The 111,826-nt window shown below is 45.7% G+C and overlaps 5 protein-coding genes, 1 long non-coding RNA gene and 1 pseudogene across 13 annotated transcripts; 3 read left to right on the forward strand and 4 right to left on the reverse strand.

Annotated features, from left to right (window-relative positions):
- Positions 1-20,830: 20,830 nt before the first annotated feature.
- On the forward strand, positions 20,831-37,881 carry LOC100383566 (uncharacterized). Of its 7 annotated transcripts, XR_004849946.1 has the most exons (10): positions 20,831-21,289; positions 21,791-21,851; positions 24,374-24,422; positions 24,986-25,040; positions 25,274-25,361; positions 25,718-25,836; positions 26,230-26,355; positions 26,478-26,815; positions 37,198-37,317; positions 37,486-37,726. XR_004849946.1 is itself a non-coding variant. In XM_008647011.4 (8 exons), the coding sequence occupies exons 1-8, from the start codon at positions 20,942-20,944 to the stop codon at positions 37,543-37,545; spliced, it is 906 nt and encodes a 301-aa protein (XP_008645233.1). In that variant the 5' UTR covers positions 20,831-20,941; the 3' UTR covers positions 37,546-37,881. The 7 variants fall into 7 exon arrangements, 4 of the variants coding, with proteins under 4 accessions (XP_008645233.1, XP_020394312.1, XP_020394318.1 ...); XR_002262559.3 differs by lacking the exon at positions 37,198-37,317 and having other exon boundaries at positions 37,486-37,881; XR_002262569.3 differs by lacking the exon at positions 37,198-37,317 and having other exon boundaries at positions 26,534-26,815; positions 37,486-37,881.
- Positions 37,882-38,552: 671 nt separating this feature from the next.
- On the reverse strand, positions 38,553-39,721 carry LOC113561368 (uncharacterized; the record flags this gene model as incomplete). The annotated part of the gene is given in 4 exon segments (NM_001152117.1): positions 38,553-39,280; positions 39,397-39,528; positions 39,632-39,714; positions 39,717-39,721. Coding segments are annotated over 4 exon segments (772 nt in total), but the record flags the coding sequence as incomplete, so codon positions are not given.
- A 7,511-nt stretch (positions 39,722-47,232) lies between these two features.
- Positions 47,233-47,758, reverse strand: LOC113561369 (uncharacterized; annotated as a pseudogene). The gene is made up of 2 exons (NR_159692.1): positions 47,365-47,758; positions 47,233-47,296 (listed from the first exon to the last, which is right to left on the reverse strand). The product of NR_159692.1 is annotated as an uncharacterized protein (transcript).
- A 986-nt stretch (positions 47,759-48,744) lies between these two features.
- On the reverse strand, positions 48,745-50,076 carry LOC100279063 (uncharacterized). The gene is made up of 2 exons (NM_001367067.1): positions 49,679-50,076; positions 48,745-49,552 (listed from the first exon to the last, which is right to left on the reverse strand). Exons 1-2 carry the CDS (start codon positions 49,862-49,864, stop codon positions 49,034-49,036), a joined length of 705 nt encoding a protein of 234 aa, NP_001353996.1. The 5' UTR covers positions 49,865-50,076; the 3' UTR covers positions 48,745-49,033.
- Positions 50,077-63,027: 12,951 nt separating this feature from the next.
- LOC100217107 (uncharacterized) lies at positions 63,028-69,703 on the forward strand. The gene is made up of 10 exons (NM_001143476.2): positions 63,028-63,451; positions 66,139-66,204; positions 66,558-66,682; positions 66,794-66,954; positions 67,288-67,357; positions 67,529-67,583; positions 68,259-68,342; positions 68,807-68,845; positions 68,920-68,966; positions 69,126-69,703. The coding sequence occupies exons 1-10, from the start codon at positions 63,341-63,343 to the stop codon at positions 69,235-69,237; spliced, it is 870 nt and encodes a 289-aa protein (NP_001136948.1). The 5' UTR covers positions 63,028-63,340; the 3' UTR covers positions 69,238-69,703.
- A 57-nt stretch (positions 69,704-69,760) lies between these two features.
- LOC100286182 (uncharacterized) lies at positions 69,761-74,373 on the reverse strand. Its single transcript, NM_001400782.1, has 5 exons — positions 74,168-74,373; positions 73,386-73,703; positions 71,916-72,117; positions 70,845-71,073; positions 69,761-70,194 (listed from the first exon to the last, which is right to left on the reverse strand). Exons 1-5 carry the CDS (start codon positions 74,270-74,272, stop codon positions 69,930-69,932), a joined length of 1,119 nt encoding a protein of 372 aa, NP_001387711.1. The 5' UTR covers positions 74,273-74,373; the 3' UTR covers positions 69,761-69,929.
- Positions 74,374-91,082: 16,709 nt separating this feature from the next.
- On the forward strand, positions 91,083-92,042 carry LOC111590620 (uncharacterized). The gene is made up of 2 exons (XR_002749756.1): positions 91,083-91,233; positions 91,852-92,042. It is a non-coding gene; the product is annotated as an uncharacterized lncRNA (long non-coding RNA).
- The last annotated feature ends 19,784 nt before the right edge of the window (positions 92,043-111,826 follow it).

A 111,826-nucleotide genomic window follows, 5' to 3' on the forward strand; every position in this document is an offset into this window, starting at 1 on the left:
GGCCAGTTCTAAAGAACGGACGCCCGCTCCATAGGGTGGTCCGGAGCCTGTGTGGCCGGTTAGCCTGGTTCCGTACCCAAAATCCTGCACACTCCACCACCCCGTAGTGAGTGTCCTAGTATTTAAAACTAAAGTCCTATGCATCCAACAACCTAGAGGTCCGGCTTTGAAGATTAGGCACTCGTCTCCTGGGGGGGTTCGGAAACCATGTAGCCGCTCAGCCAGGTCATGTACTGTGGGCCTGCATACTCCACCGCCCTACGGCGGGTGTCTTAGTACTCGAAGCCACCATCTAGGGGGTTCGGGCACATAACTGGGCTTCCCAAGCTAAAATCCTGCGTACATACGTTATTACATTTTGCTTTCAAGCAGATGTCATTACATTCCCTTACAAGCGGGACCCCAACTTCATTTCTGCAGGAATGAACTACCTCCACACTAGCAAGGGCCACGGGATAACAAGCCCCGAGCGGCTCACCAATAGAGGCAACCACACCAGCACCGATGGCGACGACCGCCTCTGCACCAACGACTCGACAGCAGCGGCAATCATCCCAGCATGTGCGTCACTGCGGGTAGGTTCTCGCCCCTGTCCTCCTACAGGGGGTGACAACGAGGCCACTAAAGCCAAGGAGTCGGGGACTCAACGGCAGATGGCTCTGATGCCCTCACCAGCGGAGGCAACTGCCCCTGCAAGAGGCAGCCTCACCAGCGACGGCGACCACCCCTGCACCGGTGGGCGGCGGCCGCCTCAGCATGCACGAAGGGGTCCTCGCCCCTGTTTCGACCAACAGGAGTGAGGACAAGACCATCCAAGAACGCTGCTGCCACTGTCGCGGCGTACGACGTGTTGTACGGTCCCCCGGTGCGCCCGGCCGGCCGAGGAAGCCATGAATGTGGCAAACCCACGCACGGCGCGACTGTCGCCCGTGCGGTGGGTGGGCAACCACACCCCGACCAGACAGCAGGAGGCAGCGTCAGGGGCGACACCAGAGCCATCCAGCCCCAAAGGGCCAGACACGCTGCAGCTGATAGCCTGCAGTCGTCCGGCCCCGTATAGCCAAGGACCGCCCCTCCCACAGGGTTGGTGAACACCCTTCCCCTCCGAATGCTGGAGGAAGAAGCGGATCACCAACCCAAACGGAGGGTAGGGCCCCGGCTCAACCTGCCTCCCACCACAGTAAGGATGATGATCATCCTTGAAGCTGAGGGTGGGAGAGAGGCCACAGCCTGACTTGCTTCTCCCCACCACAAGGCTGGTGGTCATCCTCCTGGGTGGCCGCCGGTGGGGGACTGCAGCCGGGCTGCATGATGAAAATCCTTGAAGCCGAATGGCGGCGAAAGGACGCCAACCCCCATGGGGTTGCACCCCTCCAACAGCAGCAGGAAGAAGACAAGATCGGCGACACCACCACAAGCGCACGCTCTCCGACGGTGAAGTCGCCGGAAGAGATGGCCTTGACACAGATCCTTCCAGAGGACACCGGCACACCCCATCTGGAGGCCCGGAAGGCGGAAGGGCGCTGTGGTCGCAAGAGGAGCGAGGCATGCCTATTGCCCGGGGGATTGACCCCTTTTTAAAGGCAGATCCCCCCACTCGCGCCCCTGAAGCGTCACGAGTGAAGTCTCTCCCCGGTGTGCACCAGGGATCTCACCTTATGACACGGGGGCCAGGCCCCGCATGTCATAAAAACCAACCCAAAGGAGGAGCGTGCGACTGCCCCACGGTTACGCGCCCCTCCATTTCCGGGGCAACCAGCGGTCAGGAAGGCGAACTGCCGCGCAAGGGGCATGCAACCGCCCCACGATCAAGCGCCCCTTCATCTTCGTCGTAACCAGCGGTCAAAGAGGCGAACCGCTGCGCGAGCAGCGTGCAAACGCCCCACGGCTGAGCGCCCCTCAACTCCGCCACAACTGGCGGTCCAACTCAGGGGCCCAGGCCCACACGTCATGTAACCGACGCGCTGGTTACCGTGTGCAAAGAAGCCGCACGCCGCCTGTGCCAATGCCTTGTCTTCTCGGGACTGTCACAAATTCTGAAAAGGTAAATTTTTCAGAACCAGTGCAGCGACTCGAGGCAGCTCCGCGCATGGCCAAACAATACCGTTAAGTACGACGGTCATGGGTCAGTCAGCCGTGGGAATAGGCACGACAATTGGCGTGGTCATAGGCGGGCCGACAGTAATTGTAGCAACAGGCACACGGAAGCAGCGGTCCAACCACCAATCAGGCTCTGGTCCCACCTACAGGCTCGTATCCTCCCCTGAGGCGGGACCGGGGGCCACTGTCGGTACCCTCTCCTACAGCATAAAGGCATCGCACCCATGCGACGTCTCCTAGCCGCGCGGAGGACCGTGCCTGACTCCACCGGATGGGCGGGCCAAAGGGCGCCACGTGGCAAGGAAAGGCACCATGCCCCAGTAAGGCCGGACCCCCACAAAGGGTCACCGGGCCCCTATATACATATAGGTCCGGAGCCCCCGGGTAGGTCCGAACCCCGGCAGGGTTCCAGAACGAGAAGGACCTTGGTGTGTGCAGGGGTCCGGTGCTGACACGTGTGCGGGCCTTGCTCTCCACTTCCCGCACAGGCGGAGACCCGCTGCTTGTGGCCCATGACATAAGCTACCGGGCCAAACCTGACGAGAAGTCGTGCAGCCCCTGCATTTATTGAGGAAAAGACGCGCCGCCTGCCACTACGCTGACATGCGACGTGCCCCCTCAACATTTAATGCGACCTGTCCCATCCGCTGGCAGGCGGCGTCAAGGTCATCCAGCAGACAGCGCGCCTGCTGGGTCTGCTGGTGAACAGTACGCCTGTGCTGAGCGGCAAGCTATACTCATCTTCTCTTCTGCAAGAAGCCTCCTCGGTACGCCAGGGATACGCAGATCTCGGGCAGAGAAGATTGTCTTGACAACAGATATTGGAGGATCCAAGCACTATATTCTTTATGTCCTTGGGCCCACATGTCGGGGTCCAGTCCCTTTGTGCATGCCCCCCTTCAGCTACAAAAGGGGAGGCATGCGACATTACACACACACGCAATATGAGACTCGCTGGCTCATACAAGCCCTCAAGCAATACATCTCACAATGGAGTAGGGTATTACGCTCCGGCGGCCCGAACCACTCTAAATCCCCGTGTGTTCTTGTCCACTGCTCCTTCTCTCCATCGATCAAGCGAAACGCCTAAGCCCCTCCTCATCTCAGAACTTAGGGCGGGTGCACTCCGCTACCCGGCCGGAGATCTACTCTCCGACAACTAGAATTTAATTTTGTGCACTCTGTTTGTACATCTGCATCTACATCGATTGGTGTGCCTGGTTAGAACAACATATATTGTATGCTCATTAATTATCGTGATAGTCTCATGCACACCTAAAGTATTTTATTACTATTGCCCAATCTGCCAAAACTCGAGAACAATTTATATGAAAGGTATATAGCAATTTACTCAAGAATTCTATTGTCTCGATAGAGCGCCCGTAAGGGCGCCACTTATTCTAGTGATATCAAAGTCTACACCTAATTCCAGCAAATATGATTATACATGCTCACCTAGGGAAACTAACCCTTCGCAACATCTGACCCAAAAAGATCGTTTATTTACAAGTAAGCCAATAAATTCGAATATTAACCCCTAATTAGAGTATGAATATTATAGGGAACGTATCCTGTGAGCACAGGCCTTACGTGTGCATGTGACCATTTTAATTGTGAAGCATCTCTAATCCAACGTTCAGTGCCTCTTTTACATCTAGCCCCTCCCACCTCGGCCACTTAGCCCATAATCATTTTACTAATCACCCCCTGACGTGGTACATAGACCAGGATCATGACGGAACACAACCCACCCTGACAGTCAAGAACCACATGTTCTATAGATGCATGATTTATGTAATTTCTGTTCAGGTGCATGAACATGGTTATTTTGTAACTTTTCTTGTTAGTACCTGTATGGAGCATCTTCATAACAATTATAAGCTTTTAGTTGAAATCCCAAATTCAATATTTGTGTTAATTCTGGACAGCACCTGGTGTATGTGGGATTATGAGGTACAATGTTGTACATAGGGCGGCTGAGATGGTGTACAGATGTTGTACAGGCGCACATGGTCGTTCCGTCACGATCCTGGTCTCTGTACCACGTCAGGGGATCATTAGTAAAGTGATTATGGGCTAAGTGGCCGAGGTGAGAGGGGTTAGATGTAAAAGAGGCACTGAACATTGGATTAGAGATGAAAGCTTCACAATTAAAGTGCTCACGTGCGCACGTAAGGCCTGTGCTCACAGGATACGTTCCCAATATTATATGAGTGACGGTCAACCCACCTCACTTCCTGGTGAAAGTAGAAGTATGTGAGAGACATCTTTGATTGAAGATCTCTCGTGTCATCGGCGAACTTGTGCAACATGAACTCGAGTGATCGAGATCTAGGCATCGTTGAGGAACGCGAGTGTATACTACATGCTCGGGTGCCCCGCCTCTGCTATTTTGTCATATACGATTTAGTTCAGAAAATATCATTAGCAGTTAAATGTTTCTTCTGTTCTCTCATTGCTTTCATCATCTCTACAACATAACTTCTACTAAAACAACATTACAAAATGCTTACAAGCCCTAGGTGGGAATGATATTGTCGGTGTTTTGACTCGAGGGTCCTACCAACTAGTGAATTAGTGTTGCGTGCCCAGATTCGGGCAAGAGAAGGCCTTACTTCCAGTAGAGGGAAATGAGATTTATATTATATTACATATAAATGCTTGTAGTAGGGGGTACAAGCTGGCCAAGGGAGGGAGTGCACCCCAAGTCCCTGGTGGTGATTAAGGCAAGTGCCAATATTAATCGTGGAGGTGAAAACCCGTGAAGTGTTCCTCTCTCTGTATGAAACTCTGGACTCCTCCTTTTATAGCCTCAAGGAGGGATCCCAAGAGCGCCACAGTTTGCCGTGTATGGAGAGGAGGTGAGTCTGAGCCCATGTAGCTGGTATGGTTGACGGAATGGCCCTTGTACTGGCGGTTGACTTGAGCCAGGACGAGGACGTCCGGTCCCTGTATTTGCATCTTGATCGAGCAGAGAGCCGAGGCCAAGATCTAGGGATCGGACGCATACCCGAGCCCATTAACTTTGAGTACAATACACTAGCGGTCCCTAAACTTTTAGCGGTGTATTATTTAAATATCTAAACTCTCAAAGTGCACATCTAGATTCCTAAACAAGATAGCGTCGATATTTTGTCTTGATGTTGTATCACCATCTTTTGGCTCATTTGGGCCGTGTAACATATTGGTGTCCATTGAGGATGTGTCCAAGGGTCTATCATCATATTAGGGTTCAGGTTTTTGCCTCAACTCATTCTTTCAAAAACAACATCACTGATCATCGATTTGCTGAACCCCACCTTCATGATCGATATAGTTGATTGCAACTTTCCAGTTCTTACTTGTGTTCTCTATTGTACTTGTAGGAATAAGCCATCTTAGTGAGATCATTCGTGCAACATGGGTGATAACAATAAGAAGTGGTGTCGTGATTAGGAAAAGTCATTCATTAAGAGTTTTTTATCATCAACAGAGTTTTTCTCCTAGCGGTGGTAATGAGCTCTAGGTTTTACATTATAAACTTTAAGGATCGAATCGAATTATGGCCATACCATATTCCTATTTATTTTTGAACTAAAATTATTTAAGGGTACTATTTTTTTGTGAAGGGACATTTGGATCGTGATCCATCACCACCCCTATCTACCCCTCAATCGACTTCTCTTTCGATAAATTGGGACTAATTCTTCTATTAGCTCCGTCAAACCAACATTTTGGTGATGCCATGGCTATCTTGCACAGTCGAACACACAATAATTCAGTTTGTTTTTGATTTTTTGACTTGGTTCAAATTGGCTAGCTCACATTACACACACGAGACAATCAAAATATGCCATCTCACTAAAGGCGGTTGATACATATTGGTTTGGGTCGATATTGATCGAGTCGCCAATCAAGAGTGACCACATGTAACTGATCGATATGGTCGATCGGTAATGATGTCAACTCTAACACGATCAATACCTAGTGTATCCATCGATCAATCGATCCAATTGACTGATGTTGAGAATTGATTGGACTAATCACCCACTCAACCACGCTAGCGGATAGCGGCCATCCAGCCAACGTCTGTTGTATTACAGGAAAATGATGCGCCCATACGGGCGCCCTATCAGGTGAATAGTCGCAACGTCCAAACGCGGTCGCTCGTATGAAGCCTGGACGTGTGCCCAAACATTTAGACCATCACCAGAGCACTAAAATAATTCCCCGACAAACTTCACAACATTGGTAATAGGTCAACAAAGTAGCCCAAACTGGGGGAAAGGGAACAATTACATGCTAGTTGTTAGTTGTTAGGCGATCATACCAAAGGTTTCCTACAAGTTTGCTGGATACGATAAGTTGTTGAATTAAGGAGCATGATTTGAAGCCCATGGCAGAAAATGTTCATGAGTGGTTCCTCTAAGGAAATGCTGGAAATGGCTCAATGATGCTAGAATCAATCAATTATACATGGTCGCCATTTTACTTGTTTTTACTTTACGAATCCAAATGGAATCACCTTTCTCAAAATAAGGTTGTTCCCCTGTAAATTGCCATCTCTCCGGATGTTGCAATATGATAAGAGTTTCCCTCTAGAACCTGCAAGAAGGCAAATCAAATCTTATGAATATATAAACACCACAAGGAAACAAAACTATGAAAAAAGAGACAGGTGCTTTAAAGTAACAGGAGCACTGTAACATAACATTTACATGTGTACACAAATATGGGGGAACTATACGACCTTTCCTACAGGAAAAGGTCTAACCTAAATACCTAACAATTAATAGACCTATCAATTCGAATTCAGTGCCCTTAGCATAAGTGTTTCACGATAATGGTAAAAATCTAACAAAGTAAAATAAGGAAATCATCTCGGAGTGAGTTGGAACTTGGAATTGTACTTTAGCTGCGTCTTTAGGATTATTCTTTACTGGTGCGTAAGCAATCCATGTATCCATCACTTAATCAAGTCATCACGACACGATAATAAGGATACAATAATTAGGGGATGATCTATGAAAAAACTAGTAAAAAGATAAATAGTAGTTTTTTACTCTAAATTTTATAAATAAAAAAATAAAAAAACATGAATGTCTTTCAGCGCTGACTGAGTTAAGGTTCGAATATGAATCATGAACAGTCAAAAGCTACACCGTCTATGGTTCTTCATCTTATTTTTAACTGATATGCAAGCTTTCTAACTAAAGAAGAACCGAACAAGGAGCAAGGGAAGCATCTGAGCTCACCGACAGACAATACTATCAATTTACGGGGCACAAATGGAGTTTCCACAGGCTGGAAAAGGATATCAATTTAAGTTTCGAGTAGTCAATATATATGGCGCTTCAACTAAATAATAAGAGGTATCAGTGAATGAATTCCTAAACAACTGAACCTTGCCTCCAGAACTTCATTGTTCCGATCAGTCAAGATGACCTCTTTGCAGAAACGGCTGCACAATACACCAATAATGCATACAATAAGTCATAATATAGTCAGATTTCATACAACCAAACAAGGAACATGCAATTTTGCAATGGTGCCAACAAGCAAGTAAACCAAACACAGACCTTTTAAAGCAGCAGGTCACCAAATTTGCTTGTACAGATATGACCAAACAAGAAACACCAAGACAGGAGCCCTATGCAAAAGACATTTGTCGAAGTAAAACTTTAATGTATCTTTCAAACACCATCAATAACATGAGCTAATTTTAGCAAGCAGTGTAAGTAAGCACATATTCTCATAACAGCAACCCTTGTAGTCTGTCTGTATCAGCAGCAATGGCCCAAAAGATCACCGAAGAATTTCTGAAGGAGGACCAACCAGAAATGGGAAGGCGGAAATTAAATACTAAGCCAATAGCTGCTCACATGTCCACGGATACATTACATGCAAGCAACTCTAATGGCATGAACTACATCGAAGCACTCATAAAAAATATTATGCGGCATGAAAAAAACAATGGACCATCCATGTCGGCGTTTTGACCCCGGTAGGTCCCTGGACCGATGAGTAAATTGTCCCTGCGTGTCCCAGCCCAGATGGATCGGCGCGAGATGGAACACAAGGGGGGGAAGAGAACCGCGGCTCGTGTTATCCTGCGCCCAGGGCGGATGCGCTTGCAGTAGGGGGTTACAAGCGTTCGCGAGGGAGAGAGAGAGAGAGAGCCTGTTCGTCAGCCTGTCCTCCCGCGCGGTCGCCTCCTTCGTACGAGGGCCCTGGACCTTCCTTTTATAGATGTAAGGAGAGGGTCCAGGTGTACAATGGGGGGTGTAGCAATATGCTAACGTGTCCGGCAGATAGGAGCCAGAGCCCTATGTACATGCCAACGTGGCTGTCGGAGAAGTGCTAGAGCCCTGTGCATGCGATGTCGTGGCCGTCGGAGGAGCGTTTGAGCCCTGTAGAAGCACAGCTGTCGGGGCTGCCGGGACCTTGCTGACGTCTCCTTGCTTCCGTAGGGGGCTGAGAGCCGCCGTCGTCATGGGCGCACGCGGGGTGCCATCATTACTTGTTTACCGGGGCGAGCCAGATGGGACGGCGGTCTTGTTCCCAGTAGCCTGAGCTAGCTAGGGGTAGGGTAATGATGATCCCCCCTGTGGCATGGTCGGTCCGAGCCCAAGGTCGGGCGAGGCGGAGACTCCTCCTAAGGCCGAGGCCGGGGTTGGGCGAGGACGCGATTCCGCCCGAGGTCGAGGTTGAGGCCGGGCCCTGGGGTCGGGCGATGCGGAGACCACCTTTCGAGGTCGAGGCCGAGCCCTGGGGTCAGGCGAGGAGTCCATCTTCCGAGGCCGAGGCGGGGGCCAAGCCCTAGGGTCGGGCGAGGCGGAGTCCATCTTCCGAGGCCGAGCCCTGGGGTCGGGCGAGGCAGAGACTTCTCCCGAGGCCGAGGCCCAAGGTCGAGCGAGGCGGAGCTTCCTGTGGCGCATGAGGCGGGACTTAGCTGTTGTCAGCCTCACCCTAGCGGGTGGCACATCAGTCAGAGCGGGGTAGGCCGCGCTGTTTTCCTGTCAGGTTAGTCAGTGGAGGGGCGAAGTGACTGCGGTCACTTCGGCCCTGCCGACTGAGGAACGCGCGTCAGGATAAGGTGTCAGGCGATCCTTGCATTGAATGCTCCTGCGATACGATCGGTTGGCGAGGCGATCTGGCCAAGGTTGCTTCACTGCGAAGCCTGCCCGAGCTGGGCCTCGGGCGAGTCGAGGGTGCGCCCGTTGCTTGAGGAGGCCCTCGGGCGAGGCGTGAATCCGCCCTGGTCTACTGTTCTTGCCCGAGGCTGGGCTCGGGCGAGGCGAGATCGCGTCCCTTGAGTGGACGGAGCCTTGACCTGAATTGCGCCCATCAGGCTCTGCAGCTCGTGCTGATGGTGATTACCAGCCGAGTTTAGGAGTCTTGGGGGTACCCCTAATTATGGTCCCCGACAGTAGCCCCTGAGCCTCAAAGGGAGTGTTGGTACTCGCTTGGAGGCTTTGTCACACTTTTTTGCAAGGGGACCAGCCTTTCTCGGTTACATTTTGTTCCGATGGGTGCGCACGAGCGCACCCGCCGGGTGTAGCCCCCGAGGCCTCGGAGGAGTGGTTTGACTCCTCCGAGGTCTTAATGCCTTTCGCGATGCCTTGGTCGGTCTGGTTATTCCCTCATGCGATCTGATCGTAGCCCGGGTGCATGGTCAGGTTCCGAGTTCTCGGGCTGGTTTGTTGACGCTGTCAACGGTTTGGCCAGAGCCAGGTTTGCGAGAGCAGCCCCTGAGCCTCTGCACAGAGCGAGAGGATGATCAAGAACTGACTCGGCTTTTATCATACGCCCCTTCGTTGCCTTTCCGCAAGGAGGAGGGGGAAAGCGCCATGTTGCCCTCGGAGGGCGCCGAACATGGTGTCTCCAGTGAGTTGCTAACGGGTGATTCGAGTGGACGCTCGTGCCTCGTTCGATAAGGGTCGGCTAGTGGCCCAGAGACGCGCTCCAAAAGTAACTGCAGGTGATTTGCTGGACCCGGTCCCGTTTGATAGGGTCCGAGGGCTTGATGCCTCCCTCTGATGGGATTCCATTACAGAATCGCTCCTACCGGTCTCGGAAATGTCCTATGGTACCTCGGGAGCGTAGCCCGAGCCTCGGCCATGTATCGGACGTACCCAGAGTCATCCCTCGCTCTGCGCGTTCTGGGGCGGCTGTCGAACCCTTCGGGGGGCCAGCCTTCGAACCCCTGATCAGTAGTGGGCGCAGAGCCCGAGTGGTCTGAGGTGGCTGTCGAACCCTTCCGAGGGGCCAGCCTTCGAACCTCTGATCAGTAATGAGCCTAAAGCCCGAGTGCTCTGGGGCGGCTGTCGAACCCTTCCGAGGGGCCAGCCTTCGAACCCCTGATCAGTAGGAGGGCTCAGGGCCCGCTTCCTTCGCGGAGAAGGATCCCTTTCGGAGTATCCCCTTTCCCAGTCCCTGTAGCAAAAGAGAGAAAGGGGAAGGAGAAAAGGATACAAATTTAAATGATGTGGCGCACCTTTTTTGACGTGGTCATCATGGCGGAGGTGAAATGTCGCCCGCTTCACCTGCCAAAGGTGTCGCCTGCCCTGCCGCGAAGTTAATGCGACGGGATGTGTGGTTCACGGGGCAGCCGTTGCGCGAGCCGGTCAAGGGACGGATCATGGGCGCATCGTCTTCACGTCGTGGGAGAGGGCTCCCCTGCTGCTCCAGGAGGGGACGTGAGCCTGCAGACGATTTGACTGCTGCCTCCGCCCGCCTGCTGCCGCCATTACTGCTGGCCCACTTTTGGCCATATCGACCGTCGCGCCTTCTCCCGCGGCTGACTGACCTATGACCGATGTGCTTGGTTGGCACTGTTGGGTCATGCACAGGGTCGCCTCGAGTCGCGGCACCGGTTCCGCAGTCGAGAAAGTGTGGTATTGGCGCAAGTGGCGGTGTATGTTCATTGCGGCTGTCGGGGCCTGAACATCTGTGTATTTGGGCGTGAAGCCGTGTGTTCCCCTTATTTCGAGCATTGGGACTCGCCTGTCGACTAGCTGAACCGCTTAACCGAGTGTGAGTTGCTTTGCGCGGAAGGTGACGAGTGAGGTATCCGTATCCCGGAGGCGTAGGAGTCCCTCGGCTCGGTCGGCCTTGCCACTCAAGGCTTCTCTTGCTCAGTTAAGGAACCCTCAGCTGCTCTGCGATGAGCCGGAGCCAGATACAGCGGTGTCAGCATGGACAGAGGCGGAGTCGGCTCGAAAAGGGGCTTCGTCGGCCCAGGAGCAGGTGGCTTCGCAGGCCGAGGAGGTGCAGCAGCGGCGACCGAAGCCTGGCCGGGTCATCCGTGAGTGAGACCATCTTCGGAGTTATGTTGCCGAGGCTGTGAGCCGGGCTGATGTCCTCGGGGGACAGCTGGTTGAGGCTATGGAGCGGCCGGTCGAGGTGTTTGCCCGGGCCGGGACCGTGGAGGAGACCCTGGCGGCGATGGCCCAGGCGCGGTACCGACATCTTCCTTCGAGGTGGAGATCCTTCCGCCCGTGTCGCCGTCCGAGGCCGGGCCAGATCCCGCCGAAGGTGGAAACAACGCCGAGGGTGCTGTTGTTCCCTCTATTGATGTCTGAACCTGCAGGAACAGTTTGTCTGTAGCATGCGTATGTCTTTTGCGGCCGCCGAGGCCCAAACATATCATTGTCGTGTTATAAAGCTGTGTTTCTTTTCCTCTTATTTCGAGTATCAGGACTTGTTTGTCGGTAGCAGAATCACTTATCCGAGCGAGAGTTACTTATCACGGAAGGTGATGAGTGAGGTATCCGTATCCCGGAGGCGTAGGAGTCCCTCGGCTCGGTCCGCCTCACCGCTTACGTGTACTCTTACTCGTCCGCATGATTCTGTTATCGATATAGTCAAGAAGGCACGAAAAATCGTTCTGGCAGAAAAGTTTTCGTGCGTTAAGACTTGTTCGGTCAGCAGAATCGCTTATCCGAGCATGAGTTACTTATCGCAGAAGGTGATGAGTGAGGTATCCGTATCCCAGAGGCGTAGGAGTCCCTCGGCTCGGTCGGCCTTGCCGCTTACGTGTACTCCGTCGTTTTCAGGATCCCGCTATCGAAGTAGTCGAAAAGCGCGAAAGATGTTCTGGCAGAAAGACTTTTTCCGAGGAAAATTTTGACGCAGAGGGGGTTCCCCCCTTCTAGCCCCCGAGGGAGGGTCGAGCTTTGCCGAGGCAAGGCTGACCCTTCCTTGACGGTTAGACTCTATTTGTGTATGTAAAGAGAACGAGGTATATGAATGACTTGAAAACATCTTAAGGGTAAAAGCGACGTAGCTGTCGGATGTTCCAAGCGTTGTTGTAGACCTCGCCTTGACTGTTTGCCAGCTTGTATGTCCCGAGCTTCAAAATCTTGGTGATGATGAACGACCCTTCCCAGGGAGGAGTGAGCTTGTGGCGCCCTCGGGCGTCTTGCCGCAGCCGAATTACCAAGTCCCCCACCTGGAGGTCTCGGGACCGAACCCCTCAGGCATGGTAGCGTCGCAGAGACTGCTGATACCGCGCCGAGTGTAGTAAGGCCATGTCCCGAGCCTCTTCTAGCTGGTCCAGTGAGTCTTCTCGGCTGGTCTGGTTGTTTCGGTCGTCATACGCCCTTGTCCTCGTGGAACTGTATTCTAAGTCTATGGGCAAGATAGCCCCGGTCCCATAGACTAGAAAAAACAGCGTAAAGCCCGTGGCTCGACTTGGCGTCGTCCTCAGACTCCAGACCACCGAGGGGAGTTCCTTCATCCATCGCTTGCCGAACTTGTTGAGGTCGTTGTAGATCCTCGGCTTAAGTCCCTGCAGAATCATGCTGTTGGCACGCTCCACCTGCCCATTCGTCATGGGGTGAGCTACGGCGGCCCAGTCCACACGGATGTGGTGGTCCTCACAGAAGTCCAGGAACTTCCTGCCAGTGAACTGGGTGCTGTTGTCGGTGATGATGAAGTTCGGGACCCAAAAGCGATGGATGATGTTGGTGAAGAACTCCACCGCCTGCTCGGACCTGATGCTGTTTAGGGGTCGGACCTCGATCCACTTGGAGAATTTGTCGATAGCGACCAGCAGGTGCGTGAAGCCCCCGGGTGCCTTCTGCAAGGGACTGACGAGGTCCAGACCCCACACAGCAAACGACCAGGTGATGGGTATCGTCTGCAGGGCCTAAGCGGGCATGTATGTCTGTCTTGCGTAGAATTGACACCCCTGGCAGGAGCGCACAATTCTAGTGGCGTCGGCCACCGCGGTCGGCCAGTAGAAACCTTGTCGGAAGGCGTTTCCAACGAGGGCTCGAGGTGCTGCGTGATGACCGTAAGCCCCCGAGTGTATTTCTTGTAATAGCTCCTGACCTTCGGCAATGGATATGCATCGCTGGAGGATGCCTGAGGGGCTGCGGTGGTAGAGCTCCTTTTCGTCACCCAGCAAGACGAACGACTTGGCGCGCCGCGCCAGTCGTCGAGCTTCGGCTCTGTCGAGGGCTAGCTCTCCTCGGTGGAGATATTGCAGGTACGGGGTCTGCCAGTTTCGATTAGGCATGACCCCATTCCGCTCTTCCTTGACGCGCAATGCCTCACCCTCAGCGGCCGAGGGTGCCTCGGGCTGGGCCGAGGCCTCCCCGGGCTCGGGCGTGTTGTCGGTCTTGACGGAGGGTTGATGTAGGTCTCGGGAGAAGACATCCGGGGAAACCATCGTCCGCCCCGAGGCTATCTTAGCCAGCTCATCCGCAGTCTTGTTGTACCGTCGAGCGACGTGGTTGAGCTCGAGCCCGTAGAACTTGTCTTCCAGGCGCCGAACCTCGTCGCAGTAGGCCTCCATCTTCGGGTCGCGACAGTGGGAGTTCTTCATGACTTGGTCGATGACAAGCTACGAGTCGCCACGAGCGTCGAGGCGCCGAACCCCTAGCTCGATGGCGATGCGCAACCCGTTAACCAGAGCCTCGTACTCGGCCACGTTGTTTGACACCGGGAAATGGAGGCGCAACACGTAGCGGAGGTGCTTCCCAAGGGGTGAGATGAAGAGCAGGCCCGCACCCGCTCCTGTTTTCATCAGCGACCCGTCGAAATACATGGTCCAGAGTTCCGGTTGGATCGGAGCTGCTGGAAGCTGGGTGTCGACCCATTCAGCCACAAAGTCTGCCAAGACTTGGGACTTGATGGCCTTCCGAGGAGCGAACGAGATTGTCTCGCCCATGATCTCCACTGCCCACTTTGCAATCCTACCCGAGGCCTCTCGGCACTAGATGATCTCCCCAAGGGGAAGGATGACACCATAGTCACTAGATGAGACTCGAAGTAGTGTCACAACTTTCGCCACGTCAGAATTACCGCGTACAGTAGCTTCTGAATTTGCGAGTAGCAGATCTTGGTCTCGGATAGCACTTCGCTGATGAAGTAGACCGGCCTCTGGACGAGCAATGCATGCCCTTCTTCTCGTCTCTCGACCACGATCGCGACGCTGACCACCTGAGTGGTTGCGGCTACGTAGATCAAGAGGGCTTCTCCCGCAGCGGGGGGTACCAGGATGGGCGCGCTTGTAAGGAGCGCCTTTAAGTTCCCGAGGGCTTCCTCGGCCTCGGGGGTCCAAGTGAAGCGCTCGGTCTTCCTTAAGAGGCGGTACAAGAGTAGGCCTCTTTCGCCGAGGCACGAGATGAAGCGGCTCAGGGCCGCAAGGCATCCCATGACCCTCTGTACTCCTTTCAAGTCCTTGATAGGCCCCATGTTGGTGATGGCCGCGATTTTCTTCGGGTTGGCCTCGATGCCCCGCTCGGAGACGATGAACCCCAGGAGCATGCCTCAGGGGACTTCAAAGACACACTTCTCGGGATTGAGTTTTACGCCCTTCGCTCTCAGACACTTGAATGTCGTTTCAAGGTCAAAGAGGAGGTCAGAGACTTTCCTCGTCTTGACTATGATGTCATCGACGTAAGCCTCGACCGTTCGGCCAATGTGCTCTCCGAACACGTGGTTCATGCACCTTTGGTATGTCGCACCTGCATTCCTCAAACCAAATGGCATAGTAATATAGCAGTACATGCCAAAAGGTGTGATGAAAGAAGTCGCGAGCTGGTCGGACTCTTTCATCCTGATTTGGTGATACCCTGAGTAGGCATCGAGGAATGACAGGGTTTCGCACCCAACAGTGGAATCCACGATTTGATCGATGCGAGGCAGAGGGTAGGGAACCTTCGAACATGCTTTGTTTAGACCGGTGCAGTCTACACACATCCTACATTTCCCACCTTTCTTTTTCACAAGCACAGGGTTGGCTAGTCATTCAGGATGGAATACCTCTTTGATGAACCCTGCAACCATCAGCTTGTGGATCTCCTCGCCTATGGCTCTGCGCTTTTCTTCGTCGAATCAGCGTAGAGGCTGCTTCACGGGTCAGGCTCCAGCTCGGATATCCAGCGAGTGCTCGGCGACATCCCTTGGTATGCCAGGCATGTCTGAGGGACTCCACGCAAAAACCTCGGCGTTCGCGCGGAGAAAGTCGATGAGTACTGCTTCCTATTTGGGGTCGAGCTCAGAGCCGATCCGGACTTGCTTGGAGGCGTCGTTGCTGGGGTCGAGAGGGACGGACTTAATCGCCTCTGCTGGCTCGAAGTTGCTGGCGTGGCACTTCGCATCTGGCACCTCCTTGGAGAGGCTCTCCAGGTCGGCGATGAGGGCCTCGGACTCGGCGAGGGCCTCAGCGTACTCCACGCACTCCACGTCGCATTCGTACGCGTGTCGGTATGTGGATCCGACGGTGATGACCCCGTTGGGGCCCGACATCTTGAGCTTGAGGTAGGTGTAGTTGGGGACGACCATGAACTTGGCGTAGCATGGTCTCCCCAGTACTGCGTGGTAGGTTCCTCGGAACCCGACCACCTCGAACGTGAGGGTTTCCTTTCGGAAGTTGGAGGGAGTCCCGAAGCAGACGGGTAGATCGAGTTGTCCAAGGGGCTGGGCGCGCTTCCCGGGGATGATCCCGTGAAAGGGCACCGCACCGGCCCGGATCGTGGACAGATTGATCTACAAGAGCCCGAAGGTCTCGGCGTAGATGATGTTGAGGCTGCTGCCTCTGTCCATGAGGACCTTGGTGAGCATGACGTTGCCGATGACGGGATCGACAATGAGCGGGTACTTTCTTGGGCTCGGCACGTGGTCGGGGTGGTCGTCTTGGTCGAAGGTGATGGACTTGTCGAACCAGTCTAGATAGACTGGCACCGCCACCTTCACCGAGCAGACCTCCCGGCGCTCCTGCTTGCGGTGCCGAGCCGAGGCGTTCGCCACTTGCCCACCATAGATCATGAAGCAGTCGTGGACCTCGGGGAACTCCTCCGCCTTGTTGCCCTCCTTCTTGTCGTTGTCATGGCCTTTGCCACCTTCCGCTGGGGCCCGACCTTATGGAAGTAGCGCCGAAGCATGACGCACTCCTCAAGGATGTGCTTGACGGGACCCTGATGATAGGGGCACGACTCCTTGAGCATCTTGTCGAACAGGTTGGCCCCTCCGGGAGGCTTCCGAGGGTTCCTGTGCTCGGCGGCGGCGACAAGATCTGCTTCGGCGGCGTCGCGTTTCGCCTGCGACTTCTTTTTGCCCTTCTTCTTCGTGTCGCGCTGAGCGGACGCCTCGGGGACGTCTTCCTGCTGGCGTCCCTGAGGCTGCTTGTCCTTCCAGAAGATGGCCTCGACCGCCTCCTGACCAGAGGCGAACTTGGTGGCGATGTCCATCAGCTCGCTCGCCCTGGTGGGAGTCTTGCGACCCAGCTTGCTCACCAGGTCGCGGCAAGTGGTGCCGGCGAGGAACGCGCCGATGACATCTGAGTCGGTGATGTTGGACAGCTTGGTGCGCTGCTTCGAAAACCACCGGATGTAGTCCCGCAGGGATTCCCCTGGCTGCTGGCGGCAGCTTCGGAGATCCCAGGAGTTCCCAGGGCGCACGTATGTGCCCTAGAAGTTTCCAGCGAAGGCTTTGACCAGATCGTCCCAGTTGGAGATCTGCGCAGGAGGCAGATGCTCCAGCTTGGCTCGGGCGGCGTCGGAGAGGAATAGGGGGAGGTTGCGGATGATGAGGTTGTCATCGTCCGTTCCACCCAGCTGGGAGGCCAGCCGGTAATCCGCAAGCCACAGTTCCGGCCTTGTTTCCTCCGAGTACTTGGTGATGGTAGTCGGGGCTTGGAAACGGGTCGGGAACGACGCCCGTCGTATGGCCCGGCTGAAAGCTTGCGGACTGGGTGGTTCGAGTGAGGGGCTCCGATCCTCACCACTGTCGTAGCGTCCCCCACGCCTGGGGTGGTAGCCTCGGCGCACCTTCTCGTCGAGGTGGGCTCGACGGTCGCGGCGGTGGTGCTCGTTGCCGAGGCGACCCGGGGCTGCAGACGTTGCGTCCCGCGTGCGCTCGGTGTGGACCGAGGCTTCCCGCATGAATCGGGAAGTCGCGGCGCGATGCTCCGGGGGGTACCCTTGCCTTCGGGAGGCAGAGCTCTCGGCTCGTCGGACCGTGACATCCTCCAGGAGATTCTTGAGTTCTCCCTAGATACGCCGCCTCTCGGTGGTGGATGGCTCCGGCATCGTTCGGAGTAGTATTGCTGCTGCAGCCAGGTTCTGGCCGACCCCACTGGAAGCCGGGGGCAGCCTTGCCCTGGCCAGCGATGCGGTGCTGGACGTCCTGGGCCTGATGACGCGCTTCTCCGGCTAGTGCTCGGCCTGCCCACTCCTGCCCGATGTTTTGCCGGAGCTGCACAAGTTGTCCTGCCTCCTCGTCGAGCTTGGCCTGCATCTCGCGGATTTGCTCGAGCTGTGTGTCCTGACCCCCCGCAGGGACTGGGACCACAACTAGCTCCCGAAGGATGTCAACGCGAGGCACAGGCCTAGGGGGATCGTCGTCCTCCGGCATACCAAGGTGGTTGCCTTCGTTGTGACCCCCTAGATCGACGTGGAAACATTCGCGACTTGGGCCACAGCCCTCGTTGTCAAGGCTGTGGCCATCATCGGAGCAATCGGAGGAAGGAGTACCATGTCGTAGCTGCCATCGAGGGACATGAACTCGAGACTCCCGAAACAGAGCAGCGTCCCGGGCTGAAGAGGTTGATGGAGACTACCCATCTGGAGCTCGACGGGAAGCTGTTCGTCAACATGCAGCAGGCCCCTACCTGGCGCGCCAATTGTCGGCGTTTCAACCCCGGGGGTCCCTGGACCGACGAGTAAATTGTCGCTGCGTGTCCCAGCCCAGATGGGTCGGCGCGAGATGGAACACAAGGGGGGGAAAGAGAACCGCGGCTCATGTTATCCTGCGGCCAGGGCGGATGCGCTTGCAGTAGGGGGTTGCAAGTGTTCGCGAGGGAGAGAGAGAGCCTGTTCGTCAGCCCGTCCTCCCGCGCGGCTGCCTCCTTCGTACGAGAGCCATGGACATTCCTTTTATAGATGTAAGGAGAGGGTCCAGGTGTACAATGGGGGGTGTAGCAATATGCTAACGTGTCCGGCAGAGAGGAGCCAGAGCCCTATGTACATGCCAACGTGGCTGTCGGAGAAGTGCTAGAGCCCTGTGCATGCGATGTCATGGCCGTTAGAGGAGCGTTTGAGCCCTGTAGAAACACAACTGTCGGGGCTGCCGGGACCTTGCTGACGTCTCCTTGCTTCCGTAGGTGGCTGAGAGCCGCCGTCGTCATGGGCGCACGCGGGGTGCCATCATTACTTGTTTACCAGGGCGAGCCAGATGGGACGCCGGTCTTGTTCCCCGTAGTCTGAGCTAGCTAGGGGTAGGGTAATGATGATCCCCCTGTGGCGTGGTCGGTCCGAGCCCAAGGTCGGGCGAGGCGGAGACTCCTCCTGAGGCCGAGGCCGGGGTCGGGCGAGGACACGATTCCACACGAGGTCGAGGTCGAGGGCGGGCCCTGGGGTCGGGCGATGCGGAGACCACCTTTCGAGGTCGAGGCCGAGCCCTGGGGTCGGGCGAGGCGGAGTCCATCTTCCGAGGCCGAGGCGGGGGTCGAGCCCTGGGGTCGGGCGAGGCGGAGAATGCTCCTGCGATACGATCGGTTGGCGAGGCGATCTGGCCAAGGTTGCTTCACTGCGAAGCCTGCCCGAGCTGGGCCTCGGGCGAGTCGAGGGTGCGCCCGTTGCTTGAGGAGGCCCTCGGGCGAGGCGTGAATCCGCCCTGGTCTACTGTTCCTGCCCGAGGCTGGGCTCGGGCGAGGCAAGATCGCGTCCCTTGAGTGGACGGAGCCTTGACCTGAATTGCGCCCATCAGGCTCTGCAACTCGTGCTGATGGTGATTACCAGCCGAGTTTAGGAGTCTTGGGGTACCCCTAATTATGGTCCCCGACAATCCATGTGCTGGAAAAAAAATATTATCGTAATTCCTTACAATGTGTGCAGTGTTGATAAAAACATTGATGAGCCGTTGATCCTGGAATGAGATTGTGCATACCTCTTTTGTGCCCATCATTGAGTTTGTCGCAGTTTTGTTATATTAGTATACAAAAATCCCAAGAGAGCAAAAATCTGGAAGCGAGAAACAGAGGAGAAGGAGGCTTACCAGCTCGAAACGGTTGGAGTGGTACTCAAAGGAAGCATAGTGCTTCTTCTGCTTCTTCCCCTTTGCTAGTGATCTTGACCGGTTCCCCTACAACTACGGGCACCGCCTCCGTGTTCTCCTCCTCGCAAGGATCCTCCGCCTGCGGCTCCATCTCCTCAGGCTCCTCATCCTCGCTCCCCGGATCGTGGCGGCGTCTGGGCCATCCCCGGCGGCGGTGGGTCTTTGTTTCGGCCACATGTTCGCAGTGCTCCACCTCCTCACTGCGCGACCGGGACCAATGCACGAAGGCGGGGCTCGTGGTGGCCGTGGGGGAAATAGAGGGAGGTGGAGGAGAGGGACTGGCGGCGGCAGGGGCAGTGGCAAAAGGAGCGGGCGGAAGAGGAGCCCTAGAGCGTGCTCATGGCAGCTGAGCACAGGAGAAGAGGGGCGGTGTGGGAGAGAGGTGGAGAACACGGAACTGTTCAGACGCTCACAACTCTATTGGATGAATGCTTCGAGTCCGCGATCAACTTGGCCACGCGTCGACATGGTGATGGCTGGAAACCCGCGGAACGCGGACAGAGCTTCAGAAGGGGTCAAGTTTTAAGGAAGTAGATTAGGGGTGTTTAGTTCGCTTGACTATACGTTTGGTTTCTCTCACTAAATTTTAGTCCATGTCAAATTGGATATTTGCATGCTAGTTAAAAGTATTAAATATAGTATAATGGTTCACTTATGTAATGCTACATAAGACGAACCTATTAAACCTAATTAGTCCATAGTTCACTTATATGATGCCACAATAAACATCTGCTAATAATAGATTAGTTAGTATTTTAATAAATCTTTCTCGTTGTTTAGTTTTTAGCTATATAATTAGTTTTATAATTAGACTATATTTAATACTCGTAGTAGACATTTAAATATCCGACGTGACATGAATTAAATTTTAGTCCCTAGAACGAACAACACGCTCATATCATATCAGAAGACAATTAAAAAAATCTAATTATAAAGCTAATTACATAAATAAAGACTAAACGGCGAGACAAAATCTATTAAGTCTAATTAATTTATGATTAGCAAATATTTGTTACAGTATCACACGAGTGAATCATATACTAATCATGCTTAATAAATTCGTCTTACCGTTTATATATATATATATATATATTGTATTAGTTGTATAACTAAACTAATATTTAATATTTCTAACTAGCCTACGAACATTTTTAATGTGATATAAACTAAAGTTTAGTGGGTGTATCAAACACCCCTCACCCTTGCTCTAAATTCTAAAATAACGCAAACGGTACCAGCAAGCAGCAAGCCTCTCTCCATTTTCTTCGCCGGCGGCAGGTGCACACATCGGGGAATGGCGACCTACGACCATGCCGCCACCCCGACACCGCAGTCTCCGGGCGTCGGCGGCGTACCCTTCTCGTCCTGCATCGGCGACCTCCTCCGCTTCGTCCTCTCCTCCCACGCCGCCGCCTACCCCGGTGACGACACGGTCGCTTTCCCCCTCTCGCCCTCCTACTGCGCCCGCCTCCTCAACGACGGCGAACTGTTCGAGAAGCTGGAGGCCTGTATTCAGCAGTGCCTCGAGGAGGGGCGGCTCCCGGGGCCGCCCGCGGTGGTTGGGATTCCGGCTGAGGAGGAGGGGCCGGAGGAGAGAGGGTGGAAGCTGCTGCTGCCGGAGAAAGGCGCTGAGTTGAAGCGGGTAATTCGTCTTTTCCTTGCTTCAGTTCCAGCTGTGTATCGTCGCTATGAACCATGAATCTGAAGGACCATTGTTGGCTATCGAGTACTATGCCAAGAACCAGAGGCACCATTGTTGGCTCATGTCTGCTTGACTGCTTCAATCTTCGCTACGGAAGACATGCATTTTCTTCAATGTTTTGGTGCACTAGCAGTAGCATCAGTTGCTTTTGAGTTCTGACCAAACAGGACGAGCAGGGTAATTGTTTCCACAAATTTCACTGAACATGGTTTCTGTATAGGCATCAAATCACGTAAATTGCATATCCTGTCTGGTGTTTGCTTTGGGGCAGTGTAATTTTTAGCTGACCAATATAATGAAAGCATAATACCAAAAATTGACAAGTATAGTGATGTTCCAATTTCTTTTTTTTAAAGATCATGTAGTAAGGATTCCTGGCTGGGATGCAGCCCTTTTTTTTGTTGGGTTTGTAACTTACTACTTGTTATCTTCAATCATTAGATGTACGATGCTGTTGAGTTTGAGCTGCATGTTCAGGAACCCTACTTCACTCAACTCAGAGGTAACTCTCAATATTTATCTTCTTGGTAAATGGACTTCTTTTTACTTTGTATCACTTACAAACGTTAAATTGATATCCACTTTTATCTTTCCTTGCATGTATCATGTGTATGTATGTACTAACGGTCCTTCGTTCTTTAAACTTGAAAAAAACAAGCTTGGTCTTTTCTTTTCCTTCTATGCACTTTATACAACCAATGGTCTGAATTGATAAATATGATTTATATGATTCTCTAATTCCTTCTCCGTTCTCATATATTTGTAACGTGATACTGTAGAAATTATGATTAATAGTTCAAACAGCTATTGTAAGGCAGACCTTTTGTATGTTAAGATGGGCCAACATATATGAAATTAAACCCAGTTAGTTCATAACTTCATATACTTATATATAGATGTACTTCTGATACAGGCACATGATAAGGTATTGAGGTGCGATACTTCAACAACATCAACAACAAAACCTTTTAGTTCCAAACAAGTTGGGGTAGGTTAGAGTTGAAACCGAACAGAAGCCACAAATCAAGGTTCAAACATGTGGATAACTGTTCTCCTATTCAATATTAAGTATATACTATCCTTTCAAGTCTCAGTTTGCTACCTCTTCCCATGTCAACTTTGATCTTCCCCTACCTCTTTTTTCATTACTATCGCGTTTTAGGATTCCACTGCGCACTGGTGCTTCTAGAGGTCTCCATTGGACATATCCAAACCATCTGAATCGGTGTTAGACAAACTTTGTTCAAATGGTGCTACCCTTAGTCTATCACATATATCATCATTCTGGACTCAATTCCTTCTTGTATGTTCACAAATCCAACACAACGTACACATTTCTATAACACTTATTTGTTAAAAATGACGTCTTTTTGTAAGCCAACATTATGCACCATATAACATAGCAAGTCTAATCGTCGTTATATAAAACTTGCCTTTTAGCTTCTATGGTACCCTATTCTCACATGTAATGCTAGATGGTTGGCGTCGCGTCCTCCATCCCGCTTTGATTCTATGGTTAATATCTTCATTAATATCCCTATCTCTTTGTAGCATTGATTCTAAATGCCGGAAGGTATCCCTCCTAGACACCACTTGACCTTCCAAACTAACATCGTCTTCCTCATGTGTAGTAGTGCCGAAGTCACATCTCATGTATTCAGTTTTAGCTCTATCGATTCTAAAACCTTTGGACTCTAGAGTTTTCTACAACTTCAGTTTCCTAATTACTCCTCGTCTTTCATCATCTAGCACTGCATGGTACGCAAAAAGCATACACCAAGGAATACCCTTTTGTATGTCTCTTATGACCTCATCCATCACCAAGGCAAAAAGCTAAGGGCTCAAAATTGACCTTTAATGTAGTCCTATTCTAATTGAAAAGTCATCAGTATCTGCATCACTTGTTTGGACACTAGTCACAACATTGTTGTACATGTTCTTAATGAGTCTAACATACTTCGTTGGAACTTTATGTTTGTCCAAAACCCACTACATAATATTTTTTGGTATTTTGTCATAAGTCTTATCCAAATTGATGGAAACCACGTGTAGGTCCTTCTGCTCCCTATGCTGCTCCATCACTTGTATTATAAGACAATAACTTTCATGGTTGACAACTTGATGGAAACCAAGTCATACTATAGTTATATTCTTGAGGCATCTCCATACCTCAATTGGGATACCATTAGGGCCCATCACTTTACCCCTTTTATTCTTTTCAATGTCTTTCTTACCTTAGAATTTTGGATCCTACGCACAAAGCGTCTATAGGTGTCATCAAAAGAGTCATCCGACTGAAAGGTTGTTTCACCATTCTCCCTATTGAACAATTTATCAAAATACTCTCGCCATCTATGTTTGGTCTCATTTTCCTTCAGCAAGAGGCGTTTGTTTCATCCTTAATGCACTTAACTTGATTGAAGTCCCTTGTCTTTCTCTTATGGACCCTAGCCATTTTGTATATGTCATCTCCTTCCTTTGTACTCAAACGTTGGTAAAGATTTTTGCACGCCATACTCTTTGCCACACTTGCAACTTGCTTTGCGGTCTTCTTTACTACCTTCTACTTTTCTATGTTCATACTCCTGTCTTGGTATATACATCTATAGCATTCTTTTTTCTCCTTAATAGTCCTTTGTACTTTGTTGTTCCTCCACCAAGTATCTTTAGCTTCGTCTCTACTTCTTCTGGTTCCTCCACACACCTTTGAGACCACCTTCCGAATGCAATTTGCCATCTTCTCCTACATGTTGTTTGTGTCATCATCTTCCTTTCAAGTGCCTCTTGGATGACCCTTTCCTTGAACACTTCTGATGCCTCCCCTTTCATGTGTGTTACTACATTTAATACATTGTATTTTCTGCTTATTTATCGAACTTGTCATTGACAACTAGTTTTAAAACCGTTCTAGGAAAAGCTGTAAGAAACTAATTTATGTATTTGGAATAAAGTTGTATTTTAGTTACACTTTCCTTTGATATGCTTGAGGACCACCTTTCTAACTTGATGCATGTATACCTGTAGCCGGAGTCAAGAAGGTTGAAGGGAGATTAGCGACTGGTAACTACAACCGGTAAGCACATTTTGATTTTAAAAGTTGGTTATGGAATTCAAGGTGGATAAACAACTTTGTATTCATGAAATCATAATGGTTGTTATCATCAAAATCTTAGCCAAGTTGATAAACCAGAATATCAATATATAATTAAAACTGAAACAAATCTAGTCTAGTGTTCTAGTCCCTTACCTCCTTATATTGTTATTGTTTTGTGGTAGTGTAGATTCATGTTGCTACAGTCCCGGGGAAATCTCACATTCTGCACAAACAAAACTTTGCAGACAAATGCATCTTGCAACAATCTCTGATTTTTTAAAGAAAAAAACAGTCATAGGCCCTGTCCCATTTTCATTAGGAAAAACAAGATGTAGCAGGATTTTAGCTTCTTCGTTTTGGATAAATGTTTAAAAGTTTCTAGAGTCCTAACAGGCTAACAGACATCCAACAAAACGTACTACTTTTATGAACTCGTTGGCTCTCAATTTTGATTTCATGCACTTTTTCATGGTTAGGCATTTCGTGTTACTCTAGTGTGCACAGCTACCAATTTAACATGCTTTATCACCTCTCTTTCCCAGGATTACACAAGGTTCTTTGCTGCTATTCAATAAATGCCTCTTGCTTAACGTTGAGGTAATATTATTTTCTAAATAACTAACTCTTCTCGGGATAATTTATTATGCTTTTTACATCATCATCTCTTGTTACTGTTTGCGTTTGACATTGATATTTAGACATCTTCTTCAAAAGAAATTGTATTTATTTTGTAATACTCCATTATGCAAAATTATTAATCAAATCAGGCATTCATTACATTTTTTTTTCTGTAAATTTGCCAGTCTCCTTTGCTTATGCTTTTTTTTCAGGCAGTTAGGAAGTACAATTCATTCTCTGAGATGCTGAAAGGAGAGAAAATCTCAAATGTTCTTCCTGGTATTTCATCAATTGTAGAAGGTAATTAGGAAGTGCTCTTGCATTGTCTTCGGTAACTTAGTCACCCTCATGTCGACTGCATCTTTGGTCTTTTATAGACTAGGCTTTTAGGAAAATGGAACCCTTGTTTCTTATGGTGAATAGTTTGCACTTCAGGTTTCTTTTTTCCACTCTGTAAAGTGAGTTCCTCAGGAATTTGAAACCAAGTATGTACAGTGTAGTCATTCACTCATCTTCTGTTTTACATGTCAAGTATGGCGTGGGATAGCTTGGGATTAAAGAATGATTGGTTATGATAGGAGTATCCACTTCTTTTAATAAAATTATGCCCAAAGATTTAAACACTTTTTAAACAGTAGGTTTGACTCTCTATGCAGGTGTGAAAGTATATAGGAAATTCTATGCAGAGGAAAAGGAGAACTCTTATGGAGTTTTAGCGATATCAGTTTCAAAGCCAACATCTCAACCTTACATAACCATGAATAATATCCTTGCTGTGAGTGCGACTCTTCAGAATTTTACCCAAAATTTCTTCCATATATAGAACATATTTTCTACTGTTTACGACAAACTGTTGTCATGTCTTATTTGTCGTCGTTATGGATGCACTTTCTTAAGATAAATTATACACTCAGTAATTCAGCACAAGACAACTCACTTTCTTTCCTCTTTGTATATCCGCTAAAAAATGTTAGTTGGAATTTTTTGCATGTTGGTAAGAACAACAAGCACATTTCCTACCAGTTATATTTGTGATTAAGTCTCTTCATATCCTGTCAAAGGATACACCCTTCTGCTGTGATCATCTTGAATAATGTTAATATGGGTACTTGCGATTTCCCAATATTCTAATAGGTTCTTACTCGATTAGTTTCTTATATTTGGTCAGGGATTGGGGTATGATGGACTGGGTAGACTCCTTGGTATGGCGAAAACAACTGGAACTGTTCCAGATGGACTACCTCCTCCAAGATCTGCACTGCTGTCATCTTGTATGGGACTGGTTCAACCAAATGTAGGTTCAACTCTTACGACTCTTCCAATTCATCTGAGCATCTTGTTCTTGAACCTTAGAGAACTTCCACCATTTGAAACTTCCCTTGCACCTAAAACTGGCACTGTCTTATTCAACTGGAGGTGAAAGGCTGTTCTTTAACTGATGGTGCGAGGGCATTGGCCAAACATGTTCACAGGAGTAGGAAAGGATGGTGGGGCAGCTTTAATGGGAGTGGTAAAGATAAAGTCCACCTTGATACGCCGGAGTCCAGAGTTCGAGACTTCTGTCGTGATCTATTTCATTGTTGTGTTGCTTGTCTTCAGATTCAAGCAAGAACCAAGCTGCATCTGAAACCATTGAGTCTTTGCTGCGTGTGTGTTGTTGGATGAATGTTCATCTGACTCAACCCTATGGTCCTGTTTTTGAAATCCGCGTGCATGAAGGTTATGGTGCCAGATGGTCTCAAGATGGTTCAAAGGTATGAGTTTCATATTTCTTAGATTACTAGGTCAGTGCCCGTGCGTTGCAACGGAATCATATAATACCACGATAACTTATGAACAAATGTGTATTATACTGTGATGAGATGGAGGATGGCGTTCTCGAGCTGTTCGGGATGACGTCGAAACGAAACTCGGGACACGGTTGAGCACCGAGCCCGCGATGCGAGGTCGCCCGTCTGCGAGGCACGCGAGGTGGAGGGGGCAGTCTCAGGGAGGGGGCAATCTCCGGGATATGGTAGTGGAGTGACGACGCGCAGTCGAGAAGGTGTACGTGGGAGCCAGTGGAGGGATGACGCAACGGGCGGTAGAGCAGCGTCGGGGTCGGTGTCCGACAGAGCTTCGCGCTGCAGCGGCGGGAGGGAGAGGCAGTTATATGCACGTGCGTGCTACATAATCAATATGATAAAATACATTGATATGCAAAAAAATTAATTGGTATTCTATACTTTTGTTAGCATCACTAAAAGTAGATGTTTATATACCTTAAAAGATATAGTAAGGTGCACATACGTTGCTGCGAAATCAATATGATAAAAGAATCTTGCTAGAAAAGATCCAAATTCAAAAAGAACATTTAGTGCAAGTGAAAAGTCAACCTTTTTTAGAACATTGGAACATCGAAATGGCAGGGATAATAATAGTAAACACAACATTTATAAATCAGAAAAGAATGGCAGGGGTGATATTCAACACAAACAATACATAATTGTTGTTGTGGAGGATCTTCTATACATAATCCAACATACATTTGTCCAAAGCACCTAAGGAAAAAGTTAGATAAGTAGACGCTTCCAGAAACATGATCATCAACAACACACATGTGACAACTCATAAATAATTGGCCAAAGATGATGAATTAATCAAGTAGCACGGTAGTAGTAGGTTATTTGATATATAGAAAAAACAATATAACATCTAGCTCTTCGTGGTTTGAGGTTCCATGAAAAGTACCCCTCCAATCTTTTATTTAACATTTGTTAGTATACACTTGAACTATCGAGCATCAAGTAAAAAAATAGATAGTACCTATGTTTCTTGGAGATCGAGCAACAAAAGCTGCTAAAAAGGTGTGTCCAACGAAGACACTCTTGTGTTGTGCCATCCTAGAAAAGTGGTCATGTAATGGGCTCATATATCTACAAACAAACAAGAGAAAATGCTTGTTCAGAAGGCATGGACCAAAGGCTGGTCAATAGCCCTAAATTTTTAGGAGCACAAACCTTAGATTTCTCTTCCTATTCCTAAGGAGTGTTTCATAGAAGTTCTGTTGTAGGATTTGATATTGATGTATCTTTTTGTTTTTTCCTTGTTTTATCAGTCCCAGCCCTGCAATGCCTTCTTTTTATCTAAATAATATCTACTTAAGGACTAATATCTGAATAAGCAGGCAATGGTAGCCAAGTTCACATGAAAGCTGTGATGCACTCTCGCTCTAATGTGAAGAGTCCATAAATTGAATCAGCAACCAGAAGCGCATAATACACACCTTTTCAGATAGCTTCTGAATATGTTCTATGTAATGCTCTTTACAAAAAGTGTTACATACTTTTCCAACTCTAGGAATTGCATATTTGGATCAGCACCGAGATATTATTAACAATCTGAAGCATAAAAATCGGTAAACTTTACAACATCCCTAAGCAGACAAGGGGTTGAGAGCATCAGTTCCCTATAACAGTTACATCATTTTAGAGCAATAACAATTACATTGTGCAGTAGCACTACCTATGTCATTCTCTGCGCATAACTCCCACAAGTGATTCACAGCATAAGAGCTTTGTCCAAACTGGGAGCTTTTGTCTTCATCTGTTAATAAATAGAAACACAATCAGTGCATTCTTTGATGGAAGAATAATAAAAACACACAACCTCACTAAGTTCATAAGAAAAGAGCCCTCAACATACATATTTGTGTCAGGTAAAGGAACTCCCCAAATGCATCACATGACATACTTACCAAATCAGCCTGAACAAAATAGGTGCATCATCTATAAGCATCACAAGGACGCTAACATACAACTCATTTGTCTAAATTGGAGAAGTCCAACATTTATAAGCACAACAAGTCTTACTACACAAACTCAGTGCCTGTACGAAAGCAAAACCCTCGGTTGTATGAATCACAGGGAAGTCTGCACAAAATTAGTGAGTGAACCAAATAGTGCTAGGATGTATAAGCATTACAGGTGTTACTGCACAAACTTAATGCCTGTAAAAAAAGTAGGGCCTCAGCTCCATGCATCACAGGACAGACCGCACAAAATAAGTGAGTTAACAGAACAGGTTCATCATCTCCAAGCATCACACGGCCATCATAGGGCAGACTGCATATATGAGGATAGGATTTGTGCAGTTATAAAATCACAAACTCAATGGCTATGCAAAGCAAGGCCCTTAGATCTATGCATCACAGTGCAAACTACACTAAATGAGCGAGTTTACAAAAAACCTGGTCATCGTCTATAAGATTCATAGGACTCACAGGGCCATCAAGCTCAACAGCATGGTCAAAGGAGTCATAGGGCCAACATACTCAGCAACATTGTCACAACATTCACAGGGCCACCATAGGGCAGATCACTACATATATGAGGATATATTTATGCAGTTATAAAAGCACAGTTTCACAGGATGAGTGAATTAGAGAACATAACTGAGTTTGTGCATACATCACTTAAAAACGTCATATATGACCTGAAACAATGAGCAGACAAATATCTTCAAGGTACACATTTGAGGACTATTTGACAAAACTAATCATGACAAGGTATTATACATGAAAATACAGCAGCATGGAAGCACACAACCATGGGATGAGCCATCTAAAGCATGATTAAGAACATATATGAATATATATGCAACCAAAAATCATTGGACTTTAGTACACTTCTGCATATGCCATCATAAAAATGGAAAAGCTACTAATTTCAGTTCAACAACAATGCACACTCTTTTTATCATCCATCCATTCTATGTAATTGTAAGGTTCAATTACCAATAAAAGGAAAAGGAAGAAAATTATGTATTGTAGAAGCCTGATTATCAAAATCATCTGGGTTTCTATCAACATACAACGTGCGAAGAAGCCTTGCTTTAGAGAGGATAAGCTTCATAAATGACAATTCATTTGGAAGCCAAGCAATACCAATCGTCTGCACAATTTGAAGATTCGCACACATGCCATCAGTCCATTGAGCATTTAAGAACCCCCAATCTACCTCAAATGTCTCATCAACATCACTCCAACTTCACAAATTAAAAAGGTTGTAAACAACAATATGACCTTTAAACAGTTTAAATAGAAATATCCCAAAGGCAACATCCATAACCTTTACTTTTAGGTTTTCAAGGTTGTGACAACTCCTTAGCAAGGTAAACATGAACAAAATGGGCCCACTCTCGACAACGCTTGAGCATAATCTATGTCACTATAGTGAAATATATTTTTCTTGTATTGTTTATTAACAAAATAATGAGTGTGATTGGTGCTTTTCTCTATAGGGAAAGCTAACTGAACGTATTTATAAACAAACTTATCAATCAAATTAAATGTACACGTACCTATTTTAGAGATATTCAACTCGTATATCATGCAAAATGCCCACCAGATCGACACCGGAACCTAGCTGCTTATCATGCAAAATGTTAGAGCAATAATCAGAATTAACAAAACCTGAGGATACTCCTCAATTGCAAACAAAAAAAGTAAGCACAACCACCTAACTATTTTTGCAAAGAAAATATGTAGGTAATTTTGCACATAAACAAAGTGTCTTCCTCAAGTAACTGGCAAGAGATATCATGCAGTCTATACTGCTACAAAATATGAAAGGAATAAGAAATGGACGATGATGAATCTAGACACATATATAAAACAAATACATTAATTGTGTTTACAACCTTTTTAATTTGTGAAAGGAATGAGAAATGGACGATGATGAATCAATATTTTTGTGGTTCTTGAATTTGCAAGCATGGTGGATCAGCCAAGAAAGCCATGTGAACAAAAGGAAGCTTAGAGAAAATTGAAGACGGGTGGTGGACCAGAAGAATGGATCAGACGTAAATAATACGATTATTCGCAACAAAGAACAAATGACTATCTCGATCAATCCGTTTCAGTAAGCAAGTTCATAATGAATTTAGTGGAACACCATGGCTTGGTAGGGGAGTAAGTAGAGCATAGCAGGTACCTGTACCTCATGTCCCATGGCCACTGATGTCGATGAGTTGTTGCTGCCGGTGGCCATCTCTTCTCGAAAGGGAGTTGATAAACAGAGCTGAACCACAATCGTTGGGCCTGGAAGATAAAACAATAGATAAGTTAATAAATATCTCCAGCACAAATCATATTTCAAATATACTTACAGCATAAACATAAACAAAGGAATAAAAGGGTACTTAGCTCCTCAAAGGAATAAAAAGGAACAACTGTTCAAAAGAGATACATTGCAATATGTTCAAAGGAGCTCAGAGGAATAAAACCAATTGTTCGGTTTCCCCAAAAAAGTTTGCATCTAGTTGAGATGTCTGAATTAGGATGGATCTTTGTCAGGATCATTCGTTGTGGGATAATAATATACCTATAGTGCCTATATTTAGCGGCATAACCATCATTAATCACATGATTTTTATTATGTATTAGGTGTCTAACCAAGAGGAAAAGATAGAAAAGGTAGAAGATAGGATTATCCTGAGCTTCTACGGGTAACAGTCGAAACCTTTTGTTTCGGGAAGGAGTATATTTTCAGAATGGGTCAGCCATGCTCTGCTGCGTACTCTTGGCTTTTGGTACATTGCATCTCACTGAAATATTTAAAATAGCAGTAGTTAGGATCTAGCCAGATAAAAGGACATGCGAAGCATAACAACTCTCACTATTAATTGCAGTATGTTGTTGTCCATAATTTAGAAGGGGTCCTTTGGGTTATTCGATTTTAGAGGGGATCCTTTGGGTTCTTCAGTTCAGAAAGCCCACTTCGGATTATTGCTTCACCGATCTCCCACTTCCTCTCTACCTGAATGAACTCAATAATGTGAGAAGCTAAAATTAAGTTAGACTTCTTTGATCTGAAAACTAAGTTAGCTATATACCTAGAGTTGTACCTAAGAATTAGCTCAATAATGAACTCAAGACTTTGGGTGTGTTTCCTGTTGCTACAGGTCTGGTATAGACTTTGCGCTTTCCTTCTCCTTCAGCTCAACGCTTGCTTCTGAAAATGGGTAACTTCATCAGCCCATTTTGCTTAAAACCATGCCATAAAGAAAAGATAAATACTGGAATCGATTGAGCTTTTGTTTGGGATGATACAAGTTTGAGTAGTTAGCTGAACCCGTCTTGCCTGTGATCAGGATTAACTCAGTCGAGGATTGCCCATCAACCGCCACTCCACCCACCGCAATCGCAGCAACCTGAAAACACAATTTTCTTGGTTTCCGTCAGCATCGGCACCAAACTGTAGCACAATCTCACAAGATAGAGGGAAAAAGGAGTGAAAAGAAACACCATGAATTACGCCTTTTGTAATTAACAAGCCCAACTCTAGAATAGACTAAAATGTGAAAATTGGCGATCATAGTTTTGAGTGTTATTTCAAGAAAAGTACCTTCGAGAACATGACAGCAGAATCCTAAATTTGCTCTTCTTCATAAAGATGGTATGGATATCAGCTCCACCCTCATGGTGATGCCTGTAAGTGTACAAGCCATCAGACACCCCATGTTCTTGCTGTCCCATGTATGAGCACATCAGGAGACAAATTTAGGATTCTGTGAATTTGTGAATACATAAAAAAGTAGGTCAGTATTAGAACACACATACTACGATGAAAAAAGGGCAAGGAAAACATATACTTACAAGTGAATGTTACATCATCATACTTCTGTATGACATTTTTACAACAGATTTTCAGTCCATTATTAATCAAAATAATAATGTTTTTAGAGCACAAAAGTGGGTGCCGCAAACAGAAATCATTGAATCACTAACAGGAAAAGATGCATGTGAAAGATGTGCTCTAACTGTAGCCGGAAGCTCAGAAATATGTTGATGGCATTAGTCGTAGTAGAAGATAGATTTCTTGTTTAGCATATTGCAAAGACTTACCTGGAAGCAAACCGTAGGGCGGGTGTCGAGCGAGCAGCCAGGCTAGAATCGATGGTTAAGGGTAGACCCACAAGCTTTGCAGCATAAATTATCGAAATTGGTGGGGTGTCCTAGGAGGAATAAATAACATTCTCTTCACCTATGATTATAAAAACAATGTACTTTAAAAAAATTTGTAAACAAGTTTATGCAAATTAGATCATAAATAATAACAAAATTATTCTCTTCGCACCAATAATTTATTTCCCTACCTTCCTAAAATTTTCAGAGCATCACATGTGATTCTTAAAATCATATATAGATATATTCACAAACTGTCCACTTTTTAGCTTTCCCATGCACTCAACAAGTTGATTTGTATCAAATGCATCTGCAAGGCAAAGAATGAAACCTACTTTCAGCTAAGATAAACTAAATCCCAGAAACTAAAAGAAGAGCATATTTTCACATGATTGCATATCAAGTTACAACCCAAAGTGAGTTGCACACGATTTCAAAAAAAAAACAAGAGCAATCAATGAGAATTATGCCTAAAGTTTGGAATGTGGTATCCTCTAATCAATGAATAGGCATTTGTGGCCAGCTCACATATTACGGGTGCAATCAGAGTGAGCACAATAAACGTGATTGCCAAGATGTGAAAACTAAGAGCATGATATTTTTAACTCCCATTCGTATGTGATAACAAGCCTATTTATTGGCGGTCTTGAGCAAAATCATAATAGAGTACTTCAACATCTAACATTTGATGCTTCTGATGGATGCCTCTCAAGTATCAATGTAGCATCTCATATTATCATCCCATATTATTTTCTTGGAATCGGAGTCAGACATTGATAGTGTCTGAAAATCGGTGTCGCTTCCATATTTGCCCTATTCTGCTTCAGTTGACCAGAAAATATCCTACCATTTGCATCCCTATGTCAATTAAAATCTAACTAAATAAGTTTTTGATGGAGTGTGTGATGGGTGGAACCTTAGTTCCGTGAGTTCTGGATATTGCAAAAGCAGAAGATTTGTTTCACAGTGCACAAAAAGGAGAAATCTAAGGCACTAAGGTTTGACAGGTAACAATTCAAAAAAAATACGCAACTGCTGTGGTCTGTGGTGTATAACAAGGACGTATATTTTAGGGGTACATAACAGCAGAAATTAAGATATAATTCTTGGAACATTTTCCCCGCTGTCATTTCCGACAACCCAGATTTCTAGCCCGACTGATGCTGCTTCAGGTGCCAGCTGAATCTCATCATACTTAAGAAACTTAATGGCACCTGGATCATAGCGAAAAAAACCAAAATCATGTACCTGTTTGCAGAGAAGAGGACAGAAATTTGGGTTAACAATATGGCATTAGCACTGGGAGAGAAAAATAAAACAATAAAAAATGGAATCAAGTGGAATATACACTCACAGGATCTCTGTACAGCGGGTACACAGGGATCTCTTCCCTGTTCACGAACATGGCCTCCGCGACCACAGGCCCTGTCATCGCGAGCATCACGATAACAGCAGCAGCAGCACAAATCATTCACATGTAGATATGTGAGAATTGGTGCTGATTACTGGAGGTGTTCCTACCTGGCTTGACTACATGGCGGTTAGTGAGGATTATGCCGCGGGACTTGTCAACGACGAAACCCGTGGCGTAGCTGGCGCCTGCGACCTCGGTGTCAAAGGCGTAAAGATTGTAAGGCATAGAGTCCTAGATATAAAAGAAGGTACCAAACAATGTCAGAAAAGACAAAGTTTCACAAGATATTACCATGCAGATTACATTTGCAACTTTTAAGTCTTGTTCTAATTCCATCACTAACTTCATCCCCTTCACTGGCCAAAACTAAATATCAGTAATCTGAAATGTCCTTAAAAGGAAGACAATATAGATCACATTTTGGTAGCACAACTGAGGCTGGAGCAGCATTAGATATCTTCATTATTTCATAGCTAAAGGGAATTACAACCTTTAACATGTCGAAGGTGATGAACATTCATGAAAAGTATCAGATGGAAACCAAAAAAAACATGCAATTGGAAACTATCCAATCCTATGTAGAGAGAAGACAACTAAACTCTGAACCTCTTCTCTACTCTGGTGGGAGGCATACTCATTTATTCATGGTGACCCATAACATGGTGCGACAATCTTTCTGTAATCTTGTCAAGCTGCGCTAATCTCAACGTAGACTGAAAAGAAGAAAGATTTAGAAAAATAGATGACGTTAATTTGGTTAACAAGCACACGTTCATGCAAGTGGAGCAGAACATTGGTATCAATTACAGTTAATGGATAACCAGAATGCTTCTAAACGACAAAACAGATGGTTTCTTCTACAGAGGTCATAGCTCTCATTCTTGAAACCGACACCAAACCATTACCAATGTAACTATGTGCACTTATGCATGCACACGTTACTCAGAATCATGGTACACATAAGTTTTCTTAGCATGTACTTCGTTCACAATGTCCTAGAATGAAAAACAAAAGCTGGCGCCACTAACCTGCTCATCGAAATAGGTGGCATCACTGCCTTCGTCCGGAATACTTTGCAGAATGTACTTTATTGGATCAAACTCCTGTGAATAATTCAAATTTCAAACTCAAAACACATCAATCCTTGAAAGCAGCAGACAACCAAATCTATGTCAATGCAGCACTCACCTCCTCATAGAACACCTCCTCGAGCTCCTCCACGGCCTGGCCCTGGGGGTTGCTCCCATAGATGGAGACCAAATCCTCCGAATTGGATGGCAGGTTGATCCTCTCGTGAGGTGGCAATCCAGCGATCGCCCGTGCAGCTGCTGCTGCCGCCGCAGCTCGTTCTGGAACCTACAATGTGCGAGAGCAAGCCATGAAAGGAGGGAGAAAGCGTAAAGGACCTCAGGACGGGAAGGGGGCGCGACAGGGGTCGGTGGGAGGAGGCCGAGGGAGCGGACAGAGCTGAGGAGTTTCTCGCCGACGCGGGAGATGTCCATGCCGCCACCCTGGATCAGGAGTAGGGGCAGAAAGACGAGTGGGCTGGGCCCGGACTCGAAAAGCTGCTCGCCGCCGCTGAAGAGGGATGACGAGGAGGAGGAGGCTGAGGGGCGGTGGGTGGCGGCACCGCGTCGCGTCGCATCTCAGCTGCGCCGCCTTCCGGGCCCCCTTGCCGCCGGGGACCACGTGAGGGAGCGCCGCCGGCTGCTCCCAGATCCGAGCGGTAGTTAGGGCACGCGCGAGCTGGCGGTGGCACGGGTTGGCTGGATCGCGTGGGGGGGGAGGGGGTTGATCGCGTCGGGTCCGGGAATTCGCCGGGATGTGTAATAAAGTGGAGGGGCGAAGATCTCGGCGAGGAAGACCACGTGGAGCGGCGTGGAGGCGAGGATCTTCTCCCGCCACCGCCGCATCAGGTACACGAGCGACGCGGCGAACAACGTCGAGAAGATGAGGTTCGTGTGTCGGATCGACAGCGGCAGCGCGTCCCCCGCCTGCACACGCACCCGCTGCCCCTCGCCGCCGGTCGCCTGCTGGCGCCGTGGGGCGCTCCCGTGCGGCCACGGAACCCTGTGGCGGACCTCCATAGCCATAGGGTGCGTCGGGCTTGCTCGTCGGCGCTCAACCGCACGGCGGCAAGGAGGAGGAGCGGAGCAGTGGCCCGGGGTTTGGGGATTTGATTTGGGAGGAGGATCGATCTCGAACGTGGAGGAGGAGGCGGGGCGGCGGCGGCTCACGCGGGGTGGGGAGGGGGAGGCGGAGGCAGGGGGACGAACGTGGGCGTGGGCGGGCGGACGGTATAGATTTACGGAAGCGAGTGGACGGTGCAGATTCACCGAAGGCAGAACAAGCAGAGGCAGCCTACCCCTTAGAGCCTTAATAGGTAGTATAGATTGATGTTAAATCTGGACGTTGATGTAAATAAGTGGCATGCCTCAACCCCCACCCCCACCCCTTTTGAAATCTTGTGCTTTTAAAGTAAAATCAATTCATCCTTAGTGTACTATGCTGTCCTAACGCAGCAGATACCTGAAAGTTAGTTTACTAAAATGCTAAATTGCTAATATATCAAATTGAAAGGATGGCAGTTAGTTTACTAAACATCATATCAAATTGTAACACCACCGAAAAAAAATCCGATAGGTTTCACCATGATTGTTATTGTCCATGTGCACATTGCCATAATGTTACTGTGTTAGTTTTTCGAAAGAAGATTCGTCAATGAGCTGGAGCAACAGATGTTTACTAAAAAAAGATTGCTGTAATGGTTGGTGTAGATTAGCAGTTGGGGGTTGTTCACTTGATATCTGGTGCTGAAAGATTCCAGAAGTGATCCAATCAAGAGACCACATCCTCAAAAAAAAAAAAAGCACAAAGTGTGATGATGCCCTTGCATGGTATGGCAGGATTTCTACCGGGGTGTATTCCTTCTGCCTTGATACGTACTCATGAATAGCTAATTAATCTGTTCCAGAGTGTCAGGACACTGCAGTAACTTCAGGCTGCAACAATTTTTCTAAGCTATGTCCGATGATGACTCAACTGCTTGCTCGCCACATTTGCAGTTCATTGGATTCTTGGAGCCCTACACCCCAGAAGGCTATGCTAAGGGATGGAAACACTAGCACCAGCTGCCTAGTAGATCTTGATCTGTATTAGCGACTCTATCAGGGTTCATCTGCATATCTTCTGAAGGCCTACATGTTCTGTTGAATCGAAAGAGACGATCATGTGTTACGTCAGCTGCCTGCCTAAGATCATGTGTTGCATGACCACTGTTTTATTTCTGAATATGTTCTTTTTTTTTGCAAGGCGTATATCGACACCAAGTACTGATATATGCGTCTGAATATGTTCTACTTTTATTCAAACACACCCGCCAAGATCAGTTCATAGTTTTGCACAAAGACATGCAAATGCAATTGGACACAACCCAAATAGAAAGGTATTTTTTGTTTCAATCCAAACTATTCCTCTACTGCGACTAAGTACTGATGTCATTTCTGGCATCTGACTAACAAAAAGCATACAACCATGAATGTCGCTGATGCTAGTTATTTTGTGGATTTGGCCGTATAAATAATCAAATAAATTCGAAGAAGTGCGTTATGGTTTAACATCATACGAGATATTGACATAAGGTTAACATATCTTATATAGTTGAACTTTTTCTAACTCCATAGAATTATTCGAAAAAAGGTCAAAGGCGTGTCGCGCACATGCTAGTAGATTCATAGAATTATTCTAACTCCACAGATTTATTCGAATAAATAATGCTAGTAGATTCGTTCTTCTCTTTTAGCTAGGTCCTTGTACCACCAAGAGGCAAGGCTGGCTCACTTTGTTTTGTTCCATTGCGGCCGGGAATCAGAGAAATCAGAGGCAATTAATGCTACGTTTGGAAGTCTTTGTTTAATGAAGCACTAGTCCTTGCTTGGATCTGATTTCTTGACCGTGGTGGACAAGCTATATGCTAGCTACGTTGGGATGGAGCGAGGGATGGGCGCAATGATCTGGAGGGAGAGCCAAGTCACCTGACTTGTATTATCCCCGCCAAATAACAGGTTGTATATATGGAGTGATGATGTGATGACACAGAGCCAATAACAAATCAAAAAAAAAAACAATTTACTGATACTAGATGATCAAATTTATTTATTCAAACACACCCGCCAAAACCAGTTCATATATACTTGGGCACAATGGCGTCGTCGTCGACATGCATATATGCAGATGCAAGGACATCATCACAGCAGTAACGTAGAGATGATGAAAGCTCTGTCTCGACCGCACGTAGCATGCGCAGTCTCATTCCAGCTTCTGCACCACCTGCTGGGCGTGGGCGTGGGCGGGGCCCCGGGACACCGCCGCCGGCGGGTACTCGAGCAGCGGGCGGAGCGGCGGGGCCGGCAGCGCGGCGGGAGGCTGGCGACGCGCGGCGATCGCGCTCGCGCTCGCGCTGGGGCCGGCGGGCGCGGGCGTGGACGTCGACAGCAGGAGGCGGAAGGTCCAGGCGAGGACGTCGGGCGCGAAGACGCGGAAGACGAGGAAGACGTCGTACCAGCTGGGGCGCTTCACGTAGGCGTCGCCGCGGCACGCGCCGGCCACCAGCGCCCGCGCGTACGCCTCCACGTGCCCTCCCGGCAGCGCCGCCGCCGCCGGCTCGCGCTCTCCCTGCTGCTTCCACTGCACCTGATCCGCCGCCGCGCCTTCCTGGTGGTGCTGCTGCTGGTCCAGCGTGAACTTGCTGCCGCCGGCGTCGCCGCTGACCCAGCCGTGCGTCGCCACGGTCACGCCCACCTCCTCCTTCACCTCGTACCGGAGCGTCTCGTAGAAGTCCACCACCGCTGCCTTCGCCGCCTGCAGTGCCGTGCCACGCCATCAGTAGTTTCGTGCGGCAAACAGCTTTCTTCTTCAGAGTTGAGAGTTGAGACAACAAGAGGGGGCAAAAAAAAAAAGTAGGCTTGTCAACTTACAGAGTAGAGGCTCATCCTGGGCATGGGCAGCCAGCTCTCGACGGACGCGTTGACGACGACGCGGCCGTGGCTCCGCCGGAGGTAGGGCAGCGCGGCGTGCGTCGGGTACACGTTGCCCCAAAAGTTGATGTCCTGCATTATATAGTTATGCATGCGTTGCATTTGCTGCGTTATGTATGCGTGGGCACGCTGGTCCTCTACGATCGACGGCATGACATGCATGCGATGCGCATACCATGAGGTGAGGGAAGGCCGTGGTGTCGCCGGCCTCCTCGAAGCTGAAGTCGTGGCCCAAGCTCACGGTGTTCACCAGATGGTTCACTGCGCCCATCAGCCCAGGTGTGTTTTCCTTCGTTAGCTTTGTCAGAATAAGCAGGGCTAGCTAGGATTGGGATGCAGATGCAGACAAATTAAAGAGGAATTGACTGCAAATTGCTGCACTGGTAGCTGCTGCTCTAGCTTAGGTACTTGTGTCACTCGAGACATCTTCTACCTGGTATGCGTCTGTTTTTCAAAGAATACTTTTTAATGATAATTGTGAATATCGTCTGTGTAAAAAATACTACTAGTAAAAAGGCCCGCTGCTCGTTGTGTCAAACTTCTGAACTTCAGAGTCAAACTTCTTTTAGTCGCCAATTAACCTTTTTTGTCATATTACATGAAAGTAAAATTCCAATGAAGAAACAAAGAAAATGTGACTTTTAACCCTGGTAAATAGGGGTCATATTACTTGAAAGTAAAATTCCAATGAAGAAACAAAGAAAAGGTGGTTTTTTAACTCCGGTAAATAGGAAATACGCTATCCGGTGCACATGAGACTCTAATGTACATATGGTACATATGAACTAATAAAATTCACAAAAAAATTCTGAAAAAAAATCTATACATATTTTTTCCATCCTACCCTAATTATATACAAAACTGTAAGTTTAAATTCGTTATACTGTAAATGTAATACAAAAGAGAACATTTTGGCTGATTTTTTAATTTAAACTTGTTAAAAATTAACTTTTTATTACAGGTAAACTATAACGAAATTAAACTTGAATTTTTGTATATAATTGGAGTAAGCTGGAAAGAATATGTATGAATTTTTTCAGAATTGTTTGTGAAATTTGTTAGTTCATGTGCTCTATATGTGCACTAAAATATTATGTGCACCGGATATGTTCCCAAATGTTAAAGGAGCAGATTTCGAATGTTACAACCAAAATGTCAAACTATTTTTAGAATGAAAAAATAGGAAAATGAACATCGAGCTAGCATAGTAATTATATATCTTCCCAAAGAGGTCGAGCTAGCATATGTTCCCAAATAGGAAAATGTCAAACATCGAGCTTGCATATGTTCCCAAAGAGGTCGGCTTTGCCGAGTGCCAATTGGGACACTCGGCAAAGAAGTCGGCTTTGCCGAGTGCTGTCAGGAGGACACTCGGCAAAGATATCTTCGTTGCCGAGTGTCACCGTTGACACTCGGCAAAGCCGCCGTCTCCGTCTACCGGCGCCGTAACGGTCGCTTTTCTTTGCCGAGTGCCCGAGAAAAAGTACTCGGCAAAGAAGTCTTTGCCGATGCACTGTTTGCCGAGCCTTCTTTGCCGAGTGTTACACTCGGCAAAGCCTTTGCCGAGTGTTTTTAAGGCTTCGCCGAGTGTTTCCGGCACTCGACGAAGCTATTGATTCCGGTAGTGTAAGAGCAACGACTCCAAAAGTCTCCGTAAAACTTTTCTCCAGAACGATGTATTGGGGGCTCTACTAAAAAGTTATTTCCCCAAAATAACTTACCACAGCAGATCTCTAAGAATTAACTCCCTAATATTTCAAATTTTAGACACATCAGCGTTTTTTGTACGATAATATTTGCTCCATTTGATGTGGCCCATGCTAGATGCTTGATACAAAGGCGCTTTGCGAGTGAGTGGCTCTATCATCGCATCACGAGAAATCAGCCATTGTATACCTGACGTACAGTTCCATCATAATGGTTGGGCAATAGAGCAAGCTCCACAGGCTAGCGGCTAAAAATAAGGATGCGTTTGGTTATGGGACAGCTGGGACATATAGGACAAAGACGTCCCTAGAGATGTCAATGGAGATCAAATTCCCCTATTAGGGTACAGGTATGGGACAAAAATTGTCTCCATGGACTGTAACCATAAATACATAGATATCATGATGCTAAATACCTAAACTAACTGAATACAAAGATACCATGATGCTAGCCGAGTACTCACAAAGCCAAGGCTATAGCTGAACAACATTAAGTCAAGTACTCAGATTAGCTGAGTACCACGACATCACGACACCAGCCAAGTACTCACATCGACCTAGTACCACATTAGCTACATAAGTTGAAACTCATGAGGCGAGGTGTCAAGATGCCAACCGAGTATGATCACACATTAAAACTTGAACATCTATGCTATGTAGAAACTACTACAAGACTATTATGTGGTTTATTTGATATTTAATTATTATATAATAACATTTTAAGAAAAAGTTATGGCTATGATACATTGGTTTTAATGCAATAACCCTTAACCGATAAGAAACTGGTCGACTCGAGGCTTGGGGGCTAGAAGATTTGAGCAGCTCATAGCCTCACTATGTCCTTAACGACTATTCTAATGAAGTAGCAAACTACTCGGCGAGTTTTGAGAGTCACCAAGATGATGGTGATAACTACAAGTTCCATCTACTGCTTTGCATGATCAAGTTGCTCATCCTCGTATCATTTTGGTTGTCTAATTGTCTGTTTGAAGATTTTAGCACTAAGAGCATCCCCAAGAGCTCCCCAGAAGTCTCTCCTAAGTATAGTTTTTTTGGGAAAACACAAAAACATGTCTCCAACAGTTTCTCTAAAGTGCTCCCAACTTTTTCATACCCCTTAAAACTCCCCCATTTGTAGCTACAAATCTGGGGTTTTTGGGGCTCCCCAGAAACAATCTGCCGCTTTAAGGGATCCGTTGGAGAAAGAATTAAAATCTACCTCCACTAATTTTTTAGATTTCCCTTAAAATTGATTTTAAGGAGTTATTTTCTGGGGAGCTCTTGAAGATGCTCTAAGTTCTACAAAAAATACTACCAAAAGTTGAGTTTCTACTTAGATAATGGCCAACGAGCAAGAATACTATGAAAAGATGGTTTGAGTTGTAACTCATCAAGAAATAAAGGCTCTAGTCGGTCACTATCGTGGCTTACTTGACATGACAAGATAATTACATGGCCTAATCGGCCATTGTCATGGCTTAGCCGACTACATTCCAACTAAGAGCATGTTTGTTTCAATTTATAAAATACATAATCTAGATTATAATCCGAATTATATAATCTAGATTATAATCTATCGAGATTATAATCTAGATATAGCTGTTTGGATGACCAGACGATATCAATGAATATTATTGATCTTTGAGTCATAAAGACAAAGACAACAATATCATGTGTGCGTGTGATTTGGGAGAAAGAAGAAAAATGGTAGACATTGTAATTTTATGAACATAATCATGGATAGTGGGTCTTTATAAAAAATAATGTTAAATAAGGTATTTTTGAGGAGATTATGAGATTATCAGAGTAGCTCCAAGAGGCTCGGTAAATAGCCCGTGCTCGATAAAAAAAGAAAAGTCCTATAAAAACAGATTCCAACAGCCTCGCCATGAAGCTTGCTTTTTCATCTCGCTCGGTATCCCCTCTCCGTCGCTAGCCATGTTTGCCGAGGCACTGTGACTCATCATCTCCCGCCCGCACGCTCTCTCGCCCGCTCCCGCGCCCTCCCGCTCTTGCTCCTGCACTCGCGCCCTTGCGACCTCCCGTGTATAGCTCGCGTCGCCGCATTCTTCCCTCGTCCTCATCCATCCACGTTCAGGCCACCGCGTCCTCGCCAACTGAGGCTAGGGAAACTAGTTCTGTACCGCATCTGCAGGGATGATTCCAGTTTGTGCCAGGAAGGGTGTAACAAGAGGTAGGTCGCCGGGGGAAGAATTTGATGAATCTGGTGTCGGATCTCTGCTTATTGCTTTGCCTGGTTTGGTACTCAAAGAGGAATCTGCTAGATCCGACCTTCCTTTCTCCTTTTTTTAACCTTCTAGACAGCGGCAGACATCTTGTACATATATTTTGTTGTTAATTACTACTGATTAGCAGCTGAACTGCTTGTGCTGGATTTTTCAAACTTTTATGTCCTTGTAAGGAACAAAGCAGACGGCTTGTAACTCTCTGCTTACAATTACGCCCAGGTGCAATGGCTTGTGGTCTGTTTCCTTCGGCTTGTAACTTTTGTTATGTACTTAACCAACATTGTGGAAGTTTCCATCTTGAGTCAGATGACAAATGCTCATATTTTAGCAATATGATGTTCAGAATATGTTACGGGAGAAGCATATAGATTTACAGATGCTAGGTGGTCGGTACAACTGTTATAGTTTTGTTGCAGCTGCAGCGAATGATGCCGTTGTTTACACCATGCAAACAATCATTACACCATAAGGACACATCCAGTGGCGGAGCTCTATAAAATTAACGTCCCGGGCCATTTTATAAAACTTAAAGGTTACTTTAAACAGCCCCTAATATATTGTGCGGCTAAATATACCGCTAAAACAATTTATACCTCAAACATAGACTAAGATATTATTTATTTCAATTCAGCATCTAAAAATACAATAAACTAATACATTGCAAGTTAAATATTTGTATAAAATGAGACATAGAACATGACAATCACAATATAACTAATGAATGCAAAAATGTAAAAGTAAGCACAAAAATATGTCACTTGAACTTTATGGAAGTAGTATTTTTATATGATTCTTCAATTCTTGAAAATGATATAAAATATCAGCACTTTGTATTGTTGGAGTGGCCGGAGACGGCGAGACGCAGGGGCAGGGGCTAGCGACGCTTCCTGCGCGGCTGCAGGCAGCACGACACGCGGCCAGGGGCTCTGGCACGCAGCAGGCAGCAGTGCAGCACGGGGCACGCCGCACGCGGCCACGGGCGGCTGGCGCCTGGCAGCATGGGCTGACGGCGCTCGGCAAGACGGAATGACCGGTGATTGCAGCCTTGCACGAAGGAAACTGGATGCTGGACACAGGATTGCAGGAAGGAAGCAAGACGGCACGGCAAGACGACTCTGCTCTCGTTCCTGGCGGCTGGCGGCTCAGACGGACGCTGGACGCAGGAAGCAGAACGGCGGTTGTTAGGGTTTTTTCTCAAAATATATACTACATATATAAATTTGTTGTTGGGCTACGACCCGGGCCACGGCCCAGGTGGCCCAGGGCCCATATCCGTCCCTCACATCAAAATCTAAATTTGGAGAGTTTGTTGGTTACCCACCCTTCAAGAGGTTCTCTATTTTAAAGAGCCCTCTCTACAACTCTAAAATTAGCTAGGATTTATAGCTAAGCTTTTGGAGTTGCTCTCATAATCTAGACTTTATATTACATAATCTAAATGTTGGTTTGCTCGTTGAATTATTTACACTTAATTATATAATCTGGATGGATTATAATCCGAAATAAACATAATCTAAGCTCGGGAGCTTAGATTTAACATTGGAAGACCAATTTATCAAAGTTACCAATGGACGGATCTAGGGGGTACGCATATGGTGTAATATATATATATATATATATATATATATATATATATATATATATATATATAATGATGTTGCGTTAATAGTCTTGTAAATTATGTTTTATTTGTGTTTAGGCTTATGATCTTAGGATCTATCTAATATTTTTTGATATAGTAGACGAAACACCCAAACAACTTTACGGTGGGTCTTAAGTTTTCGACGGTCGAGAGACAGGAAAGAATCGAGGTTAATCAACAACTCGCTATGTATTATGTAACTGTTTGTATAATCACATTTCACATGTTAGAGCTAAGAATTTAATCTATGCAAATATAATTTATTTATTCCTTTGGTAATATGTTTTAAAATGGACGAAGATAACATAATTAAGACATTGATTATGTCTCTTAGAGGGTCTCAGCTAAAAAGTCGTTTAACTATCAACATGACTTATCATTTACTTGTATTGTAATTTATGAATATTTTTAACTTACTTTCCAAATTTAAGACTTATTATTTATATTTTAACTTAACCTTCAGATTTAAAATTTACTGTAATTTGATGTAAAAATTATTTTTAAATTATTACATGTTTAATCGAATATATATGAAAATTTGAGATAGCATATCCTATAGTAAAATCCTAGACCCACCACTGATTGATAGGGTCCATAAGTTCACTAGGGGTATTTAACCACTTGATAACACAAGTGATCATTACTCGTTACCACGTATGAGGATGTCTAAGACACGATAATCAAATCAGGGTAGTTGGTTTTATACTCGGGAGTCGGGGCTGCGGGTATAGATGGCCATTTGGCACTAACACGATGGGCCAGCCCAGGCACGGCACGAAAAAGCACGGTCCAGGCACGACCCGGTCCGGTTAGTATAGTGCCAGTGTCTGGCACGACACGACTATAGTGTCATGCCTGGACCACTATCTCGACCCGTAGTGCTGGCACGGGCACGACACGGTTACATTTTTTATTTTAAAAATAATAGTTTACATATATTAAGTATAAGAATTCAACATATAACACAATAAAACTGCAGCTGCACTTGTTAGATGGATGCATTTAAGTCTCTTATGCAATTGATTGTGAGTTCAAGCCCCCACAATTACATATTTTTTGCTAAATTCTACAATATACTCAGATGAATCATAGTGCCACCGGGCCGTGCCTGGGCCGTGGCAGCGGTGGGCACAGCACGCTTCGTAGCCGGGCCGGGCCGTGCCGAGTCGGGACATGCCGGCCCGTTTGGCTGCGGGTTATATGTCCTCAGCGGACGTCTTCAAAAGAAATTGCACAACAGACTATCAACTTGTTTATGCTAAACAACCAAAGCCTCACAGGCTAAGCATATACTTAAATATTTGAAGAGTATCTCATAGTTTTTCTCAGGAAGAATACTCGCATGATGCATTGATGCTTGATCCTACTCAGACAAAGACACGAAAAGTTTAGAACTTAGTACTCATGCATAAGAAAAAAAAGAGGACTTGGTCTAGTTACAATTTCCTATATATAATCCTACTATTATTTAAATTTGTAAATTTAGGAACCGCTTATGAAATTTACTCGCTGTTGGAATTAGGACAGTTGAACAATGAATAATCCAGCCGTTGACAGTGGTTCAGACAAGTAACGACAGTGAAGAAGAAGCAGCCCAATCCTTTTACTCTTTCCCCTGAACATCACATTTTGATATCCCCCCCTCCCCTCCCTTTTCCATCTATACGTACGAAGAATAGCCGATGTTGCTGACGATCACTGTCAATCTACACAAGCCGGCATGGCTAGAACGCGCAGCACCGCGTCGTGAGGCCGGCGGAGTCGCCGGCGGACACCTGAATCGCCTGCCCCTCCCCGACGGCGGCCGCATCGTCACCCGCGGAGGAGGCGGCCAGCGCCTTCCTGCTGACGGCGCGGTAGATCTCCGTGAGCAGCGTCTCGAACGCGGCGTCGACGTTGGTGGCGTCGAGCGCGGAGGTCTCGACGAACGAGAGGCCCTCCCGCTCCGCGAGCGCGGCGGCGTCCCCGCGCGGCACGGCGCGGGGATGGTGGTGGCGCGAGCGCGAGCCGGAGCGCGCCAGGTCGGTCTTGTTGCCGACGAGCATGACGGCGGCGCCGCGGCCGTCCGCGTGGTCCCGGAGCTCGCGGAGCCAGCGCGCCGCGCTCTCGAACGTGTCCGCCCTGGTCACGTCGTACACCAGCAGCGCGCCCGCCGCGCCGCGGTAGTAGGCGCTGGTGATGGCGCGGTACCGCTCCTGCCCCGCCGTGTCCCAGATCTGCGCCTTGATCGTCTTGCCGTCCACCTGTGGTCCGTGACCGTGATCGATCGGTGGGAGTTGACAGTTGAGCAGAGCATGCAGAGGTGCCGTACCTGGATGGTGCGGGTGGCGAACTCGACGCCGATGGTGGACTTGGAGTCGAGGGAGAAGGCGTTGCGGGTGAAGCGGGATAGCAGGTTGGACTTGCCCACGCCGGAGTCGCCCACCAGCACCACCTTGAACAGGTAGTCGTAGTCGTCCGCTGCCTGGTCCCACGTCGCCGGCCGCCGCCCCGACATCGCGGCTCCGCCCCCACTTGTTCCTTCCGACGTGGGTGCACTCGAATCGATCGGCTAGTGTGATTCTCTGCTACTGGCTGCAGTCTCGTCGCCTACTGCTGGCTGCTGCGCGCCTCGCTCCCTAGCTTCTCTTCCTCAGTTTCCTCGTAGACTTCGCCGCACGCGGCGTTGTTGTCTCTGCTCTGCTGGCGCCTCCGATGTCCCGATCCCGCCTGCTCTTGTTGTTGCTTGCTGGCCTGTGGTGCTGTTGTCCGACTGTGAGACTCTCGCTTTGGATTTCGAACGGAAGACCGAAGCCGGAGTGGAGGAGGAGACCGAGTGCGCACGAGTAAAATGGTACGGCCACACCACGCATGCACCTCACTATTCAGTAATCTTCAAAAAAAATGGCAAATAAAGGGAAAACTTTGTGAGAGATCAGGTAATAACTTTGTTACAAAACTAAATATAAAATAATAATTCAAAATTATTAACATATTTTTCTAACATAAGTTATGGTATCCTCGTTCATCTTAAAAAATGTAAGCTCGATATATATTATGTAATTGTTTATAATCACATTTCACCCGTTAGAACTAAGAATTTAATCTGTGTAAATATAATTTATTTAATTCTTTGGTAATATGTTTTTAAGTGGATGAAGATAACATAATTAAGATATTGATTATGTCTCTTAGAAGATCTCAGCTAAAAAGTCGTTTAACTATCCGCATGACTTTTCATTTATTATAATTTATGAATATGTTTAACTTACTTTCCAAATTTAAGACTTATTATTTATATTTTAACTTAACCTTCAATTTTAAAATTTACTGTAATTTGATGTAAAAATTATTTCTAAATTATTAAATGCTTAATCGAATATATATGAAAATTTGAGATAGCATACCCTATAGTAAAATCCTACACCCACCACTGATTATTACTCGTTACCACATATGAGGATGTCTAAGACACTATAATCAAATCAGGGTAGTTGGTTTTATACTCGGATCTGCGGGTTATATATCCTCAGCGGACGTCTTCAAAAGAAATTGCACAACAGACCATCAACCTGTATATATTACTTAAAGATTTGAAGAGTATCTCATAGTTTTTCTCAGGAAGAATACTCGCATGATGCATTGATGCTTGATCCTACTCAGACAAAGACACGAAAAATTTAGAACTTAGTACTCATAAGAAAAAAGAGGACTTAGTCTAGTTACAATTTCCTATATATAATCCTACTATTATTTAAATTTGTAAATTTAGGAACCTCTTATGAAATGTACTCGCTGTTGGAATTAGGACAGTTGAACAATGAATAATCCAGCCGTTGACAGTGGTTCAGACAAGTAACGACAATGAAGAAGAAGCAGCCCAATCCTTTTGCTCTTTCCCTTGAACATCACATTTTGATTTTCCCCCCTTTTCCATCTATACGTACGAAGAATAGCCGATGTTGCTGACGATCACTGCCAATCTACACAAGCCGGCATGGCTAGAACGCGCAGCACCGCGTCGTGAGGCCGGCGGAGTCGCTGGCGGACACCTGAATCGCCTGCCCCTCCCCGACGGCGCCCGCATCGTCACCCGCGGAGGAGGCGGCCAGCGCCTTCCTGCTGACGGCGCGGTAGATCTCCGTGAGCAGCGTCTCGAACGCGGCGTCGACGTTGGTGGCGTCGAGCGCGGAGGTCTCGACGAACGAGAGGCCCTCCCGCTCCGCGAGCGCGGCGGCGTCCCCGCGCGGCACGGCGCGGGGATGGTGGTGGCGCGAGCGCGAGCCGGAGCGCGCCAGGTCGGTCTTGTTGCCGACGAGCATGACGGCGGCGCCGCGGCCGTCCGCGTGGTCCCGGAGCTCGCGGAGCCAGCGCGCCGCGCTCTCGAACGTGTCCGCCCTGGTCACGTCGTACACCAGCAGCGCGCCCGCCGCGCCGCGGTAGTAGGCGCTGGTGATTGCGCGGTACCGCTCCTGCCCCGCCGTGTCCCAGATCTGCGCCTTGATCGTCTTGCCGTCCACCTGTGGTCCGTGACCGTGATCGATCGGTGGGAGTTGACAGTTGAGCAGAGCAGGCAGTCATGGCCGGCCGGTCAGGCGAGAAGCGGCGGCGGTAGAGGATAGAGGATGCGTGCAGCGGTGCCGTACCTGGATGGTGCGGGTGGCGAACTCGACGCCGATGGTGGACTTGGAGTCGAGGGAGAAGGCGTTGCGGGTGAAGCGGGATAGCAGGTTGGACTTGCCCACGCCGGAGTCGCCCACCAGCACCACCTTGAACAGGTAGTCGTAGTCGTCCGCTGCCTGGTCCCACGTCGCCGGCCGCCGCCCCGACATCGCGGCTCCGCCCCCACTTGTTCCTTCCGACGTGGGTGCACTCGAATCGATCGGCTAGTGTGATTCTCTGCTACTGGCTGCAGTCTCGTCGCCTACTGCTGGCTGCTGCGCGCCTCGCTCCCTAGCTTCTCTTCCTCAGTTTCCTCGTAGACTTCGCCGCACGCGGCGTTGTTGTCTCTGCTCTGCTGGCGCCTCCGATCCGATCCCGCCTGCTCTTGTTGTTGCTTGCTGGCCTCTGGGCTTGTTGTCCGACTGTGAGACTCTCGCTTTGGATTTCGAACGGAAGACCGAAGCCGGAGTGGAGGAGGAGACCGAGTGCGCACGAGTAAAATGGTACGGCCACACCACGCATGCACCTCGCTATTCAGTAATCTTCAAAAAAATGGCAAATAAAGGAAAACTTTGTTAAAATAATAATTAAAAATTATTAACATATTTTTTAATATAAGTTATGATGTCTTCGTTCATCTTAAAAAACATGAACTCGAAACTCAACTTGTACATAAAAAAAAAAGAGACAAATCTTTCCCGATAAGTTTTATCTTTTTGTTTATCTATATACAAGTCCTTATTTTTTTGATGTGGTTGAGGATATCACAACTTATGTTAAAAAAATATATCAAGAATTTTTCGTCATTATTTTATATTTAATTTTGTATCGTTAAAGTTATTATCTTATCTGATCCTAACCTATCAAAATAATTATAAAAATCATAACATATTTATAGACTAATTTATACTATTAGCTACTAAGGAACAAATTTTGAACTAAAAACTTAGTTTATACATAAAGAAATAAAAATGAAATTTTTTGTTAAGCGGTAAATTCAACCAACTCAAAGAAGCGGAGGAACAAAATAAACAAAAAACATTAGTTGGTTACGCGAACATTATCCATATGTAAGGAGAGTAATTTGGACTTTTTTTCATAAGTAAATGAGAGCTAAAAATTGAAAGCGTATTTGCCATGTTTCTTCAACAAGTTTTAACATTTTAGTCCTATAAAATATAGAATACAATTTTACATTAGTATAATTCTAGATTATTTCTAGATAATCCTACCTATTTTTATATGCTCTCTCATATAATTTTATCAAGACATTGTTCTACTCTTTTTCATTCTCTATGTCTCTCTATCTTCATATTGGTCGATAAATACATTTGCCCGTCCTACATGCTCCCGACCCTACGAAGAGGTGGTAGGGTACAAGCCCACCTACGCCATGAAGCTAACCGGGATAAGGACGACGAGAAGAAGAGGATCCATGACGGTCGCGAAAAGGTTAGGGACATGGAAGGGAGATAACGGGAGGAGAGGGAACACGGGCACCGGCTGAGAGAGAGAGAGAAGTGGAACGGGAATGGAGGAGCTCGAGCCGTTCGGAGCGGTGTCGTGTTGAGGAAGAGGAGATGGTGAGGGATTTGGAGCTAGAATGCAAGCACAGCGTGTGACACTACTATCGCGACCGTGACGTCAAGTACAAATTCGTAAACTCTCGTGTATACAAGTGGAAGTAAGTACACAGAAGGTAACAAAGATATAACTTTTTCTTAAATAAATTGTCAGAGTTACTCATCAAATCTGATTGTGTGTCATGTCGAACATTGTACCGATTGACATACATTCACGTACATTCACGAGATAGAGTGCTTGCACGCCTCTCGGACCGTTTCAAGTTAGAAAACGGGTATGTTAGATGAGCTTTATAAAACTCTGAACTTCCAAGAATGTCCGTGTATCCCATCACAAGTGTCACTAACAAGCTAGGCCGTGTCTAACAAAGCTCTTCTTTTTTTTCATTGTGGAGCACTAGGAGGAGGAATTGGAGTGTGGGTCTAGCCATATCCCACTATAGAAAACGATCACACAAACAAGGCGCACAAGATTAGGAGACAACCAATCATATGCTGTCCTGGAAGGTGATTTTGGAACCGTTCCAATACACTCATCATCATGTATAACTTAATCCTTGGCTCAATTATGATTTGACCCCAAACAAACCTCTTGCCCGGCCGGTCGCTGTATGAATATGATTGCAGGCTGTTGCAGCTCAGAAACTGCCTGTCGCCATCTCATGAACAAGAACAGATGCTGTTTAGGAAGGACACACCGGTGGAAGTTGAGAAGAGAAGAGAAGCGAGAAGAGTTCAACGGACACGGTTTCAATCTCAGCCAGCCAGAGCCAACCAATGCGAGTTGCCGGCTCTACGTGCCCACTGAAACCCGCGCAGAAAAAATATCTGCCATCACCCATGCCACACAAGTTTGATGGCGTTATCTAAGTCCTTGAATTATCAACTAGCCAGTTGTCCGTGCTTTGTTATGATTGAATATAAACATTGTTTATTTTCTAAGCACTAATGTACGGTGGTTTGGTGGTTAACTCCAAATTTCTGAAGCAAGGAGACGTGAGTTCGAATGAGACGTGAGTTCAAATGCTCGCTCTGCAATATTTTTTACGCGGTGTGATAGGTGCGCCCAGAGGGTCAGCGCGGAGGGTCTTAGAGTAACTCTAATAGTTCTTTAAACAACTATCTAAATCTTAAATTTAAGAAGTGAACGGAAAAATGTTTTTCCAATAGTTCTCTAAATAGACTTGCTAAATTTAGTTAGTTGCTATGATTTTCCAATAGTTCTCTAAATAGACTTGCTAAATTTAGTTAGTTGCTATCAACTCTATTTACTCTCCACATTTATCAACTCGATAGGAACTCTCTAAATGCACTTGACGCCAATTCTTCACACCGGCGTGATTATTGTTCCCTTTCCCACACAGTGAGGTAGCAAAGGTATAGCACACTTTTTTCCACTTTCTAGAATAGTGATGTAGCTAGGTCAAATGCGTATGACACAAGTTTCTCTTTCATCGTCGAACCTTGTTGTCCTATATGTTGTGCCATAGAACCATCACTCCTCCATAGGTCATGTCGATCGACCTTTTCTCTTCCGCCCTCGACATCCTCTGTTCTCAACCCTGCAGCCAGCCTGATCTGATGGGGGCAGGGCTGTCAAAGCTAGATTCAAAATCAAACTTAGTTGTTTGATCTGTAAATGTTTATGTGACCCTAAACACTTTAAATCAGGTCATAATTTAATTTTTAGTACTCAAATATAGGACTTCTTGTTGGAGACACTCTTAGGCAAGATGTGGAAGAGATAAACAGATCTGCATGCTTCGCGCATGAACGCACGACAATAGAAACTCGTGCTTTTAATGAGTAGAGATAGAGAAGAGATATCCCTCCTCTATATCTGTCTTTCATAGATTTCTCTAAAAAATCTCTCTATGGTTCATTTGTCTCCAAGAGTGTCTTCTGTATCTCGTCCTCTATACATCAAAAAGCTATATATACTAAGTATGTATTTTACTCTAGTTTTTGAATGTATGTATTCGTCATACCCTCAAATGTATTATACATATTTTAATTTTGATTAATCTATTGTCTAATGTATAAAATTGAAAGGGAAATGTGCCCTTGGGCCATTTCTAAGTATTTTGGTGATTGAGAGCCAACACAAGTGCTTAAATGTGAATCTATGCCCATGGATGGACAAAGTGCAAATCAAGAGTAAAGGTATGTTTCTAAGCCTTAGTACATTGTTTTGAAGACTAATGTATTGTGTCTAAGTGCTTGAAACAGGAGAAATCGAGTCAAAGAAAAGTTGGCTGTGTACAGCCAAGGGGCTGTTCGGTCTGGTGCACCGGACAGTGTCCGGTGGTGCACCGGACAGTGTCCGGTGTGCCAGGCTGCCTCGGCCGAAGAGGCCGCTCTCGGGAATTTGCTGACGGCGTACGGCTAAAATTCACCGGACTGTCCGGTGTGCACCGGACTGTCCGGTGAGCCAACGGTCGGCCGAGCCAACGGTCCGCCGCGGATTCTGCGCGCGACACGTGGCCAAGCCAACGGTCGGAAGGGGGCACCGGACTGTCCGGTGTGCACCGGACATGTCCGGTGCGCCAACGGCTCCCAGATCTGCAACGGTCGGCTTCGCCATTTAAGGAAAGGAATCGGGCACCGGACACTGTCCGGTGTGCACCGGACTGTCCGGTGCGCCCGATGACAGAAGGCAAGGATGGCCTTCCAGATTTGTTCTCAACGGCTCCTAGCTGCCTTGGGGCTATAAAAGGGACCCCTAGGCGCATGGAGGAGAACATCAAGCATTCCTACAACATTCCTAAGCACCAAGACATCGATCTCACGCATTCGTTTCATTGTGATAGCATCTAGAGCTCTTGTTGAGTTGCGAACTCCTTGAGTTGTGTTGCGAGCTCTTGTTGCGACTTGTGTGCGTGTTGTTGCTCTGATATTTTGAAGTCTTGTGTGCGTTGCTCATTCCCCCTTTGCTCTGTGTTCTTTGTGAACTTCAATTGTAAGGGCGAGAGGCTCCAAGTTGTGGAGATTCCTCGCAAACGGGATTGAGAAAAAGCAAGCAAAACACCGTGGTATTCAAGTGGGTCTTTGGACCGCTTGAGAGGGGTTGATTGCAACCCTCGTCCGTTGGGACGCCACAACGTGGAGTAGGCAAGCGTTGGTCTTGGCCGAACCACGGGATAAACCACTGTGTCGTCTCTGTGATTGATCTCTTGTGGTATTGTGTTTTGTTGAGACTCCTTTCTAGCCACTTGGCATTTATTGTGCTAACACTTAACAAGTTTTTGTGGCTATAAGTTCAAGTTTTACAGGATCACCTATTCACCCCCCCCCCCTCTAGGTGCTCTCAATTGGTATCGGAGTCGTTCTCTTCAAGAAAGGGACTAACCGCCCGAAGAGATGGATCCTAAGGGGAAGGGAATCGTGATCAACGACAAGGAAAAGGAGTCCTTCGTCAACGAGCCAAAAGATGACAAATCCAACGACTCTGGCTCGGGCCACAGACGTAAAGATGGGAAGAAGAAGAAGACAAGACGTATCAAGGAGATCGTCTACTACGACAGCGACGAGTCTACTTCTTCCCACAAGGACGACGACTACGACAAACAAAAGACGGTTAACTCAAACTTTTCTTTTGATTATTCGCGCATTCCGCACAGCTCAAATGCTCATTTGCTCCCCATTCCACTTGGCAAGCCTCCTCACTTTGATGGAGAGGACTACGGATTTTGGAGTCACAAAATGCGTACACACCTATTTTCTCTCCATCCAAGCATTTGGGAGATTGTGGAAAGTGGAATGAAATTTGATAGCTCGGATAGTCCTTCGTTTATTAATGAACAGATCCATAAAAATGCACAAGCTACTATTGTGTTGCTAGCCTCTTTGTGCAGGGACGAGTATCACAAGGTGAGCGGCTTGGACAATGCCAAGCAAATTTGGGACACCCTCAAGATCTCTCATGAGGGGAATGATGTCACCTTACTCACCAAGATGGAGTTGGTGGAGGGCGAGCTCGGACGATTCGCGATGATAAGGGGCGAGGAGCCGACACAAACATACAACCGGCTCAAGATCCTTATCAACAAAATAAGGAGCTACGGAAGCACGCGATGGACGGATCACGACGTCGTCCGCCTAATGCTAAGGTCATTTACCGTTCTTGATCCTCATCTCGTGAACAATATCCGTGAGAATCCCAGGTACACGAAGATGACGCCCGAGGAGGTACTCGGAAAATTCGTAAGCGGGCGGATGATGATCAAGGAGGCAAGATACGTGGACGACGCCTTGAATGGACCGATCAACGAGCCTCAACCCCTTGCTCTCAAGGCAACAAGAAGCAAGGAGGCGCTACCTAGCAGGGTGGCACAAATTGAGGCGGCCGGACTTAATGATGAAGAGATGGCCCTCATCATCAAAAGATTCAAGACGGCGCTTAAAGGTCGCAAGGGACAGCCAAGCAAGACCAAAGCCAAGGGGAAGCGTTCGTGCTTCAAATGCGGTAAGCTTGGTCATTTTATTGCTAATTGTCCCGACAATGATAGTGATCAGGACCAAGGGAACAAGAGGGAGAAGAAGAAGAATTATAAGAAGGCAAAGGGCGAGGCTCATCTTGGCAAGGAGTGGGATTCGGACTGCTCCTCGTCTGACTCCGACAATGAGGGACTCGCCGCCACTGCATTCAACAAGTCATCCCTCTTCCCCAACGAGCGTCACACTTGCCTCATGGCAAGAGAGAAGAAGGTAATCACTCGTAATGATATCACTTATGATTCTTCTAGTGACGATGAGTCTAGTGATGATGAAATAGATTACTCTAGTTTGTTCAAGGGATTGGATAGAAATAAAATTGATAAAATCAATGAATTGATTGATGCCTTGAATGAAAAGGATAGACTTTTAGAAAAGCAAGAGGATTTGTTGTATGATGAACATGATAAGTTTATAGAGGCACACAAATCCTATGCTTTAGAAGTTAAAAGAAATGAAGTGCTTTCTAGTGAATTATCTTCTTGTCATGAAAACATTGCTACTTTAAAGAGTGTTAATGATGACTTAAATGCTAAACTAGAAGTAGCTAGTAAATCAACATCTTGTGTAGAAATTGTTGAAACGTGCACTAGGTGTAAAGATCTTAATGTTGATGCTTGTAGTAAACATCTAGTTTCAATTTCTAAATTGAATGATGAAGTGGCTAGTCTTAATGCTCAACTTAAGGCTAGCAAAAGCGAATTTGATAAGCTAAAATTTGCAAGGGATGCCTACACGATTGGTAGACACCCCTCAATTAAGGATGGACTTGGCTTCAAAAGGGAAGCCAAGAACTTAACAAGCCATAAGGCTCCCATTCCCGCTAAGGAGAAAGGGAAGGCCCCTATGGCTACTAGTGCTAAAAGGAACCATGCCTTTTTGTATCATGATAGGAAAAATTCTAGAAATGCTTCTAGAAGTTATGATGATTTTGATTCACATGCTTATGATTCTTATGCTATGACTGCTTCTAGTTCTCATGTTGTGCATGATAGAAAGGTTGGTAGAAGAAATGTTATTCACAATATGCCTAGGAGAAATGTTGTTAATGTTCCTAGGAAATTAAATGAACCTTCTACAATATATCATGCTTTGAATGCTTCCTTTGCAATTTGTAGAAAGGATAGAATGGTGATTGCTAGGAAGTTAGGGGCAAAATGCAAGGGTGATAAAACTTGCATTTGGATCCCTAAGGAAATTGTGACTAACCTTGTAGGACCCAACAAGAGTTGGGTACCTAAGTCCTAAGCCTAAATTTGCCTTGCAGGTTTATGCATCCGGGGGTTCAAGCTGGATTATTGATAGCGGATGCACAAACCATATGACGGGGGAGAAGAAGATGTTCACCTCCTACGTCAAGAATAAGGATTCCCATGATTCAATTATATTCGGTGAAGGGAATCAAGGCAAGGTAAAAGGGTTAGGTAAAATTGCAATCTCAAACGAGCACTCAATTTCTAATGTGTTTTTAGTTGAGTCCTTGGGATATAATTTGCTATCTGTTAGTCAATTATGCAACATGGGATATAACTGTCTATTTACAAATGTAGATGTGTCTGTCTTTAGAAGAAGTGATGGTTCACTAGCTTTTAAGGGTGTATTAGACGGCAAACTTTATTTAGTTGATTTTGCAAAAGAAGAGGCCGGTCTAGATGCATGCTTAATAGCTAAGACTAGCATGGGCTGGCTGTGGCATCGCCGCTTAGCACATGTGGGGATGAAGAACCTTCACAAGCTTCTAAAGGGAGAACACGTGATAGGTTTGACTAATGTGCAATTCGAAAAAGATAGACCTTGTGCAGCTTGTCAAGCAGGGAAACAGGTGGGAAGCTCTCATCACACCAAAAATGTGATGACAACATCAAGACCCCTGGAGCTGCTACATATGGACCTCTTCGGACCCGTCGCCTATCTGAGCATAGGAGGAAGTAAGTATGGTCTAGTTATCGTTGATGACTTTTCCCGCTTCACTTGGGTGTTCTTTTTGCAGGATAAATCTGAAACCCAAGGGACCCTCAAGCGCTTCCTCAGGAGAGCTCAAAATGAGTTTGAGCTCAAGGTGAAGAAGATAAGGAGCGACAACGGGTCCGAGTTCAAGAACCTTCAAGTGGAGGAGTTCCTTGAGGAGGAAGGGATCAAGCACGAGTTCTCCGCTCCCTACACACCACAGCAAAATGGTGTGGTAGAGAGGAAGAACAGGACGCTAATCGATATGGCGAGAACGATGCTTGGAGAATTCAAGACCCCCGAGTGTTTCTGGTCGGAAGCCGTGAACACGGCTTGCCACGCCATCAACAGGGTCTACCTTCACCGCCTCCTCAAGAAGACGTCGTATGAGCTTCTAACCGGTAACAAACCCAATGTATCTTACTTTCGTGTATTTGGGAGCAAGTGCTACATTCTAGTAAAGAAGGGTAGAAATTCTAAGTTTGCTCCCAAAGCTGTAGAAGGGTTTTTGTTAGGTTATGACTCAAATACAAAGGCGTATAGAGTCTTCAACAAATCATCGGGTTTGGTTGAAGTCTCTAGCGACGTTGTATTTGATGAGACTAATGGCTCTCCAAGAGAGCAAGTTGTTGATTGTGATGATGTAGATGAAGAAGATGTTCCACCGGCCGCTATACGAACCATGGCGATTGGAGAAGTGCGGCCACAGGAACAAGATGGACAAGATCAACCTTCTTCCTCAACAACGGTGCATCCCCCGACTCAAGACGATGAACAGGTTCATCAAAAGGAGGCGTGTGATCAAGGGGGAGCACAAGATGATCACGTGATGGAGGAAGAAGCGCAACCGGCACCTCCAACCCAAGTTCGAGCGATGATTCAAAGGGATCATCCCGTCGACCAAATTCTGGGTGATATCAGCAAGGGAGTAACTACTCGATCTCGATTAGTTAATTTTTGTGAGCATTACTCTTTTGTCTCTTCTATTGAGCCTTTCAGGGTAGAAGAGGCCTTGCTAGATCCGGACTGGGTGTTGGCCATGCAGGAGGAACTCAACAACTTCAAGCGCAATGAAGTTTGGACACTGGTGCCTCGTCCTAAGCAAAACGTTGTGGGAACCAAGTGGGTATTCCGCAACAAACAGGACGAGCACGGGGTGGTGACGAGGAACAAGGCTCGACTTGTGGCAAAAGGTTATGCCCAAGTCGCAGGTTTGGACTTTGAGGAGACTTTTGCTCCTGTGGCTAGGCTAGAATCAATTCGTATCTTGCTAGCATATGCCGCTCACCATTCTTTCAGGTTGTACCAAATGGATGTGAAGAGCGCTTTCCTCAACGGGCCGATCAAGGAGGAGGTGTACGTGGAGCAACCCCCTGGCTTCGAGGATGAACGGTACCCCGACCACGTGTGTAAGCTCTCTAAGGCGCTCTATGGACTTAAGCAAGCCCCAAGAGCATGGTATGAATGCCTTAGAGACTTCTTAATTGCTAATGCTTTCAAGGTTGGGAAAGCCGATCCAACTCTCTTTACTAAGACATGTGATGGTGATTTGTTTGTGTGCCAAATTTATGTCGATGACATAATATTTGGTTCTACTAACCAAAAGTCTTGTGAAGAGTTTAGCAGGGTGATGACGCAGAAATTCGAGATGTCGATGATGGGCGAGTTGAACTATTTCCTTGGGTTCCAAGTGAAGCAACTCAAGGACGACACCTTCATCTCCCAAACGAAGTACACACAAGATCTGCTAAAGCGGTTTGGGATGAAGGACGCCAAGCCCGCAAAGACTCCGATGGGAACCGACGGACACACCGACCTCAACAAAGGAGGTAAGTCCGTTGATCAAAAAGCATACCGGTCAATGATAGGGTCTTTACTTTATTTATGTGCTAGTAGACCGGATATTATGCTTAGCGTATGCATGTGTGCTAGATTCCAATCCGATCCTAAGGAGTGTCACTTAGTGGCGGTGAAGCGAATTCTAAGATATTTGGTTGCTACGCCCTGCCTCGGGCTCTGGTATCCAAAAGGGTCTACCTTTGACTTGGTTGGATACTCAGATTCTGACTATGCTGGATGTAAGGTCGATAGGAAGAGTACATCAGGGACGTGCCAATTCTTAGGAAGGTCCCTGGTGTCGTGGAACTCTAAGAAACAAACCTCCGTTGCCCTATCCACCGCTGAGGCCGAGTATGTTGCCGCAGGACAGTGTTGCGCGCAACTACTTTGGACGAGGCAAACCCTCCGGGACTTTGGCTACAATCTGAGCAAAGTCCCACTCCTATGTGATAATGAGAGTGCTATCCGCATGGCAGAAAATCCTGTTGAACACAGCCGCACAAAGCACATAGACATCCGGCATCACTTTTTGAGAGACCACCAGCAAAAGGGAGATATCGAAGTGTTTCATGTTAGCACCGAGAACCAGCTAGCCGATATCTTTACCAAGCCTCTAGATGAGAAGACCTTTTGCAGGTTGCGTAGTGAGCTAAATGTCTTAGATTCGCGGAACTTGGATTGATTTGTAGCATACATGTGTTTATGCCTTTGATCATATTCCTTATGCATTTTGTTGCTTAATATTGGTGCTCAAGTTGTACAAACACTCCCTGGACCTCACAAGTCCATTGCAAAGTGATGCACATGTTTAGGGGGAGATGTGTTACAACTTGACCCTTTAAGACTAACCCTGTGCTTGAGTTTGATGCTTTAGTCTTAAAGAAGGATTGAAAGGGAAAAGGTGGACTTGGACCATGCAAGACTTCCACTGCACTCCGATGAAAAGAGTAACTTTTCCAAGTTCATCTTTAAATTCTTATTGCCTATTTTGCTCTTAATTGAAGAATTTGGTGAGGCAATGGGGTTCTAGGGCCAAGATTGATCCCATTTTGGTGCTTGATGCCAAAGGGGGAGAAAATAAAGGCCAAAGCAATAAATGGATCAGCTACCACTTGAGAAACTTTGAAAACAGTAGGATAGAGCTTTTGGTTTGTCAAAACTAGGATAGAGCTTTTGGTTTGTCAAAACTCTTGCATTGTCTCTTTTGTCAAAAGTTGGCCTCTTGTGGGGAGAAGTGTTGATTATGGGAAAAAGGGGGAGTTTTTGGAATCTTGAATCAATTTTCTATGGAAAACCTCTCTTTATGTCTCTACAAGTGGATTTGACTTAGAGATAGGATTTTGAGTTTGATTTAAACAAACCAAGTGGTGGCAAAGGATGATCCATATATGCCAAATTGAATCAAAATAAATTTGAGTTTTTATTTGAAGTGATATTGCACTTGTTCTAGTTGCTTTATGTTGTGTTGGCATAAATCACCAAAAAGGGGGAGATTGAAAGGGAAATGTGCCCTTGGGCCATTTCTAAGTATTTTGGTGATTGAGTGCCAACACAAGTGCTTAAATGTGAATCTATGCCCATGGATGGACAAAGTGCAAATCAAGAGTAAAGGTATGTTTCTAAGCCTTAGTACATTGTTTTGAAGACTAATGTATTGTGTCTAAGTGCTTGAAACAGGAGAAATCGAGTCAAAGAAAAGTTGGCTGTGTACAGCCAAGGGGCTGTTCGGTCTGGAGCACCGGACTGTCCGGTGGTGCACCGGACAGTGTCCGGTGTGCCAGGCTGCCTCGGCCGAAGAGGCCGCTCTCGGGAATTTGCTGACGGCGTACGGCTAAAATTCACCGGACTGTCCGGTGTGCACCGGACTGTCCGGTGAGCCAACGGTCGGCCGAGCCAACGGTCCGCCGCGGATTCTGCGCGCGACACGTGGCCAAGCCAACGGTCGGAAGGGGGCACCGGACTGTCCGGTGTGCACCGGACATGTCCGGTGCGCCAACGGCTCCCAGATCTGCAACGGTCGGCTTCGCCATTTAAGGAAAGGAATCGGGCACCGGACACTGTCCAGTGTGCACCGGACTGTCCGGTGCGCCCGATGACAGAAGGCAAGGATGGCCTTCCAGATTTGTTCTCAACGGCTCCTAGCTGCCTTGGGGCTATAAAAGGGACCCTAGGCGCATGGAGGAGAACATCAAGCATTCCTACAACATTCCTAAGCACCAAGACATCGATCTCACACATTCGTTTCATTGTGATAGCATCTAGAGCTCTTGTTGAGTTGCGAACTCCTTGAGTTGTGTTGCGAGCTCTTGTTGCGACTTGTGTGCGTGTTGTTGCTCTGATATTTTGAAGTCTTGTGTGCGTTGCTCATTCCCCCTTTGCTCTGTGTTCTTTGTGAACTTCAATTGTAAGGGCGAGAGGCTCCAAGTTGTGGAGATTCCTCGCAAACGGGATTGAGAAAAAGCAAGCAAAACACCGTGGTATTCAAGTGGGTCTTTGGACCGCTTGAGAGGGGTTGATTGCAACCCTTGTCCGTTGGGACGCCACAACGTGGAGTAGGCAAGCGTTGGTCTTGGCCGAACCACGGGATAAACCACTGTGTCGTCTCTGTGATTGATCTCTTGTGGTATTGTGTTTTGTTGAGACTCCTTTCTAGCCACTTGGCATTTATTGTGCTAACACTTAACAAGTTTTTGTGGCTATAAGTTCAAGTTTTACAGGATCACCTATTCACCCCCCCCTCTAGGTGCTCTCAAAAATATATAGGGAAGATGAGAGAATCTTCCTATATAGAGGATGAGTAATATCCTCTATATTTTAAAACATGTTTTAGAGAACCATTAGAACATATAGAGGATAGAATCTTTATCATATATTTAGATATAGCACCATTTACTTGTTCTAATTGGAAACAATCTAACATAGCAAGGAGAAGGGTTTTAGGGAAGAGAGCATGTCATGTGCATATGAGAGTGTGGTGCACATATCAAACCACAATCACATGTCTAATGTTTTTTGGTACCCTACATATTTTGCAAAGAACATCTTCTACTATTATTCTTCACGATTTCTATCTTGTCTTGTGCATGAAAGGATAAGTGCAGGGGAATGTTGAATCTAAAATGAATATTCACGGTTTATGGGATATTTGGAAGCAAAGTGTTTTTTAAGTTTTGAGATAAAACCGTGGTATTGAAGAATACTATAGTATTTTTTGTCAAGTGGTATTTTGCTACATTGTTTTTTTGGAGTATTTGAAACTCCACTACAACTCAAAATTTTTGTCTATAACTAGCATTACACATGCGTGTTAAAAACCATAGTTTGAGATGTTTCATTTCTAAACCCGTATTGCTAAGAGTGATATAAAAATTACTACGTTATATCATGACATCTTAAAACTATAGTTCCAAACACATGTATGTAACATGGGTTTTATATCGCAGGTCTTGGCACGGATACGGTTTTTTCTGATACGCCTTCGTCGAGGAGTGACGGACCACAAGTTCTAATCGCGGCGGCGGACTCGCCCCGTCCGGCCGCCCCTCTCAGGGATGATTTGGTGATTAGGGATCCCTAGGGGATCCACGGGGGAGGAATTCCCTTGCAATTCAATTTTGAATAGCAAGAGGATTTCTTCCCCTCGGGATCCCCGGTCACCAAATTAGCCCTCACGCTCTCGCTGTCTCGCTTCCTGGCCGCGAAGCTCCAGTTCAGTCTCCGCCACTCGTGCTCTCGTAGCGTAGAGCGAGGCCAGGGCGGGACCAGCGTGGCCGGCGAGAGGGGATGGCGGGCTCGGCCGCGTACTCTGCTTCCGCTACCACCGTGGTGGCGATGGCCAAGGGCAACGGCAACAGCAAGGGCGTCAGAGGCGGCGGCTCCGCGGGCACCAACAAGGTCAGCCTCCGCTCCGCTCGGCTCAGTCTCCTTTCCTACTGAATTCCGATTCCATGGCCTCGGATTTGGGCGGGCCATCGTCTGGGATGGAGCAATGCAGGGGGAGACGGTGCGTAGGATTGAATCGTTGTTTCTTGCTGCATGAACTCGGCAGGGGCTCTTCGCGGGTGGATTTTATTTGTTGCTTTCATGGAACATGGAAAGCGAGATAACGAAATTCCATGGGTGTCCAATCGAGTGTGTGATCAGGGAAAGAAAAGGTAGAGGACCTCTTATGTTGGTTCCTGTCTTCCTGCTACTTTAGAGAATAGGTCTTCCAGGTAAATGATTGTTAATGGGATACTATCACAAATCATTGCGTTTTAGGATTATGAACACATTATGATCACTTATCTTGCACCTAGGAGGTACGAGCGAAAAGCCTCTAGCTGAGTTTTGATTAGGTGGTCTGGGTTGCACTCCTCAAATTCTGAGTTTGATTCCATGTGGAAGCGAATTTTCAGGCTGAGTTAGGTCTAAGGTCTGACCCAGTCACGGTCATGGGCTATGGTGCCCGCATGCAACAATGGTAGGGTGATTCAGAAACAGATTTCAGCAGGCTCCAGGATACTAGTATGAATGATTATGCAAAGCTACCCCAACCTATTTCTTGCACCTTATAAAAAATCATAGCTCTTGCAGATTGCAAACCCAAAGTTGGCATGTATACTGCCTGCACCATGTACTTTTCTTATATTTTTCGTATTATATCTGAAATAGAATGATGACACAAGCTAATCCCATCGAAAACAGATCTCTTACTTCAGTCAAACTGCGTGGTCTGAACATTTTAGCAGAATCTAAAAACATGGTATATATATGTCAGCATGCATTCAGTTTCTGTTTTTTGAAGCAAATGGCATGAGCTCTGCCTCTCAATTAAGACGAAAAAGAAGTTACATGTACAAGAAAGGGAAGCCAAAGCCAAGTGCCTAACCATGTGATGCCTGCCACAGGACACCCGAAAGGCTGGCTAACCCACCTATGCGACACATCAAAGCACAAAACTACCATGAATCATTGTTACCGAGCATGGTTGCATAGCATTCAACAGCTCTTACTTCCCATTGCAGACTCTAGACGACACATCCTAACCATGCCAGACAAATGGGCCAGAAGCAAGAGTCTGTTACAATACAAGTCATCATTGCCAAGCAGCCAAGCTCAAACGCGTCGTGAAGAGTATCTCTGACTTCCTATATCAAACCAACACCCAGCCTCGACAGATGCCAAACCTCAAATGCAAAACCCTAGTCATCGAAGGAGGGTGTGTCCGCGTCATCGTTGTCAAAGCCATATCCCCTAGTAGCTCCAACTTTACGCTGCAAGACCCACCTCCACGCGTCAATTGGGCACCGAGAAGTGAAGAGCAACCACAGAAGATGACATCCATCAAAGTTAAGGTGAATTTCCAACAATGATGCCTTAAGGAAGGGAAGGATGCTGATAGTGCCACCATTGCTTGTCCAAAAAATGGATCGGGTTTTCATGCTTGGAAGACAATGCTAGAGGGGAAATAAGCATGACGCTTCCAAAAGGTAAGGCGACACCCCGTATCACCAATGTCGGGCCATGATGCCAATCACCCGGTCACCCCTTGCCTAGCACCACCATTGTTGTCGCTGCCCTACCGCCCCATAGACGCCTCTAGAGAAGCATCGACGCGCCAACTGCACAGAGTAGTCGTACAACTGTGTTGGACGCCACTCCCTTTGACCGGGCATCTCACAGAACTGGACTTGACCCTACCGCACATGCAACACCACCACACACCATAGTAGTCACCATCGCTAGCTCTGCCTCTCCACCTAGGCGCCACCTGGCGCTATCCATAACCGCAGTGCCACCACCATGGACGTGGCCCCTGCCTCGGGAGCCTTGGATCTGGCCACCAGAGCACTAGCTTTGGTGCCCTGGGCCGGTGCCGCCGCCATCTTCACCGCCCAATGCTCGCTACCCACCCTAGGGTGTGGCACGTCGGTGCACTGCGCAAATCCAGCCGAGACCACTGAATCTAGTCATTGTGGCAAGGAAGCCACCTCAAGACATCGTTGTCGTCATCCTAGCAACGGTCGAGCCACCGATGCGGCAAAGGCCCCACTGTCGCCTTCCTTGCACCCGCATGCTCTCCGATGGGACGCTCTGTCGACGAAGAGGGGGGTGGCGGCATGGGGCAATTTCTGCCTAGATGACACGGACGGGGGGGGGGGGGGGGATGCATTCAATATTTGTATGATTGTATTACACGATTTAGAACTTCTAGCATAACAAGTTGTGGACAAGTAGTTACAAAATCTCTACTAATGAGGCCAAAGTTGACTAAGCTTTTTAGTGTATGTGGTCCGTGGAAAAACTGCAAAACTTCAATAAGGATAATTTTTAACTACTCTAGTACCTATCTTCCATCATAATCGGTTTTTGGATATTCAAGTCCTAGCAAGTTCGTCTATTGCATCATGTAATTCTACAGCAATAGCTTGTCAATGTCATCACATCTAAAATGAAATTAAAAAAATTCATCTTATGCTAAAGCTGACTATTTTCCACTGCGATCACTTACCTTGAACCTAGGAGGTGGGATTTCTGCAATTTGCAACCGATCAGAAGTACGGTTGGAGCATCCTAACAATGATGTCTATTATTTGTAGGTGACACGACCTCCTAGGATTACATCTAATGTTAAGCAGAACTTGAGGATTCTAAAATTTTGGAAGGTAACTCTTATCGCATTCAGTTTTAAAACTTCCTTTCTAACATTGCCATTGTCTATCTGCCTCGGGTGCTTAAATTTGTGCCGTGCTAAACAGCATATAAATTTTCTAGTCACATTGTAACTGCATCAAGCATTTCTTTGGTGCGCTCATTTATTTTTGTTTCAAAAAAAAACGTATTGAGTACATGCAAGGTTATTTTTTGCATTTACAGACCGACATGGGGTCAGATTATCAGATGCATACAATGCTTTTGTAGTTAGATATGAACTCACAGTAGTTCTACTTTGTAATGCAGTGCATTATTTTAGAGTAAAACACATTAGTTGTTACAGTACCTAAACCTTTGTTATCAGGAATTTGAAAGGAGGCAAACAAGTGGACCTCAGCCTGCTACTAGGTACCGCAAAAAGAAAGTAATAAAAGAAGTGCTTCCTGATGACACAGACTTCTACGAGGATCCTTCTTCCACTCTTCACTTGTCAGGCTTGTCCTTCCTTTCAAATCCAAGACTACTCTTTTTCTCTTAAAATTAGTGATGATTCAAATTGGTCATTCTGAGTTGCTGACTTTGCCTTTTCATTTAATATAGGACAAATGAGGGTTTGGAAATTGCTTCACCAGTTATTCTCGTGGATGGCTACAATGTATGTGGTTACTGGGGAAAGCTTAAGAAGGATTTCATGAATGGGAGACAAGAAATTGCTAGACAAACACTCATTGATGAGCTGGTATCTTTCAGTGCAGTAAGAGGTCTCCACTAAAGGATTAAACTAGTTATAATAATAAAAATATCTCAGTTGAGGTTTCTCAAAAGAAAAAGGGTTGCAATCATGCTGCCTACTTGAGCAATAACTTAAAGCTGATACGAAGTTGAACTGCTTAGTGTACTATGATTTGCAGTAAATTTAATCACAGCTTATAAATGAATCTGACTAACCAAGTGTGAAACATAAGTCAATCAGGTTTTCTTTACCTGATTGCAATGCCACTTCCCCTTCATTTTCTCAGCAGTTTTTAATTTCCTTGATAGCCATGTACAATCTTATGCCGGCTTTTATATCATTTGTCACAATTATATTGCAGAGGTAAAAGTTGTAGTGGTATTTGATGCTGCCAATTCAGGGCTTTCCACACATAAGGAAACATATAAAGGGTAAGAAACTATAATCTTGACTTTTGGTGCTAGTTTTTTCCCCTTCACTAGATAACAATCCATGCAAAGAGATCTGACTGATAAAATAAGTGGAAGTTCCATATTTCTGTCAGATCTTTACAAGCAGTTATTAGAGAAAACCTAACAAACAGATTTTGCATCATCGAACAGGGTCGATGTTGTATATTCTGCCGACTTATCTGCTGATTCTTGGATTGAGAAGGAGGTACATATTGGAATCGCACATCAGAAGCATTGGTTAGAGTTCCTTGTATAGAATTATGACGCTACTCACCAGTGTATGGTTGATGATCGAGTTAGTTATTTAGGCTATGTTTTTGGTGCAGTCCAGTGCAATTTCTGTAGTCCTTGAGTGGTCAATGGAGGTGGTAGTTTCCTTTTCCTCATATCTGAACCGAAGTCTCATGAGCCATGTTTGTGCTATGTTCTTGGGGACAGATGCTTGATGTTGTAAACGTTTGAGCCTGAATTTGGTCCTGATAGCAATGCTAACGGGCCAAGGGTTCTCACTGGAAATTTAAAAAACTCACCAGTCATAACCAACTGCACTAGGCCAGGTCATAGCGGTACATCTTAATCCTACCTCGGTCATAACCAACTGATTGAAACTTTAGAGATTCTACGGAAAGGGATCTGCAATAGAAATACAATATCTAGCCATCTAGGAGCAGATTGCTGGTCCAAAGTAATGCATTTTTGTTCCCATTTCATCAAGAGGCATTTTTACTATAATATTAATTTTGGCACTACAATTTTTCTCTGGATGTGGGCACATGATTTTTTTGGAGCAAATGCTCTTGAAATGACTTCATATCTGAACACAGAAGAAATACATAATATCTAGCTACTGAGTGTTTTGCTGGTTCTTTCACCTATATAGGTTGAAGCTTTGGTGGCAGATGGCTGCCCAAAAGTGTGGGTAGTAACATCCGATGCACTGGAGCAACAATTAGCTCATGGAGAAGTATGTTTCTTCCTTCTAGGATAAGCTGCTTTTATTTATCTCTACCAGGGAATAGACATTTTTTTAGTATTTTTCTTGCAAGAAAAAAAGTCTTGTACTTTTGCTATTAAGTTCTGCCACAAATTTCACGGTAGTATTATGGATTAAGTTTGGCCAAAAATGCTCGCTGGTTCTTTTCTTGGAAACATGAATGTGATTGTTAAATTTCAAAACCAATGGTAGACATGGAAATTTGGAAATGAATAGGAAATGACAGCGATTTAGGAAGCTGCTCTGTATATGAAAATAGGGTTTACATTTGTGAGGAAATTATGGGCCAAATCAAGATGGAGAGCACTAGAAACTTTATACTTACAGCATACATACAAAGATGGTGTTTGTTGCTACTTTCTTTTTGTCACTGCATATTTCACATGTTGCATTCGTGATGGTCTGAAAGGTAGTTTGTATTGTATACTCTGTAGGGTGCTCTTATCTGGAGCTCTAAAAGATTGGTCAAAGAGGTTAGTCCATTTTTTGTTGCATTTCCTGGATTCGAATTTCTCAAACAATATATATTTTTCCTGTGGATCTGCAGCTAAAGGAATCGGAGAAGGAACTCGATCTAGAACTGAAGGAAACCAGGTTGTTAAGTTATATCTTTGCAACGATGGTGCACCATTTTGTTTTGGAAGATTTCCTCTGTGCATGAAAGACAGAATTTCACCTATCCACCTGTGGAGCTGGAAAAAAAATTGCCTGCGCTAAATTTAGATATGTTCTATGTGAACTTAAAATTGACAGGTCGACATCGTTGCAAGGAAAACTCCTGCAGCACAAGCTGAACCCAAAGGTTGTGCGCGCACTGAAAGGTCTTAGGAACAAGCTTGAAGAACAAGAGCGGGGAAAGAAGTGAACAGGAACCACTGGTTGACAGGAAAGAGAGCAGGTGTACAGAAGTGGCGTTTGTGCGGCCGACGGACATCAACTAACACTGGAGGCTGGATCCACTGAAAGTTTGATGCGAACATCATGTAAATGGATCTGGCTTCCTTTTGGGTGCAGTCAGTTTGGTGTAGGCACCATCAGAGCCCTGTGAAAAATAGAAGCACTCACGCATGGTAGCAGCTTGTTATTGTTGTTAGCTGCTGACGCTTTGAGGCATGTCAACAAGTAGAGATGGATTGCAAATCCTAATCAATGTATATTACTTTGTGTGTGTTGTTATTGCGATAACAGTCAAAACCTTCCTGTACTGGTTCACCGCACCACAGCTAGCAGTGTCCAATTCAATTCACATTCAGCTGAATAACAATTATTTTTTTTACGTCGAAAAAGTTGTGTATATATGATGTAGTACTTGGGAAACTACGTGTGCTAGAAGCATGGCGTCAGGGGGCTGGATGACCATTTGGCAATGCAGAGATGGCCTTGTCGTATATGAGAATTATTCTCTGGGGACCTTAGAACACAACCAATTGCAGGGAATATATGGATGCAACATCAAAACATGACACCCTGATTTCTTTTGTTGCCAGCAGTAAGCTATCTATATAATTCTGCAGATTCACAACAACAAAGATTGCTCAAACAAAAAAAACTCTGATTTTAAGCTCCGCTTGATCTTGTATCATCAGCATATTCATTATCTTGGGTTTCATCTAAGCTAGCCTCGGTATCCCCATCAACGTCCATATCTTCTGAAGCTTTGCCTTCGGTGGATGGAGGCATGTGACTACTCGCCGCCCTGGTGGTGTAATTGCTTTCTTCTGTAATGTTAGCCCCAGTGTGCTTTTCAATCATTCCAGAAATAGCTAACTTCGGAGACCATTCAAGAACGTCATCGATTATGTTAGAAACCTTCTTTTGGTACCTGGCAAGAGAGGGGCAACAATATAGAAAGGGTTAATAAAGCGATTCAGAACACTCAATCAAATTTCATTGCTGGTGACAGTTTACGAAGGTCGCTACCATCGTTAACCATATTAATAAGGATACTCACGTGGCTGAGTTACCATCTAAAATAATGCGACAGATCCATATATTAGATTAGATTGTAGTAAGACAAACACCATCTTATAGATGGCTACATGATTCGCTGAAAAACTGGACAAGGCCTAAAGCAATTTTGAAGTAAATTTCATAGTAGTTTAATTTTTTGGTAGTTATTAAACCTAATGGATTGAACATTTCCAGGAAGATAGAGCAATCCGCAGCAAGTATTGTGATGCCTATCATACTGTTTCGTGTGGAATTTGTGGAAAGGAAGAAACAAGTGAAACTTTCCCGAAACATGTGATGTGGGCCTATGACGAGCAGCAGCAGCAGCAGCGTGTTACCCAAAAACAATTAACGAGGGCCTAGACCTTCGGCTGTATCCTGTGTGACTATGTGAGCTTTCTTTGTTTGCCCCCACTAACCTTCTGGGGATATCACATAGTCCATTGGATTCCCAACTTTAATGCAAAGCAGAGCTCCTGCCACTGTTCTTCCAAAAAAAAAGGCAAGGGTGAAACAAATTACCTGGCTCTAGCTGCTTCGTCAGGAGCATGATGCCTAAGCAGTAATATCACCAATAGAGCAACAAGGGCATAGAAAAGTCTTGATGTCCACTTTGGCCGCTCTCCTTCATCCTTTTCAGGCCAAAAACGAACGAGTTCTCTAAAAGTTGTCTCCTCCGCATTTATATTGGGGAAGAACCACACGCGTTTCCCAAGGAGAACCCATAGGATACCAAAGATAGCAGCTCTTACTGAAATTACATTGGAAATATTAGACAAGCAGGGATTACTATAGAGGGCAAAAAAGAGAAGTTAGGATGTGCTTGAAATGGAAAGGTTTAAAAACAGATAACTTATTGTAATGAAACAAGTGAATGATACTCTAATGTTGAGCTCATGGTTCCTACACACACCAAAACTCTTGAGTCTGAACCCATCCCCCCAGTTTTTCCTTTTCTCTAAACATTCATATTGATGCACTGAAGTGTGAGTTCCACACTATTGTCGAAACATCACTTCAAAAACAACCGAACTCAGAAAGTTTGGTGGAGGCTGGAGGTGAATGATACCTATCCACCTAGCATGCTGTGCAGTTTTAAATTGAAGTTTGAATCTTTGTTCGATTGTTTTTTGAACCACTGTATACTCTGTAATGCAACTGTTACATTCATGAAAGAAGAATAATCAAACATACTTTACTCCGCAACATAGTGAGTCAACTAACAAAGCAGCAGCTTGCATATACAGGACTACTAAATAGTTTGTTATGTGCCATGTTAGGATTTAATCAGTGACTAGAAATATATGTGACTGCAAGGTTATCAATATATACTACAAAACTTGTAGCAAGTCAAAACCAACTTCTGATAGCTGTTATCTTATAAACAGCAGGTAAATAGTATTCATTAATCAAATATGCATATGACGGGTATGACCGTATGACGTTGGAAGTGCGCACAACACTACACAGGCAATAAATTGTAGCTTGTTACTCAAATATGCCTAATGACTAAAATGTAATTTGAAAGTGTCTACTTAAGTATAATGTATGTCGTGAATGAAAATACATTTAGGAGAGGGGGGGAGATTTTACGCAAAAGAATGGAGACAATGAAAAGTAGAGCTCCAGCACATGAGTACAGTACAACAATCTTGCACTGGTATGGGTAAACTGGAAATAAGCAGACTGCCAGTGCAAAAAGAGGCCAAACAAATGAAAGAATTGTCTGCCACAAGGTCCTTCTTTTCAGAAACATCCAAGCAAAAAACCCATCATTTTCAGTAAACACTTGTTCCTGCAAGAACAAATCAAACCCACTTGCATAAGAACAAATTTCAGGAAGAAAATAACACTAACACATTCTATAGTGAGTTGTTATGCATAATATCACTTTATCAATGAAAATGTCACAAGATTCAGAAGAAGTAAATTTTTATACATACCAGAGCTCTAACGAAGTATAGGTTTGACATCAATCCATAAAGACAAACAAATTACATCAAAGACACTTGGTCAAACCTAATTAATACCATACTAATTTCAATTCATTTCAATACGAGGGGAATAAGGGAACAGATAGAATTGATTAGAATAGAAACTTACACAGCAGAAGAGTAGAGAAGTTATTAGTTGGCAATGATGGATCTTGCTAAATAAAAAATGTGATTCTTTAATTTACATCATGTTTGATTTGAAATCTCACTGGTTTTCCCTCGTTCAAAATATTTCTTTTTGTCATAGTAATTACACCTATTAACTAAGTGGTAGAAGAAAATTTTCTGCATTATGTGAAACTAGCATACCATATTTCAAAGTAACTGTAGCAAGCAGAAATATTAAGATAATTAGAGCGGAAAATCCTTTACATGGTATCAAGAAAGAAATTTTAATGATGCAACTGTAGAATAACTGAAATGTGGATCTTAGATAATAAATTTACAGTACAGTATGTCACCAATATATCAGTCACCTTTTGCTTTGAGTTGCTTATATGCTGTCTAATTACCTATCTAAACTACTTATAACTGCTCGGGTGCATTGAAAACGCCCCTTTACATAAAAGGGTGATTTTCCTTGAAAAGGGATGTAGTCATATACAGTTTGAAAACATCCATTATTTCGACTAAAAGGTGTCAAATAATGCATAATTGAACTATCTAAAATCTGGATGTTATTATGGTAATGGATTTTGATTTTACCATGATAATAGAGGTGGTGCAATGTCAGTGCAAAATTAGAAGTCTTTAAGAGCAATAGATAATTAGAGACACAGTAGCAGTGTTTTCCTAAACGCTAAACGGTAAACAGTCATTTACCTACCATTTAGCCATTATTCAGGCTACAAGGTCCATTAAATGAGCTAAACATCCAATCAAATGGGATAAACAGACGAGTGAATGGAATCAGCATACCCCCTGTGTAACATTTACAGTATTTAAATGGGCTACACGACTGTTTAGGAGAACATCGCACAGTATTAACAATTAATCCTAACTGACAGGATCAAGAAAAAAATATAACATATACATATTATGTTTTCCATAAGAGGCGTATAATACTTACATTATGTATCTCCAAATGAGCAGGCCATGACGATAGCTTTTTCTTGCCAGGCCTCACAGTTTTCATGACTCGATCACACCTTATCACAAGGTTCTTGGTCAGCAAAGTGTTAACAATGTCTTCCACCTCTAAATCCTTATCTGGCCCCAAAATTTCCCTGACTTCTGGATGATTTTTGACGAAGGTATTGAAATCTTTTCCACGGAAATACTCCACGCGGGTTTCTTGCATGATCGCCCATCTTGATTCCAGTTGTTTGTTATCCCTGACCTTCTCAGCAAACAATTGATAAACATCTTTCTTCGGAGCTGACTTCTCCTAAACAATAGAACAGCAGGTCAGACGTCAGAGAATTATGACAATGGCAGAAAGCACCCTAGCACCATCTCAAGCCGTGGCACAATAACTTTTGCCTGCTTACTTATCCCGAAACAATCAAGAATAGCCCCTGTGACCCATGACCAATGAGAGCCTTCCCAGGCCGAGGAAATGAAACCTTCTAATCACCGTTCCATCCACAGGACCTCATTACACATACCACGAGCTTCTCCAGATCTACGAAAATCTTGAATGGATGAGCAAACAAAAAAAAGGCAGCCTCTAACTAACCATGCGAAAACCCTAATAAAATCCCGCGAAATCGCATCGCACGGACCACACAGAAATTGAAGAGACCAATATAACGACCGCGCTCCCGGATGCACAGTGAAATGCTGGTCCATGAATGACCAGGCAAGCAACGTGTGGAGCGGAGCGGAGCACAGCGGAGGGATCAAGCTCACATGGGGTGCGGCGCGGGAGGAGCGCGAGACGGGGCCGCCGGTCTTCTTCCCCTTGTCCTTGTCCGCCGACTTGGCGGCCGTGGCCTTGGCTCCCTTCCCCGCCATCTTGTCGGAGGAAGGTGGAGCCTTCGCCCGACCGAGAGCGCCGGAACGGAGCGAGAGTCGGGCGGATCTCACGGCGGATTCGACGAAATGTTTGGGGGATTGGGAATCTCGGTTCGCACTAGAACTTTTTTTAGGAAACGGTTCGCACTGTCTGGAACTGCGCGGTGGACAGCGGAAGTGGGCAGGCCCAAGCCCAACTCGCAAGAGGGATTGGAAACAGTGGGCCTCGGCACCGGTGAGGCTGGGCCTGGTGCCAAACTTTGGCAGGCAATTTAAGAAAAACATCATGATGTTCTTATGTATCTCTATCATTAGAGCAACTCCAAAAGATTAATATAAATTTTAGCTAAATTAAAGTATTAAAGGCTATAAAAAAGTAAACAAGTTCCTAATGGGTGGGTATATCCAAGAGAATCTCGAAATTTAGATGATGACATGTAAATCTCAACTACTAAATTAATATCGTTCTTTTGTTTTGCAGCGAATGAATTTTCATCTACCGTTTCCTTGCTTTTACAGGCACCACGCTGCCGAGGAAAAAATGTTATTTTGTCACTCTTGGCTCTGCCTTTCTGTTATTATGTCATCTCATATCTATGACTTGTGAGACCAATTGTGTCTATGATTTGTGAGGCCGATAGCAATTTAGCTAAGTCCATAAATCATAATAGTAAAAGTGCAAATGGCTCTACGCTGATATCTACCATCTCTCCGCCCAGCATCCGCTTTGAACTGCCGCTAAGGCTTGACTCGATATGGCCGACTGGGTGCTTGTTCGGTTATTTTCAATCCATATGGATTGAAGGGGATTGGGAGGGATTTTGACTTACTAGGGATTAAAACCCCTTCAATCCTCCTCAATCCATATGGATTGGGGTAGAACCGAACAAGCCCTGGGGGGCATGGTGTGGTGGCGGTGGGGTGATGTTCATGCTGCTCTCGTCTGGCCTGCTTCTGCAGTTGCCTGCCAAGGGCCGCCACTTCGTCGAGTTTAGCAACTTCCAAACCAGTGGTGCCTCCATCTTCGTCCACACCATCATCTTCTTCGCCCTCGCCATCGTCTTCCTCATCACCAGAACCTTCACAGAGAAACATCTTCAGATTAATACATGGGAAGCTAAGCAGTAAGCACCTGATGCGGCGTTCTTGGACGCAGCTGCCACTGCCAACATGGAGGTGGACGAGGAGTTGGACCTAACGTAATTCATGAACGACTAGTTCTTTGGCGCGATCGGGGCGCGGCACAATGGCAGCGACAACTATGACCTAATTAGTGAGAGAAGCAAGAGGCCCATAGCATCGCCAATGGGAAACAAAAAGCAGGGGAAGGGCAACAACGATGGGGAGGGCGCGAGAGCAAGCGAGAGCGGAAGACCGCGAGAGGGCGCGAGATGGCGAGTCGCACAACCTTGACAAAGATATCGAGCGAGATGAAGAGGCGAGGATAAAGGCGAGTATTGAAACGTGTTATCATCGAGATTTTCTTTTTCTTTACCGAGTACACCGTTTTACAAAGCATGATGGAGTTACTCTTATGTTTATCTCTAGAAGGTTTGATATAAGGAAAACATCAATGTAAGAAAAAACACTTGATGTTTTTATGTATTACACTAAATGGTCAATGCTATTTTTCTTGTTGCATGGTTGCTTGAAAAGTGATTCTTGGAACATTAGGATATATTTTTGTTAATTATCAAAACAAGAGTTTTTTTCTAACTTTGGGATAACTTCGGTTTTCTCAGAAAGAGAAGCCTAAAAACATGCATTTTATATGTATTTATTACTCCCATGTCCTAAAATATATTTCTTTCTAGCTATCTTTTTTCATCTAGATTCGGATAATTGACAATAAATATAGACATGTATACAAATTACATTTATTGGTTAATTAATATATGTCTGTTTAACCCAAATTTAATTATATTTTAAGATGGAGGGAGTATCTTAATTGTGATTTGTTATTTTATCGTATGATAGATTGTGGTAGTTGGAACTGCTAGAAAAATCATGATATTCAAGACCAACAAGTAGAGATGGCAACAGGTGAAGACTCATCGGGTTTCGCTACCCCAGACCCGAGCCCGTCAGACTAAAAACTGCCCACTCCAATATCTATACTCGTGCATGGTACAATTGCATACCCATACCCGTACCCGTGTGGTTCTATACCTGATGGGTATTCCATACCTAATAAGAAAAATGCACAAATATAACAGATACGAATATTATTCAATGTTTAATATATATTTTCATATAGTCATTTTGAACCAATAATAATATATGTTAGTGCATTCTTTCAGCGCACCATAATCTATAATACTAATACAATAACGTTACATGTTTCATGATATATACATGCATCAAAAACTGAAATGTCCACTTGCTGAAAGATGACTTGTATTTGAATCTCAATGGATCAGCTTTCAAGCTCCTACTTCTTGAATATCTTGGAGACAATATCAAAATATCGTTTCTAAAATAAAGAAAGGAATATCATCACACTACAACAAAGTATAATGTCATAAGAATTTTTATGCAAATAAGAAAGTTGTATACCTTATTGTGTTCCTAGTCCCAATCTTAAACAATGGTTGGAGAGCACTCACAAACCTTTGGAAACCAGCGTGATCAACCATGCTCAGTGGATACTCATGTAGAACTATAAAGTTCGCTTCTAGTTGTCTCTCGATCAAATGTATAGTTCTCGACTGAAATTTACCCCTGATTTTGAGGAACCAAACCTTAAAGAAGATTGTGGAAGTGCCTTGTTTCTATCCATCTTTTTTTCAATGTACAAATTTTCAAATGGTCATGAAGATGTTTAGTTCCAATGAATGCTTCTATAGAAAGACACTTAAACCAGTAATTGCACCTGGCCTTTATTACACCTCTTATTTTTACTCTAGTAAACTCATTCCAAACAACTGAAGTAAGTTTTCTCTTAGAACCAGGGTCAACAACTTCAGTATCATCTTCATCTTCTACTATTTGAACATCCTCCTTGCCATTGTAACACCCTGAATTTGAGGGTATAAAATTTCTTTCTTATGACCATCCAAATTCAGGTGTTACTCTTCTCTATCTCACTCTAGTTTCTCTCTCTAGTTTCCTCTCTCTCTTTCTCTTTTAATTAGAGTTAGTTGTATTAGTGAGGGATTATTTATTTTATTTTGTCCAAAACATATGAGTCATGGAATGTTGCATCATATTGAGCCTAAATATTCTTTGAAATGTTGCACATATTTGATTTGGTTTGAATTTGAAACTTGATTTGAATTTAAATTGAAAACCCTAGAGAAAATAAATAGAAAAGCAATTAGAAATTCAAGGAAAAAGGAAAAAGCCAATTCGGCCCAAGGCAGCCCACTTAGCTCAGCCCGCGCGCGTCCGTGCCCACGTGCCCCCTCTGCCTGACAGGCGGGTCCCGCCTGTCGGCGCCACCCGAGCGCGTCTCCCTCTCTCTCTCTCTGTCGCATGGGCCAGACCTGTCGGCGCTAGTTCTCTTGCGCGCACCCGCTCCCCTCTCTCTGTCCCGCCGTCCCCACCTATCAGCTCGTCCTCAACCTCCCACCCATGATCTCCCCGCCGTGGACGCACCCACGTCTGCACGTTCTCCGGCCACATCCGAGCCTCGCGCCTCTTTTGAGCCCCACGCCCTGCTCGCCCACCTCCTCTCTCATTTGCGCCCTCTACCTAGCTCCCTCGCGCTCTCGCTCGCTCTACCCGCGCGAACCGAGAGCCCCACCACCGCCCACCGACGACCCTTGCCTGTTCCGTGGCCACTGTTGCGCCCATGCCCCGTCCAGTGCCACGGTGGGCTTCGCCTTGCCGTCAGCTACTCGGGACACCCTTCGGTGTGCCCTCTCCCTCTCTGTCTCGTCCAGTCCGCGCTCACCGGAGCAGTTTTGCGTAGCCGAAGTCCCGCCGCCGTCGACCTGAGGCTCCACCGCACCCTCGTCGTTCTCCAAGCGTCCCGGAGTTTGCACTCAAGGTGAGCAACATTCACATGCCCTTAATTCGCCAAGTACCGCACCAGAGCCCGCACAATTGCTCGCCGGAGTTAGCTGCGCCGCCGCGGAACCTTTTCCATCGCGGTCTGCGTTCTCTGGCGCCCCCATGCCTGTTTTGTGCCCACGGTCGTGTTCGCCGTGACATGCTAAACGTGTCTGGCCCTTTCCCTAAGCCACCAGAGCCCCGCCGTGGCCAGTCTGCTCGTCTCCGGCGAACTCCCGCTGTGGGACCGAGCGACTCCACCACGCCCAAGTCCTCCCTTGTCGTTAGATCTTAGCCGTCCACCCGAGATCGGGCGGTTTAGACTCAACCCGAGCGGATCTGATCGTAGCCCTCCGATCCAGATCCAACCGTCTCTCCTCTCTCCCCCTCACCCGCGTCTCTGCCCCTGGGCCCATCTGGTCAGCCTGCCCTGGCTCGTTGGTGCCCTGGCCCCGCTTGTCAGCCGCGCTCACGTGCCCACGTGATCTAACCTGGGTCGTTGATGTCTGATCCGACGGCTGAGGTTACCCCATACCCCTTCGCGTGGTTGTTTTGCTTAAGAGACCCCTGGTTTTAGGAAATCAACCTGTCGTCCTCGGTTTTAGCGCATAGGTCCCTGGTTTCTTTAGAATAGCCCCTTGGACTTATATTTAATCACAGATTTAGCCCTAATTTCACATTTCAAACTTCAAAACTTATTTATTTCATATCTTTTTCATATGAACTCCAAATTTAGTGGTTCAAATTGCAAAATGTTCACAAGATTATTCTCTGTTCAAATAAAATATGACCAACTGTAATCTGTATACTTTAATTTTTACACTTAGAATATAGAATTAAAGTATATGTTGATTTATTTATTTAATGAAATAAATAAAAGGAGAATCCTAGAGGTAAAGTATATTTAATCTTGTGAGATTAGTGTTATGCATTCCATGAATTCATTATTGGTTTAACCTCTAGGTCTTAATGAAATAAATAGAATTAGGTATGTAATTATGGATAACACTTAAAGGATAATCAAATTCCTAAATGAGAGTAGTTCATCTTATAATTTAATCTTTTCTTAGTATAATTATTACTTAACCCTTTTGAGCTATGTTCCAACACTTAGAGAGTAATTAATCCCCAATTGAGATTAGTCCATTTTATAACTTGATCTTATTCTCCTTTATTTAGTATTACCTCTTTTGAGTTGTGATTCCAATGTTTGTACATGTTTGATGTGATGTTCATTTTTACTTTCTAAATGTATTGAATGTATGCTCGCTTCATTTAGATAACGAGCAACTCGTGGTTCCTGAGTGTGTTGCCGAAGATCCCTCTGAGCAACAACCTAGTGAAGGCAAGTGTCCTCAGACCTATCATGTCTTACTTTACTTTATAATTCACTGTCCTGCATTACTTTATTGAAACCTAAGGATTGACTAGTCTGTATTTACCTTCCCCTTGCTTACCTTTTTGGGTTAATCATGGTTAGCTTATGCTATTGCTTTAACTTAATCAATGAACATGATGTGATCTTTTATGATACGATGATGTTATCCCGATGGGGTTCTTATGATTCTATAGGGGCTCAGGCTGTTTCCTGAGTACCTCTCCGTAAGGACCTGTTTAGGGAGTGACAACCCGGGATAACAGTGCAACCATGAGGGTGGAATGGGACACCCTTAGCTGATTAATTAGAGGAACCAGAGGAGTAGTTGGCTTCGCCGTAGGGCCGTCAATGGAGTCTGGGCACAGTACTTGCTCTGTCGAGGTTGGTTGCAGAGGTTCTTTGATTTGGTTTTGTTAGTCACCCTTCCTTTGGGGAGATGTACTGTGTTTATCAAACTGGAGAAACCTAACGGGCGGCTATGACATCTGGGAAATCTTTGTAAAGGCTACGTAGTGAGACTCTGCTAGGTCACCTTGGTAGTGATCAATGGGGAGGCTAGAACCCAGGCAGAATAGGAATCACGACTTGTGGGTAAAGTGTGCAACCTTTGCTGAGTGTTAGAAACTGGTATATCAGCCGTGCTCACGGTTATGAGCAGCCTTGGGATCCTCTTCGATTAGAAGAACTTTGAGTACTTTTATGATAACGACTATCAATGGTGATTATAATTCTGATCTATGATATTTCCTCTTGGAGAGAGTGCTTCTGGGTAATAACTGGGTTATTACTAAAATTTGGATCTACTTATAGTAATAAAACTTGACCAACTAAAAGCAATTGCTTAACCTTAACTCCACATACAGCCAGTCCACCTTAGTGAGAGCACCTAGAGGGGGGGTGAATAGGTGATCCTATAACACTTCAAAAACTTAAGCCACAAAACTTGGTTAAGTGTTAGCACAATAATTGCCAAGTGGCTAAAGAGGAATCCTCAACAAAACACAATAACCAACAAAGATCAATCACAGAGATGGCACGGTGGTTATCCCGTGGTTCGGCCAAGACCAACGCTTGCCTACTCCACGTTGTGGCGTCCCAACGGACGAGGGTTGCAATCAACCCCTCTCAAGCGGTCCAAAGACCCACTTGAATACCACGGTGTTTTGTTTGCTTTTTCTCAATCCCGTTTGCGAGGAATCTCCACAACTTGGAGCCTCTCGCCCTTACACTTGAAATTCACAAAGAACACGGAGCAAGGGAGGGATTAGCAACGCACACAAGACACAAGAATCAGAGTGTCAACACGCACACAAGTCGCAACAAGAGCTCGCAACACAACTCAATGAGTTCACAACTCCACTAGAGCTCTATATGCTATCACAATGAAACGAATGCGCGAAATTGATGTCTTGGTGCTTAGAAATGTTGTAGGAATGCTTGATGTGCTCCTCCATGCGCCTAGGGGTCCCTTTTATAGCCCCAAGGCAGCTAGGAGCCGTTGAGAGCAATCAGGGAAGGCAATTCTTGCCTTCTGTCGTCTGGCGCACCGGACAGTCCGGTGCACACCGGACACTGTCCGGTGCCAGATTTCTTTCCTTAAATGGCGAAGCCGACCGTTGGCAGACCTGGAGCCGTTGGCGCACCGGACATGTCCGGTGCACACCGGACAGTCCGGTGCCCCCTTCTAGCCGTTGGCTCGGCCACGTGTCCCGCGCAGATCGCGCAGCCGACCGTTGGCCCGGCCGACCGTTGGCTCACCGGACAGTCCGGTGCACACCGGACAGTCCGGTGAATTTTAGCCGTACGTCGCCGGTGAATTCCCGAGAGCGGCCAGTTCGCTCGAACCAGCCTGGCGCACCGGACACTGTCCGGTGCACCACCGGACAGTCCGGTGCTCCCAGACTCAGCAGATTCTTGGCTGCTCGAGCCAAGACATTTCCAATTGGATTTTTCCTGTTTCCAGCACTTAGACACAATACATTAGTCCATAAAACAATGTACTAAGTCTGAGAAACATACCTTTATTCTTGATTTGTACTTTGTCCACCTTTTTACACTTAGGCACTTGTGTTGGACACTAAATCACCAAAATACTTAGAAATGGCCCAAGGGCACATTTCCCTTTCAATCTCCCCCTTTTTGGTGATTTATGCCAACACAGCATAAAGCAAGTAGAACAAGTACAAAATCAATTCAAATTAGAACTCAAAATTGTTTTGATTCAATTTGACATATATATGGATCACTCTATGCCACCACTTGGTTTGTTTTTGCAAATTAAACTCAAATTCCTATCTCTAAGTCAAATCCACTTGTAGAGACATAAAGAGAGGTATTCCAAAGAAATTTGATCAAGGATTTCAAAAACTCCCCCTTTTTCCCATAATCAACACTTTTCCCCACAAGAGACCAACTTTTGACATAAGAGACAATAAAAGAGTTTTGACAAACCAAAAAACTCTAATCTACTATTTTCAAAATTTCTCACGTGGTAGCTGATCCATCTATTGCTTTGGCCTTTATTTTCTCCCCCTTTGGCATCAAGCACCAAAACGGGATCAATCTTGGCCCTTTAACCCTATTGCCTCACCAAAATCTTCAACTAAGAGCAAATAGGCAATAAGAGTATAAAGATGAACTTGGAAAAGTTACTCTTTTCATCGGAGTGCAGTGGAAGTCTTGCATGGTCCAAGTCCACTTTTTCCCTTTCAATCCTCCTTTGAGACTAACACAACCAAACTCAAGTACATGGTTAGTCTCAAAGGGTCAAGTTGTAGCACAGCTCCCCCTAAATATGTGCATCACTTGCAAAAAGGACTTGTGAGGTCCAGGGAGTGTTTGTACAACTTGAGCACCACAATAAGCAACAAAATGCAGAATGAACATGATCAAAGGCATAAACACATGTATGCTATAATTCAATCCAAGTTCCGCGAATCTAAGATATTGAGCTCACTACGCAGCCTGCAAAAGGTCTTCTCATCTAGAGGCTTGGTAAAGATATCGGCTAGCTGGTTCTCGGTGCTAACATGAAACACTTCGATATCTCCCTTTTGCTGGTGGTCTCTCAGAAAGTGATGCCGGATGTCAATGTGCTTTGTGCGGCTGTGCTCAACAGGATTTTCCGCTATTCGGATAGCACTCTCATTATCACATAGGAGTGGGACTTTGCTCAGATTGTAGCCAAAGTCCCTGAGGGTTTGCCTCATCCAAAGTAGTTGCGCACAACACTGTCCTGCGGCAACGTACTCGGCCTCAGCGGTGGATAGGGCAACGGAGGTTTGTTTCTTAGAGTTCCATGACACCAGGGACCTTCCTAAGAATTGGCACGTCCCCGATGTACTCTTCCTATCGACCTTACATCCAGCATAGTCGGAATCTGAGTACCCAATCAAGTCAAAGTTAGACCCCTTTAGATACCAGATCCCGAAGCAAGGCATAGCGACTAAATATCGAAGAATTCGCTTCACAACCACTAAGTGACACTCCTTAGGATCGGATTGAAATCTAGCACACATGCATACGCTAAGCATAATATCCGGTCTACTAGCACATAAATAAAGCAAAGAACCTATCATGGACCGGTATGCTTTTTGATCAACGGACTTACCTCCTTTGTTGAGGTCGGTGTGTCCGTCGGTTCCCATCGGCGTCTTTGCGGGCTTGGCGTCCTTCATCCCAAACCTCTTTAGCAAATCTTGTGTGTACTTCGTTTGGTAGATGAAGGTGCCGTCCTTGAGTTGCTTCACTTGGAACCCAAGGAAGTAGTTCAACTCGCCCATCATCGACATCTCGAATTTCTGCGTCATCACCCTGCTAAACTCTTCACAAGACTTTTGGTTAGTAGAACCAAATATTATGTCATCGACATAAATTTGGCACACAAAAAGATCACCATCGCAAGTCTTAGTAAAAAGAGTTGGATCGGCTTTCCCAACCTTGAAAGCATTAGCAATTAAAAAGTCTCTAAGGCATTCATACCATGCTCTTGGGGCTTGCTTAAGTCCATAGAGCGCCTTATAGAGCTTACACATGTGGTCGGGGTACCGTTCATCCTCGAAGCCAGGGGGTTGCTCCACGTACACCTCCTCCTTGATCGGTCTGTTGAGGAAAGCGCTCTTCACATCCATTTGGTACAACCTGAAAGAATGGTGAGCGGCATATGCTAGCAAGATATGAATTGATTCTAGCCTAGCCACAGGAGCAAAAGTCTCCTCAAAGTCCAAACCTGCGACTTGGGCATAACCTTTTGCCACAAGTCGAGCCTTGTTCCTCGTCACCACCCCGTGCTTGTCCTGTTTGTTGCGGAACACCCACTTGGTTCCCACAACATTTTGCTTGGGACGAGGCACCAGTGTCCAAACTTCATTGCGCTTGAAGTTGTTGAGTTCCTCCTGCATGGCCAACACCCAGTCCGGATCTAGCAAGACCTCTTCTACCCTGAAAGGCTCAATAGAAGAGACAAAAGAGTAATGCTCACAAAAATTAACTAATCTTGAACGAGTAGTTACTCCCTTGCTAATATCACCCAATATCTGGTCGACGGGATGATCCCTTTGAATCGTCGCTCGAACTTGGGTTGGAGGTGCCTGAGGTGCTTCTTCCTCTTCAACTTGAACATCCTGTGCTCCCCCTTGATCATGCGCCTCCACTTGAGGTACCTGTTCGTCATCTTGGGTTGGGGGATGCACCATAGTTGAGGAAGACGGTTGATCTTGCTCCAAATGTTCCTGAGGCCGTACATCTCCAATCGCCATGGTGCGTATCGCGGCCGTTGGAACGTCTTCTTCATCTACATCATCAAGATCAACAACTTGCTCTCTTGGAGAGCCATTAGTCTCATCAAATACAACGTCGCTGGAGACTTCAACCAAACCCGATGATTTGTTGAAGACCCTATACGCCTTTGTATTTGAATCATAACCTAATAAAAACCCTTCTACAGCTTTGGGAGCAAATTTAGAGGTTCTACCTTTCTTCACAAGAATATAACACTTGCTCCCAAATACACGAAAATAAGATACATTGGGTTTGTTACCAGTTAGCAGCTCGTAAGAAGTCTTCTTGAGGAGGCGGTGAAGGTAGACCCGGTTGATGGCGTGGCAAGCTGTGTTCATGGCTTCCGACCAAAAGCGCTCGGGGGTCTTGAACTCTCCAAGCATAGTCCTCGCCATATCGATGAGCGTCATGTTCTTCCTCTCTACCACACCATTTTGCTGAGGTGTGTAGGGAGCTGAGAACTCGTGCTTGATCCCCTCCTCCTCAAGGAACTCCTCCACTTGAAGATTCTTGAATTCGGAACCGTTGTCGCTCCTTATCTTCTTCACCTTGAGCTCAAACTCATTTTGAGCTCTCCTTAGGAAGCGCTTGAGGGTCCCTTGGGTTTCAGACTTATCCTGCAAAAAGAATACCCAAGTGAAGCGGGAAAAGTCATCAACAATAACTAGACCATACTTACTTCCTCCTATGCTCAGATAGGTGACGGGTCCGAAGAGATCCATATACAACAGCTCCAGAGGTCTTGACGTGGTCATCACATTCTTGCTGTGATGTGCTCCTCCCACTTGTTTACCTGCTTGACAAGCTGCACAAGGTCTATCTTTTTCGAAATGAACATTGGTTAGACCTATCACGTGTTCTCCCTTTAGAAGCTTGTGGAGGTTCTTCATCCCCACATGTGCTAAGCGGCGATGCCACAACCAGCCCATGCAAGTCTTAGCCATTAAGCATGCATCTAGACCGGCCTCTTCTTTTGCAAAATCAACCAAATAAAGTTTGCCGTCTAGTACACCCTTAAAAGCCAGTGAACCATCACATCTTCTAAAGACAGACACATCTATATTTGTAAATAGACAATTATATCTCATATTACATAATTGACTAACAGATAGTAAATTATATCCAAGACTCTCAACTAAAAACACATTAGAGATAGAATGCTCATTTGATATTGCAATCTTGCCTAAACCTTTCACCTTGCCTTGGTTCCCATCACCGAATATGATTGAATCTTGGGAATCCTTATTCTTGACGTAGGAGGTGAACATCTTCTTCTCCCTCGTCATATGGTTTGTGCATCCGCTGTCGATAATCCAGCTTGAACCCCCGGATGCATAAACCTGCAAGGCAAATTTAGGCTTGGGTCTTAGGTACCCAACTCATGTTGGGTCCTATAAGGTTAGTGCAAATATCCTTAGGGACCCAAATGCAAGTTTTGTCTCCCTTGCATTTTGCCCCTAACTTCCTAGCAACTATTTTCCTATCCTTTCTACAAATAGCAAAGGAAGCATTTAAAGCATGATAAATTGTAGAAGGTTCATTCATTACTTTCCTAGGAGCATGAATAATATTCTTTCTTGGCACATGATGAATAGCATTTCTCCTAGACATATCTCTACCATGCATATAGGAAGAACTAGAAGCAAACATGGCATGAGAATCAAAAACATCATAAGCATTATAACTCCTATAAGCATTTCTAGTTTGTCTCCTACCATGGTACATAAAAGCATGGTTCTTTTTAGCACTACTTGCCATAGGGGCCTTCCCTTTCTCCTTGGCAGAGATGGGAGCCTTATGGCTTGTCAAGTCCTTGGCTTCCCTCTTGTAGCCAAGTCCATCCTTAATTGAGGGGTGTCTACCAATCGTGTAGGCATCCCTTGCAAATTTTAACTTGTCAAATTCATTCTTGCTAGTCTTAAGTTGGGCATTAAGACTAGCCAATTCCTCATTTAATTTGGAAATTGAAACTAAATGATCACTACAAGCATTAATGTCAAAATCTTTACACCTATTGCAAGTTTCAACAATTTCTACACAAGAATTAGATTTACTAGCTACTTCTAGTTTAGCATTTAAATCATCATTAAAACTTTTTAAAGTAGCAATGGTTTCATGACAAGAAGATAATTCACTAGAGAGCATTCCATTCCTTTTAATTTCTAGAGCAAGAGAATTTTGTGCACTAACAAATTTATCATGCTCCTCATATAAAAGATCCTCTTGTTTTTCTAGTAATCTATTCTTGTCATTCAACACATCAATCAACTCATTAACCTTATTAATTTTAGATCTATCTAATCCCTTGAATAATCATGAGTAATCTATCTCATCATCATCACTAGATTCATCCTCACTTGAAGAAGCATAAGTACTAGTATCGTGAGCGCTTACTTTCTTCTCCCTTGCCATGAGGCAAGTGTGACGCTCGTTGGGGAAGAGGGATGACTTGTTGAAGGCGTTGGCGGCGAGTCCTTCATTGTCGGAGTCGGAGGAGGAGCAATCCGAATCCCACTCCTTTCCGATATGTGCCTCGCCCTTGGCCTTCTTGTAATGCTTCTTCTTCTCCCTTTTGTTCCCCTTTTCCTGGTCACTTTCATTATCGGGACAGTTAGCAATGAAATGACCAATCTTACCACATTTGAAGCACGAGCGCTTCTCCTTTGTCTTGGTCTTGCTTGGATGTCCCTTGCGACCTTTAAGCGCCGTCTTGAAGCGCTTAATGATGAGGGCCATCTCCTCATCATTGAGCCCAGCCGCCTCAACTTGCGCCACCTTGCTTGGTAGCGCCTCCTTGCTCCTTGTTGCCTTGAGAGCAATGGGTTGAGGCTCATGAATAGGACTGTTCAACGCGTCGTCCACGTATCTCGCCTCCTTGATCATCATTCGCCCGCTTACGAACTTCCCAAGAACTTCTTCGGGCGACATCTTGGTGTACCTGGGATTTTCACGAATATTGTTCACCAAATGAGGATCAAGAACGGTAAAGGACCTTAGCATTAGGCGGACGACGTCGTGGTCCGTCCATCGCGTGCTCCCGTAGCTCCTTATTTTGTTGATAAGGGTCTTGAGCCGGTTGTATGTTTGGGTTGGCTCCTCGCTCCTTATCATCGCGAATCGTCCAAGCTCGCCCTCCACCAACTCCATCTTGGTGAGCAAGGTGACATCATTCCCCTCATGAGAGATCTTGAGGGTGTCCTAGATCTGCTTGGCATTGTCCAAGCCGCTCACCTTATGGTACTCGTCCCTGCACAAAGAGGCTAGCAACACAGTAGTAGCTTGTGCATTTTTATGAATTTGTTCATTAATAAATATAGGACTATCCGAGCTATCAAATTTCATTCCATTTTCAACAATCTCCCATATGCTTGGATGGAGAGAGAACAAGTGACTACGCATTTTGTGGTTCCAAAATCCGTAGTCCTCCCCATCAAAGTGTGGAGGCTTGCCGAGAGGAATGGAGAGCAAATGAGAATTTGAGCTATGCGGAATACGCGAATAATCGAAAGAAAAGTTTGAGTTAACCGTCTTTCGTTTGTCGTAGTCGTTGTCATCGTTGTCTTTTTGGGAGGAGGAAGATTCATCGCTGTCGTAGTAGACAATTTCCTTGATGCGCCTTGTCTTCTTCTTCCTCCCGTCTTTTCTTTTGTGGCCCGAGCCTGAGTCGGTGGGCTTGTCATCATTTGGCTCGTTGACGAAAGACTCCTTCTCCTTGTCGTTGATCACCATCCCCTTGCCCTTAGGATCCATCTCTTCGGGCGGTTAGTCCCTTTCTTGAAGAGAACGGCTCCGATACCAATTGAGAGCACCTAGAGGGGGGTGAATAGGTGATCCTGTAACACTTCAAAAACTTAAGCCACAAAACTTGGTTAAGTGTTAGCACAATAATTGCCAAGTGGCTAAAGAGGAATCCTCAACAAAACACAATAACCAACAAAGATCAATCACAGAGATGGCACGGTGGTTATCCTGTGGTTCGGCCAAGACCAACGCTTGCCTACTCCACGTTGTGGCGTCCCAACGGACGAGGGTTGCAATCAACCCCTCTCAAGCGGTCCAAAGACCCACTTGAATACCACGGTGTTTTGTTTGCTTTTTCTCAATCCCGTTTGCGAGGAATCTCCACAACTTGGAGCCTCTCGCCCTTACACTTGAAATTCACAAAGAACACGGAGCAAGGGAGGGATTAGCAACGCACACAAGACACAAGAATCAGAGTGTCAACACGCACACAAGTCGCAACAAGAGCTCGCAACACAACTCAATGAGTTCACAACTCCACTAGAGCTCTATATGCTATCACAATGAAACGAATGCGCGAAATTGATGTCTTGGTGCTTAGAAATGTTGTAGGAATGCTTGATGTGCTCCTCCATGCGCCTAGGGGTCCCTTTTATAGCCCCAAGGCAGCTAGAAGCCGTTGAGAGCAATCAGGGAAGGCAATTCTTGCCTTCTGTCGTCTGGCGCACCGGACAGTCCGGTGCACACCGGACACTGTCCGGTGCCAGATTTCTTTCCTTAAATGGCGAAGCCGACCGTTGACAGACCTGGAGCCGTTGGCGCACCGGACATGTCCGGTGCACACCGGACAGTCCGGTGCCCCCTTCTAGCCGTTGGCTCGGCCACGTGTCCCGCGCAGATCGCGCAGCCGACCGTTGGCCCGGCCGACCGTTGGCTCACCGGACAGTTCGGTGCACACCGGACAGTCCAGTGAATTTTAGCCGTACGTCGCCGGTGAATTCCCGAGAGCAGCCAGTTCGCTCGAACCAGCCTGGCGCACCGGACACTGTCCGGTGCACCACCGGACAGTCCGGTGCTCCCAGACTCAGCAGATTCTTGGCTGCTCGAGCCAAGACATTTCCAATTGGATTTTTCCTGTTTCCAGCACTTAGACACAATACATTAGTCCATAAAACAATGTACTAAGTCTGAGAAACATACCTTTATTCTTGATTTGTACTTTGTCCACCTTTTTACACTTAGACACTTGTGTTGGACACTAAATCACCAAAATACTTAGAAATGGCCCAAGGGCACATTTCCCTTTCACTTAGCCAAACGAGACATTTGCTGAGTACGTTGATGTGTACTCACCCTTGCTTTACAAACCACCCCACCCAGGTTGTCCCCACTGTACTCAGTGCTCATGAGGTGAAGCTGGTAATATGGAGGACTTTGAGGAGTTCCACGACTACGACGAGTTCTAGTTTACTTTAGTGGCAAACCCCCCCCCCCCCCCCAGTCGGCTGCCTATGTAGGCTTACATTCTACGTTTCGATACTCCGCACTTTGATGTTATTGTTAAACACTATGTTTATGTAATAGACTCTGTGGATGTCTCAGACATCTTGATGTAACTAAGTACCTTTCCGCTATTTAATTCAAGCATTGTGTGATGATGTCCAATTATATAATCGCTGTGTATGTGAGTTCTGATCCTGGCACGTATATGGTTCGCATTCGGTTTACCTTCCAAAACCGGGTGTGACAGCCATCTAGTTCAACGGGCTGTGACTTCATCCTATAGCAAATTCTTAATCAATTCATAAACAGGAAAAAAGATAATCTAAACTAGTTGTAATATGAGCCTACAAATATAGGCAAAAATCTACTTAAACTGAAGAACGATACAACATGTATAATTACTTAAACTGAAATTTACTTAAACTAAATTTTATTTATCCAACATAAAAACATACCAAATCTGAACATCATGTATATTTACTTAAACTGAATTTTATTTATCCGACATAAAACTTACCAAATCTGGACGGCATGTATATTTACTTAAACTGAATTTTGTTTACCCAATTGATGAAGAACATTATAGCCAGAGGGAGTCCCTTCACTTGGAGAAACCTGAGGACGATATCGATCCGGAGGATTCTTCGGCTTAGGCACCTCTTTTTCAGACCATGGTCAGGGACATTTTGGACAGATCCAGCTCGAGTTTGAGTCTGCGCCCTTGGAGACTGGGGATGGTCGTCGGTTAGAGTTGTCGGTGTCCCGTTGGAATGGACGTTCAGTAATAAGTATGTAGAGGATTCTGGAACCAGAATGGAGAAAAAAATGGAAAGGAAGTTACCGGCTGCTGACATTGATGGAGCTCGAGTGTGTCGCCATTTTCAAGCCTATGGCGAGGGTGGCGTGGTGGACTGATACAGGTGGCGTTGGCTGGTGGAGTGATGGATGACCACTGGCGGTGTCGTGGCGTCGGCGCTACCTATTTGGAGCGGACGAGCGACGAGCAGTGGAGCCTGCTACCTGCGAGCAGACCGCGACATGCATGCCCGAGCGGTCGCCGAGCCTCACTGCGACTAGGTTTTAGGGCGACTAGCGTCGCCGGCCACTTCAGGTGTGAGTGTACAAGTGGCGTGCACCCGTATGGCTTGGAGTTGGTGTTGAACGCTTGGTGCTTCGGCTTCGAGGCTTGGATTCCTAGTCGATCGGACGTTTGGACCCAGGCAAATTCTATATATACAAAGCGGGACGAAAAAGTCTTCAATCATAGCATCCACGTCGCCTTTTTCAATCCTCACCGTTCCATCAATTATCAGCGGCCGACGCCAGCACTCGACTCCTTCCGCACGCGTTTCCTTCATGAACCCGCTTCTAGAAACGTGGACCTGCTCCCAGAAACATCGGGGTTATGGTCTCGCTCCGGCATCACGCCTTTCTTTATTCGTCGCTACCCGTCTTCCAGGCTCCTCCCGCGGCGCGCCTGAGTTTCGCCCTCGCAGCGCACCCCGCACGTACTTCCTCCTCATCTTCGGACCCGGCGGCATGCGCTCCTTCAGTTGCGCTGCCATAGGTACGCGGCGGCGTGGAAATACTGTGCTGCACCACGCGCCATGCGCGAGCTCCTCCTTCAACCAGGGCGGCGCATGGAAAAGGATGTGGCCACAGTCGAGGCCGCAGTCGCGGTACCGGGGCGGCAACTGGACGTGCGGGTGGCCACGCTCGTCAGGATGCTCATTTCCAAGGGCAGGGCCGCGATGCTTGCCGAGGCCCTGGACGAGTTCGACGCCATCTGCATCCGCCTGCTGCCACTGCGTGTGCCCTTATATTAGTTTGTGTTTGCTACAAATAGTTCCTAGTGTCTTGTTCGTGTATTCTCTCCTGCGAATCGTGCTGACTACAGCTACAGAAAGGCACTTTTCCCAATCCAGAGTTTCAATTTTTGACTATCTTCTGAAAGCAATTTTCCCGTTTCGCCTGATGTAGACTAATTGCTGAATATGTTACCGACGATCATTAGGCTTAATAATATTGATTAATTAATTTTAAGCTTTTCCGTAAAACATCATATCTAGAAAAAATGAATCTTCTCCACGAAGCAACATATCTGAAAAATGAAATAATAAATTAAGTTGTCATGTGATCTGATATTATATCTTTAATTATCTTATACTACTAAATCTTTGTGCAGGAAGATACTCGGAGCGGTGCCAAATTCATCACACATCAATGAGATGGACTCAGACTGATTCTCTCCTCATGCTCTTCCATCTCAGATGAGAGCTCCCACCACTTTGTGTAATGAGCGTCTGTTTTTTTCTGTCTCTGTATGCTCCTACAAGCAAAGGGTCAAATTTCCAGCAATATTTTGGCATTACAATAGGTGGGTCATTGTGACAATTATGCATGAAGGGAATTTAGGCCCTGTTCTAATCTCGCGAGATAAACTTTAGTAGCTTTTTTTAGCTACTTTTAGCCATTTGTAATCTAAACAAGAGAGCTAATGGTGATAATTAAAGTTAAACTTTAGCACTTCAATTCATATAGTTAAAGTTTAGCAGGAAGCTAAAGTTTATCCCGTGAGATTGAAACGGGGCCTTATTTATTCTACTTATAGCAGATCGAATTGAGAGGAAACTACAATTTTGGTAACATTTCTGGATATGGCCAGACCTAAAGTTTGACAAGCCTGAGTAGAAATAGATAAGACCCTTAGTTGTTTTTATTAGATTTATACGTTGTTGTTCCTATTTATATTTTCGTAATTACACTACAATAGCAAAGGTGGACTATGGTTCTGAAGTAATACTGCATATTGATTACTAATTTCTTTAGCATTCGAGTGTTAAAATTTGGTACGAAATCCGAGGCCACCGTTATGCAAGACAAACACTTAATCAAATCTATCAAATCTTACTATTTTACTACTGATACGGACATCATATTGCTACCATACTTCATCCCGAGTTCACTATGAAAGCTTCCTGTCAGGTGGTTGTTTGCAAGATTGAACGGTCGTAGCAGCCACCGTGCTAGCAAAATATGCAGTCTTACTAAAATCGGATCAATTGCCAGGTGGTTGTCATATTATACTTTTTATTATATTAAAATTGAACCAGGGCTTCATTTAATCCCGGATTTAACACTGCTACCATTTATTACTAATTGTTCCGTGCGCGCAAGGCGCGCCTAAGTTACTAGTTAATGAGCAAGGTAGCCTAAAATGATAGGTATTTTATACTCATGGTATACGGGTATGGGTTTAATGAATATATACGCGAACTCGTTCTACCATTGGATCTTCTTTTTCTAACACGTTATCAAACCCGCAGGTACAAAATTGCAACCAAACCCGACCTCTAATAGAATAATTACCTGCCAGTTATAGCTGTATATTTGGGTCGGGTTTAATGGGCTGGCACGAAGCACAAAAAAAAGCATGGCTCAAACACGGCATGACACGAAATTATTTCGGGCCGGGCCAGCCCGGCCCGTTTAAGCAGGCCCAAAATGGCCCGTTAACAGGCACGTAAAGGCCTGAACCGAAGCGGCAGCGCACCACTCGGCGAGTCGGTGGTCCTCAGGCATTCAGGCTCAGCTCAGGCAGCGGCAGCGCACAAGTTGTCCACAGGCCTAAGGCGAAGGCGAGGCCCATTTCCATTTAGCTTTATGTCTTGCCCTGTTGCCCAGAAACCCTAAAACGCCGAGTCGCTCTTATTCCCGTATGGCCGCCGTCCCAGCCTCCTAGCCCCCAGCTCCAGGCTCCAGCGCGAGACGGCGAGAGTTGAAAGTCGCCTAAAGGGGGTGAATATGAGGAATCTGAAAACTATAAACTTAAGCAAGCGTTATAAATATAATCGAGTCCAAAAGAGAGGGCGAAAACAAATCACAAGCAAATGAAGAGTGAGACGCAGTGATTTGTTTTACTGAGGTTCGATTTTTACAAACCTACTCCCAGTTAGGTGGTCACAAAGACCGGGTCTCTTTCAACCCTTTCCCTCTCTCAAACGGTCACCTAGACCGAGTGAGCTTCTCTTCTCAATCAATCGGGACACTAAGTCCCCACAAGGACCACCACACAATTGGTGTCTCTTGTCTTGATTATAATTGAGTTGGGAAAAAGAAAGAAGAAGAAAAGCGATCCAAGCGCAAGAGCTCAAATGAACACGACAAAACTCTCTCACTTGTCACTATTTGATTGGATTGATCTTTGGACTTGTGAGAGAATTTGATCTCTTGTTTGTGTCTTAAATTGAATGTTAGAGCTCTTGTATTGAATGTGTTGGCTGAAAACTTGGATGCCTTGAAGTGTTGGTGGTTGGAGGTATTTATAGCCCCAACCACCAAAGTGGTCGTTGGGAGGGGCTGTTGTCGTATGGCGCATCGGACAGTCCGGTGCGCCAGCCACGTCACCCAACCGTTAGGGTTCGATCGTTGGAGCTCTGATAAGTGGGGCCACCAGACAGTCCAGTGGTGCACCGGACAGGTCCTGTTCACTGTCCGGTGCGCCTTCTGGCGCCTGCTCTGACTTCTGCGCGCGCAGGCATACACTGTTCACTTTCACTGTTCCTTTGCAGACGATCGTTGGTGTGAAGTAGTCGTTGCTTCGCTGGCACACCGGACTGTCCGGTGTTACACCGGACAGTCCGGTGAATTATAGCGGAGTGGCTCCCCAAATTCCCGAAGCTGGCAAGTTCAGAGTGGATCCTCCCTGGTGCACCGGACACAGTCCGGTGGCTCACCGGACAGTCCGGTGCGCCAGACTAGGGTAGCCTTCGGTTGTCTTTTGCTCTTTTTATTTGAACTCTTTCTTTGACTTTGTATTGGTTTGTGTTGAACCTTTGGCACCTGTAGAACTCATAATCTAGAGCAAACTAGTTAGTCCAATTATTTGTGTTGGTCAATTCAACCACTAAAATTCATATAGGAAAAGGTTTGACCCTATTTCCCTTTCAATCTCCCCCTTTTTGGTGATTGATACCAACACAAACCAAAGCAAATATAAAAGAGCAGAATTGAACTAGTTTGCATATGGTAAGTGCAAAGGTTGCTTGGAATGAAACCAATAATTATTTCTATTAGATACGCATGGATGGTTTTCTTCTTATTTAAAATTTTGGACCACGCTTGCACCACGATTTTTGTTTTTGCAAGTTCTTTGTAAAATTATTTTCAAAAATCTTTTGCAAATAGTCAAAGGTATATGAATAAGATTGAAAAAAGCATTTTCAAGATTTGAAATTTTCTCCCACTGTTTCAAATGCTTTTCCTTTTACTTAAACAAAACTCCCCCTCAATGAAATTCTCCTCTTAGTGTTCAAGAGGGTTTTACAAATTTTTGAAAATCCTAGTACTTTCTTCCCCATTTGAACACAATAAGATATCACTTTGAAAACTTTATTTTTTAAAATTCGGTGGTGGTGCGATCCTTTTGCTTTGGGCTAATACTTTCTCCCCCTTTGGCATGAATCGACAAAAACGGATACTTGTGAGTGAAATATAAGCCTTTTTCAAACTTTCTCCCCCTTTGGCAAACAAATAGATATGAGTGAAGATTATACCAAAGTGGAGAACGATGCGGAATACCGGCAAATACCAATGGAGTTGAGTGGAAGCGCCTTCTTTACCGAATACTCTATTTCCTTTTCAATTCTATGACTAAGCATAATAATACACTTGAAAACACATTAGTCATAGACATAAAAGAGACATGATCAAAGGTATATAAATGAGCTATGTGTGCAAAGAATCAATCAAAATTCCTAGAATCAAGAATATTTAGCTCATTCCTAAGTTTGGTAAAGGTTTTCTCATCTAATGGCTTGGTAAAGATATCGGCCAATTGATCTTTGCTGTTTATATAGGCTATATCGATATCCCCCTTTGTTGGTGATCTCTCAAAAAGTGATACCGAGTGGCTATTGAGAGCACCTAGAGGGGGGTGAATAGGTGATCCTGTCAATCTTAAAACTTAAGCCACAAAACTTGGTTAAGTGTTAGCACAATAATTGCCAAGTGGCTAGAGATGAGTCTCAACAAAACACAATAACCACAAGAAATCAATCACAGAGATGGCACGGTGGTTATCCCGTGGTTCGGCCAAGACCAACGCTTGCCTACTCCACGTTGTGGCGTCCCAACGGACGAGGGTTGCAATCAACCCCTCTCAAGCGGTTCAAAGACCCACTTGAATACCACGGTGTTTTGCTTGCTTTTCTTAATCCCGTTTGCGAGGAATCTCCACAACTTGGAGCCTCTCGCCCTTACACTTGAAGTTCACAAAGAAGCACAGAGCAAGGGAGGGATTAGCAACGCACTCAAGACAAGAAATCACAGCAACACCACGCACACAAGTCGCAACGAGAGCTCACAACACAACTCAATGAGTTCACCACTCAACTAGAGCTCTAATTGCTATCGCAAAGAATCAAAGGCGCGGAATCGATGTCTTGGTGCTTAGGAATGTTGTAGGAATGCTTGGTGTACTCCTCCATGCGCCTAGGGGTCCCTTTTATAGCCCCAAGGCAGCTAGGAGCCGTTGAGAGCAATCTAGGAAGGCTGATCCTGCCTTCTGTCGACTGGCGCACCGGACAGTCCGGTGCACACCGGACACTGTCCGGTGCCCGATTTCCTTCCAAAAATAGCGCAGTCGACCGTTGGCAGCCTGAGAGCCGTTGGCGCACCGGACATGTCCGGTGCACACCGGACAGTCCGGTGTCTCCTTCTAGCCATTGGCTCGGCCACGTGTCCCGCGCAGATTGCGCGGCCGACCGTTGGCTCACCGGACAGTCCGATGCACACCGGACAGTCCGGTGCACCACCGGACAGTCCGGTGAATTATAGCCGTACGTCGCCGATGAATTCCCGAGAGCAGCCTGTCCGCCAGAGCCGGACATTGTCCGGTGCACCACCGGACAGTCCGGTGCTCCAGACTGAGCAAAGTCTTGGCTGCTCGAGCCAAGGCATTTTCAATTGGATTTTTCCTGTTTCCAGCACTTAGACACAATACATTAGTCCATAAAACAATGTACTAAGTCTGAGAAACATACCTTTATCCTTGATTTGTACTTTGTCCACCTTTTTACACTAGGGCACTTGTGTTGGACACTAAATCACCAAAATACTTAGAAATGGCCCAAGGGCACATTTCCCTTTCAATCTCCCCCTTTTTGGTGATTTATGCCAACACAATATAAAGCAAGTAGAACAAATACAAAATCAATTCAAATAAGAACTCAAACTGTTTTGATTCAAATTTGACATATATGGATCACTCTTTGCCACCACTTGGTTTGTTTTTGCAAATCAAACTCAAATTTCTATCTCTAAGTCAATCACACATGTTAAGACATAAAGAGAGTCATTCCAAGAGAAATTGATTCAAGTTTGTCAAAAACTCCCCTTTTCCCATAATCAACACTTCTCCCCACAAGAAGCCAACTTTTGACAAGAGAGACAACAAAAGAGTTTTGACAAACCAAAAGCTCTATTCTACTATTTTCAAAATCTCTCAAGTGGTAGCTGATCCATTTATCGCTTTGGCCTTTATTTTCTCCCCCTTTGGCATCAAGCACCAAAACGGGATTAATCTTGGCCCTTAAACCCCATTGCCTCACCAAAATCTTTTAATAAGAACATAAAGGCAATAAGAGTACATGAGATGAACTTGGAATTAGTTACCCTCTCATCGGAGTGCAGTGGAAGTCTTTCATGGTCCAAGTCCACCTTTTCCCTTTCAAACCTCCTTTGAGACTAAATCAAGCAAACTCAAGCAAACGGTTAGTCTCAAAGGGTCAAGTTGTACCACAACTCCCCCTAAATATGTGCATCACTTGCACAAGGACTTGTGAGGTCCGGGGATTGATTGTACAACTTGAGCACCACAAGTAAGCAACAAAATGCATAAGGAACATGATCAAATGCATAAACACATGTATGCTATAAATCAATCCAAGTTCCGCGAATCTAGGATATTTAGCTCACTAGGCTTAGTGAAGATATCGGCTAGCTGGTTCTCGGTGCTAACATGAAACACTTCGATATCTCCCTTTTGCTGGTGGTCTCTCAAAAAGTGATGCCAGATGTCAATGTGCTTTGTGCGGCTGTGCTCAACAGGATTTTCCGCTATTCGGATAGCACTCTCATTGTCACATAGGAGTGGGACTTTGCTCAGATTGTAGCCAAAGTCCCGGAGGGTTTGCCTCATCCAAAGTAGTTGCGCACAACACTGTCCTGCGGCAACGTACTCGGCCTCAGCGGTGGATAGGGCAACGGAAGTTTGTTTCTTAGAGTTCCACAACACCAGGGACCTTCCTAAGAATTGGCACGTCCCCGATGTACTCTTCCTATCGACCTTACATCCAGCATAGTTGGAATCTGAGTATCCAATCAAGTCAAAGTTAGACCCCTTTGGATACCAGATCCCGAAGCAAGGCGTAGCGACTAAATATCGAAGAATTCGCTTCACAGCCACTAAGTGACACTCCTTAGGATCGGATTGAAATCTAGCACACATGCATACACTAAGCATAATATCCGGTCTACTAGCACATAAATAAAGCAAAGAACCTATCATGGACCGGTATGCTTTTTGATCAACGGACTTACCTCCTTTGTTGAGGTCGGTGTGTCCGTCGGTTCCCATCGGCGTCTTTGCGGGCTTGGCGTCCTTCATCCCAAACCGCTTTAGCAAATCTTGCGTGTACTTCGTTTGGGAGATGAAGGTGCCGTCCTTGAGTTGCTTCACTTGGAACCCAAGGAAGTAGTTCAACTCGCCCATCATCGACATCTCGAATTTCTGCGTCATCACCCTGCTAAACTCTTCACAAGACTTTTGATTAGTAGAACCAAATATTATGTCATCGACATAAATTTGGCACACAAAAAGATCACCATCGCAATTCTTAGTAAACATAGTTGGATCGGATTTCCCAACCTTGAAAGCATTAGCAATTAAAAAGTCTCTAAGGCATTCATACCATGCTCTTGGGGCTTGCTTAAGTCCATAGAGCGCCTTAGAGAGCTTACACACGTGGTCGGGGTACCGTTCATCCTCGAAGCCAGGGGGTTGCTCTACGTACACCTCCTCCTTGATTGGCCCGTTGAGGAAAGCGCTCTTTACATCCATTTGGTACAACCTGAAAGAATGGTGAGCGGCATATGCTAGCAAAATACGAATTGATTCTAGCCTAGCCACAGGAGCAAACGTCTCCTCAAAGTCCAAACCTGCGACTTGGGCATAACCTTTTGCCACAAGTCGAGCCTTGTTCCTTGTCACCACCCCGTGCTCGTCCTATTTGTTGCGGAACACCCACTTGGTTCCCACAACATTTTGCTTGGGGCGAGGCACCAGTGTCCAAACTTCATTGCGCTTGAAGTTGTTGAGTTCCTCCTGCATGGCCAACACCCAGTCCGGATCCAGCAAGGCCTCTTCTACCCTGAAAGGCTCAATAGAAGAGACAAAGGAGTAATGCTCACAAAAATTAACTAATCTTGAACGAGTAGTTACTCCCTTGCTAATATCACCCAAAATTTGGTCGACGGGATGATCCCTTTGGATCGTCGCTCGAACTTGGGTTGGAGGTGCCTGAGGTGCTTCTTCCTCTTCAACTTGATCATCCTGTGCTCCCCATTGATCATGCGCCTCCACTTGAGGTACCTGTTCGTCATCTTGGGTTGGGGGATGCACCATAGTTGAGGAAGACGGTTGATCTTGCTCCAATTGTTCCTGAGGCCGTACATCTCCAATCGCCATGGTGCGTATCGTGGCCGTTGGAACGTCTTCTTCATCTACATCATCAAGATCAACAACTTGCTCTCTTGGAGAGCCATTAGTCTCATCAAATACAACGTCGCTAGAGACTTCAACCAAACCCGATGATTTGTTGAAGACCCTATACGCCTTTGTATTTGAATCATAACCTAATAAAAACCCTTCTACAGCTTTGGGAGCAAATTTAGAGGTTCTACCTTTCTTCACAAGAATATAACACTTGCTCCCAAATACACGAAAATAAGATACATTGGGTTTGTTACCAGTTAGCAGCTCATATGAAGTCTTCTTGAGGAGGCGGTGAAGGTAGACCCTGTTGATGGCGTGGCAAGCCGTGTTCACAGCTTTCGACCAAAAACGCTCGGGGGTCTTGAACTCTCCAAGCATAGTCCTCGCCATATCAATGAGCGTCCTGTTCTTCCTCTCTACTACACCATTTTGCTGAGGTGTGTAGGGAGCGGAGAACTCGTGCTTGATCCCCTCCTCCTCAAGGAACTCCTCCACTTGAAGATTCTTGAATTCGGACCCGTTGTCGCTCCTTATCTTCTTCACCTTGAGCTCAAACTCATTTTGAGCTCTCCTTAGGAAGCGCTTGAGGGTCCCTTGGGTTTCAGACTTATCCTGCAAAAAGAACACCCAAGTGAAGCGGGAAAAGTCATCAACAATAACTAGACCATACTTACTTCCTCCTATGCTCAGATAGGCGACGGGTCCGAAGAGGTCCATATGCAGCAGCTCCAGAGGTCTTGAAGTGGTCATCACATTCTTGCTGTGATGTGCTCCTCCCACTTGTTTACCTGCTTGACAAGCTGCACAAGGTCTATCTTTTTCGAATTGCACGTTAGTCAAACCTATCACGTGTTCTCCCTTTAGAAGCTTGTGAAGGTTCTTCATCCCCACATGTGCTAAGCGGCGATGCCACAGCCAGCCCATGCTAGTCTTAGCAATTAAGCATGCATCTAGACCGGCCTCCTCTTTTGCAAAATCAACTAAATAAAGTTTGCCGTCTAGTACACCCTTAAAAGCTAGTGAACCATCACATCTTCTAAAGACAGACACATCTATATTTGTAAATAGACAATTATATCCCATATTACATAATTGACTAACAGATAGTAAATTATATCCAAGAGACTCAACTAAAAACACATTAGAGATAGAGTGCTCATTTGATATTGCAATCTTGCCTAAACCTTTCACCTTGCCTTGGTTTCCATCACCGAATATGATTGAATCTTGGGAATCCTTATTCTTGACGTAGGAGGTGAACATCTTCTTCTCCCTCGTCATATGGTTCGTGCATCCGCTGTCGATAATCCAGCTTGAACCCCCGGATGCATAAACCTGCAAGGCAAATTTAGGCTTGGGTCTTAGGTACCCAACTCTTGTTGGGTCCTACAAGGTTAGTTACAATTGTCTTAGGGACCCAAATGCAAGTTTTATCACCCTTGCATTTTGCCCCTAATTTCCTAGCAACTATCTTCCTATCCTTTCTACAAATAGCAAAGGAAGCATTTAAAGCATGATAAATTGTAGAGGGTCCATTCATAACTTTCCTAGGAACATGAACAATATTCTTTCTAGGCACATGATGAATATTTTTCCTAGGTATATCTCTACCATGCACATAGGAAGAACTGGGAGCAAACATAGCATAAGAATCATAGGCATGTGAATCAAAAACATTACAACTCCTATGAGACTGTCTTCTATCATTGTACATAAAAGCATGGTTCTTTTTAGTACTACTTGCCATAGGGGCCTTCCCTTTCTCCTTGGCGGAGATGGGAGCCTTATGGTTTGTTAAGTTCTTGGCTTCCCTCTTGAAGCCAAGCCCATCCTTAATTGAGGGGTGTCTACCAATCGTGTAGGCATCCCTGGCAAATTTTAGTTTATCAAAATCACTTTTGCTAGCCTTAAGTTGGGCATTAAGACTAGCCATTTCATCATTTAACTTTGCAATAGAAGCTATGTGTTCACTATAAGCATCAATATCAAAATCTTTACATCTATTGCAAATAACAACATTTTCTACACAAGTTGTTGATTTACTAGCTATTTCTAACTTAGCATTTAAATCATCATTAATGCTCCTTAAGCTAGAAATCGTCTCATGACAAGAAGATAATTCACAAGAAAGCATTTCATTTCTCTTAACTTCTAGGGCATGAGATTTTTGTGCTTCTACAAATTTGTCATGTTCTTCATACAACAAGTCCTCTTGTTTTTCTAAAAGCCTATTCTTATCATTCAAGGCATCAATCAATTCATTAATTTTATCTACCTTGGTTCTATCTAGGCCCTTAAATAAATATGAATAATCTATTTCATCCTCATCACTAGATTCGTCCTCACTTGAAGAAGCATAAGTAGAGTTTCGAGTACATACCTTCTTCTCCCTTGCCATAAGGCATGTGTGACGCTCGTTGGGGAAGAGGGATGACTTGTTGAAGGCGGTGGCGGCGAGTCCTTCATTGTCGGAGTCGGACGAGGAGCAATCCGAATCCCACTCCTTGCCAAGATGTGCCTCGCCCTTTGCCTTCTTATAGTTCTTCTTCTTCTCCCTCTTGTTCCCTTGATCCTGATCACTATCATTGTCGGGACAGTTAGCAATAAAATGACCAAGCTTACCACATTTGAAGCATGAGCGCTTCCCCTTTGTCTTGGTCTTGCTTGGCTGCCCCTTGCGACCCTTTAGCGCCGTCTTGAATCTTTTGATGATGAGGGCCATCTCTTCATCATTAAGTCTGACCGCCTCAATTTGTGCTACCTTGCTAGGTAACGCCTCCTTGCTCCTTGTTGTCTTGAGAGCAACGGGTTGAGGCTCATTGATTGGACCGTTTAGAGCGTCGTCCACGTACCTCGCCTCCTTGATCATCATTCGCCCGCTTACGAATTTTCCAAGGACTTCTTCGGGCGACATTTTGGTGTACCTGGGATTCTCATGAATATTATTCACCAAATGAGGATCAAGAACGGTAAAGGACCTTAGCATCAGTCGGACGACGTCGTGGTCCGTCCATCGCGTGCTTCCGTAGCTCCTTATTTTGTTGATAAGGGTCTTGAGCCGGTTGTATGTTTGTGTCGGCTCCTCGCCCCTTATCATCGCGAATCGTACAAGCTCGCCCTCCACCAACTCCATCTTGGTGAGCAAGGTGACATCGTTCCCCTCATGAGAAATCTTGAGGGTGTCCCAGATCTGCTTGGCATTGTCCAAGCCGCTCACTTTATGGTACTCGTCCCTGCACAAGGAGGCTAACAACACAGTAGTAGCTTGTGCATTTCTATGAATTTGTTCATTAATAAAAACGGGACTATCCGAGCTATCAAACTTCATTCCATTCTCAACAATCTCCCATATGCTTGGATGGAGAGAGAATAGGTGACTATGCATTTTGTGGCTCCAAAATCCGTAGTCCTCCCCATCAAAGTGTGGAGGCTTGCCGAGAGGAATGGAGAGCAAATGTGAATTTGAACTTTGAGGAATACGCGAATAATCGAAAGAAAAGTTCGAGTTAACCGTCTTTCGTTTGTCGTAGTCGTTGTCGTCGTTGTCCTTATGGGAAGAAGTGGACTCATCACTGTCGTCGTAGTAGACGATCTCCTTAATGCGCCTTGTCTTCTTCTTCTTCCCATCTTTTCGTCTATGACCCGAGCCCGAGTCGGTAGGCTTGTCATCTGTTGGGGACTTGTTCTCAAATGCTAAGAGTTAAGAACAAGGCAACATAAAAAGTGTTAAGTGTTAAAGTCCTTCGTCCTTCGAAGCATTATGTCCCTTCGGGAAATAATGAGTTTCGAACGAAGGTCATAAGAGACATACCTTCGTAAACATAACAAGCAATGACGAAGGATTCATATAAAGCATGAAATATAATATAGGCATCATCATAGAATCATTTCTATTTTATTAACATGGAAAAATAGAAATGATTTCAAATTACAAATGTACCTTCGGTCCTGAGAGAAGATAAAAAGTACAAGCGTGATGTGAAGGCAAATGACAGGTTCGTGTGAACAGTACGGGGGTACTGTTCATCTATTTATAGACACAGGACGCAGCCTGTGACGAATTACAATTATGCCCTTTACAAAAGTTTACAACATTATCTTAGACCTCTATGGATAAAAAGGTCATTCTATCTTTATGTCGGTTTGCAACGCCGAAGCTCTATAAAAAGGAACCTTCGGCCATTTCCTGGGGACGATTTCAGCCGAAGCTGCTTCTTCACGCAAGACCTTCGGCGCAACGAAGCATGGCCCCAACAGTAGCCCCTTTCGCGGCGCTAAATCGTTTTTCGTAACGAGCTTGAACCGTGAAAAAATCCTCTCAAGCTTCGGGAAGCCGAAGGTCCGAAAAACACCTTCCCTGAGCTCGTTGCCGAGAAACGATTCATTTCCCGAGATCGTGTCGGTCCCACCTTGCAGAGTCACTGTTTGGTCTTTGCGGTCCACTGCGCAGCGAGTACAAGTTACTGCCCGCCTGGTGTAAAAACCCTGCCGCTTCGCCTTCTTACCTGCAGCACTATATAAACAGACGAGTAGGTGTGAAGTTACCACAGCATTTACTGCTATCTGCACTGTTTTGCTGCCAAAATTTTTAACCATCACCGAAGCTTGTTTGTCAGGTTTGAACGAAGCTCCATCTTGAAGCCTGCTTCGGAAAAAAAGTATTAAAGTTTCACAAGTTCATAATTAAATGGCCAGAGTTCGCTCTACAGCTAGGGTTGAGCGTGAGGGGGACGAAACTGAAGCTTCGGAGACTGTGCCCATCTCCGAAGCGATGCAGCGCTCCGGACTGGTGACTACGGAAGAAATAGCTGCTGCCGGAGCAAACCCGACAGCTGCCGAAGGAGAAGGGAACATTGAAGAAACCGACTCCGAAGATGACTACCGTATTGCCATGCCCAGCAAACCCAGCCACCTAGACTTCGGAAAATCGACTGTTTCAAAGGTTGATCTCGCCAAGATGGTGAAAGCAGGTTTTTTCAGTGAAGATCGGAAGAAGCTACTTCGCTTCGGGGGAGAAGAGACCACCCCGAAGCCAGAGAAGGACGAGGTTGTCATCTTCAAAAGCTTTTTAAAGGCTGGGCTAAGATTCCCTGTTCACGAGATTGTTGCGGAGATATTGAAGAGGTTTGGCATCTACCTTCACCAGTTAACTCCTAACACTATCGTTAGGCTTAGCGTTTATATTTGGGCCCTCCGAAGCCAAGCAGTGGAGCCTTTTGCTGACAGTTTCTGTCGAGTTCATGAATTGCATTATCAAACAAAGGCCAGAAAAGATGGGCTTCATGAAAACTTCGGTTGCTACAATTTTGCCTACCGGAAAACCGCAAAGTTTCCTATAATTAGCTACCGAAGCAAATGGCCGGCAGGCTGGAAATCAGAATGGTTCTATGTCAAGGTTGATGAGGACAAGGAGAAGCTTGTGCAAAGTCCACTCGAGCTAACTTTCGGAGAAACCCGACCCCACTGCAACATGACACCAGAGGGTCAAACTCAACGGGCAATGGATGAATTCAGAATCATTGCAGAGCATATTGGTACCAGGGATCTGGTTCAAGAATTCTTAGCATTCAAAGTCTTCCCTACTCTGAAAAAATGGGAAATGCCAAAGTTAAAGGGGGAGAAGAAGGAAGGGGATCTTGTCCGGCTTCCTTACCACTTCAAATTCAAGAAATATTTTAAGAAGCCCTGCCAAGAGTGGCTGGACACAGTTGAGGTGATGTGTAATGAAATTCTTGGAAATTATTCGAAAAAAGAAGATCAACTGATGACAGCAGCCTTCGGTACCCGTCCGAAGCGAAGGCTGAACCGAGTGCTCGATGCACTGGGCTTCGAATATCCTGACTATGCGCAGCTGAACAAGGATGCTGAGGGCCAGAGAAGAAAAAGAGAGGCCGAAGCTTTAAACAAGGATGAAGAACAACCACCAAAAAAGAAGAAAATTGTCAAGAGAAAAATATCAACTCCAAAGCGAAAACTATCCGAAGGAGAGGGGACCCCCACACCACCTTCTACCAGCGACGTGGAGGAAATTCTAAAGGTAATGACTGAACCCATGCCCACGAAGCTAAGTCCATTAGGGCCTCGACTGACGAAGCTTTTTCAAAAGGTGGCGGAGCCGGAAAAAACGAAGATAACCAAAGCAAAAAGGCAAAGAATTATTGCCGTAACAGAAGTTATTGACAAGACGCCACCGAGAGCATCAATTCAGAAAACAGCAGCTGCTGAAGACACAACAAGCGTCGAAGTCGCACCTTCGGAGGTCGCGGCTACCGAAGCCGCTACAGCCGAAGATGTGAACTTAGAGACTACCATTGAGAATATCGACAAAATTTTAGAAGACATGGCTGCAGAAGAAGCTGCCGCTGCTGCTAAAAAAGTCATGGCCGCAGTGCCTGAGAAGGGGAAAGAAATAGCCGAAGTCGCTTCGGACGACGAAGCCTACACATTTCAAAATTTAATTGGGCAAAAACTTTCGGAGGACGAAATAGAAGAGCTAAAAGACTATGCCAAATCTTGCGGATACAGGCCAGGAGCTCTTCTATTCGGAGGTGTGGACGATGAAAAATTAGGCTGCATTCGAGACCAAACCGGAGCTAAGGTCATCGGTACTCTGTCAAAGAGTATCGGTTTTCCGAAGCTAGAGATAGATATCAGCCGCTACCGACGACAGCATATCGTCGGCAGCTTATTTTATTCCAATTTCAAGGTAAACAATCTTTTCTCTGTTCCTTATTGCTTTGGATAATGAAAATGTTACTAACGAAAACTGTTTTTGTGCAGAGCATGCTACTGAGCAAAGCTCTGAAGATGCAGCAGGATTTAGAGGACAAAAAACACGAAGCTATAATTGGAAATTTAGAGAGCAAAATAAAAGAACAATCAGTCATCATTGAAAAGAAAGACTTCGAACTTCAATCAACCGAAGGCTTGCTGGCAGAGACCGAAGCTAAAATATCAGAATTGAATTCGAAGCTTATCGGTCAATCAAAACAGTTTGAACAAGAAAAGCTAGAGCTTAATTCTAAACTTGAAGCCGAAGTCCAAGCCAACTCAAATTTGAAGAAATCATTAACAAGCCTTCAGGATAAATGTTTGAATTTTAGCAACAATTGTATCCAACAACTAAAGAAGATCTTTTACTCAGTTGGAGCCAGCAGCGGGAAATTTACCCCTTCGGATGAAGATTTACCAAAAGCCTTCGATCATATCGAAGCTGAAATTGAAGAACTTGACGAAGTTATAGCTGGGCACGGTGACTTCTGTGCCTGGGTAGCTTCTCGGGGTACTGCTGCAGCATTCCTGAAGGCTGGCTGCGAGCATGGAAAGATCGTCAACAGGCCCAACTTCACCCTGTCTCCATCAATCCTGGACGATATACCTGACCTCGCCCGAAGTATCTCAAATAGATTTATAAAAATGATATGGACAAAAGGCGGGCGGGAGAAGGCTGGAGACGAAGCTCGAAGTCATCTTGAACCAGTAAGAAATCCTACTTTGTACTTACCTTCTCCTTCATACTTGATTTTTACTCTGGATACCTGGATTCATGTAGGATGACGAAGCTGAAGGTGATTAAAGAATATGCCGCCGAAGCGGGAGCCTGAAGAAGATTAGTAGTAGTAGGCTAGAAAATTTGTAACAACTTGTTGTAAATACAATTAAACCGTTCTCAAGGAACTTTGTACATACCTTGTAATATATCCTTACCCTTTTATTAAGTCGCTTTGATGTGGACGAAATCAATATTTTGAGCCGAAGGCGAAAAACACCTTCCCTTCTTTTCGTACACAACGAAGCATTAAAGACTGCTTCTTCTTTCTGCGGAAGCTTTGCTTTTTTGTACAAAACATAAAAGACTACTTCTTCTTTCTGCCGAAGCTTTTCTTTTTTGTACACTCCAAAACATAAAAGAATACTTCTCCTTTTTGCCGAAGCAACCACTTAGTAACACAGATGCCATGAATGAATGCTTATGAATGCAAATGCTATGATGTAATGTGATGTGCGAATGAATGTCCAAAACATATAACCGAAGCCACACTCAACCATTATTTCCTTGGAATCAACCACACATCAGCTCTGCATTCCCTTAGGAACGACTTTGGAGCTTCCTCGTCTTTTACTTAGACGGTATAAACTCTGCATTCCCTTAGGAACGTCTTTGGAGTTTCTTCGCCTTTTACTTAGGCGGTATAAGCTCTGCATTCCCTTAGGAACGTCTTTGGAGCTTCTTCGTCTTTTACTTAGACGGTATAAACTCTGCATTCCCTTAGGAACGTCTTTGGAGTTTCTTCGCCTTTTACTTAGGCGGTATAAGCTCTGCATTCCCTTAGGAACGTCTTTGGAGCTTCTTCTCTTTTTTCTTTTTCAGTTCCTGCACTCGATGGTGCGTTCTCAGCTGTTACATTTACATTTTTTGGGGGATTTTGCTCTTATAAGACTAAAAAAGGAAATTACACATGATGGCCCCATTAAAAACCTTTCTCCCCCTTCGGAAAGGAAAAGGGTGCCATGAAAAAGAAAAGAAAAAACATAAAAAATTACATCATGTTATACATAGTATCGCCGAAGCTCATCCGCATTCCAAGACCTTGGAATTTCGTTGCCATCCATGTCCTTCAATCTGTACGATCCAGGCCTTGACGAAGATACTACTAAGAATGGTCCTTCTCATTTCAACTGTAGCTTACCCACTGTATCTGGGTTAGCCACTCTCCGAAGCACCAAGTGTCCCGGCTCAATATTTTTTAACCGGACTTTTCTATCTCGCCATTTAACTGTTTCAGCCTGATATTTATTGATATTCTCCACGGCCTGAAGCCTGATCCCTTCTAAAGCATCCTTTTCCACAAGGCAAGCATCTTCGGGACCTGATTCTGCCGAAGCTACTACTCTTATTGATCCAGCTTTGGCTTCTTCCGGGGTTATTGCTTCGTCTCCGAATAATAACTTGAATGGGGTAAAGCCTGTGAAGAAAATGGGTTTTCCTCGTGGGAAACAACGAAATTATTACATGAAAACTAACAATGTTCTTTGTTTCACAGAAAATAAAACTGAATAGAAAAGACTGCTATCAAAGGTAGGATATGTGTCAATAAATGTGCTTCGACTCTGGCACAGTGCTGTTGACTGTGCGAGCTTCGGATTGTTCTCTGAAGTCCCTTTGGTGTGGGGCATATTGACTCCCTTCTGGCTGTTGACCCTGTTGCAGTGGAGGTGGAGGCGGAGGCTGCTGCCAGGAAGCTTGAGGTTGACTTGCCGAAGCTACAGAAGCTGCAGGGTGGTTGTCTATGTATTGTGGGATGTAAGGTGGATGATACGAAGCAGTATGCATGACCTGCTTCGGCTGAGCTTGTTGAGATGCAGCTTCGGCTATTTCCTTTTGCTTCTGGATTGTAATATGGCACGTCCTGGTGGTATGGCCCTTGCTTTCTCCACAGAACAAGCAAAACAGTTTCCTTGGTTGATCTCCGAATCTTCCGCCGAAGCCCCTGGCGCCTCTGCCTCTTGGAGCTGGTGGCCGGAAGAAAGTTTGTTGTTGCCCCGAAGCCTGTGAGGAGCACTGCGGTCTGTTCTGCTGACTCCCCTTATCATCATTCTGAGTAGAGTTGTGGATGGACCTGACATGCCTCGGATAGGATCTTCCTCCGAAGCCCCTGGTCATTTCAAAAAATCTGAAGGCCTCCTCCCTTCTTTGGCGAAAGTCATTGTCAGCACGAATGTACTCGTCCATCTTTTGGAGCAGCTTCTCCAGGGTCTGAGGAGGCTTCCTAGCAAAGTATTGAGCTGGTTGGGGTCCAGCGGTTGCAGTGCTGCAGCCCCAGTCGCTGAAGCTTTCTTCGGCGCCATAGCGAGGGTCTATAGCTTCCGAAGGTGTTCAAAAAAAAAAAACTCGAAGTGGAAGTGAGTTCACCGGAGGTGGGCGCCAATGTTGGGGACTTGTTCTCAAATGCTAAGAGTTAAGAACAAGGCAACATAAAAAGTGTTAAGTGTTAAAGTCCTTCGTCCTTCGAAGCATTATGTCCCTTCGGGAAATAATGAGTTTCGGACGAAGGTCATAAGAGACATACCTTCGTAAACATAACAAGCAATGACGAAGGATTCATATAAAGCATGAAATATAATATAGGCATCATCATAGAATCATTTCTATTTTATTAACATGGAAAAATAGAAATGATTTCAAATTACAAATGTACCTTCGGTCCTGAGAGAAGATAAAAAGTACAAGCGTGATGTGAAGGCAAATGACAGGTTCGTGTGAACAGTACGGGGGTACTGTTCATCTATTTATAGACACAGGACGCAGCCTGTGACGAATTACAATTATGCCCTTTACAAAAGTTTACAACATTATCTTAGACCTCTATGGATAAAAAGGTCATTCTATCTTTATGTCGATTTGCAACGCCGAAGCTCTATAAAAAGGAACCTTCGGCCATTTCCTGGGGACGATTTCAGCCGAAGCTGCTTCTTCACGCAAGACCTTCGGCGCAACGAAGCATGGCCCCAACATCATCCTTTGGCTCGTTGACGAAAGACTCCTTCTCTTTATCGTTGATCACGATACCCTTCCCCTTAGGATCCATCTCTTCAGGCGGTTAGTCCCTTTGTGAAGAGAACGACTCTGATATCAATTGAGAGCACCTAGAGGGGGTGAATAGGTGATCCTGTCAATCTTAAAACTTAAGCCACAAAACTTGGTTAAGTGTTAGCACAATAATTGCCAAGTGGCTAGAGATGAGTCTCAACAAAACACAATAACCACAAGAAATCAATCACAGAGATGGCACGGTGGTTATCCCGTGGTTCGGCCAAGACCAACGCTTGCCTACTCCACGTTGTGGCGTCCCAACGGACGAGGGTTGCAATCAACCCCTCTCAAGCGGTCCAAAGACCCACTTGAATACCACGGTGTTTTGCTTGCTTTTCTTAATCCCGTTTGCGAGGAATCTCCACAACTTGGAGCCTCTCGCCCTTACACTTGAAGTTCACAAAGAAGCACGGAGCAAGGGAGGGATTAGCAACGCACTCAAGACAAGAAATCACAGCAACACCACGCACACAAGTCGCAACGAGAGCTCACAACACAACTCAATGAGTTCACCACTCAACTAGAGCTCTAATTGCTATCGCAAAGAATCAAAGGCGCGGAATCGATGTCTTGGTGCTTAGGAATGTTGTAGGAATGCTTGGTGTACTCCTCCATGCGCCTAGGGGTCCCTTTTATAGCCCCAAGGCAGCTAGGAGCCGTTGAGAGCAATCTAGGAAGGCTGATCCTGCCTTCTGTCGACTGGCGCACCGGACAGTCCGGTGCACACCGGACACTGTCCGGTGCCCAATTTCCTTCCAAAAATGGCGCAGTCGACCGTTGGCAGCCTGAGAGCCGTTGGCGCACCGGACATGTCCGGTGCACACCGGACAATCCGGTGTCTCCTTCTAGCCGTTGGCTCGGCCACGTGTCCCGCGCAGATTGCGCGGCCGACCGTTGGCCCGGCCGACCGTTGGCTCACCGGACAGTCCGGTGCACACCGGACAGTCCGGTGAATTATAGCCGTACGTCGCCGATGAATTCCCGAGAGCGACGAGTTCGCCTGTGAACGGCCCACCGGACAGTCCGGTGAATTATAGCCGTACACCGCCGTCGAAGTCCCGAGAGCAGCCTGTTCGCCAGAGCCGAACACTGTCCGGTGCACCACCGGACAGTCCGGTGCTCCAGACTGAGCAAAGTCTTGGCTGCTCGAGCCAAGGCATTTTCAATTGGATTTTTCCTGTTTCCAGCACTTAGACACAATACATTAGTCCATAAAACAATGTACTAAGTCTGAGAAACATACCTTTATCCTTGATTTGTACTTTGTCCACCTTTTTACACTAGGGCACTTGTGTTGGACACTAAATCACCAAAATACTTAGAAATGGCCCAAGGGCACATTTCCCTTTCAGCTATGTGCTTAGTGCGGCTGTGTTCAACGGGATTATCCGCCATGCGGATTGCACTCTCATTATCACATAGGAGAGGGACTTTGCTAAATTTGTAGCCATAGTCCCTAAGGGTTTGCCTCATCCAAAGCAATTGCGCGCAACAATGGCCTGCGGCAATGTACTCGGCTACGACGGTAGAAAGAGCTACTGAGTTTTGTTTCTTTGAAGCCTAAGACACTAGGGATCTTCCCAGAAACTGACAAGTCCTGATGTGCTCTTCCTATCAATCTTACACCCTGCCCAATCAGCATCGAAATATCCTAATAAATAAAAAGAGGATCCCTTGGGGTACCAAAGACCAAACTTAGGTGTTTGAACTAAATATCTCAAGATTCGCTTCACGGCCCTAAGGTGAACTTCCTTAGGATCAGCTTGGAACCTTGCACACATGCATACGGAG

The sequence above is a fragment of the Zea mays genome, chromosome 1 (genome assembly GCF_902167145.1).
Source record: "Zea mays cultivar B73 chromosome 1, Zm-B73-REFERENCE-NAM-5.0, whole genome shotgun sequence".
Taxonomy (NCBI): domain Eukaryota; kingdom Viridiplantae; phylum Streptophyta; class Magnoliopsida; order Poales; family Poaceae; genus Zea; species Zea mays.

Coding starts and splice junctions, on each gene's coding strand:
- LOC100383566 (XM_020538723.3), top strand. CDS start 20,942: ATGGCGACCTACGACCATGCCGCCACCCCGACACCGCAGTCTCCGGGC. Junction 21,852..24,373: donor CTACTTCACTCAACTCAGAG/GTAACTCTCAAT, acceptor GTATACCTGTAG/CCGGAGTCAAGAAGGTTGAA. Junction 26,356..26,477: donor TGGGACTGGTTCAACCAAAT/GTAGGTTCAACT, acceptor ATTCAACTGGAG/GTGAAAGGCTGTTCTTTAAC.
- LOC100279063 (NM_001367067.1), bottom strand. CDS start 49,864: ATGTCGGGGCGGCGGCCGGCGACGTGGGACCAGGCAGCGGACGACTAC. Junction 49,553..49,678: donor TCGCCACCCGCACCATCCAG/GTACGGCACCGC, acceptor CACGGACCACAG/GTGGACGGCAAGACGATCAA.
- LOC100217107 (NM_001143476.2), top strand. CDS start 63,341: ATGGCGGGCTCGGCCGCGTACTCTGCTTCCGCTACCACCGTGGTGGCG. Junction 67,358..67,528: donor CATAAGGAAACATATAAAGG/GTAAGAAACTAT, acceptor ATCATCGAACAG/GGTCGATGTTGTATATTCTG. Junction 68,343..68,806: donor AACAATTAGCTCATGGAGAA/GTATGTTTCTTC, acceptor TATACTCTGTAG/GGTGCTCTTATCTGGAGCTC.
- LOC100286182 (NM_001400782.1), bottom strand. CDS start 74,272: ATGGCGGGGAAGGGAGCCAAGGCCACGGCCGCCAAGTCGGCGGACAAG. Junction 73,704..74,167: donor CCTCCCGCGCCGCACCCCAT/GTGAGCTTGATC, acceptor TCTATTGTTTAG/GAGAAGTCAGCTCCGAAGAA. Junction 70,195..70,844: donor GACGAAGCAGCTAGAGCCAG/GTAATTTGTTTC, acceptor CTCTCTTGCCAG/GTACCAAAAGAAGGTTTCTA.